Source organism: Argopecten irradians, chromosome 9 (genome assembly GCF_041381155.1).
Source record: "Argopecten irradians isolate NY chromosome 9, Ai_NY, whole genome shotgun sequence".
Classification (NCBI taxonomy): domain Eukaryota; kingdom Metazoa; phylum Mollusca; class Bivalvia; order Pectinida; family Pectinidae; genus Argopecten; species Argopecten irradians.
Window position 1 is genome coordinate 7,719,200 of NC_091142.1, and position 144,179 is coordinate 7,863,378.

The 144,179-nt window shown below is 34.0% G+C and overlaps 2 protein-coding genes and 12 non-coding genes across 14 annotated transcripts; 6 read left to right on the forward strand and 8 right to left on the reverse strand.

Annotated features, from left to right (window-relative positions):
• Positions 1–623: 623 nt before the first annotated feature.
• On the reverse strand, positions 624–45,080 carry LOC138331371 (uncharacterized). The gene is given in 40 exon segments (XM_069278942.1): positions 624–2,790; positions 2,792–2,991; positions 4,542–4,641; positions 5,203–5,308; positions 6,429–6,459; positions 7,308–7,831; positions 7,833–9,516; positions 9,661–12,147; positions 13,469–13,507; positions 16,305–16,487; positions 17,835–17,922; positions 18,284–18,430; positions 18,729–18,836; positions 19,523–19,624; positions 24,402–24,482; positions 24,961–25,041; positions 25,351–25,518; positions 26,086–26,185; positions 26,503–26,690; positions 29,316–29,456; positions 30,269–30,388; positions 30,887–31,021; positions 31,551–31,673; positions 32,334–32,498; positions 33,304–33,395; positions 34,084–34,210; positions 34,878–35,005; positions 35,457–35,610; positions 36,480–36,663; positions 37,164–37,262; positions 37,922–38,050; positions 38,543–38,703; positions 39,218–39,394; positions 39,872–40,009; positions 40,321–40,491; positions 41,147–41,248; positions 42,158–42,300; positions 42,735–42,939; positions 44,194–44,339; positions 44,503–45,080. Coding segments are annotated over 40 exon segments (9,543 nt in total). The 5' UTR covers positions 44,621–45,080; the 3' UTR covers positions 624–2,622.
• Positions 45,081–46,936: 1,856 nt separating this feature from the next.
• LOC138331295 (uncharacterized protein PF3D7_1120000-like) lies at positions 46,937–48,972 on the forward strand. Its single transcript, XM_069278819.1, has 2 exons — positions 46,937–48,307; positions 48,438–48,972. Exon 1 carries the CDS (start codon positions 47,003–47,005, stop codon positions 48,290–48,292), a length of 1,290 nt encoding a protein of 429 aa, XP_069134920.1. The 5' UTR covers positions 46,937–47,002; the 3' UTR covers positions 48,293–48,307; positions 48,438–48,972.
• A 62,862-nt stretch (positions 48,973–111,834) lies between these two features.
• Positions 111,835–111,907, forward strand: Trnar-acg (transfer RNA arginine (anticodon ACG)). The gene has a single exon. It is a non-coding gene; the product is annotated as a tRNA-Arg (tRNA).
• A 522-nt stretch (positions 111,908–112,429) lies between these two features.
• Trnar-acg (transfer RNA arginine (anticodon ACG)) lies at positions 112,430–112,502 on the reverse strand. The gene has a single exon. It is a non-coding gene; the product is annotated as a tRNA-Arg (tRNA).
• An 803-nt stretch (positions 112,503–113,305) lies between these two features.
• On the reverse strand, positions 113,306–113,378 carry Trnar-acg (transfer RNA arginine (anticodon ACG)). Its single transcript has one exon. It is a non-coding gene; the product is annotated as a tRNA-Arg (tRNA).
• Positions 113,379–114,983: 1,605 nt separating this feature from the next.
• Trnar-acg (transfer RNA arginine (anticodon ACG)) lies at positions 114,984–115,056 on the reverse strand. Its single transcript has one exon. It is a non-coding gene; the product is annotated as a tRNA-Arg (tRNA).
• Positions 115,057–116,150: 1,094 nt separating this feature from the next.
• On the reverse strand, positions 116,151–116,223 carry Trnar-acg (transfer RNA arginine (anticodon ACG)). The gene has a single exon. It is a non-coding gene; the product is annotated as a tRNA-Arg (tRNA).
• A 1,988-nt stretch (positions 116,224–118,211) lies between these two features.
• Positions 118,212–118,284, forward strand: Trnar-acg (transfer RNA arginine (anticodon ACG)). The gene has a single exon. It is a non-coding gene; the product is annotated as a tRNA-Arg (tRNA).
• Positions 118,285–119,330: 1,046 nt separating this feature from the next.
• Positions 119,331–119,403, forward strand: Trnar-acg (transfer RNA arginine (anticodon ACG)). The gene has a single exon. It is a non-coding gene; the product is annotated as a tRNA-Arg (tRNA).
• Positions 119,404–120,345: 942 nt separating this feature from the next.
• Positions 120,346–120,418, forward strand: Trnar-acg (transfer RNA arginine (anticodon ACG)). The gene has a single exon. It is a non-coding gene; the product is annotated as a tRNA-Arg (tRNA).
• Positions 120,419–121,313: 895 nt separating this feature from the next.
• On the forward strand, positions 121,314–121,386 carry Trnar-acg (transfer RNA arginine (anticodon ACG)). Its single transcript has one exon. It is a non-coding gene; the product is annotated as a tRNA-Arg (tRNA).
• Positions 121,387–125,983: 4,597 nt separating this feature from the next.
• On the reverse strand, positions 125,984–126,056 carry Trnar-acg (transfer RNA arginine (anticodon ACG)). Its single transcript has one exon. It is a non-coding gene; the product is annotated as a tRNA-Arg (tRNA).
• A 1,639-nt stretch (positions 126,057–127,695) lies between these two features.
• Trnar-acg (transfer RNA arginine (anticodon ACG)) lies at positions 127,696–127,768 on the reverse strand. Its single transcript has one exon. It is a non-coding gene; the product is annotated as a tRNA-Arg (tRNA).
• A 552-nt stretch (positions 127,769–128,320) lies between these two features.
• Trnar-acg (transfer RNA arginine (anticodon ACG)) lies at positions 128,321–128,393 on the reverse strand. The gene has a single exon. It is a non-coding gene; the product is annotated as a tRNA-Arg (tRNA).
• Between the last annotated feature and the right edge of the window lie 15,786 nt (positions 128,394–144,179).

Consider the following 144,179-nt stretch of genomic DNA (forward strand, 5'->3'; position numbering starts at 1 on the left):
TCACTAGATATATACAGACAGCTTAATGTATATCCAGTATTCTACCACAATAGTCAGTGTTATTCAACTCTCAGGGTATCAAATAAACGATGCAGCTGTTGATTAACAATTTGTTTATACCACACGTGGTATAAACTCTGTACGCATTCTGATTGGCTGACACAGTGAACTTTGACCGAACTACAACTTTCTCAGTGTGGTATCATCTTTTGTCAACGTTATTAATGGTGGAGTGACGTCATGCTATGCTGTGATCGCCGCTTGTCGCCAAAACTGCTGTTGGATAGCGTACTTATCCTCGTCGTATTTCTATCGGCTAAAATCGGATATAATTGTGGTAGAAACAGGTCACACGACTCGTGGTTGTTGGATATGGAATTTATTCTACACTCGTAAGTTATTTTTTAAAAGTTACAAAAGACACTCGCTAAAGCTTCTGTCTTTGTAACTTTAAAAAAATAATTCACTTGTGTGGAATAAATTCTATATCGAACAGCCACTCATTGTGTAACCTCTATTTACACATATATAGGTGTCTGTACATCTTCAGAGTTAAAAGCCTGCGTACACACCTGTTGCTTAGCATTACAATTCAAAAGAAAGAAAAAGAAAATGTTCACAGATTTCAATTATCACATGATTTTATTATGAAAATTATTTGTATATTATAAATTATAATGTGGTGAATGTACTTTGGTAAATTATGTGATTAATCAAAGGAATTAAGTTAGGTAAAAAAAAAAATGTCTTTTAGGGTCACATTGGCAAAAAAAATAGGGTCGGTAGGACACATTTTGTTTTAGTGTCTTTCACTCTAAAGTAATGGCCGAACCGGAGTCTAAGATCAAAATCCCGACTTTTATTATTATTTTTTTGTAGAAAAATGGAAAAAAATTAGGGTCGGTCGGGTAACCCAGAAGAGACATTTTTTTTTTTTTGGTCTAATGCATGATTCTTCAATAATTGTACTCTAGCTAAATAGCACAATAAAAAAACACAAATGGATAGATACATATATATATCACAGATATGATTTAGACAGCAATTATTGTCAACAGCCATTGACTTGAAAATCAAAAATATAAAAAGGTATATAAAAAAGATCTTGGTGAAAAATTATCAAATCAATAATGAATCAATCATAAAGTCACAACCTACATGTATTGCTATATCAGGGGAAGTAATCACAGACATTTCGACTTCTTGACACTGAAAAATGTATGACTGTCCATGCATTTTGTACAATATACCATGCAGCGATGGGTTTGATTGTCATAATTATTCTAAGAAGTTCCGTTTAAAATGCATATTAAACCTTATTGTAACATAAAGAGGAATGTAGCGACCAGACTGGGATTTGAACCAAAGATCTCTGAAAACTATAGCTGGACAGTCTAATTGACTGAGCTACCTGCATGGTCATCAATGAAAATAAGTTGTTTTACAGTACAGTGTAACTTGGCTAAACCGGATGTCACCAGAATTGGTCGGTTTCGTCAGGTTTCTGGATTATACAGGTTTTGATTACATGTACTAATAAATGAAGGAGGAAATTTCATGCTGGGATACCCAGGGATCCGGGTTAGACAAGCGTCGGTATTGACACGTTATACTATATAATACTCTCAGACTGGAATAATTAAGTCATAGACACATGGTACATCACATTGTTAACATTTGTTTTCTAAGCTATATCGCTCATACATACTCACAGCAAACATTAAATCACAAACATGACCAATTGGACTTCTAAATATATAAATGCAAAGCAAGGCATTCCTGATAAACTCATTTTGGTTCAGTCATATATAAAGTCAAACCTGTCTAAAAAGACCACCAAAGGTACAAAGGAAAATAGTCAATATATAGCCAGGTGGTTTTTATACACAGGTTAAATGGTGTTGGAATTGGTCACTAGGGACTTGAAAAGAAGTCTTATTATGCAGGTGGTCTTTATACAGAGTTGGTCACTAAGGCAGGTTTTACAGTAACTGTAAACCTGGAACTGTAAGCTAATTGCTAACTATAAAACCTACGGTGTAACCTCTCATTTCAATATATGGTAGTCAAATATTAGTTTTGAAATCGGGATCAAATATGTTCTCCAATTGATCCATACACAAATTTCATTTGGGTTTATTTTGACATTTTATTTGGTTGCCATGGCTACCAAATGACATCTGATGCCTAAGGAAAACTATACCATAGCATTTGTCATCATTTAAAACCACTTACATCAAAATTAGAAGGAATTGACAAGATTTGCAGACAACAGATAGACAGGATAATTCAAGTATAACCTCTCAACTTTGTTGCCATGTATACCGTATGTATATTTTAACAATATGATTTTTCAGAAACACATTGCTTTAAGACATAGAGGCACTAGGTAATTGCATGCCACTCCTAAAAATCTAGGATTTTGTATGTAAATGGTAACATTCAATAGCCATGAAAAACTGTACAGCATAAAAGAACAAAGAAAGTTGAGTCATTACAAGAGCACTTAGGATGTGCTTGTCTGAGACAATTATCCAATATTTCTTTTTTTAACTTTTACATATGGAAAAGGACATCTTACATGAATCTGTCTTAAGATAGCCCTGTCCACTTGATGAATAGCTAGTTTGTGACCACCTTTTCATTCAGAGCACAGAACAGGTACCAGGTGGCGGTGTGAAGAGTGTGCCCAAGTTCTAGCTGCCTGCACAGTCGTTCGTGTTCACTGCGATTCTGAACCAGCCACCTGTGAACTGCTGTCATTTCTCTGTCCAGATGTATCGTCTCGGTTTTTTCCGCCGACTGTCTCTAATGGGATGGATGTGGTGTCATCACTGTGTAAAGTCCAGTTAGACGCACCCAAACTAGCGAATCTGTCTTTTGTCATCCTCAGTGGTCCATCTTTCTGATGTAGGTACATGATCATAACTATCTTGAACATTGCCAGGTAAGTGGCAATCATATTTTCCCCTAAAGTTGCAGCTTTACTTCCTGCAAACAAAACCAAACAGGGGTTAATTATTTGGTGGAGTTTCATTAGAGCGTATTTTCACGGGTAAAAAACATTATTTGGACTCGTTTCAGGAAAATTTTTCAAAAGTTTCCATGGTAACAGAAAAAAAATATCGAAAACATAAGGTATCCTGGCGGAGTAGCAAATGGCATGTTTTTGGCACCAGGCATATATATATTTATACAGTAAGTTTCAAGGAGCTAAGTTGAACAGTTTTGGAGTTATAGCCTGAAAATGAAAGAAAAATAATTATTTGGTGATTACCGGTATGATTCCATGGTAACAGAAAAAATATATATCAACCAGAGATCCCAGAGGGATCTTGGCGCCCACCAAAGAATGATCTATATCTGACAAAGGAAAGATGGATCTTTTCTCTACTTTTTAAACTTTTTCAAACATACTACGATACATATAAAATTTGAGACAGATCGCTTCAGTACCTTTTGAGAAATAGCGGTAACAAACTTCAACTATCAAAATCCAAGATGACTCCTTGGCGGCCATCTTGTTGATCAATCGGTCCCAAATCACAATATGCACAACTAGGGCCCTAGGGGAACCTACATGTGAAATTTGAGAAAGATCCATTCAATACTCTCTGAGAAATAGCGATAACAAACTTTGAATATAAAAACCAAGATGGCTGCCTGGCAGCAATCTTGTTGACCGATCGGTTCCAAATCACAATATGCACAACTAGGGGCCCTAGGGGAACCTACATATGAATTTTGAGACAGATCCCTTCTATGAATTTTGAGACAGATCCCTTCAGTACTTATGACTGAGAAATAGCGGTAACAAACTTTGAATAACAGAATCCAAGTTGGCTGCCTGGCGGCCATCTTGTTGACCGATCGGTCCCAAAATGCAATATGCACAACTAGGTCCCTAGGGGAACCTACATATGAATTTTTGAGACAGATCCCTTCTATGAATTTTGAGACAGAGCCCTTCAGCACTTACTGAGAAATAGCGGATAACAAACTTTAATATCAGAAAATCCAAGATGGCGCCTGGCGGCCATCTTGTTTTGACCAATCAGTCCCAAAATGCAATATGCACAACTAGGGACCTAGGGTAACCTACATGTGAAATTTGAGACAAATCCCTTCAGTACTTCTCAAGAAATATCCATTAACAAACTTCAACTATCAAAAATCCAAGATGGCAGCCTGGTGACCATCTTGTTCACCGATCAGTCTCAAAATCTGCAATATGCACAACGAGGGCCCAAGGGGAACCTACATATTAAAGTTTGAGACAAAATCCCTTCAGCACTCTTTGAGAAATAGGGATATCAAACCTTAACTATCAAAATCAAAGATGGCCGCCTCGCGGCCATCTTGTTTTTCCTATCAGCCTCAAAATCTGTATGGTACAAATAGGGACCAAGGCGCTACCTTGAACAGTTTTGGATTTTACAGCATCAGACGTACAGACAAGAATGAAACCCCAAAACAATATCCCCCGCAAACGTGTTTTGTGGGGGATATAACTATAAGTTTAGAAGGCTTTGTCTACATACCAAGGGAGTACAGGCCTTGTAGCTTCAGTAAGTTTGTGATTTTGTTGTAGAAAACACCGATACTTTTACACAGTTCTGGTGTCAGCTCCCAGTGACTTCCCTGTTAACACAAAATACAAGTAATCTCTAAGTTTTTTTTTTCCTCGATCCTGTTCACAAATTTTAATCAAACTTACGATACACACTTTTTATTTATTGAGTTTTATGAACAAGGAAAATTTAAGCCATTTTTTTGGGGCGACACCTGAAGGAGTGTCGCAGTTGAAATGAAGAGAATTGCAAAGGGGAGATAACTCTTCAATGAGGCTTGAAGCCATTTTCTGACTTTTTAATAATTGCAAGAAAATAGGTTATTTTCATATGTGATTGAATTTCTTGTGATTCTCATATATTGCTGAAAAGTTTTGGCTACAAGTAAAACTGTGTCAAAAGTCTTTTCATACTGCTCATTTTCCTGTATTTCAAATATGCCTGGCTATGACGTCATCTTTTGTTGTCACTAGTACTTTATTTGAACTTTTATCCAAGTACTTGCAATTATTAACTATATATTATGTAATCCCTAAGAATATGTTGATAAAATTTTACTATGAAAATAAACCGTCTTGCAACAAGTTTAATAATACTATTTCTGCAGTTATTAAGCTTAATTTTTTTTTACCTCACTGATATGGTCGTAGATATATTTAGGAATAGAGCTCCTGGAAATGTCACGCTTAATTCCTTTCCAGATACCTGAATCCTCATATAAATGCTTGTAAAGGATTCTGAAAAAGATTTTTATTCAGTATTACAAAATTGCAAATCCTAATGGGACTCATTCACCTACCACGTGATACCCGATAACGTTTGTGTGGGACTATTGTTTCTATTGGTGATGGAATGATGTCAAATTCAAATGACGTTATCGCGGGATAACGTCATTTCAGCGGGAAGATTACAAAGAGCTATGTTCCATCACCACTGGAGATACTAGTCCTGCACAAATGTTATCAGGTATCACGTGGTACGTGAATTAGTCCAATTGCACAAACTATTGTTGATGAAATGAGTGTGTATGTTTGGCAAGGCGATAGGATGCCGTAGATCGTGAGTTGAATGTTCGTATAGGGCACAAGTCAATAAGTTGTCTTTCTTTGTTAAATTGTGTTTCTTTGATATGTCATAATTGTACTCTGTCAATGATTATATTATCTTTTCTAATATACCCGGAAGTAAAAGATAATGCCTGGGAAGTTGCAAAGAGGCCAATAAGGCCTGTATTGCTAACCTTTCTAATTAATATCTAAAACAACAAAAGCTCATTTTTATGTTTCATGATCTATTTAACAAGCTGATTTTCATCTTCATAAATAGAGCCAATTAATGATTGACCAAGGCCTAATATCCTTTAAGTCAAATCTGAGCAAAAACTATTGCTAATTTCACAGTTTTGTATATGGAGGTTTAACTTCGTGATACACGATTTCCTAGAAATCAAATGGTATCACTGTTATTTATATTTTCTTTGCAATGAATTTTGACAGCAGTATCTTTTTGGATGTAGTTATTGCACTCGATAATACAAGCTGGTTTATGGTATATAAGTCTGCCTTTAGTTTTCAGATCTGCCAGTCAAATGTTTTGAAATTTTAATATTTCATTAAATATGATTTTTGAACATAAGTGGAACCTAGATATATCCTAAAGTCCTAAAGAACGGAAAATCTCTTCCAATTATCCAAATTTCAATATAACCAAGCAGAAAGATAATGAATATGTGTAAACAGGAATTATGATTCATTTCATATTTTAAAAGCAGTACTTTAATATAACCGATTTAAAAAAAAATGTGGGTCCCACTGTATCTAAATACATCATTCCTTTGGCCAATATTTTTATACTTACACTCCACCAGCCGAAGAAGTTCTAGTTTTTTCTGCAAATCAAAGAAAAAAAAAGAACAAAATGAAATAGGTCTTTCAAAACAAAGAAGTCAGATTAAAATCTATTGTAATTACCCCATTTATCCCTGAAATTTCATAATGGACTGGTCTATTCTTTGATACAGAAGAGCCTAAATGCATGTTAAGGGGTGAATGAATTAAGCTTACTTAAGATGATTAACAGGAAATATTTGTATTTATCAATTTAAAAATTTTCTTTTTAATTTTTGTAAATTTCTATGTATTACGAAGTTGTAAAACAATTATTACAGCTGATTTTTGCAGCAACTTTTTAATTCATTATTTGATGATTTAATTTGTAATTAACTAAAATTGAATTTGTAATTAATAAAAGTCTGAAATCAATTAAGATACAGAGAAACTTTTTCCTTATAGCAATTACTATTTCACCAAATTTATTTGACAGTAAAATCAATTACAGATATTATGTAATTTTATCATTACTTAAAGATGCTCCACTGCCGACAAATGGTATTTATTCACTATCAAAAACAGGAGCAGACAATTTAGTGTTTTTCCTTCAGTTACAAAAGTTACTTACTTTACACCATTACCACCCTTAGAAAGATTGAGCTTCTAATTTACTTAAAGGTAAAAATATGAAAAATAATTAATTTCTTCCCGAAAAAAAATTCCTTGGCACTATATCCTATATGGAATGTAGTACTGATTGCTCATGTACCTAAGGCAAAATGAATTATTTTATATTATTTTTTGTGTTAATTAAACATAACACCAATTATTGTTCAAATAATGAATATCATTTATACTCTGTTGGCGGTGGAGTATCTTTAACTAATGGATAAAGGAAATTACAAACCTGAAGCAGACGGAGCTATCCAGATGTTAGCAGATAGTGTCAAATCTATGGGACATCCAGGCACATATTCTTTTTGTTGTTTCAATCCTTCAGTTGCGTCTCCTCTGTCCATTTTCTTTCTTCTTAGTTTCTTTAAGTCCCTTTCTTCTGTTTCTTCAGCAGTCTTCTGAATTTGTCTTCCTTTGTCAAGATTTTTGTACCTTGTTCCATCAATATCTTCATGAAGTCCTGACTTACTTTTTTGAGTCTTTCTCTCTTCTGCCCCTTTTTTACACGTTTTGTTCATAATTTTTATTCCTTTCATTTCTTCATATCTCTCAATTTTTCTCCTTCCTCGACTCAAACTTCTGCTATAACTTCTTCTCCTTCCTCGACTCAAACTTCTACTAGTACTTCTATGTCTTCTACGACTTGACAAACTTCTACTAGTACTTCTATGTCTTCTACGACTTGACAAACTTCTACTAGTACTTCTATGTCTTCTACGACTTGACAAACTTCTACTAGTACTTCTATGTCTTCTACGTACTTCTATGTCTTCTACGACTTGACAAACTTCTACTAGTACTTCTATGTCTTCTACGACTTGACAAACTTCTACTAGTACTTCTATGTCTTCTACGACTCGACAAACTTCTACTAGTACTTCTATGTCTTCTACGACTCGACAAACTTCTACTAGTACTTCTGTGTCTTCTACGACTTGACAAACTTCTACTAGTACTTCTATGTCTTCTACGACTCGACAAACTTCTACTAGTACTTCTATGTCTTCTACGACTTGACAAACTTCTACTAGTACTTCTATGTCTTCTACGACTTGACAAACTTCTACTAGTACTTCTATGTCTTCTACGACTTGACAAACTTCTACTAGTACTTCTATGTCTTCTACGACTTGACAAACTTCTACTAGTACTTCTATGTCTTCTACGACTTGACAAACTTCTACTAGTACTTCTATGTCTTCTACGACTTGACAAACTTCTACTAGTACTTCTATGTCTTCTACGACTTGACAAACTTCTACTAGTACTTCTATCCCTGCGACTTCTTTGTCTGTCTCGATTTAAACTTCTTTGTCTGTCTCGACTCAAGCTTCTTTGTCTGTCTCGACTCAAGTTTCTTTGCCTGTCTCGACTCAAACTTCTTCTCCTTCTTTCTTTCCTTTTTCTGTCAGCATTGCGACCACCATCAGATCCATCACCATCACCATCTCTTTCCTTCATTGAACGGTACTTTGGATCATATATTACTGAATCTGTGTCAATATTTTCTAAGAATGAAGATGCTGTGCCACCACAAGGTGGGCCTTTAATGCCACGCCTATAAATAACACTTGGTTCACTCCTTACATCTCGACTGCGTCCACCTCGTCCTCCTTCGCCTCGTCCACCTCGTCCTCCTCTGCCTTGTCCACCGTGTCCATCTTGTCTACCTCGTCCACCTCCAGCTTCTCTACCCATTGCATTTCTTGGCTGTGGAGCACCACACCTAAGCCCTGAACTTGGAGGAACGCTAGGATCTGATCGGCGTGAAGAACCAAAAAAGCCTAAGCATGCTTGAAATGGTACTTCAAATCCTGGACTCTGAGCAGGGCCAGGGACACCAAAACCAACAGATGTAGCATTGTTCTGTTCTGGTTGAAGTGAAGCACCGAATGAAAACCCTTGGTTTGTTGTTGAAGCTCCAGAACCTTGTACATGTGGTGGAACATTACTTTGTGTGGCTTGAGGTGATATGCTAAAAACTTGACTTGCAGCGGTTCTAGGGGCATCAAAAAATGTTGAACCATTGTTCTGTTCTGGTCGAGGTAAACCACCGAATGAAAACCCTTGGTTTGTCGTTGAAGTTCCAAAACCTTGTACATGTGGTGGAACATTACTTTGTGTGGCTTGAGGTGGTGCACCAAATGAAAATCCTGGACTTGAAGCAGAGCTAGGGGCACCAAAAACAACTGTTGGTACATTATTCTGTTCTGGTCGAGGTAAAGCACCGAATGAAAACCCTTGGTTTGTTGTTGAAGCTCCAGAACCTTGTACATGTGGTGGAACATTACTTTGTGTGGCTTGAGGTGGTGCACCAAATGAAAATCCTGGACTTGAAGCAGAGCTAGGGGCACCAAAAACAACTGTTGGTACATTATTCTGTTCTGGTCGAGGTAAACCACCGAATGAAAACCCTTGGTTTGTCGTTGAAGTTCCAAAACCTTGTACATGTGGTGGAACATTACTTTGTGTGGCTTGAGGTGGTGCACCAAATGAAAAAAGAGCTAGGGCACCAAAAACAACTGTTGGTATTTGTTCTGGTCGAGGTAAACCACCGAATGAAAACCCCGTTGAAGTTCCAAAACCTTGTACATGTGGTGGAACATTACTTTGTGTGGCTTGAGGTGGTGCACCAAATGAAAACCCTTGGTTTGTCGTTGAAGCTCCAAAACCTTGTACATGTGGTGGAACATTACTTTGTGTGGCTTGAGGTGGTGCACCAAATGAAAACCCTTGGTTTGTCGTTGAAGCTCCAAAACCTTGTACATGTGGTGGAACGTTACTTTGTGTGGCTTGAGGTGGTGCACCAAATGAAAATCCTTGGTTTGTCGTTGAAGCTCCAAAACCCTGTGGCGATGCATAGCTTTGTGTAGCTTGATGTGGTGCTCCAAATGAAAATCCTGAACTCGGAGAAGAATCATGCTGGGATTGTTGTACTTGGCCCCTGGATACTGGCCTGTTAATGTCTGAGAATGATGTACCGATTTGATTGACCATTTGTTCAGCAGATAAAATGGGATTGTATGAGGGGCTGGTTGGAGCATAGGACTGGGAAGTTGGTGAATAACTTGGGGCTGTTGGTGAATAGTTTGGAGCTGTTGGTGAATAGCTTGGGACTGCTGGTGAATAGCTTGGGATTGCTGGTGAATAGCTCGGGACTGTTGGTGAATAGCTTGGGGCTGTTGGTGAATAGCTTGTGGGAGGTCCCGGAGTAGATTTTGGGACTGTGGGAACACCAGGAACACCAAAGAAGGCTGTTGATGAAATATCTGGTGTGGCTGGCAATTCATGGAAGTCCAGTGATGCCATCAACTGGTCTGACCCATCAGGCACTAGACCAAAGGAAATCATATCTTCATCAGTAAAATCAACATCCATGTCTTTTTCCTGATCCAAAGGCTGTGTGTTAACATGTGTCTTTTCTACGTGTGTAGAATTTGAATGTAGACCCCTTGTTATACTTGGTTTCTCTTTCTGTTCCTTTTTCTTAGGTCTGGTAGAAGACGTTGTCTTCTCATCATACTCTTCATCTTCACTGGTATCTTTGGGAGGTAAACATTTTGAAGCACCTTTCAATGGGAACTGTTTACCTCTAGATATCTGCTGTGTTTGTTTATCCTCAGCATTAGCAAACATGTCATCTTCATTATCATCCTTCTCATCATCATCATCATCCTCTTCATCTTCACTGCTATCTTTGGAAGGTATACATTTTGAAGCACCTTTCAATGACAACTGTTTACCTCTAGATATCCTCTGTGTTCGCTTAACTTCATCATTAGTAAACTTGTCATCATCATCATCATCATCATCATCATCATCATCATCATCATCATCCTCATCTGCATCATCATCCTCGTCATCATCATCATCATCCTCATCTTCATCCTCATCTTCATCGGTAGGTTCAGACCTTCTGGAAGCTTTTGTTGCCATCAGTTTTTTTGGAACAACTTTCCCTACAGTTGTCTGTTGTTGTATCTTATGTTGTTGCTGTTCTTGTTGTATGATTGGGTTCACAAGTAACTGCTGTTGTTGTTGTACTACTTGTAGTTGTTTACCTCTAGATATCCTCTGTTTTCGCTTAACTTCAGCATTAGCAAACATGTCATCATCATCACCATCATCATCCTCCTCTTCATCTTCACTGCTATCTTTGGGAGGTATACATTTTGAAGCACCTTTCAATGACAACTGTTTACCTCTAGATATCCCCTGTGTTTGCCTAACTTCAGCATTAAAAAACTTGTGATAATCATCATCCTCATTATCCTCATCTTCATCCTCATTTTCTACTTCGGTAGGTTCAGACCTCCTGGCAGCTTTTGTTGCAATCAGTTGTTTTGGAACAACTTTCCCTACAGTTGTCTGTTGTTGTATCTTATGTTGTTGCTGTTCTTGTTGTATGATTGAGTTTACAAGTAACTGTTGTTGTTGTTGTTGTAGTAATTGCCGGGTTTGTTGTGACTGCTGTTGTTGTTGTTGTAGTAATTGCCGGGTTTGTTGTGACTGCTGTTGTTGTAGTTGTTGTTGTAGTTGCTGTTGTTGTTGTTGTAGTAGTGGCTGTTGTTGTTGCTGTTGTTGTTGTTGTTGTAGTTGCTGTTGTTGTTGTTGTTGTAGTAATTGCCGGGTTTGTTGTGACTGTTGTTGTTGTAGTTGTTGCTGTTGTTGTAGTTGTTGTACTACTTGTAGTTGTTGCTGTTGTTGTTGTTGCTGTTGTTGTAGTTGTTGTACTACTTGTAGCTGTTGTCGTTGTTGTTGTTGATGTGACTGCTGTTGTTGTACTACTTGTAGTTGTTGCTGTTGTTGTTGTTGCTGTTGTTGTTGTTGCTGTTGTTGTAGTAATATCTGAGATTGTTGTGGCTGTTGTTGCTGCTGCTGCAGTACTAGCCGTTGCTGAAGTCGTTGTTGCTGTTGTTCAAATTCAAGAGGACTTTCTGCTATTTTTGCCTTTTGCATTAAATTGCGTTGCATTATAGGACCTTCGTGACCTCTTTGCCTTCTGGACTGGAGCTGAAAATACATAATTAAACTCAGTACTTCTTGGGAAGAGACAAATTCGATGATCAATCCTGAACAAACAATGAATTACATATTGAGACAAGATAATTATCAATGCCAGAACATCTTGCTATTACCCGTCTTACTACTATTACAACATATTACAGACATTTAAAATATCAAGATGGTGACCTACTTGATCAATATTGTCGAGGGGCTGTCCACAATAAGACACCCAACCACTTTCTTTATTTCTTCTCTGGGTGGGATTGGGGGTGGGCGGGGGTGTCTTATTTGCGGTGAAATACGATACAAACACAAAGCAATGTACTGAAGAGTAATTATTCAAAGAATCCAAACATCAGATTGATAGATTCTTACCAATATGATGGGTCTGTCAGATAGATACTGATTTCTCAAGATAAGCATGAGGCTTGTCAAGTGCTGGCCAGCCAAAATTTTTCACAAGGGTCAAGCTACCTTACATACCTTGGATAGGAATAATAGAATCTTACACGGGTCTATGAAGTGGACAGGGACATCTCAATCCAAGTGAAAGATTTTTGCCGGTCAACCCGAGGCTTGCCGAGGGTTGACGGCCAAAATCTTTCACAAGGGTTGAGATATCCCTGTCCACTTCACAGACCCATGTTTGATTCTTTTTCTCCCATACATAGCAGAAAAATGATGAAATTCCACTTGGTTTCCAGCTTTTTCATCGCGCCATTATCTCAGAAACCTTGTTATGCTTCAAAATTGATGACGTCATCTACATGTGCGCCACATGTATTGATGACGTCATGTTATTGTCTAACGCGTGTGAGCCGTCTTACACCCCCCTGTGTAAGATAGAGATATCTTTTCCCTAGCAACCACCGATTATCCGAGTGTTTAAAAAAATTGATAAAAAAAAAGACGAAATTATTGCAAATCTAGACAGTTTTGAGTAGTTTTGGTCTTTATTTATGCCTGAGTAATTGAAATCGAGGCCTAAAAAGAGGGGAGGCGCACTTATAGAGACTTGGGCTCTTATTGGGTCGAATACAGTATATATCATATATTGGTGGGATCTCGAAACAGACGTATTGTAAGACATCACTATTCCTAGGACTCGCACTCAAATAATATCATTGTATTCCATACATAAAAGTCATTATCATTTGTTTATCACTGACTTACCATGTATTATATTATTTAACTCTTTATATCGAAGTCTTTTTCATTTAACTCATTCACCCCTGAAGACACACTAAGGCTCTTCTATAACAATTATTTGACCAGTCCATTATGAAATTTCAGGGGTGAATGAGTTAAAAAATTATCATTGACTTACCCTTGAAAAGTAATCAACAAAAGCCTTAGATTTTAGGGTTGATAAATCTGATAGCCCACCTCTCAGCCTCAGCACCAGGAATATAGGATTGCTAAGATCTGATGGAAAAAGAAATAAACATATAAAGTACACGATAAACCTAGAGCTACAAACTAGGGCTGAACACTCCATCTTTGCATAATGCACAGTTACCTCCCTTATGGGTAGGTACCATATTCGACCCAATAAGCACCCATGTCCCTATAAGCTCCTCTCTCCCTTTTTGACCCAATAACCTTGAATGAAGGTCAAGGTCATTCATTTGAACAAACTTAGTAGGCCTTCATCCCAGCATGTTGCAGGCCAAATATGAGAACCCTAAGGTTTTCCGTTCTTGAGAAGAAGATTTTAGCCTATTTGACCCCTGTGACCTTGAATGAAGGCAGACATGTTAACCTTTGGTGAGAAAAAAGAGGTAGATTTTTTACTCAAAAGCGGTAGCATTGCACGCGGTATTTTTTGCGACGCATCAGAGATGTATAAATATCAATAATATGCAAAATAATTACAATTTTGTTAACAAATTATGATTTAACTTTAATTATTACCATAGGCCTTGCATTGGTGGCTCATTTTGTATTTTTTAAATGTTAATTATGGCATACTTTTATTTCAATGCTACTTATCAACTTTTTTTGTCTTTCTTTTTTTTTTTTTTTCATTTTTTTTTTTTTTTTTGCAATACATACTGGACTCATTTTCTTTTGATTCATGCAAGAAAAAATACAAATATTTGTTTCTAAAATTTACACCAATTTTCTAGAGAAATAATCACCCTAAAAAATTTTTTTTTTAGCGATATCCTGAAAAAACATACCAAAATCCTGCTCCTTTATTAGAATCACCTCATTCCAAAATGGCGGCCATTACGATTGCAAAAGTTTATGATTTTCAGCAGACACTGTATGCCTATTTTACATTAAAAACGTGAGTAAATCATTTCAATTATAAGTAGTGTTTGTTTTTGAAATGATGCTTACTAGTTTTAAGCACAAAATTTATTGAAAGGCCAGATGATTGTTTCCTTAAGGTAGGCCTACGTAATACACATCGTTACACTCAGACACCTGAAATAGGCTAAGCAAGTGACACCACCAAGCCAAGGTGGAACTAGCCCCAGGCTGCTAATTAGCACCAGTGGGTGTTGGTCAGGGAGTGTTCACACCTCCTTTGTTTACTTAATTATGAAGCCAGTCCCCCTACTCGGTCTGGTATGCATTTTGAAGCCACCATGGCAGCCCCAACCGACTATGAAAAATTCAGAAATCGGAAGAAAAAAAATGAGGACGATATTTTGCAGAAATCGGAATATTTGGATATTAAAGCGGTAGGCGGAATATCAGTCTCAAAAGCGGTAGACTTCCGCCAGAATCGGTAGGGTTAACATGTCTGATGAAGGTCAAGGTCATTCATTTGAACAAACTTGGTAGCCCTTCATCCCAGCATGCTGTAGGTCCAATATGAGCATCCTAGACCTTTTGGTTCTTGAGAAGAAGTTGTTTAAAAGATTTTAGCCTATTTGACCCCATGACCTTGAATGATGGTCAAGGTCATTATTTGAACACACTCGGTAGCCCTTCATCCAAGCATGCTGCAGTCTAAATATGAGTATCCTGGGCCTTTCATTTCTTGAGAAGTCGTTTAAAGATTTTGACCTATTTAACCCATGTGACTTTGAATGAAGATCAAGGTCATTCATTTGAACAAACTTGGTAGCCCTTCATCCAAGCATGTCCCGGGCCCAATATCAGGTCTCTAGGCCTCTTAGTTATTCACAAGAAGTTGTTTAAAGGATTTAAGGCTATTTGACCAATGTGACTTTGAATGAAGGTCAAGGTCATTCATTTGAACAAATTTGGTAGCCCTTTATCACAGCATGCTGCAGGCCCAATATGAGTATCCTGGGCCTTTTGGCTCTTGAGAAGAAATCGTTTAATGATTTTAGCTTATTTAACACCCATGACCTTGAATGAAGATCAAGGTCATTCATTTGAACAAACGTGGTAGCCCTTCATCCAAGCATGTAACAGGCCCAATATCAGGTCTCTAGGCCTCTTAGTTATTCAAAAGAAGTTGTTTAAAGGATTTTAAGCTATTTGACCCATGTGACTTTGAATGAAGGTCAAGGTCATTCATTTGAACAAATTTGGTTGCCCTTTATCCCAGCATGCTGCAGACCCAATATGAGTATCCTGGGCCTTCTGGGTCTTCAGAAGAAGCTGTTTAAAGATTTTCGCCTTTTTGACCCCTGTGACCTTAAATGAAGGTCAATTGAACAAACTTGGTAGCCCTTCATCCCAGCATACTACAGGCCAAATATCAGTACCCTGGGCATTTCGGTTATTGAGAAGAAGCCGTTTGAATGAAAAGTTTACCCACAGCACACGGCGCACGATGCATGGTGCATGGCGCCCAATAACAGACGGTGCATGATGACCCTTCGGGTCAGATGACCTAAAAACCACATCGACCCGTTCTGTCAGCTGAGTGACAGAGATCATATTTAACACTACATTGTATGTACAATCACACCGAACCGCTATGTCAGTTGAGTGACAGAGACCGTATTTAAACCGTGTACAAACCACAACGACCCGCTCCATCAGCTGAGTGACAGATCTAGAGACTGTATTTAACACTATGTACAAACCACACCGGCCCGTTATGCCAGCTGAGTGACAGAGACTGTATTAAACACTATGTACAAATCACACCAACCCACTCTGTCACCAGAGTGACAGAGATTGTATTTAACACTATGTACAAACCACGCTGACTGCTCCTTTCACAATAGTTTCAAATTAACAAACTCAACCATCCGCAGATTTATTGATAAACAAGAAGAGAAATGATTACCTAGATTTGAGAGGCGATCTTTATCCTCCAGCTGACGGCCATCAGATATCAGTCTCTGTTGATCCTGACAGATTCCCTCCATCTGGTAAAGTTTCTCCTTGAGATCTGCCACAGTGTCCGTACTGTAGACTTTCACGCTTAACATTTCACCAGTTAGCTTTTTAACCATGATAGTTGACAAGACTGGAACGAAAAATAAACCTTGAATAAGACAAGTATTTCTTTTGCCAATCTGGACCAGGTTATTCAAAGGAGGATTAACCTAATCACATGATTAGTGAAATTATCATTTCTCATTTGCTGCAAAATTCCTGATTTTAACTTCACTAAATTCAGCAGGTATGAACAAATCAGAATGGAGTACTTAAGAACCTGAAGATTCCTATAAAATTTTGTAAAATTTGTATTACCAGAAATTATTCTATTTTGATTTTTGACATTGTTGTGGCCATATCACCTTTTGAACAAATGGCCCCTGAAATTAATTTCAACACCAAAATGAAAAAACTCGATCTGTAAGCATTCCCCTCACTGAAGGCAACCACATGACACTATTTTGGAAAAATGAACAATTGTATTGGTTATTCTTCAAAAGCAGCAACGTCAACATCGCTAACAAATCATTTATACACAAATTTTCATTAACATGTATATTAATTTCATCATTTGTAACCATGGTAACAAAATGATATTTGAAATTTTGAACAATGACAACACACACTGAAGTAAAAGTGTTCATTAATTTATACATCATTGCCAGATAACACAAAACACAGAAGTGGAATAATTCAAGATGTCTCAAAACCCCTTGAAGATGCTCCACTGCCGGCAGAGCATAAACGATACTCATCAATTTCGAATTTGCATATTACAGAGTTATCTGCACTCGTGAGTAGGTATTGATTGTGACGTCATGTGTTTGCGAGCGTAATTTCATACGTTTCGGAGAAAACGACGTGAATTGAGCTCACAAAATAATGACGTAACAATGACGTAACAATCAATACCTACCCGCAAGGGAACTAACTCTGTAATATGCAAAGACGGAATAACTGATGTTAAATCATGTATATTTGGGATTATAATGAACACCAAAGTACATTATTATAAAATAACATCAAATAATTTGTTTTGCTCTTGGTGCATGCACAATCAGTACTTCATTCCATGTAGGACATAGTGTCATTGAATTATTTTTCAGGACGCAATTAATTATTCTAATATTTTTATCTTTAAGTAAAATCACAATCTCAAACTTTCCAAAGGTGGTAATAGTGTAAAGTAAGTAACTTTTATGAATGAAGAAAAATCCTGATTCATTTGGTCCTGATTTTGATAGCGATTAAGTACCATTCATCACCAGTGTAGCATCTCGAACTTTTTGGTTTGGATTTTACAAATGACTATTTCATACAACGCTGTCTTCAGAAACTGATTCTGATTGGCCATCTCACAATAATAAAAGAACATGTAGATGTATTGAAAACCACCGTTCTGTTATATCAAGTTTTTTTCCATGACGAAACTTACTTGGAAAACTTTCACGGAACTCTGTCAACACATTTTGGCTAATGTCGTCTTTGGAATAGATGAAGAATTTCTCAACCGATTCCATAACCTTCAAAACATACAAAACCTTTGTATTAGAAATCAGAAATATCGGATCCAGTCTATGATTAAAAGAATCTAATATAGGTCTGTTAAAGGCCTACTACCTTTCCAAAACAGCTTTTAATTAATTTTGTCGATTCAAAAAAGTTATTACCTACCGTTAATACTACACTTTTCTCACATAGCTAGCCATGTAAGATAGAGTTGTCCCATCAGTGTCGTTCACAAAGTTTGTATTCACTGTGACTAACTTGGTTTATAATTATCTCATTCATCCCTGAAATTTCATAATGGACTGGTTTATTCTTTGATTTAGAAGAGTCTACATGTGTCATCAGTGGTGAATAAGTTACTTTGAGATGAGTCACCTTTTCTCTCAGATCATAGTTGTCATCTGTCTGAAGACAAGGTTTGTGGTCCAAGATGGACACATAGGCTCTCTTGGCTTCCATCTGGGAGAAATTCTCTGCAATCAAGGCTTTTCTCAACAGCTCTTCCACTATTTCTTCTGGCTCCTAGATAATCAAAAGCAGAATGGTAAATCACCCACACTTGTGGTAAACTTAAATCAGGAATTACACATGCATGCTTTAGCAACAATATTTAAATTTATTCTAATGATTTTTGTTTTACAATTAATTTATCATACCAGATAATTACAGACTAAATCTCAATGGTGTCATGGCCAAGTGATAATTTGTGAAAATACTCCCCCTCCCCCACACAAATAAGTCCAAAACAATAAATCGTGAAATTTTAGACCAGAGAAATTATACAGTATTAACCATCATACAGTATGTCAGACAAACAAACCTTTTCATCAAACACATCAGGATTCTGCCATCCTACGTAATCCAAAATGTCCACTGTCTCCATGGCAACAAGCTCATCAATGGACGGCCCTTCTGCAAGCTCTTCATTCTAACAACAAGATAGCAAAATAAAACATGATTAAAGAAAAATAAACAAACAAGATACAATGATTTATTTTCATCAAAGTCTGAGTGATCGTCATGCACATTATTTTTCAGAAGGACATTACAAGCAAATAGAATCAAATCTGAAAATAGGAAGAGGGCTTACTGTCAGATATGAGCAAGAGCATTATTCCAAAGGGATTACAAGCGAGGGCTTATCGCCATGGGAATAAGCGAGAGACTTATTGTGAAGGGGATTTATGAACTAAGACTTATTGCCAAGGGAGTTTACAAGTGAGGACTTATTGCCAAGGGTATTTACGACTGAGGGCTTATTGTCAAGAGGATTTATGAGTGAGGGCTTATTACCAAGGGGGGTTTACGACTAAGGTCTTATTTCCGAGGGGATTTACAAGTGAGGACTTATTGCCAATAGTATTTATGGCCATGCAAGAGGTTATTGCCAAGTGATAGCTTATTGCTGAGCGAGAGCTTATTGCTGAGCGAGAGTTTATTGCTGAGCGAGATTTTAAATTGCTGAATGAATTGCAGAACAAGGATTTTTAATTGCCATTCAAGAGCTTATTGCCGAATGAGTTGCTGAGCGAGAGTATTATTGCTGAGTGAGAGTTTATTGCTGAGTGAGAGCATATTGCTTAGTGAGAACTTATTGCCAGAAGAATACTTTACCTGGTCCCTGTCCTCAATGGCCACAAAACTGGTGTAGGGAGTTACTATAGAATACTCTGTACTCAGCTCTATAATGGTATTCTTCCTCTCCTGCTTCATCACCTGAAAAATCAACGAATCATTATCAGTTTTATACTGGCAATATGTCTGATTTTACTTCACCTTGCTTTCCACTGTTTCTTATAGTCCTTGTGTAGCAGGGTCATTTTTATGACGTCAATATTATATTTGTTAATATTGTATAAACTTAATCTTAGTATAGTTACAATGTATTTATACATTGTATAATAATATGTTTCATTTTCAGAGTGTACGTCCTGGATAGTCACATACTTGTATTCATAGTTTTTAATTAAGAATATATAATAGTATTTTAGTTATGTGTTATACGATTTACTAACACCCTTTATCTGTGCCCCTTTGACGTCACACTGGTCACTTAGACACGTGACAGCTGACCGATTCTGCGCGCGATACAAGAGACATTTTGAAATTAGACAAACAGACTCGAACTAGCCATTAGCATCTTTTAGAAGCCTGCATGTAAGTATTAACCGTACATATCCCCTTAATTCATTTTGGCACTATTTCTCTGATCACTGATTTCACTCCACGTTAAGATAAAACGATATACGTATATATTTATTATATTTATAAAGTATTCATTATATTCAGAAATATGTAATCGGCCATCAGGTGTACTCACCTGGCTGCCATTATCACGTTATTTATTCGATATCGTAACCCTAGTATATCTTTTACCTTATGTAATAGAATGTTCTTGTTTTGTCCTTGTTAGATCTATTCGAACCAACATTTTATATGGTATCAGCACATACAAGTTGTATCGAGTTTGTGCCCCAGGCAAAGCGCCCTGTGTCACACACAGGTGAGATATGTTTTATTGTACAAATAGTTAACCGTTATGTTATATACGTAATGTTCTAATAGATAGTGTATACACTCTTACATTATATCTTTTGTATATCGAAATCCATAAACAGTGTGATATATCAACCTGTTCGTTAAGATAATTATATAACTGTTCGTATGTAATATGTACGTACCTATCACATATAATGTAATAAGTATTATCAGTAATGTATGTCAGATGGTTATACTTTCATTAGCCATATTAGGTATATGTATTTCATTCTCTAAACTAGTGTTTTAATATTGTTACAGGGTGCGTCATAATATGTAAATATCCGTCTATATGGAATAAAAGAACTTGCATGGTTAATCAGTGTTTCTTGTATTAACCAACACCCCTGCAACATTGGAGCCCCCAGTAATATTCCTAATTGACGACGATGAGAACCAACGACAGTGATGATTCGTAACGACCTATCGATTCACTTGAAGGATTATTGTGTGCATATTATTTCACTCGCGTACGTGTTGAGTACTAGGCCTAACTAGTGTGTTACGTGTGTGTAAAGCGTCTTCGAGACACAGACTTTCCAGAGCTCTTTACACTTATAGACTACAAGCGCTTCAACGACCCCGATCGTGAACCAACATGTCTGCGCCCTTGGATTAACGTGTTCGGAAAAACTTGGAACATTTTCACGGTAAAATAATACATGAACAGACTCCTGTGTTTCTTATATGTAATATACATTGACTATTTATGCCTATGCAACGAAAGAAACATGTTTGGTGTGATGGCATGTTATTTATATTGACAATTTTGATTCTTGAAACTTTGCTATATTTTTTCTTTATATTCAGGTAGCTATAGACTGATGTTGAAATGTCACTTCATGTTTACTAGTAGTGTGTTGTCACTTATTGGTATTCCCAAGGCAGGTTTGTTGTACACTGCCATACAGGTAATAATATTGTGTGTAAAGCTGACATTATTTTTTTGAAAAAGGTGATGCATATATTTTTTACAGTACATGTACAATAACCATGCGTATTTGTTTGCGCCCCCATTCCTACCTCCATTATCCCAAACCGGAAGTCCACGTGCACTGAGGTCAAGGTCACTTGTATTTACTAACAGACACTGACTTGACATAGTAGATGACTTTTGTTTGATGACATTCCCATTTCCCATGCGCGTTTTCTTTTTCTAATTAATTTTCCTCTAGAGTGTGTAGTGTTGTCTAATATTTACAGAATTATTTCAATATTTTCCATCTTATTTAACCTTATATTTCAGGGACTGAATACATTTGTATATACTTATATTATATACACATTTTTCTTTTCCAGAGGGTGAGCATAGTGTATTTTGATCTGGTATTTACATGTGTTTTGTTTTGTACTTTGTTTATTTTCGTACAATTTCATATTAGACTTTCAGACTCACATATTGGATTTTTTTTCTTTCTTTTTCAGATCTTTTGTTTAATCTTTATATTTTTTTTTTTTGCAATTTTTAGTAATCGGAATTTGCGATCAACATATCTGGTTGGTGTTTTCAAATCTGATCTATTTTTTTTTTTTCAGTAATCATATTTTCCTTATATTGCAATTTTGTTATTGTGTTTTGATTCTCTTATAACATTATTTATACGGCTAATATTTTTTTTTTTCATTTTTCTTGAACATTTACTAGTGCATTTTCTGTTGCACAAACATTTTTTTTTCCAGATTGATTTATTTGCATTGTAACCATTCAGTACATTTCCAGCTCTCAGGAATTATAATATCATCAGTTGGATAATTTATGTAGGTGTTGTGTCACTATTCAGCTTAGTGCGTTGACTTTTGTTACTCTTATATTTTCTTGTACTTCTATTACCATACACACTCGACATGTCGGATGAGGATATACCAGAAGAGGAAGTAAGGAAGCTTGTACAGTACATGAAGAAGTTTAAGATGAAGCCTAAGTTAGCAAAGGAGGAAGATTTTCTGGCATGGATGACTGGCACATCTGAAAAGCTGAAGCAAGAATTACAGGATGATCATGAAGAAGAAGAGGGAGTGAAGCAAGATGCTTCGAAGAAAACAGAAGAAGTTCTACCAGGCCCACTACCTGTATCAGTCCTACACCATTTTCCAAAGATTTCCACATTTTCTGGAGATGGTAAGTCAGGTGTAACATACGATTTATGGAAACAGGAAGTACGGTGCCTGAAAGCGGAAGACAGCATAAGACAGGCTATACGCAGTTCACTGAAAGGAGCTGCCCTGAAGGTCAGAAGTAAAGTTGTCAGTGATGCCTCCATTGAATCCATACTTCAGAAGATGGACTGTGTTTATGGCATAGTGCAACCTAAGGATATTCTTCTGAAGAAGTTTTATAATGCTACCCAAGCTGACTCTGAGGATGTCGCCACTTGGAGCTGTAGGCTACAGGAATTATTTGACGAGGCCATGGGTAACACCTCTGAGGGAACAGAAACACTTAGGACTATCTTCTGGAGTGGACTTCGTGAACCTTTAAAGGATATTACAGGACACCTCTTCGAGACCTACCATGACTTTGATGAGCTACTTAAAGCTGTCCGAAGAGTAGAGCAAGAGAAGAAGCCAAAGTCTACTGCCTCCAAGAACACTATCACCGCCAAGTCCGCAGTTACAGCCGACGATGACTTACGTGGTATGATATACAGCAGATGGGAGCTACACTTGAGTCAGTTTGTAAATGGCAACAGGACTTTGACAAGAAACAACAGGGTCAAGATTCTAGGAACCAGTCACCACATCAAGGCTCTGGATCTTACAGAAAGGACTTCAGCCATAGAGGTCCAAGAAATAGAGGACAAAGAGGGAACCAGCACCAGCAAGGCTACCAGCGTCAGAGTACCGGTTATGCTGAGGCCAGCAGGAACCCAGAATATTTGGAAGGAGGAGACAACCCAGACTATGAGGAGCCGGCATGCTACCGCTGTGGACAGAGTGGTCACATAGCATTAGGCTGTCGTGCTAAGTTGGACAACTCCAGAGGATCCTCCAACAGACGTCCTTTAAACGACAGAAGGCCTTTCGCGCGGGGCAGACGTTAGGCTGTTTTAGGATAGATAGCCCCATGGATGATAAAAAGAACAAACCTACAGCAGATCTAGTTGGGACACCAACCGAGGCTTCTGTTACTGTGGAAGGTCACACTGCTACAGCGCTGTTAGACACAGGATCCACTGTTTCTACTGTCAGCCGTACATTCTGGGAGGATTGTCTTAGCCATTTACCTATTAAACCACTGGACTCTATCCTCAAGGTGGAATGTGCCGATGGACAATTACTTCCCTATGATGGAACAGTGGAGATTGAGACATCTGTCACAGGCCTTTCAGGAACAGAAGCTAACACGGTGAAGGCATTATTCTTAGTCGTCCCTGCGAGCAAGTACAACAGCAATATACCAATTCTATTGGGCACCAACGTAATGAACATCCTTATGCAACAAACACAACAGAAGCATGGAACTACTTTTCTCCAGATGGCTCCACTGACAACACCGTGGTATTTAGCATTCAGATGCATGGTCCTTCAGGAAAAGGAACTTGAGAAAAAGAACGGACAGCTAGCCATAGTGAAGTTAGCAGGCCACTCGCCCATCACCATAGGACCCAACAGCGAGACAGTCTTGCAAGGTTTCTTGGATAAGGAGACACCATACCCAAAATATACGTGAAATTATTTTAGGCATAAACTTTCGCAAGGGAATCACCATGTAATAATGAATCTCAAAGGAAAGGCATATCAATGTTTACCGTGACAGATTAATGTACCGTGAAGATTTCAACAACAAGTAGAATATGGCTGAAGTTTTTTTTGTCCACAGCTTTAATTTAAGTTCAATGATAAGCATTCCCTATTAATTACAATTTTTAGTATCCTAGGCACTAATTACAGTGAATAAGATAAGTAATATAGGCTCATATCGTAGACACGGTATAATGCACAATACAGTACTTACCCTCTGTTTTATTTTATCCTCACATAATATTCCATCCTCGTAGTCACGGATCAACGCACGGGCTGTCAACTGATGTAGCATCTGGAGAATTAATTAATTTAATTAGTCATGGACCAATGCATGATCTGTCAACTGATTACAATATGGGTTTATTGGAATACACCTAAGCAATTTGGAATGTGTGTTGTGATCAAAATGGTATTTGTAGCAGAATTGGACTGGTTTGTTCAATATAGTAGAGCATCTAGTTAGTGTTTGGAGGTCATGGGTTCGAGCCCCGGTATGGCCTCACCTGTTACACATTTAAATGCATATAATTTATGATAATTTGTTCTTACAATCAAAAGATTTAATTTGAAGACCAATTTTATTTTCAAATAAGTAGTACTACATGACAGAAAGAATATTTACTAGATTATTCTGAAATGTTTTTATTATATGGATATGATAACACACTTTATTTTTCTTATTTCTTGCTTACCTCCCCTTGTGTAATCTCTTGCTTACCTCCCCTTGTGTAATTTCTTGGTTACCTTCCATTGTTTAATTTCTTACTTACCTCCCCTTGTGTAATGTTGAGCTCTGTTGTAGCCACCATGGTAGAAATCTCCACATTATCAACAGTAGCCTTCAAATAAGCCTGTTTTATAAATCAAATTTAATCTGGATTAAAAGCTTGAAAGTCTTAAAAGGCCCATTATTTTTCCAAAACCGCTTTTAATTTTCAAAATTGGAATGTTAAACGGTAATTTTGTAGAGTTGCTATAGTTATTGGCTAAACATTAATATTACACTTATCACACCTTCTGAACAATTTGATAAAAATAAATAAAATGTTAATTTTCATGACGCAGGTTGTATTATGTTTCCCGCCATCGCCCTTATTAACTTTACTCATTTTTTGAGTGCGAGTTCCGTGTATGGCTGTTGCAGTATTATAAATTCTCACCTGTGTACAGTTTGGTACAAAGCCATATATGACCTATCGTGACCCTGAGAACAGACTAGGGATATGATTCGGAGCCTGAAGAGGAGAATCGGGGGTACCATGTTGCTGCCACTCCACCTTTACACCAGATATACCAGGACAACAGGCCTTTTGTACCTGGGACCTAATCTGAAAAATACAAAAACGGCAAAATTAGGTAAAAGGAAAAAGTGAGTCGTGGGATCCGTGGGACTTGGACTGAGAACATCCAGACAGAATGTGGACACTTTCTACCAATTGACTAAAGGGCAACCTGCATAGATTAAAGCAAGATCCTTTAATATTTGACACACAACAATGTATCCCTTTTCATTTAACTTAAAGGAAATTATCAATAAAATAGCATTGGGAATAAGGTGTTAACCTGTACCCAAGCTCTGTGTCCACTCACCTTATTACATTTATAATACAATCTTTCATCAAAGAACCTTAGGTACAATGTAAGTTATCATTAAGGTATTTCCACTAGAAAAACTGCAGTATTACCTCAATAATACAGTCAAACTGTCTATAAAGACCACCCAAGGGGCAGAGGAAAATGGCCTTTATAGACAGGTGGTCTTTACACTCAGGTTGAATTGTAATGAAATTTGTCATTTAGAATCTTAAAAATGTGGTCCTATTAAGCAGGTGGCCTTTATACAGAGGTGGTCGCTAAAGGCAGGTTTAACTGTATTTGATCTATGTATCACTGACCCGAGGCTCCCAGACAGACCGCGTCTTGTAGTTGTAGTGGTAATAGGTACCACCTCCACGTGACGCCAGACTCCTCATCAGATGATGGTTCACATTGGGACTTCATGGAAACAAAAATACAAAATTATAATGTCTTATATTTTATTGTACATGTGGAATTTACATGAGGGAGTAATTTACACTAATTATAGTGAAGCCTTTTTATCGCGAAAACTAACAACCCCCCCAACCCGGCCCTCTGAAAGAGAATATGACATTGCATTCATTTATTAAATCAAAACTATTTTCCCTGCCTAATATATCACTATGTATATTTAAGATGAGTTTATTTTAATACATATATATATATTTTTTTTTTTTTGCCAATTAATATTTTTTTAATATCACTTTTTGTCTGGAAAAAAATAACATATTTACCCAACGCCTATGGTGAATATTCTATTCTTAGCATTTCCTTTCCTGACAGTTGACAGAAGCACGTCACTGTTGCTAAGGTAACCATCCGAGATGAGGAAGATACTCCTGCTGCCCTCTACTGGACGGAGAAGAAACAAGGACTCTACAGGGTAGTTAACATTGCTTCCTCCTAGATGTGGCTGTGCAGACTGCAAAAAAAAAAAAAATATCATCACTGCATTTGAAAATTCATCACATACATCATGTAATCTGTATGTTAACCAGTATTATTATTTTTTTTATATTTTAATTATCATTATTCACACAAGTTACAATTTTTTTAATATCTTTATTTTTTTAACAAAAGATATTTTTAAGAATTTATTGACAATGCATCACAAATTTTCTTTTTCAAAGGCTTGAAGAACAAGTTTTAATTTTCTATGATTAGTTTAAAAAAATTGTGATATAAAATAAAGACTCAATTAACCATAATTATTTAAATGTAATTTGTTTATATATTTTTCATTTACATTTATTTACATAAATTCCTAATTTTTATTTTCATATTTTTCATTTATATTTTCATATCATTACAGTAATCAGTATCAGCAGTGTTAAAAATTAAACCCAATCTACAATTTCCGTTTGTTTGCTCCCCTTATATTTAATTTTCTCACCAGTATAAAATCTGTTAATCTATTATTCTCACCTGTTTAAAATCTGTAATTTATCTATTATCACCTGTATAAAATCTGTAATTTATTCATTCTTACCAGTATAAAATCTGTAATTCATTTATTCTCACCTGTATAAAATCTGTAATTTATTTATTCTCACCTGTTTAAAATCTGTAATTTATTTATTCTCACCTGTATAAAATCTGTAATTTATTTATTCTTATCTGTACCAAATCTGTAATTTATTTATTCTCACCTGTTTAAAATCTGTAATTTATTTATTCTTATCTGTACAAAATCTGTAATTTATTTATTCTCACCTGTTTAAAATCTGTAATTTATTTATTCTCACCTGTATAAAATCTGTAATTTATTTATTCTTATCTGTACCAAATCTGTAATTTATTTATTCTCACCTGTTTAAAATCTGTAGTTTATTTATTCTTATCTGTACAAAATCTGTAATATATTTATTCTTATCTGTACAAAATCTGTAATTTATTTATTCTCACCTGTTTAAAATCTGTAATTTATTTATTCTCACCTATATAAAATCTGTAATTTATTCATTCTTACCAGTATAAAATCTGTAATTTATTTATTCTCACCTGTTTAAAATCTGTAATTTATTTATTCTCACCTGTATAAAATCTGTAATTTATTTATTCTCACCTGTTTAAAATCTGTAATTTATTTATTCTCACCTGTTTAAAATCTGTAATTTATTTATTCTCACCTGTTTAAAATCTGTAATTTATTTATTCTTATCTGTACAAAATCTGTAATTTATTTATTCTCACCTGTTTTAAAATCTGTAATTTATTTATTCTCACCTGTATAAAATCTGTAATTTATTTATTCTTATCTGTACCAAATCTGTAATTTATTTATTCTCACCTGTTTAAAATCTGTAATTTATTTATTCTTATCTGTACAAAATCTGTAATTTATTTATTCTTATATGTACAAAATCTGTAATTTATTTATTCTCACCTGTTTAAAATCTGTAATTTATTTATTCTCACCTATATAAAATCTGTAATTTATTCATTCTTACCAGTATAAAATCTGTAATTTATTTATTCTCACCTGTTTAAAATCTGTAATTTATTTATTCTCACCTGTATAAAATCTGTAATTTATTTATTCTCACCTGTTTAAAATCTGTAATTTATTTATTCTCACCTGTTTAAAATCTGTAATTTATTTATAATCACCTGTTTAAAATCTGTAATTTATTTATTCTCACCTGTTTAAAATCTGTAATTTATTTATTCTCACCTGTATAAAATCTGTAATTTATTTATTCTTATCTGTACCAAATCTGTAATTTATTTATTCTCACCTATATAAAATCTATAATTTATTTATTCTTATCTGTACCAAATCTGTAATTTATTTATTCTCACCTATATAAAATCTGTAATTTATTTATTCTTATCTGTACAAAATCTGTAATTTATTTATTCTTATATGTACAAAATCTGTAATTTATTTATTCTCACCTGTTTAAAATCTGTAATTTATTTATTCTCACCTATATAAAATCTGTAATTTATTCATTCTTACCAGTATAAAATCTGTAATTTATTTATTCTCACCTGTTTAAAATCTGTAATTTATTTATTCTCACCTGTATAAAATCTGTAATTTATTTATTCTCACCTGTTTAAAATCTGTAATTTATTTATTCTCACCTGTTTAAAATCTGTAATTTATTTATAATCACCTGTTTAAAATCTGTAATTTATTTATTCTCACCTGTTTAAAATCTGTAATTTATTTATTCTCACCTGTATAAAATCTGTAATTTATTTATTCTTATCTGTACCAAATCTGTAATTTATTTATTCTCACCTATATAAAATCTATAATTTATTTATTCTTATCTGTACCAAATCTGTAATTTATTTATTCTCACCTATATAAAATCTGTAATTTATTTATTCTTATCTGTAACAATTCTGTAATTTATTTATTCTTACCTGTACCAAATCTGTTATTTATTTGATATTCTCACCTGTATAAAATCTGTAATTTAGCAATTTATTCTTACCCATACAAAATCTGTAATTCATTTATTCACCTGTATAAATTCTGTAACTTTATCTACTATTCTCACCTGTATAAAATCTGTTATTTATTTATTCTTACCTGTATAAAATCTGTGATTTTCTGTAGTGTCTGTTTTGACTTCCTCTGGGGTGCGGGGAAGAGCTCTTTGTAGGATGTCCCAAAACTGACTACATTGATGAAAGCTTTCTCAGGTAATTTTTCAACAGCTAACAGGAACACCTGTTGATTAACATAAATTAATCAAATTTTTATTTAACCTCATACATACTATATGTCATCTAAATTTACAAAAGATGATGAACAACAAAAAAGAAAACTTGTGCCTATTAAGCGCCCCTGTAATTTCACAATTTTGAAAGGATGTTTATTGTATCAAATACAATTATAGACCTGGCAGTAGGGAGATATGACGATTAGTTTACCAATGACATGTCATATTTCCCTCTACCTCTCCACCTCCTGAATCCTCTATTTGCTAAACCTTCTACCTCCTATATCCAGGTTCTGCGGTGGCCGAGTGGTTAAGATGTCCAAACAATTTACCACAAGCCCTCCATGTCTAGGTCACAAGTGTGAATCCCATGTGGGGCAGTTGATTTTAATTTTAAACAAATTTTTATTATTGTAAATTTTTGACTACAGGAATTAGACACAAGTTTTCCCAACTTTGTAACGTCCTCTCTCGAGTAGGCAGTGGAGCAGTTGCCAGGTACTGACCACTGGTCAGTAGTTTTTCTCTGTGTACTCTGGTTTTCCTCTATCATCAAGCCTTGCACATCCTTACATGACCCTGGCTGTAAATAGGACGTTAAAACTAAACAAACCAAACTACCTCCTAAACCGATCAGGTTCTGGCCCCGATTTCTGGAAACAAACTTAAGTCAAATTACAATATCTAATACATAAGTTACATAAGGAGAAAAACTCAGTTTTGACTTAAGTCTGTACTTTTGTTTCGAGAAATCGATCGAGCCTGAAATAATAGCCGAGCGATATATTGCCTTAGTTTGTTATACATACTTATTACTAACCTTTTTAGCATCTCGAGCAGGTTGACCTTTCATCGAGTTTGACATATCCAACAGGAAAATAACCTCTGGGTCATCTTCAACCTCGGCCTCAAACTCTGGGTAGAAGGCTAACATACACGCCTGGAATAAGAAATCTCTAAGTGTGTAACTACAAGTCTTAAGTGCTTGTACCTAGTACATACAACATATTCTTATGGTGCATTCTCATATTTAATTGATTTTAAATTATTCACCCCTGGAATTTCTTAATGGACTGGTCTATTTTTGATTTAGAAGAGTCTAAATGTGTTTTCAGGGGTGAATAATTTAACGAAATATTGCTGGTTGGATACGCTTCCATACTTCGCAAATGTTCCATGATTTAATTAGTTTCATCAACTTTTTCTCTTCTCTTTTGCCAAACTTAGTTAAATTGGGCAAAGCCTTAACTTTGTAAAATTCCCAGTTGTTCACCCAGGAATTTATTCACATTTGTAAACAAAATAAATTTTTGTCACATATGAGTTACATGGATTTTTGGCAGATTGACCACTTACTCACCTGAGTGGACTTTGAGGAATGTCTCTCTACCTCACATATGAGTTACATGGATTTTTGGCAGATTGACCACTTACTCACCTGAGTGGACTTTGAGGAATGTCTCTCTACCCACATACGAGGTACATGGATTTCAGCCAGACTGACCAATAGAATAAATCCATCGTCCAGTCCCGCATTCTTTGGAAGTTCTACTACTGCTTTAGTGGCTGTTTTCTTAAAGAAGAAAATAGACAATTGAAACTTTTTTTGTAACCATGATCTTATCATCAATATTTCAACAGACAATGAAAAGTAGACTTTTTAAGTCGTTTAATGAGTCAAGAAAAATGACCATAATTCATAAACGATCTACAAATAGATTTATATTTAAAAATTGCATGTTGACTTTTTGTGTAATTTTTATAATGTGAAATGATTTGTATATCTATGTTTAAAGAGAGAAGTGCTTTATCAAAATTAAAAATGTTCAAATTGTAGAATATTCTGTATATGTATATTACAGAGTTATCTGCCCTTACAGGAAGGTACTGTCTATGACGTCACATGTTTATGACCGTAACGTCATACTTAAAAAAAAAAATGTCATGAGTTGCAATAGATACATACCTATAAGGGAGGTTACATTTTGTATTATGCAAAGACGGAATACAATGAAAGTTTATCGTGACATTATATAGATAATTAAATCAAGTTAAAAGCGATAATACCAATAATTTCTTTCCACATGCTTAAAATCTGTTACCTTGTACTTAATGAGATGGGTTGGTGACATAACACTGCGAATATCAAATGGCATCTCCACAGAGACTTGTAGAGACAACGATGACCTTCCGCCATCTTGGATTTTTAGTGTGTCAAGGTCAAACTGAAAAGAGAAAACAACCAACAATGTCATTTATCATAACACATATGAAGCAAAATTAATAAAGTTGAAATAGTGATCAAATAAATTTGGAATTAAGTTTCAGTTGACAAAAAAAAATTGTCAACAGACAATCAATAAATTCCCTTTCATCAAATCAGTCGTTCTTGACAAGGACAATGTAACTCAATTGAAAAATAGCAATTTGGTTATCAACAGACATGCCACTTTCAATCACTAAGCTCTAATACACAAAAGTTTGTCCAGAAATATGTACATCGCATCAATGAATAAGCCCATCCTGTCAATCAATAAGTCCATCTTGTCAATAAATAAGCTAATCTTGTCAATAAATAAGCTAATCTCAGCCACAAATAAGCCCATCTTGTCGATAAATAAGCCCATCCCATGACCAGGCACATATAAGCCCACCTTGACAACGAATGAGCCCATCTCAGCCATGAATATCTCTAGCTGCCACCAATAACACACAAAACATATTTAAGACATCATTTGCTTCTTTGGTATTCACCATTACATGCAGAATCATAATATGATTTTATATACATACTGGTATCTTTAAGATCATATAACTTAAAACTGGTTACTATTATTATAATAATAATAAAGATTCCAGTAATTTATGACACAAGATGAACTTACCTGGGTCTTTTGTGCCAGCGCAGTGTCCTTGACCCAGGGTGCGACTGAGGCCGGTACCCTGAAGGCGATACTCTCGCCCTCGACTTGTAGCTCTGTGATGTACGTAATCTTTATCAGGACATCACACTTAGGAGGGAGGTTTCCGACACTTACAGTAAACACATCCTGTCAAATAAACATGTCAAAGTCAATTCACTCAGGTTACATTTTTTGTTGTTTTTTCTCAGCCTTGTAACAGATAGGGTCATTCAACAATACTAATCTTGGTTTGAAAGGGAGCTAGCCATGGAGTACCTATCAAATTGACAACAAAACATCTAAAATTCAAATTATGCTGAAAGTTTTGGGTTTTTTTTTCAATGAATAATAATAAAAAATTACTCTTTATTTTATACAGGAAATTAATAAAGTCAAACCTGTCAATAAAGACCACAAAAAGGACCAAGAATCTTTTTTTTTATAGCCAAGTGGTCTTTATACACAAGTCAAATTATGTTGAAATTGACCATTTGACACTCTCAGAAAAGAACAATGAACCTGTATTCAGAACATTACTTGACATTACAAACCAGGTGAGCGATACAGGCCCTCTGGGCCTCTTCTTTTTATAACCAAGTGGTTTTATACACAAGTCAAATTATGTTGAAACTGACCATTTGACACTCTTGATAAAAAATACTCTTAATTTTATACAGAAATTTACTACATTCAGACCTGTTTATAAGGACTACCCAAGGGACAAAGAAAAAATGGTCTTTATAGCCAGGTGGTCTTTATACACAGGTGGTCTTTATAGCCAGGTGGTCTTTATACACAGGTGGTCTTTATACACAGGTCAAAATGAGTTAAAATTCACTGTTAGGCACTCTTAACAAAATGGTCTTATTAAACAGGTGTTCTTTATACAGAGGTGGTCGCTAATGCAGGTTTCACTGTACCATCTAATGTTAACAATATCTATAATACAGACCGGTTCTTCCTCGTCCATGAGATACGCTCCGTGTCCTTTACTAATTGCTTCCTTGTATTCCTTATGTGCAGCCTTCTTTTCCTTAACTTCACCTGGGGTGTAAAGAAAACCTTTAAATGTTACCTGTATACCATCCCCAATACTCCAGGGGTTACTATCACTGTCGTTACATCCACCCCTAAACTATGTCAGTTTTGTCATATTATGTTAATGCTATTCAACCCATGGCAATATATGAGGCATTCAAACTCAAATATTCTTTTCTTTGCACATAAGACTTTTTCGTTTTCCTGATCTATTACCAGAAAAGTGATCTTTTGGTAGCCTTTGAATACAAGATAAGCACAAAGCGTCTTTCGCCAGGTATATAAGAAATTTACATCAAAGATAACAAATTTGAAGACAAATATATACATCCTAAAGAAGAGAGTGCTACAGTGGATAGTACTTAATGTCAACTTAGCTAATGTCACATTCTCCTTAATATCACATTTACTTGATGAGCCAGTTTTTGCTTGACTGTATTCTTTATATTACAAATGAAAATATCACTGCCCTGAATATATCTGCCCTGAAAATGCTTAATATCACTTTATCTGACCCATTATCATATATAAAATACAGGTAAATCCCAAGGTCGAACTCCAAGCATCGCTTGCCTGGCCTGGCAGCTTTTCTGACTAAAATGCTTTCAACTCTTAATGTCACATTCCCCTTAATATCACATTTTGTTTGACCAATGGAACATGATATTAAGAGGATTCTACAGCACAAGCTCACCGATAATATGTTTTCCGTTGATGAAAGCTTCAAATCCACACACGGCTGCTGTGTCGTCTAGAGGGAAGATGTATTTGGCCTCTATTGCCGAGTTGTTATCGTTTCTGTATTTCTGGAGAACTACAACCTGTAGGAAAAAAAATGTTTTCTATGTTAATACTCAATCTGCAGATACAAACATGTTAGATATGACGACAATATATATATGTCACATGATCTATTTAATCAAAATAGAACAGCCAATAGACAAAGTATAGAAGTTCCACTGTCAGGTGAAAAATAAATATTTTGGAATTCTTCATTGGTCTTCAGAAATGTTCATTGGTCTTCAGAAATGTTCATTGGTCTTCAGAAATGTTCATCGGTCTTCAGAAATGTTCATTAGTCTTCAGAAATGTTCATTGGTCTTCAGAAATGTTCATTGGTCTTCAGAAATGTTCATTGGTCTTCAGAAATGTTCATTGGTCTTCAGAAATGTTCATTGGTCTTCAGAAATGTTCATTCGTCTTCGGAAATGTTCATTGGTCTTCAGAAATGTTCATTGGTCTTCAGAAATGTTCATTGGTCTTCAGAAATGTTCATTTGTCTTTGGAAATGTTCATTCGTCTTCGGAAATGTTCATTGGTCTTCAGGATTATTCATTACTATAGTTACTAAATATAAATAAAATCCCAATTAGGAACACTGACACAAAGGTAAAAGAAAAGACAACACAGGACAGGATAGGACGGAATGGGACATGACAGTATAGGACTGGACAGGAAATAATATAATTTTTCTGCATTTCTACTGACCTTGGCCACCATGTCCAGCATTCTAGCTCTAACATGGACACTTTTGAGAGGTACAGACTTTTTGCCTCCCATGAGACCACCAGTGACCTTCTGTAAGGGGTCAGGAATGTCCTTCACGTCCGATATGTCTGAAAAAGAAAACAATGTTTCACAAAAAGAGCAAGGAAATTCAAATGAAAATTCAATCCTAGGCTGGGACAGTTGTTTATCAAGATGGTATTAAGATGGCAGTATTGAAACTCAAATGATTTGTCTTTGACTTTCAGTTTTTGAAATAAAGCCAGATGACCAGTTGTTCTGTATTCAAATTATAATATATATAATTTATTTTATTAATTAAGAAATAATATCAGTACATGTACACAAAAATATTTTGCTCAGCTTCAGATCAAGAGATGAATTACATTCAAATCTCTGAAAACTTGAAGATTTTTAAATGAAGTCTGGGAATTTTTTATTAGAGGCTGCCAGATAAAAAAATTTACACAACAGAGAAACAGAATTAAGAGGTGAAAAGTTAAATTGAAAGCCGTCTTCCCCTCAATTTATTTAATGAAATTAAAAGCTTACAGTTCTTACCAACATTAGCTAGATTGTTATTGAGGCTATCATCATCTGTGTCTGATGGGACAGTGACAGCAGGAACGGATACCTCCGGATCGTCCGGGAGGGAAAACTCCACAACATATCGGATCCTCTGTTGTTTAGGACTGTACACCACAAACTCATTGTCCTGAGAAAGTGTAAACGTTTTACTTTTATCATTGAAACTGCCTAGAGACCTTGTTTTATTCTAAGTGAAAGATAAGTTTAACAATCTTTCGTTAAATATGGAATACACATTGATGTAAATTTGATTTAATTCTGTATAATTTAATTTCATATGTTACATGCATTTCTATTGGTTAGATCTTTGACGCTATTTTTCCATAGACCGAAAGACTTATACATGAAGTAGTATGACATCATATATATACAGAATGTTTTCTGTATTATATGTTAAAAGTGGCAGTCATTGGACAAACTGAACTATTTGATAAGATATCAAAGTGCCACAACTCGATTTGATTTATTGTAAAAGTAAGTAAAATCATGATAATTTATGCCTAATTAGTACCTGATTGAGGTATCTAAATTAAATTTTAAGTATTATTCTCAATATCTTTTGGGTTTATGAAGTCATAGACAAAAAACGGACAGACATTCTTTTTCATATAGACCTTCTGTTTTTTGTTATGACTTCATAAACCCAAAAGATATTGAAAATAACGCTTAAATATAATCCTATAAACAGTCAAGGCCATTTTAAAATAAGTTTTTGGAGTTTTGAGGAAAACCAAACCATATGGAGGAAAACCATAGACCTACATTCAGTACCTATCAACTGGCCTACATGCCATGGGTTTTCAAATTCTCAATAAATATGTACAGGGTTTTCTATAGGGGACCTTCATTATCCGGCAGCCAAATACCAAAACAAAGTTTATGATCTTGATTTTTTAGAAGATCAAAGATACAGATCTACATTTTCCTATAGTGAGTTTTAGGGATTTCCAAGCAAAAACAGTATTCCACCATGAAAGTTAAAAACTGCATACTGACCTGAAAGTGACTGTCGTTCGTAGATGACCTTTTGACCCCTTGGGTGCTATGGTAACCAGTGGGGGGTGCTTTAAGGGTATAGTCAGTGCTGGTGTACTGACATTGTCGTCCCAGCGCCACGTCACAGACCAGCAGAAGCCGACATCCATGGACAGTACTAGGCATGGAGTACTTCATACAGGTGCTGCAAAAAGGGAAATTATGTCAATAGGGCCACGAAACAGTAATGTTGTATGCAAAATTTGAAAATCGGTGTGCCAGTTGAATGTCTGTCTCTGCAGTTCAATTTCTGGGCCCAGTTTCAGGATAACTTTATATTCTTCATAGCAAAGCATTACAGATTTTATGAGATGCTTTTTGACTTCTGTAGTGCTTTTCTAAGGGGAATTTTAAGTTAAGGAAATCCTTAAAGAACGTTCATGAAACTCAGGGCCCTTTTTATATTAGTATAGCTAAATTGCCCCCTTTTAGGTCAGGGGGAATGTAATGGTTGTTGATTAATGGTGTAATGCCTGATTATACCGATACCATGGTTATCCAACTCTTGGTTTGTTCTGGCAGGTCCCTTGCCAACATTCATTTTCATTTTGTTACTATCGCTTGAGTGTTGGGTCATTTAAAACTTCACATAATATCCTTTATTTGCTTCTTCATATTTTACGAAATAAAGAGAATCAACACTACCTTGCTGAATTGGCGAAATATATGCCACATCCCAGCATGCCTCTGTCCGTCCTGTCGATCCCGTAAAAGTTCTCCACAAGGTTTGGGAGCAAAAGTCCCCTGGAATAGAACAACATACCGTATTGGCTTATAAAACGGTAAAATGAAGGCCTGCACATGCTTATATTTCTATTTGATTTTAAGCAGAATTCAATAAAAAATAGTTTCAAATTTCTATATACAGTCAAACAAGTTTATGACGACTAGTGAAGAGTAGAAATGAAAATGGTCACTAAAGACAGGTTACCTTTATAGACAGGTTAAGGCTTTTGTGTCAGCCAGTAAATATAATAGGTTGACATCCTATATATGTGAGATGTATTTGGATCTATTGGGTTTGTTTAATATTCAATTAACACTCAAGGTCATTTAAGGATGTGCCAGCTAGGTTTAGGATAAAAGCCAGAGTACCTGGAGATAATTTTTTTTTTTTATGATCAATACCTGGAAACTGCCACACATACCCAACAGGCTTGTAGCTCAAAGTTAAAGGGCTAATGGTAAAGTGTCAGAATATCTGAACTACTTGACAGCAATAGCTCCCAAAACACATGTACAAGATGGATGTGTAAGGGAACAGGGAGACTGTCGTAAGTTTGAGATGTGTCTCTTTGTGATAGAGCTACTTGCCTTCCTTATAGTACTTTCTCACTGAATCATATACAAGCCAAAGATACCTGAATGATTAAACCAGTCAATGTTAAAGATTTCAAACTCACCTGGACATTATACCAAGGAAGTTATGTGGTGATGAGGCATGCATTAGTTGTTTCACATTTCCGATATTGGACTCAAACTCTAGATCCTCAAGTGTACGGGTGACACTGTAGATATTCCTCACTGTAACACTGAAAATATAGATAGATAATATTTGTCATTTTTGCTGTATTAACGATCAAGTTAATTTCCATGAAATTCAATAATCACGAATTAGAAACATTTTTTAACTTGGATATTGACAAATGCTCCATCATATCTCCCTGCGAAATAGTATTAAGAATAAGATTACGAAATGCAAATGTTACCATGATGCATTTTAACTTTTTCTGTACTTTGTATTCTTTCCGAATTCTGTCCTGGAATAAGTTAGAAGTCTCGCCCCAAAAGTTTTCAAGAAAATGTTGGACAACATAATTTTGTACATAATTAGTTGTATATTAATTCATTCAATCAAAACATACAAAGTTTAGTGCAATCATTAGGACTTACCTTACTTAGAAATTGTTCATAAATTAAGTTTATATAATGCAATCCTGTGCAGAAGTGTGACAAGCCATAATTTTGGTTATGATAATAATGACAACATTTTAGAAAAGAGAATGCATGCAAATTCCTGATACCTTTCTGATGTACTTGTCACCATCTTTGATACATGTTGAAACTCCTCTGATGATTGGTCGAGGCAAGTCACATGACATCGTAGAGCTCTATATTTAGCTTGTGTTGTAGCCTCGTCTGACCAGTCTGTGGCTTCACTAACAGCCAGGATGTCATTTACAAGCTAAAACAAAGAAAAAGTCATCAAAGTATTGGAAATACTGTAAATACAAGAACTGTCATCGTGGAGGCCAACATAAAATGCTTATGTTTGTGTCGTTAATTTTAAAGTAATAAGTAAACTAATGGACGCAGGCAAGCATATGCCTCTATATTCATTTCTAAAAACCACTATTCTCATTGTAGTTTTATATAATGATATTGACATTAAATGTTTTTAACAAACTTCATATCTTGAATAAAAAGTATGGAGATTAGGTCAATATGGTGTTACACTGCCCAAGCAGATATAAAATAATGGCCTCAAGTTCCACCCTTTCAGTTATTACATGTATTTAAATCTACCAGGATAATATAACACCATATTAACCTCACCAATGTGATTTGGTTAATATGTTGTTATACTGCCCAAGTAGAATATAAAATATTGGTCTCCAGCTCTCTCTGTCATTTAATTCTACCAGGATGATATAACACCGTATTGACCTCACCAAAGGTAATAGATAAAAACCACAGACCTGGCACTGGTCCTGTTTGGAGGAGATATCCCTCAGTGACAATGTGTCCTTTCTGAAGTTTTCTTTGTATGGCAGGACAGAGTAGAACTCCTTCAGTAAACGTTTTATTGTGGTGTCGTCTGCTTCCTTTATCATAGCAGACTTCAGCTGTAGAAGTATCGCCTCTGCTTCTTCAACCTGTCAGTGCAAAAATAGCCTGTATATTGATATTTTATTAACTTCTTCTGGAAGTCATTAATAGTCTAAAAATTTATAAAGCAAATGTCTTACAACTTGTGTTACTGGTATATGTTAAATTAATGAAAGTTTATAAAAAAGTGATTGACTGAGTGTATATAAGACCTCTTTTAGGAGCCTCGATCTGAAATCAACAAAGGATGTGATAGAATAAGAGCTAGACAATAGGAAGACATGGGATAACTTGTATGATAGCTATCAATTTTATTCAAGGCCTACTACAGTGGAATCCTCTTAATATTATGTTCAATTTGTCGTCATGGAAAATGTGATATTAAGAGGAAAATGACATTAACAGAATTTGATGTGACATTAGGTGGTTTCCACGACAGAGCCTTCAGTTTATAGATGGTTTGTTAGCTGTCGAGATCCTATCTAGACCTATTACAAAAGACCTTTGTTAAAATAACACCACACCTTTTCTTGTTTAATGTGCTGGAGTTCCATGTCTAGCTGTGTTTCAGCCTCGTGACTGGCCTCTGCCCAGACCAGCTCTACCAACTGGCCAACCTCTGGACTAACCTCCGTGGTCAAGGTACATAACTCTCCCAGCAGCTGTTGAAAATAGAGGTTTAAATTTGTTTTTATTTGTTTTAACGTCCTATTAACAGCCGGGGTCATTTAAGGACGTGGCAGGTGTGTTGGTGAATAGAGAGTAAGAGAATAAAATGTCAAAGTTCAAAAAAAGTAATTAACATCAGTTTTGCTAACCTCCATACTTGAAAAATTTTCTCTGTAAAACTTTCAGAAAGTATCTGAGAGAAATCTATTACATTATATATCATAATGATTATAATGAATCAACATGAAATCATGATTCGAATGTAAGGTGACAAAATAGCTGTCTCCTCTGGGTGTGTACCTACCATTCGTAGCTTGGTAGATCCTAAGGCACTATTAGTAAGCACTGGGTTGTCCCAAACAGCCATGTTGTAGGGGTGTGAGGTGTAACGTTGGTACAATTGTTCGTATCCACTGACAACCTCCTCGGAAGTACAGACATACCAGGCAATGGGGGTATCTTTGTTGTCATTTATCTGTCAAAATATTTACATTCAATTTCACCCCTGAAATTTCATAATGGACTTGTCTAGTGTTTAATTTAGAAGAGCCTACATGTGTCTTTAGGGGTACATAAGTTAAAGATTATGCATGCACATGTAGACAATTTACTTACTTTGTGGTATTTCTGTTGAAAAATCTAAATACCCAGTATTTCTTTAGGTAAAATTAGAGAAAATTTTTACAAGTGATCTTTTGCAAATTTCACAACAATACAGCCCAATGTACTTTTGTTTTGAACTCTTATCATTTTAAATTTACCACAATAGCTTTTAAATCGCATTCCAACTTTGAAGCTAGAGTAACTAGAGTTATTGAAACACTTAAATTATGTGGGAACACATTTTTACTAGAAAGACAGATAAGATACTGGAAATCAACTTTCTTTTGTGGCTACTAAATATAATTTCAAATTTCAATTTCAATTTCAAAGCATTTTCACAGAGATCAAGATTCGCGAATGTAAAATTAAATTGAAATACATTTGATATAATTGTGTAAGAATTTGTGGAATATGTAAATTTGAAGAGATAAACTTTCTCAAGTTAACCTTGATAACAAAATATTATGAAAATATATTGAACGCGAAAGAAAATTGGTTTTGAGTATTTGCTAGCGTTGGATGATTACCTTTGTTTGATGTAACACTCCAGTCTGTGAGTAGAGTCTGTATGGGAGATCAATATCACAGTGGCTGGCGTGTATCTCCAGGATCTGGATAGAATCTTTGGCCTAAAAAACAAATTTAAGTGGAATGATTAGAAACCTTGCATATGTCAACACCTTCATTATTTTTGTACAATTTTCAATTTCCAGGTGTATTTCTCTTTGAAACTTATTTGCAGGGTGTTAATTTTGTAAATTATTTTTGTAGCCTTTGAAAGTGTCATTCATCTTATAGGCTGTAAAATATTGCTCTCTTTGACATGTTAATAGAAAAAGAGGCCCAGAGAACCTGTATCACTCACCTGATTTATTTAGTAATTATAGAAAAATCTTTTACAATTTGAAATAGCAAAATTGACCCCACTTTGGCTCCACCATTAGTCCTGTTGGTGAGTATGTCCCATGATTTGTATATATGTACTTTTGAATCCCCACCATATATCCTATCAATTCAAATTTACTTTTGGCGTTGTTCAATGGTTAGTTTCAGAGAAGAAGTTGTTTATATGGAAATATCCAAATTGACCCTTTTGGCCCCGCCCCTCAGACCCTCGGGATGTCAGCCCCACAATTTGTACAAAAATTGACACCTTTGGTCCCACCCTTCAGTCCCAAGAGGTCAGCTCCACCATTTCCACAATTTTGAATCCCTATCCCATAAGGATGCTACCTGTGCAATATGAGTGCTCTTCAAGGCTTAGTTTTAGAGAAGAAAGTCGTTTATATGGAAAAAGCTAAATTGACACTTCTGAATCAAGGAAGATGGGTCAGCCTGACCATTGTTACAGTTTTGAGTGTCCATCCCATAAGGTTGCTACCAGTAAAATTTGGTTAAGTCCGACAAGTGGTTATGAAGATGAAGCTGATTGTTGATGGATGGCAGGTGTGGTACGTATCACATAATCTCACCTTGGTCCTTCATTTCAGCAGAGAAGAACAAATTTTGTAAATGTTACATTTTTGTTGACTAATTACCTTAAGTATAACCCATTTGGCCACAGCATATTCTTCCTCATTATATTCAGGGCTATCTGGGTCCCCAAGGGGCCAGCACTCTGCACTGCTCAGGTTTAGATATAATTTTCGTCTTTTCTTTCGTACAGATCCCTGATGTTGTGCTGTAACAAACAGTAAATTATGTTTATTTAAGTCAAGCATGGAGTTGTTCACATGGTGATTAAGCTCCTTGATGTATATCTAACTGACATTCTCCCCTGAAAATTCATAATGAACTATTCCAGGCTTTGAATTAGAAAAGTTCCAATGTGTATCGAGAGTGACTCACTTTAAACTCATTGTTTAATAAATGACATCAATGATTAATAATTAAATCTTATTTGTTTTCTTACTAAATCTGATTTTCTGATTGGCAGTTTATTTTTCTTTATACTGCATTTACTATGAAGAAAAAAATCAAAGAAAATAATTTAAAAAAAACAAACTTTTGTGAGAATCTGCTATGCGGATTTGCACAGTTTGTATACAAAATTTCTTTCATACCCTGATGAAGTTACAAAATAGTGACATCAATGCTTAATGAAAAGCATATTACCAGTACTCATTATTTTCCCTTTCTGGAAGTTTTTGCCATCCATGGCTGCTCCAGCAATATAAGGAGTCATAGAGAGCTTCTGTTGCTGCAGTAAACAATCGTCAATAAATTCGGCCCTCAGTACTGGTATCCCAAACTTTCTCGCCTGTCGAACCTTGTATGTAGTCTTCTCTAACATATCGTTGAATAAAACCAAACAGGAAACCTGAAAACCAAGAGATTTAGTACAATGCAATTACTAGTATCGCAATTGAACCAATAAGTGCAAAGGACACTTAAGAACTCAAACAAATAAGGGAGCACATAAAAGAACCAAAGGACTAGATATGTTATGGCTCTTTTTGGCCCCTAAATCTCCCAAATTTCAAATTAAGTATTTAAAAATTAAGTTGCTGCGTTTGAAATATTGAATACGCCCCTGATAAAAACTGAACGATATTTTTGTTAACAGAAAGTATGTTTTTGCTATATAACCATGGTAACTTTGCATAAATTATGCAAATTTAAAAATTTCGTCAATTTTGGCCTATTTTTTTATAGTTTTTCTTTTAAAAGCAATAGAGCACAACCTAGAACAAACTTTATATTTTAAGGGAATTAGCAGACACGAAGAATACATCATTTTGAGAAATATAAAGTGTGTTCTAGAATGCACTCTATGTTAACTAGATGAAAGCTGCATAAAAAAGGCCAATTTTGATGAAATTTTCACATTTTGCATAATTTAGGTATAATAAAAATGGTTGCCATGGCAACTAGAACTGCTATATTACCTAATAGTACAATCAAATATGTCAGGTATGTAGTTTTGAAATATTTGAAATATAAGATTGACATCTTAAAATAACAGACTTTGAAAAATGGCGGATTTTGGGGCCACAAAAGGCCGTTACCATACCTAGTCCTTTGGACTAGCAGTCACAAAAGTATTTCACAAAGTATGTGTAGGTAAGTCATAAATAAATTTGCAAAAATAATTACATATTATATACTGTATGCACAATGTACCTAGTAGTCAGCTAAGTGTATACTATACATGTGCTGTACTATTTGTTCAACCATTAACAATGTAACATAAAGATTAAAATAGTTATTCAGGATTGTCTAGTATTATCCAAGACAATTGAAAGGGTACATTCATGTAATACAGCAAAACTTAAGGCAAGAGTACAGTATAAATTGTAAAACCTGTCTATAAAGGACAATGGACATTAATATGGGACATATCAAAATGTCATTTAAAGACAGTGTTCGTTATATAGTAGGAGCAGAAAAATGGACAGTCAGACTTGGATTTGAACCCCCCCCCCCCCCCCGAACACTAGCCAGGTGCTCTACCAACGCAATTATATAATAAATTGCACCAAAATGGGAATGTTGAGTCTGTCCTTTATAGCTAGGTGTCCTGTATATAGAGGTGTCCATTATGGAGGGTTTGACCAATTAACTTTCGGTTTACCTTCCTTGTTATTATATATGACACCGTTCCACCATTTTCTATAATTTTCTTTCGCCATCGGGTTTTCTCTTTAAATGGCATTGTCGAGTTGAACTCCAGCACAAACGTGAAACGTCGAAATATGGAGATATTCATGGTTTTCATCTCTTTGGATAGAAACAAGAAACAAACATAGCAGATTACTGTAAAGTATACATAAAATGCATTTTTATTTTTAATTGTATTTAAAATATAAGTCCATTACGATATTGTTATGTAGATCGATTACGCAATATATAGCCTAGGTAGGCCTTCAGTAGCAGTTTGTACCTTGTGAGCCAACTTCAGCGAGTGGAGATCTGGAAGGTGTGCCGACATTATTTCCATTTGTCAACTTTGAATTCGGCCAGGAAATCTGCCAAACATCTTGTTTGTCAGTGCCGGTCATCTTGTCAGATGGCTACAGTAACTTCATGACATCATATTCAATATCTGCATGATGTTGTCAACTTGTCGTTACCGGACAGATAAAAGCTTACTAAGCTAATTTTTCATATAGAAATGACACAAGCATGCAGACGATGTCGAAACCGGATATAATAACAAACCTTCCTGACACCTAGCGGCGGAAAAATAAGTAATCTTGATTGCCTCCCCTAGACCAGGGATTTCAGTAAGCCAGGCACGTAAACGGAATAATTAAAAAAAAACTTACACAATATTATCTATTTAATCAAATCCATTTGTAATAATGCATGTGCATGTATATTGGATGTTTTAAAGATATCAAAAGAATGAGGAAAAAAGATGATCGCACGAACATTCCAAGAAAAAAAAAAAGAAAAAAACTTTAATAGAAGTCTAGTGTGTGTGTTTGTGAATTTGCTTCCTCTCTTTTTCAAGATTAAAAATCTTATCTCAACATCAAAAGAAAATCTTGAAATTAATTGAAAATCTTACAAGCAATACTGTGCAATCTGATCCTGAGCTACTGACATTTTTTATTTAATAATAATAAAAAAAAATATTACACATTTTGGAATCTCCGAAATATCGCTCACGTAGATTAAAACAAAGATGGTCCTAAGACCAAAAACATATTGACCTATAATGTATGTCTCTGCTAAGACAAGTGTTCCCTGTGGCACACCACTTCTATCTTTCCTTGTAGATGAACTGGCTCAATTTATAACTACTTTTGGTTTCAATTTGATAAAAAAAAACTGAATCCAAACAAAAAGTTTGCCTTTGTTAATTTGTAGATAAATAACATCTGTATCGACAATCTTGTTTATTTTTATCGCTATTCATTATCTACGTCCGATGGACTATATATCTCATAGTAGAACTGGAGACAACTAACACAACAGGTAGAGCCGTACAACTGTACACTCAACTTCGCTGGCCAAGGGTATTAAGTTCGATTCTCTTTCTACTAGAAGAAAGAGAATGGACTAATGCCCTTGGCTAGCGAAGTTGCTGTACACTGTGCCTTGTGATTGACTGTGTCGCTTTGAAGTTAGGCGTCGTTCTCTCTGTGTCTTGTGATTGACTGTGTCGCTTTGAAGTTGGGCGTCGTTCTCTCTGTGCCTTGTGATTGACTGTGTCGCTTTGAAGTTGGGCGTCGTTCTCTCTGTGCCTTGTGATTGACTGTGTCGCTTTGAAGTTGGGCGTCGTTCTCTCTGTGCCTTGTGATTGACTGTGTCGCTTTGAAATTGGGTGGCGTTCTCTCTGCAGTCTTCAAAATTTGCTTGTCTGTGATTGATTCAGTTTTGTTCCTCTGAGCTGCCTTCAGTTTTACTATGAGATAGTCCAGGGGTGTAGAGATCGTAAGTGATCGGAACCCTTGGGGTATCGAGAATGAGTAAAACCGTGTCTGACAACAAAATTAATTTACCCGTGTTCATGCGTTCTACAATATTGTTACGCATTAGTAGTATGTATGTATTGAACTGATCATGAGTTACTAATCGGCGGTGACTCTTTGGATTTTTGGAGTTCGACTTATGGATTGGGCACATACATGTATTTGCAGTTGTCCATTACTCTGGTACTAATCGTTAATCCAGAGGTTTGACTAGCCTATAATTGTATGTCGTCTTTGGTTTTATCAGGTCGCACATAATACACAAAGCTCGTTTTTTTTGACTGGCGTTTTGTACACTTTACAGGATAAAAAAGTAACTTCTTTAAGTTAAGAGATATGATTTAATCTTTGCCATGTTTGTTTCATCTGGTGTTAATGGCGTTACTATACTAGAATATTTCCATTTGCCCAGGACTGACATTATGTAACCTTACCAACCAAAAAGGGAATTTATGAGATCATAATTCTCCTATAATTCCCGTTGGTGAAGTGATATGTATAACATGTATTATGACGTCGTTCTGAGCGACGTCATGACATAATGACACAATGCGCAATTTTTGTGCGTTACTTGCGTGCTACCGGAATGAAAAACCCCAATGTTGTTCTATGTTATTCGCAACAATATTTTTAGTTATGATTTTGAAATGTTGAATATCATAAAGATGAAACTTATTGATTAAAATGATCGACGCAATGCACTAACGCACGTTATTCAATTTGTCTGCAATCCTGGGAGATTTATAGGACCATAAATCTCCCAATAAGACAATATCATGCTTAAATGTGCTTCACATATCATCATACAAAGAATGGCCCAGGGACGCAAAAACCATTTGTGACGTCATAATATCGAGTCGACATCGATGCTCTTATGATTATGACGTCACAATTGGTGTTTCTTGACGACTTGTAGTTGCTGTTACTCTGCAGCTTGCATTTGGCTGTTACTTCCTTAGAAAGATGTCGTCGGATAGCGACTCTGATGGATGTGAGGAGTTTCTGATGAAACGTTACATGAATACAAATTTTGGACACAGCATACAACAGGCGAAGAATCTTCAAAATACACACAGCGGAATAAAACCACAACCCGGATTTTATGAACTTTGTGACCGGAAACATTGGTCATTGGATACGAAGACGTATCGCGGCAAACATTGGGATGTGAAAGAGGTGGTACCTTTGGGACGATCAACTCGTCGCCTGACGGTCCATAATGTTAACGCAGAAGTCGACAAGGAGAAAGCCAGGAAAGTTCAAAAAGAGGAAATCGAGAAAAAAGAAGCAGTTCAAACTTTGACTCCTGTGAACAAAGAGTTGAAAGATACTGTGCACTTCAGCGAGAAGAAAATGAAAGCCGAAGAGGCATCTACGAAAAACCACCAAGCGAAAGTAAAGGATGAAATGCAATTGCAGTTACTCCATTTTACGCATGCTGGTTTGGTTGCCATGGAGACTGAAGAAGAACGTCTATATCAGATCAAATTGTTGCGAGGAATGTTAAACAACATGGACAGGTCTCCAAGCGTTGAGGATTTAGTCGACGCAATGGCTGAGACCAACCAAAAGCGAACTTACATCAACAGGGACTTAGAGGAAGCATTCGGGAGACTAGTTGAGGAAGAAAAGGAGTTGGATGACGACTATCGTGAAGCCATGATGGAAATGCTCGATGAATCTCTCATTAAGGTGATCTTAAATATGGATAGGGAAGTAACGAAGAGATTGTCAGAGGAAGAGCGAAAAGATCGAGTGATGGAACAAAATAATTTGCTCAAGGACAAGAAGAGAGCCAAAGCAATGCAGAATTTCGAGAAAGTTCTGTCAGATATGAAACGGATATACCGACAAGTGTTGGAAGAGGAAGAAAGGATTGAAGAAACCTACAGAGATAAAGTAAGGGAGGTTAAATCCAGAATGCAGGAAGAATTGCTAAGGAAATTCGCTGCGAAGTGGGTCGAAAAGGCATGTGCCGACGAGAAATCACGTCGCATTCAAGAATTTGAAAATTCGGATAACAGGAAAAATGTGGCTTGGGAGTCAATGAAGAATGTCCTGAGTAGGGTTCAGCGACAGATGATTTTATCAAAGTTTGATGGCAAATGGATTGACTTTAAAGAAGAGGCCACAAAGGAGAAAGTTAAGAAAGTTAATCTGCAAGTTCCGGAAACTGAACATGACCGTAAGATCCGACAAATGAGAACACGGGTACGCCGTCCATCTTGTGTTGTTAGAGGGGATGATTACTGAACTATTCACAGTGAGGTAATGATCCATATCATATTATATTATGATTTACTGTTTATTATTTTCAAAAATTTTGCCCAAATTATTTCTCTCATTTTCCATACGGACACTGGCTTTTAAAAATAAATCATCCTTTTCTTTTTTCCAGACGGATGATCCGTTTGTCCCATGGCATTCCATGGGCTCTGCATGTATAGATAAATCCCGCCTGTTCCTCAACTAGATCTGCTGTTCAAGCTTACAAAAAATCTGTATGTTTTTTGATAGATTATTTAGAACCTCGGCATTCGTCTTTAGAGTCAAATTTATTTCATTTATATGCATTAAATTATATTTGTCAGGGTGTATACTGTTACTAACAGAATTCAATTGCGATAACATAAACACCTCATTTGAAAGATTCGACAATTTTTCTGTTTTTAAATTAAAATTTTCTGTAACTTTAAATTCACAGACATATTGTTTTCTCCACCCTCTTTTTCTCCTTTCATAAGCATGTTTTTATCAATATTTTTGTGCTGATTCTGCTAAAACACATTTTATTTATTTCATCAGATATTCATTTCTCATGAACAAGTAAGTAAGTACTGATGTACTCATCCGATACAGATAACATATTTTACTGATTTTTACAAGTATCGATATTCATACTTTCTAAATGTCAGTAAATCTTATAAAGTTTATTTTTTTTTTTTTTTTTAAATTTGTTTCTGATTCGAAATTATTAATTAAAGGCCAGTTTGCAATCATAATTTGTCGTACTAAATTTTCTCCAGCAAACACAGTGTTCGAAAAGGTCTATCCAATTAAATTTAATTATGAAATAATTAAACATTACTAAAAAGGCCTTTTCAAAACTGATTGGAGATCGAAATTAAAGAATCGTTACGGAATCCATAAGGTCCACATGTCGTTTTTTCTCTCGATAATGACGACAGTCTTTTTTAAATTAATGCTTCGATCCTCTGCCGATGTTTATATCGGAGGCACAATTTACAATCTTAGCACTATTCTGCTAATAGTGGTCTTTGGACCCGATATTACAATGTTTACTTGAGTGTGAAAATTGTTTAAATTTGTCAATTACATTAAAACAGATATCAAAATGATATGTCGATTGTTCTGCACTAAGAAGATCAACGCTGGCCCCTAAATACAATATCGGAAACATTCTGTATGTTGATTTCAAAACTATTTGACTGGATTTTCAAATCTCCAGATCTCAAAGGATGATGGAACTAAGATTTTCAAGAAAAATCCAAAGTTCATATCCAGTTTTTCAGATTACCAAAGCAATGTCTAGATGCTGCAGATATCGGCGATATTTAAGACCATGAAAGACAGCGAGCAATTTTTTTATTAGATCCTAAGGCATAATAAACTCAAGCGAGAGTAACCCCCCCCCAAAACTAAAAAAAAATTAAAAAAAAATTTTAAAAACAAATTTACATTTATTTTCTTTAAAAAAGTAGGAACATGTCAAATGTCATATTTCAGATCTCCAGCTTAGCAAATTTCTTTTTCTGTTTTCACACTAAATCCGACTTTCTGATTAGCAGATACTTTTTCTTCATACTACAATGTAGAAAAAAAAAACGAGAATGGCACGAAAACCCGACGTTATCATGATGTCACAATAGAGACGTCGGCGTTGCGGATTGATCTAGAAGAAAAAAAATATCCATTGGGAAATAAATGGAATCGTACGTTTAACGTATTTATATCATTAAGTAGTCTGAAAAATTAATTATACACATTGATGCTACTATTTTTTAATTTCATCGGGTTATGAAATAAATTTTGTTTGCAAACTTTTGTGAGAATCCGCCACAGTTTGCAAACAAAATTCCTGTCATGCCCGGATGAAATTTAAAAAAATGTTACATCAATGCTTAAATGAATTAAGGAAAATCGTACCCCTTTCACAATTTAGTCAATGTTTTTCAACAATGTATACAATACAAAGAGGAAGAGGTGTAGATTTAAAAAAAAAAAAAAAAAATCATGGACGGCAGATCATATTTCACACGATAACATCAATCAGGTACTCAAAGGCAATCTTACGACCCTAAAAGATAAAAAAAAAAAAAAAAAATCCTTTCTTCAGATTCCTAAATACAATAAGCAGAATAAAGTTGACAGAATTTCATATCACAAAACCAAAATGCTGATTTTAAATCTGAAGCTTATAACCATGAACTAGCTGTTCAAAAGATGATCAATGAACTCGCTTATTTTTAAAAGCTTTTGATTTAAAAATATGAACGATTTCACTGCAACCTCACTATGTAATCATATCAAACGCAAATGGCGTTGTGCAGCGCAACCACTGCCATCCGTTTATGTTGATGTCATTATCATTCTTCTATCCTAGACGATATTGATTTGTTTATTCATCATAAATGCAAAATCTTTTGCGATTTTATTATAAAACTGTTAGCAAATGTGAATATAAGTATTGAATTGCATTCATGTCGTAACAATTATGGGAGTATGAATGCCAATTAGACAACAGGGAATTCAACATGAAAGCCTTTCCTTATTTGCCGTTGCTCATTTGGCATTCATACTCTCGTAATTGCCAATGTTATGCAGTTCAATGCTTAAATGTGTCAAGAACATCTTAGAATTTCTAATAGTTTTGTAAAATTATTTTTTTAATTTGCCATAAAATTGTTTCAATAGTTTGACAAAATGGCGTTTAATTGTAATGAGCCAGATTGTCTTTTCAACAACAAAGTTTATTTTTTTAGATCCCAATCAAACAACAGCAAGTTTTCAAATCTCAAATACAACTACTTAGTAGATGATTTGCAAATGTGATTTAACGTAACCAAAGACAGTTTCAGATCGCCAATGACAATGACAATGGTTATTATTATCTAAAAATGCAAGAACTCTTATTTCAGGTTTGAAAATAAAATATGTCGAGTTTCGTATATATGTATTATATTACAAATCATACACAAATGAAAATCTGATATGGAAAAAAAATATCCAATCACCAAAAGATATTTGAGCAGAATTTTAACCAAATTCCTTTTTGAAATTTTCCTTGATGATCTTTTTGCATTAAGTTTGCACCTCCTTATGTTGTTTTTTTAATCCGAGAGAATATTATCAAAATACCTATGTTGCGATATTTTCATGTTGACAAGGTATGCCATCCTAATTAAATGATTGCAGAAAACTAGAATTTAAATTTAGAACAAATACGCGAAAAACTCAAGCATGTGCAAAACAAGATGAGACTTAAAAATGTCACGTGTGTCGGTCGTCAAGGACTCAACAACAACTTATATTGTTATAACTATTTGTTGTTAATTTTTGATTGCTAAATTCAAGGCGGTCTTAGAAATTTCGCTAGATACCTGGCGAATCATATTGGCAGAATTCTTCGAGCTAAGTGTTGATGAATTGCATCATATAAATCAAAGAGTAATTTGAATAATTTAAACAAGGAGAAAATAAAATGTCAACTTCATTACAACAGAATGAGTAAGTTTTTTTATGATGAAATGAAAGTTTCGTAAATTCGTACTTGATTTACAATATATGTTTTTAGTGTGTTATTCTTTCAGTGTATTTTAAAAAGGGCTTCAAACAACAAATAGCTTTCATTTTCTGTTTAAAAATCATTTTCGCAGATGCATGACGAAAATATGTTCGTTTATTAACTTTTTCTTGCATTTGAACAAAGCTAAGTGGATCAATAGTGAGAGTGCATCAAGGGTAACCTTAGGTCATGTATTACTGTTGACACGTGACATGATCACGTGTAGCGTGTAAATTAGACAAGATATTCAGATGGCATTTCGAAATTATATTTTACATATATAGAAAAGTTTCTCAGTCATGAACATTGCTCCTAACATTTATTTGTAGGAAAACTGAACATGTAAGGAACATAAAAAATCAACCGCTGTATTTAGGGCAAACATGCAGCTTTTTAGAAAAAGTCCTAATATCATATATTAAATATTTTTTTTGCCTTCTGAAAATAGTTTTCGTCATCATAACTTTGAAAAAGTGAATTGGTATAAATTGCAACCCCTCCATATATGCAATTTTAAATTCACAGCCGTCAAGGTAAAATAATATGTATACTTTTGTTAAGTCAAATCAGGTCAAACAAACGCAAATAAATCGGCATGGGTCTTGGACGACAGAAACCTGCTGTACCTTTGCTAATGAAGCGTACATTATTTCGCATACAATATTACAGCTATAAACCAAATTACAAATACACAGTAATACCTAACGTTAGCTATGCTGCACGCGCACGTTTATTCAATTTACTTGCGTTCAACTGCACCAATAGGTAATGTGTAGGCATGTAAAATAAAGTACACCCTACATTTAACAAGTAACATTAATACTGTCTGTCTTAGGAATTTGGCATCTATTATTGTCAATATTCAATGATATGTTTGTAGATATCGGATCAAGGAAACCCATATTTTTTAAACACTTGAGATTCACGAGTAACATGTTATAATTTCACTAAAATTAACCAATTGAAAAAAGGACTTCTTATTATATACCTTTATTTTTTTGTGTCAAACTTCCATCATATTCGATTGTTACAAGTTTATCATTTACCTTTATTTGCGGAAATCTTTTAGTGATAAGCCCAGTTCTCTCTTTGAAATTACTAACGAACTATCAGCCAATCCAATGTTGCAACTTCATCGTTCAAGGTAATGAGATAACATGCCTTTTTTTCTTACATGTACCCTTTTAAAATTGGTTATATTATCATTTTTGTTTTTACTAATTAATGAAAAAATGTTTAATGTGCTCCATCGCCGACAGAGCATAAATGGTACTCATTATTTGAATGATAACTGATGTTTAATCGTTTATATATGTGTATAATTACCATAATAATACATATAGACTAATTCATTTTGCTCTTGGTGTATGCGCTATCAGTACTTCCTTCCATATAGGACATAGTTCTATGGAATGTTTTCGGGACGCAATTAATTATTTTTATATTTGTTTTATCTTGAAGTAAAATAAGAAGCTCAAACTTTTCAAATGTATGATGTAAAGTAGGTAACTTTTGTAATTGAAGAAAAAGAAGTCTGCTCCTGTTTTTAATAGCGAAAAATATCATTTATCAGCGGTGAAGCATCTTTAAATGATTGATAAGACCATGTCTATTTGTTTTACTTATTTGCATTTATATATATATCGACACACGATATATTGAAAGTATCGGAGCACAGATAACGGAATTACGCAATGCCCCCCTCCCCCTTTTTGTTTCAATACAAGATTTCTGTCGTAGAATATGTTGAAATAAAATGAGCACTAAAATATGTATTTAACAGTATATAATTCATATAGAATGTATTAGCGAGTATATCAACATTCCGAGAACGCTGGTATGACACAACTTATTTGTGAAATAGATAATAAAGACAACAAATGTGCTGCAAGGCCTACTTAAATCAATCTTATATTGCGTAAACATTGCCAGGACAGACAATGCTATATTGCATATTGTTCATAGGTTAAAATATATTTAAATCTTATATGTCGTTAATTTTCTTGTGAAACAAACATTTTACCACAGTGGACTTTTCTGGCATATCACTGTAAAAGACATAAATCTCATTTTCATTATAAGTGGTTTGTTTCTGATATATGTGCAAATGTTAATGTACTCTTAGAATTGATTATCTCTTAAGCTGTTGTCTTAGATACACACATACCAACACTACACAATTACTCCTGTATGATAATCAAGAGTCTGTTTTTTGTCGCTCTAAGGATACAGTTATTTATTCACGAACCGTTTCATATGCCTACATGTACATTGTCTCTGTCACGCAATAACACATGTACACAACACACGTACACATATGTATTGCAATTGATATAGGATATCAGTATTTGAGAGCCTTATTCTCAACAATGTATAAATACACAGCGTTTTATAAAGAACAATTTCACCACAATATATCTTATCGCTAAACGTAGAATAAGTACGTCTGCTTCTTTGTGCTATCAATGATATCATCTGATGTAGTTTCAACGAGATCTACAAAGCAAAACAAATATGATAACCGCCCCAATGAGTCACCGCTCGCCAGATGATATTAATTACCATACACCAGAGGGAACGAATAGCAGGATATAGTCTGTTTCAGAAAAGTATGTACTTTTCTGTATGCTATGTGTATCATGTTCATTGACAGTGACTGTTAATGTTATAAGCGATCTACAGCATTCAACAAGACAAGAACGTATGCTGTCTTCATAAATGTGGGCCGTTTTGTCCCCACAAAGGTGTTGCTAGTCGATACTTGATCTGGGTTTGTTCGTTTATGTTTAATGCCATACGTGCCAGGGTTTTTGTGATGAAGAGTTGAGAAAACGAGGGATAAGCATGGCCTTAGCAACTACCAAGGAACTGTTCTATTGTCTCATATCTATCGACAAAGATGTAGAGGCGGTTTTACGGTCACAACATACTTCACCAACGAAATCGGTTTCATTACAAATCATTTGAAAGGAACAGTCCTAACCAACCCTAACATGTGTATTGGTATGGGGACAACAAGAGTCGTTACAATGATGACACTCATTATCATATATTTGTTAAATAATGAAATTTACAGCAGTCATTAGCATGGCATATCAAAATGACTCAAAGCGTTTGAAAATTCAAATCCGGTCAACAAATGGTGGAAGTACCTTCGTAGACACTAGAAATGCTATAGTTATTTTCTGATAAGTGTATAATACGAACCTATTATACTTTTTTTCTGCAACCTAGACATGTTTTACATATCTGGTCAATAAATACAAGCAGCTCAACAAAATACGCGTAAACAGCGCAGTAAGATATATATGGTTAGGCATAGTTCACCCATGAAATTTCTTAATAGACTGTTCCACAAATGTAGTTTTTGATTTAGGAGAGTCTAAATGTGTCTTAAGGGGGGAATGTGTTAAATTGCATCAGAGCAGGGATTAACATGCATGAAATAATGTCTAAAACGTCTTTCTAAAATGTCTTTATAAGAGAACACATATCTTTTCTTTTTTTAAATAATCTATTCTTCCTTTACCACATGCATGTTAATGCAAATTTACTAAAAGTTATTCCATTTGTTTACATTAATAATTAATGCCAACTAACCATTTGTTTTCAGATCAAAATGCTTCAAAACTTCAATAACCATATGACAAATAGGAATACAAGAAATAAAGCTTATCCGAGTATCATTTTGAAGACATTTTTTGATGTTTTATTGCTATTGTATACCGTTGGTTCCTCTATACATTTATGATTGGTAGTAGCTTAACTATTTCTCATTGTTGTTCAAAATGTTTTACCAATGTTTACTAGTTTTATATACTCAAACGGATTTGAATATATGATTTTGACAGTAGTTCTGGGAATATGCCAAGGAACCGTTATGGCCCTACCTTTTGAACATATGTTTAAATAATGGTTACACAAGACACCTGTTTCTTAAATATCCTTATCACGGTTTGTCTTTAAGAGGATAAAGGTCAGAGCGTTGGATTTAGCAATAATACACATCATTACCCAAAAGAATGATAAAAAGAACTCTGTAATACAGAGGATCCCGCTTATTTGTATAGACTAGAAGAAAATATGCAAATAAAAGAAGCACTTATAGAGGTGTTAGTGATGGCATTTTGCAACCTCTACCCCCTTTTGCCTCTTTTACCACTACAAAGTGCGAATCGACAAAGAGACATACGTAGATGATTTACACTATAAACGAACAGCAAACAATTTATTTTCGAAGTTTGTAGTCAAATTGATGACTAAAAAAATACTCCAATGTGAGATTCTTGCTGTGTTCGCTGTAATAAACTTTTATATATTTTTTTTTATGAAAAAAGCTACTACAATAGGAAAGCAAACTTTTTTTTTGTTCAGCAGTGCATTGCCTAATACGTTAATGTAAAATATGTAATAGCTCATGCAAGATCAAGACACTACATTAAATATATTGACAACAACTTCGTTAGATTTGGAGATAAAGTCTTCTTGCAGACCACTGACATTCCATTTGAAACAAATCATGTCCCTGATGTGTAAGCAAACTTAAATAAGGCAGGAACATTCTTTGCCTTCTATAGTGACACAACATCATATGTACACGTATAATCATAGTATTTATATTAAGGTTTATTACGTATTCCGAATTGTGACATTGTCATTTCCTTGTTCTTTTCCTTTCCCCAACTTATATTTGGTTTTCCCCTAACACACCAAACCCCCGTCCGGAAGATGTTGACTTGCCCCCTACATTCTGGACTCTCTCTTTCCACCTCCGATTGCCCGACTCTTCTGTGAAAACTCTGTCCAAGGGATGTTGACGTGTCCCCTACATTTCTGGAGTCTCTGACTTACTATCGAAATCTTCGGTATAAATGCTTTAATTCCCGCCATGAACTCCACCCCGCCATTTGTGCATATAATTAAAAAGGCACGTGCTGCCTTAAAGAACACCCTATCTGATTCCCATCTACCCTACATCTTTCGCTTTGCTGCGCGATCTATCACGGTGGGCATCGCATCTGACCGCTTTGATGAACTGCAAGTCAGGGTCTGCCCTATCCTATCTTGGGTATCATCTGTCAAGCTGACAGACTACGCGATACAGCGATAGCGCAACCCTGTTACTAACCATCACGGTTCTATACATATCAATCTATTGTTGTTATTTCTTTCCCATATGTGCTCTATCAAATGTACTTTTAGTATAACAACATGTAAAACTGAGAACTTCCAAAAATTTTATATTCTTATCCTTTATAAGTTTACACTATTGTGTCATTATATCATGGATACTTTAAACTTGCTATTTTGAACCTTTGTTAGGTATTATGCCAGAATTCTTATTATCTTATTATTCATATGCCGAAAACACTTAGATATATATGGTTAACATGCACTTTTTATCAATATGTTTTTTTTTAATAAAACTCCAATGAAGATAAATGGCAATACAAACATTAATCTGAGTTCCAATGAAATGCAAAATATTATAACAGTAGAAAAAGTGAAACATCAGTGATCGGCATGCATTTTAATAGCTCGAGATACTCTGGCCCTGACACCACACAAAATACTTAGACATTATGACAGTTAGATTGTGTAGACACCTATCTGTCATAAGTATTTTGGGCAAGCATTTTAATTATTATATCTTCATTTTGTTTTTAGCTTTTACGCATATTATATATTTAGGTACCATTTATGAACATTTTGAGGTATTTATATCACCTGTGCTTTGTATTTTGTTGATTTTCAAATGTCACATTTTCCTTTTTAAATGTTTCTTTGTCTTAACTGAAATATACGTTATTTGATGCATTACAAAACAGCTTTTTATTAGTGCAAATATTTTATTCTCCCAGCTGAAGAGTGATGCGTATATACATTTGAGGCATTGCAACAAATATACATACACGTCAGTGTTTTGATAAGAGCTGCCAGGGTTGGAGCGCCCTGTTCTCCTTTTAACCTTTGTACGAGTTTGAATGATAAAGTTCTGCATTTAAAATGACATTTACTTCTTGTTGCATTTTTATCATTTTAAGCATTGATGTGGGAATTGTGTCTTTGACCTTGAATCACCTGACAAATCGTTCACTTTAAATCGACCTTAAACATAGATTGGATGGGTCCAGTGAGTTTTAAAGCCTATTTCAACATGTGACATTTTCTATTTGCTACAACGTATTTATTTTTTTCAAATTTAAATTGCTATTGGGCTTGTGTTTTGATTCTTTCATTTTTACGATCTGTAGTAATCTACTCCTTGCACTAACAGGGGTTAGATTTAAATTAACCTTTTTGGGCAAATGAAATCTGCTACTTTTTGACTCATTGTTTTCATTTAAGTTACGTTTTAAATAAAAAAAGACATGCTATTTTTGTTGTCCCTATTTTGGCGTACTTTTTACACATATAATCTAAAGATATTCATTATAAAAGGAAACTATAAATTATCGTAAAAATTTAGTTATAAAAACCAATGACAACATTTGTTTCACTCAACAAATGAAGGAACATAACAAAGGGTTAGCAATTTCCGGTTTTGTCATTTTACTTATTGAAAAGGTATCTTAATCATGTTCCTTTTTTTCAAAATCTTTTATTTATTTACATAAAATCCATTAAGACATCTTACTTCTTTTCTTTCTTTTTTTTTTTTCACATGAGAAATGAATTATGTTGGCAGTTATTAGGTCCATCATATTTCAATTTTGAAACTTTTTATGAATGTTTAGGAAAATGCAGTTACAGGTTATTTTCAAAACAATTATTTTTAAAAAAATCAACACATGAAAAAAATACCCACCCAAACCTTTGGTATTTACAGACGAAATTATTCAAGAAATAAAGTTAATTTTAATGGTAAGTTTGGTCATTGTCACTCTACATGATGCTGATAAATTGCGATCTTTGGTGTATCTTGGCAAAAGTAGCAACAGTTGATAAGGAAGATAATTTGGGCGTTGTTAAGGGTCGTTTGGCGATCGGTCAATAAGACAAAAAAATCTATCGCCTCAGCTTTTAAAAGATGGTTGCACGTGTAATGAAGACTTAATCAATTAAGTTGAAATATATTTGAAATTTTATTAAGGATTTTTTTAATGAAAAGTGATTTAATTTTAAGGTGTTATCTAGCTTAAAAAGTGAAAAGTTATTTGCTGATCTATTCAGGTGCATCACCTATTTATAGACCCGCTACCTTTCCGAAACAAGACGAACAGGTTCATAAAAACAGTAATGATAAAGGATATTGATAACTATGGCCTGAGATGAGGTTACATCACCAAACAAATGCACGTTTCCCTGCGTAATCTATGATAACAGTAAATATTCATTTTGCTGTTTTGCTGTCTGGAGAAGTGATTTTCATCTAACGCACAATGATAAGGACGACGGTGGGAAACACAAGACAACCCGCGTTATGAAAATTATCATTTAATTTATTTCAACAACAAAAATCAAAAGGTAAGTGTAGTATAAAAGTCAATCTAATAACTTTTGGGACTCTACACAATTATCAATCTCGTTTTACATTCACATTTTAAAAATCAATAGCCGTTTCGGAAAGGTGGTGGGCCTTTAAGTATACCAATATATATTTTATAGCCAATATGTTTTAATTTGTATTGATAAATCAAGGTTAAGATGTTTTTGGAAAATGATTTTATGTTATAGGCAGTTGTGAGGTATAGGAAGTTGAAAAATAAAATTGAATATAGTTTATTTCATATAAAACAAGAATTAAATGTAGCAGGAACTTAGTAACAGTGAAGCAATGGAACGTTTCAGCCCCAGCGTAAAAATAGATGTTTTTATTTAATAAAACAAGGTCTATACATGTTCATGTATCAATGTCATAAAAACTTTCTTAGACTTCTAATTATTATTTCATTGTTTCGGGTTTCGGTGATTCTCAAATACTTTCATATTTCCATAGTGTCGACATCATAAAGACGCCTCAATGCGTCAAAGTTAATGACGTACTCGACAATAGTTTCCGCATGCATATATCGATGACGTCACGTCATTTTCAAAATAGATGGCGTTCCTGTTTAATTGTGAGTAGTCTTGCCATCAATGATTAAGGGTTAACTCTAATAGATTTTGATGTTAAATAGCTAAAATACAAATATCAGAGTGTAATCTCAATGAATAAGCCGCGAAGCGTTTTATGATGAGAGTACTATCTGATGTTTGTGTTATATCACCCCGGTAAATGACAGAATTATCTTTTCTCTAGCAACCGCGGGATAACTCTGTTACGTATGGGAGAAATGTTTTACGTGCCGTTGCCGGATGTGTGTATTTTTGTGCCCATGGTGAATGAAAAATGCCTTTCCCTTGGATTTATAGGAGAAACAAAAACTCAAGATACAAACTATATCGTACAATACTGATTTATTGCAGGATCTATGCTTTTAGATGAAAACAATTCAACAGCATGTTATTTCAATAAAAATCTTTTCCCAGCTTGTGTCATAGATATAGACATGTGAATCAATTTTATCAACTAAAATAAGACAATATGTGCGTTCAGACCACTGTAATTGACCATTAATATTTAACATTAGTAAAACTTATAACTCAAAACTGCCAGTGGTAGCCGTCAAGCTGTTAGCCATGGTGATGACGTAACAAGCATGGCGGCGTATATTGAGTTGAAATCACAAAATGTATCATTATATTTTAAAATATCTGCAAGCGTCGAATTATGCAAAATTATATAACACAGTATTTTTGCACTGAAGGTAGAATAAAAATAAAAATGTACCTTTTATTGAATTTAGAGAGGCATGAACCATAACTTCACAAAGGAAAGTTCTATGTAAACAATGACTGTCAACGAACGACAATAGATTCCGTATACTACATGTAAGTATAAAATCTCAATTGATGTCCTAACTTATCACAAAAAATAGCATTGCATCTCAGGTCAAAACTGACACTATCAATGCCAATTTGTGCCATTGGTACCATTGTCGCAGCATTCTTGCAATTGCCACCAACAGTGAATTTTCATTTCATTTTGAAAATTCATTGTCTGCCTTTTGCACAATTGAACAACTTTCATTAAGTCATTCACCCTAAAGAAACCTTTAGACTCTTCTAAATCAAAGACTAGTCCAGTCCATTAGGAAAATTTAGGGGTGAATGAGTCATGCAAGTTATCTACAAAAACTACTTATATTCAAATGTGATTTTTTAATTATTTTTTCTTCTCGTTTTCAGCTGCATGATACAGTACATTTAATTACAGTACTTAATGTCTTGTCCTTTAAAACATTCTCTTTAAAATGAATCTTTAGGATCAATTGATTTTTTAATGATAAAGTTCAAATGTAGCATCAACCACATTAAGTGTAAGGCTACATTCAGCACACAAATCAAACGCACTTTTTGGGGATATTACAAACGTTTTCAATTTTTGCGTAAGCATATTTTAAGACAAGAAGTATAATGCATAAATGTGTAAATATTATTTCTGCTGAAAATATTTACATTTACAGTAAAGAACACCTTGTCACTTTTTGACCTTTCGAAAATCGTTAATGATGCAAAAACTCAAATGTGTTAAGGATTTGAGTGCACAAAATCTTGTATGATGCCCTGGGTGTGTTGTTTTACTTCAAATGATTTCAAAGAATGTTGTTATTACAAGAGAATTTCAACAGCAAATCTCCAATCTGTTTTGTGGCCGTATATCTGGAATTAAAAAATATAAGAATGTCTGAGTAATGCATGAAAATGACAGACATTTCTCTTCGTTGGCCATTTTAATATTGTTCCTGAATACTTGACTTATGTTCCTTGATGCATAATCATATGTTTTTATTGGTTTTAAACTACATTAAGTACATAGTATGGCTAATAAGGAACAAATAACTGTATAACATGAAACATTTGCTTGTACTTTCTTGGATAAAATTTCTCGTGGTAAGCCGAGGGAGGAATTATGACAATTACATATATATATATAAAGATCCGTTGTTTTCATTTTCGTAGTCTGTTAGCCGCAACCACAAAAAAAAAAAAAAAAAAAAACCCAAAAAAAAAAAAAAACCCGAAAGTTTCTATCCAATGAGCATTTCATTTTACACAGTAATGCAAATGGGTTTTATTTAAATGAAGTAAAAGAAATAGATATTGGGAAAAAATGGATGAAGATGGGTTGCATCTGGCCAAAGGAAAAAAACGATAAATTTCAGACGCAGAAATTCACGCGAACAACACATTTTCGTTTATTACGCGAAGGAATTATCATCGCGAAATTTGCTATCACTTATAATTCTAAGGTGGAAGCACTAAACACATTCCTGAGGATTCCTAATTGAGCAAAATAGTACCAGGGCCCAGTTTTACGAACATTCCTTAAATTTAAGGGATCCCTTAACTTAAAATTCTCCATAGGAAAGCACATTACAGAATTTAAGGAATGCTCCTTAATTTAATAATTTTCCTTAACTTTTGTAATGCTTTCCTATGGAGAATTTTAAGTTAAGGAAATCCTTAAAGTTAAGGAATCTACATGAAACTGGGCACAGTTTGTTTGGAGTCCTTACATAACAGACGATTCATGGTAACAGCCATGTGGTGTCCCTTACATCATTGACGATTCATGGTTACAGCCATGTAGTGCCCCTTACATCATTGAAGATTCATGGTAACAGCCATGTGGTGTCCCTTACATCATTGACGATTCATGGTAACAGCCATGTGGTGTCCCTTACATCATTGACGATTCATGGTAACAGCCATGTGGTGTCCCTTACATCATTGACGATTCATGGTAACAGCCATGTGGTGTCCCTTACATCATTGACGATTCATGGTAACAGCCATGTGGTGTCCCTTACATCATTGACGATTCATGGTAACAGCCATGTAGTGTCATTTACATCATTGACGATTCATGGTAACAGCCATGTGGTGTCCCTTACATCATTGACGATTCATGGTAACAGCCATGTAGTGTCCCTTACATCATTGACGATTCATGGTAACAGCCATGTAGTGTCCCTTACATCATTGACGATTCATGGTAACAGCCATGTGGTGTCCCTTACATCATTGACGATTCATGGTAACAGCCATGTGGTGTCCCTTACATCATTGACGATTCATGGTAACAGCCATGTAGTGTCCCTTACATCATTGACGATTCATGGTAACAGCCATGTGGTGTCCCTTACATCATTGACGATTCATGGTAACAGCCATGTAGTGTCCCTTACATCATTGACGATTCATGGTAACAGCCATGTAGTGTCCCTTACATCATTGACGATTCATGGTAACAGCCATGTAGTGTCCCTTACATCATTGACGATTTATGGTAACAGCCATGTAGTGTTCCTTACATCATTGACGATTCATGGTAACAGCCATGTGGTGTTCCTTACATCATTGACGATTCATGGTAACAACCATGTAGTGTCCCTTACATCATTGACGATTCATGGTAACAGCCATGTGGTGTTCCTTACATCATTGACGATTCATGGTAACAACCATCTAGTGCCACTACTAAATAGCTGTGCCCTCACGAATAAGTTTCCAACAGTAAATCGCGAAAATTTGCATCAATGAATTTTAAAAACTATACAGTAAATGGATGAACTTTATGTACTGAACAATGCCAGCTGCGTTCTGTAATGTTACATAACAGGGGTTGCCATAGTAATGTAAACATTGATACCTGATGACTTCCGGAACTTCTTTTTAATTTCTCTCGCTGAAATATGTCCAAAGGTGTTGGGCTGAACATAGACACCCATATGTTCTTCGTTCAATGGAACTACTATAAGTGTATATAGTTTTTATTTCATATGTCGCAATTTCATTTTCTTTCAGTGTTTATTTCTTGAGTTATAAAATGTATTGACAATGTTCCAGTTTTTTTTCCACATCCACCCAATATAAATACGTGCTTATGCTACGGGATTTTTGTCATCAGGGCAAAGTGTAAATTTCTTGAACCAAGAAGAGCTTTTAATGTGGTATTCACCGGCAAAGGTTACCTGCATTTTGAGAATTTTGAGAATACTTAAATTACAATTCATAGTTTTTAAATTTCATCAAAATCATCATCAGATTCAAAACTGTTTCAATTTGGGCAAAACACCAACGAAAATATAAAGGGTGGATAAACTCATCACTCATCATGATCGTTTAGCTTCCGTCCACTGCATTGACAGGACCCATCATAAAAACTGGGATAAATCTGAATAGGAATATAATAAATAAATGAACAAATGAATAAATATAATATAACTAAATATAAGTGATACTGAGTCTTGTATGTAACAAAGTTATTATGTATATCAGCCTGCTCATTGAAAATGTTTTATTTATAATATTGTGTCAGATTTTGAATTCGGCCAGATCGATTCTTAGCTATCATCCTCACCAGTGCTAGGTCATTTCATGAATGTTCCATATTTACCTTGGAACCATAGAAACATTAAAGCTGCAGCAAGTAGTAGTCCAATCTTCCATATAACGAGTAATTTCATTGGATTAAAAATTATGTTATCCTCTCATAACGCAAACAAATACGTTGCCGTTTAGTAACGCCGTCTCTGATTGGCTGAAAAAAAGATGCAATGATTTCATAAAAAAAGAATCCCCCAAGAAAATTAAAATTTTACGGGATTGGAATAAATCATAAAGATTAACTTGAATAAAATTTCATTTTTTATGTTATAGAGCTATAACAAAAATCTGAATGTACTCTCCTCATAAATCGCTTTGCGGTTTATTAATTTAGAGTACGCTCTGAATTCAAAAAATCTCTGAGAGTTGATCCTTAACTATTTATGGGAAGGCTTAAAACAATTACCAGGAATGACAACTATATATCATGTGGGTTTTTTTCAGGAAAAAAGTGCAGGATCATATATTTCTACATGTACATCTCTACCCTTCAATTGTTTCAAAGTTTATAACCGTGTTTTTTAAAGCATTATTCCTAATTGGATGTGCAAATAATGTTGTGTCAACAATTTGATTATCACGAAAATAAAAAAATCTTTTTAAATGAACAAGTGAAAAAAAAAACCCAATTAAAAACAAACATATCAGTTTTTTAATATCTAGTGTTCTTCGTATCATGAAATTGCTATTTTCATCTACATCTTTTTGTTTTATTTTCTTTGTATCATATAATAAATATGCTATATGTGACGCACTTCAAATGGTTATGGGACAAGCTGCTTTATTTCATACATGTATATATGTAATTGTGTATTTCATTTGTAAATGTTCATGTGGCTTAATTTTGTCCTATTCAAATATTCTGTAGATGATATCATTCAATTAAAATTCCATCATACTCTTAAGCTTATGTTTTTAAACACTAACATATTTATACAATTGGTTTAAAAATCACAGTAGAAGTAAGACATTGGCGAGGGATTCAAAAGTACATTTATTAATTATCTTGTGTTTAAAATGTAACGCGTCTTTGTCAGAGATATCCTGCTTATCTTCCTAATTAGCAATTAAACTGACACATGAATCGGTTCATTGGTGTTTAATTATACGTAACCAATGAGGATATTATATATACACGTGTACAGAGTGTAATGCCAAAACAACAAAGGATTTTATTACAAGAATAATGAAACAGACTATAGCGCGAACGTAAACAAAAATTCGGTCCTAAATATACATTGTCCATAGATTGCTGAAAACACGTTTCTCTTGCACTACCTATGCCTTTTGATATAAACTGAAAGCCACAGTCGAAAAGTTCGTTAAATTTCCTTTGTAATGGTGTATTCAACACTATACTCCGATTTTTATTGACAAAGAAAAGATATAGTAACAAACAGCTGAAAATAAAATATTACGGCGGCCATTTTTTGGTGCGTGACCCAGATTGTGCAAGTAAAGGCACATTACGGCGAGCAGAAGATCGATGGAATTTAGCTGTTACCGGAGGTTTATTACAGGTCACGTGACTACCACTGTAGGGCAGCTGTGTGTGATCACAGTGGCTTGGCTAGGCCGTCTAACGACTGGTATACCGTATCAACAACTACAAAACGAACCTTCTGTGAGAAAGAAGCGAGGCGCCATTTTAACACACATATATTAGCATTTAGGTTATATCGTCAGTTTAAGATTTTACGGCAAATGAATTAAGCATTCATAATATAAACATAGCTAAATGATTTAAAAGACTTTAAATGTTGATATGATTTATGTTCTACACCTAGGCTACACATATTGTTTACACATTTGATTGTTTTGTATATTTGTTTAAAGTACACTGCTATTGACATTCATCTGAATGGCGCATTCCTTTCAAACAAAGAGTATGTTTTAAATACAAAATATGTCTCTCATTCAGATATATATTTGATTATTTCTATTTCCAATGTCGTAACAAAATCTTTACCTTTGATAGCACAGAATGGGCTAAACTTCAATTAAACATTTGGTAAAAAAATCAGATTTAATAAATAAATTTGAAAAGCATTAATTAACTGTGTTACCCAAAAATACTGATATTCACTTACGAAAGACATATATCATGCCATGTGGCAAATAAAGATCAAGTACCATGTTGTTTACGATATTCGCCATACTTATATAAAAGCCTCCATTTTTTTTATATAGTGTTACCATTAACTGACCATGATGATAAAGAAACAATAGACAAAACTTTAATGGAAGTGCTTCTTTTATTGACGGTGTATTGAGGTTGTACCGATGTCGACAATCTTAATACATACTCGCACAGCATTGATCGCTACAGGCTGAGCGCCATTTTGGAGTCTTCAATGATATTTGACTAGGTTTTAAAGTATGTTTTGATAATACATGCAACAGATTTATGACGTTAATCCATCTTCTTTTATACATAACATATCATGACATAGAAAACTAAGCAAATGATTCTGTTATGGTTTTGCATAATGCCAAATGACAAAAATAGGAAACAGTTCAAATGGGTGAAGGTCAAATTTACCAAGAGGTCAAACCAAGAAATATTTCAAACGGGGAGATACTCATACAATAAACAAAAACAAGAAACAGTTCAAATGACAAAGGCCAAACCAACAAACAGTTCGAAGGGTAAAGGTCCAATCGAAAATAAGTTCAAAGGAGAATATGTCAAACAAAGAAACTGTTCAAATGGTAAAGGTCCAATCAAGAAACAGTTCAAAGGAGAATATGTCAAACAAAGAAACTGTTCAATGGGTAAAGGTCCAATCAAGAAACAGTTCAAAGGAGAAGAGGTCAAACAAAGAAACTGTTCGAAGCGCAAAGACCCAATTATGAAAAAGTTTAAAGGGCAATCATCCAACCAAGAAACAGCTAAAAGGACGAAGGTCGAATCAAGAAACAGTTCAAATGATAAAGACGGTCCGACCAAGAAACAGTTCAAATGGTAAAGGTCCAATCGGGAAACAGTTCAAAGGAGAATATGTTAAACAAAGAAACTGTTCAAAGAGCAAAGGTCCGATCATGAAACATTTCAAAGGGCAATGGTCCAAACAAGAAATAGTTCAAAGGAGAAAATGTCAAACAATGAAACTGTTCAAAGAGCAAAGGTTCAATTATGAAAAAAATCAAAGGGCAAAGGGCCAACCAAGAAACTGTTCAAAAGGTAAAGGTACAATCGGGAAACAGTTCAAAGAAGAATATGTCAAACAAAGAAACTGTTCAAAGGGTAAAGGTCCAACCAAGAAACAGTTCAAAAAGGAATAGGTCCAACCATGAAACAGTCAAAGGAGAAGAGGTGAAACAAAGAAACTGTTCAAAGATCAAAGGCCCAATCATGGAAAAGTTTAAAGGGCAATTATCCAACCAAGAAACAACTCAAAAGGTGAAGGTCAAATAAAAAAACAGTTCAAATGATAAAGGCGACCCGACCAAGAAACAGTTCAAAGGACCTTCCAATCATGAAACAGTTCAAAGGGCAATGTTCCAACAAAGAAACAGTTCAAAGGGTAAAGGTCCAATCGAGAAACTGTTCAAAGAGCAAAGGTCAAATCAAGGAAAAGTTTAAAGTGTTGGGTCAAACAACGAACCACTTCAAAGGAAAATGGTTCCAACAAAGAAACAAGTCGAACGGAAATGTTCCAAGAACAGTTTAAAGAGGAAGAAGTCCTACCAAGAAACAGCTCAAAATGAAAAATGTCCAACCATGAAACGGTTCAAAGGGTAAGAGATTCAACACAGGAATAGTTCAAATGGGAAGCGACCGAGGAAAAAGTTCAAATTGGAAAATATTCAACAAAAAATGGTTCAAGGAATAAAATGTCAAAGAGGAAAATGTCAAACTGAGAAACGGTCAAAAGAGGAAAATGTCCAACCAAGAAACGGTGATAAGGGATGTGGTCCAACAAAGGAACAGTTCAAATGGGAAGAGGTTCAACCAAAAAAGTTGAAAGAGGATAATATCTTTACAAGAAACGATTAAAAGGGAATTAGGTCCAACCAAGGAACTGTTCAAAAATAAAGAGGTCCAACCAAGAAACTGTTCAGAAAGAAAGACGTATCCAAGAAACTGTTCAATGGGAAGGAGGTCCAACCACGAAACTGTTCAAATCGAAGGAGGTCCAACCACGAAACTGTTCAAAGGGAATGAGGTCCATTCAAGAAACTGTTCAAAAGGAAGCTATCCAAACAACAAACATTTACTTAGGCAAATAGTTTCACATACTTGTTTAACATGCCTTACTAAAGCTGGCAGAGGGAAAAAAGAATTCTTGTTTCAATTGTAGTTTATAGAAAATGTATACGTTTTCATCTATTTTTGTTACATCTGTAAATATAATTGCCTATCCTTTTAATTGTTTTGCATTTTTTAAAACGATTTGAGCTATGCGTTAGATTAAGCATGAAATCTTCATATCTCGGTGTCTATTTTGTCAAAATTAATAATTCTGTCAATCAACATCAAAGGTCCGAGTTGCAAAAAAAAAAATTGATAACACTGATACTGACAGTGATCAGTGTATCACTTCCCTGAAGTAAAATCTTTTAATCAGAAAGCATATATATCAATCATGGTGCGCGAACGCGCACCATTTGATATGCCAGAACACTATATGTATTTTAAATACCAATGAATGCCAAAATCATAATATTAATATCAAGCTGTAGTGCTAAATAACTAGAAATGTTGCGGTAATAATGTAATTAAACCTGTTGATATGATAGCAATTAATTCAAACTACTGTAAAATTATGTTATTGCTGAATTAGTCATGTACATTAAAATATTTCTTTACATTATTTATGCAAATCATATTATTTTCATGTAAATGGAATAAGTGCGTTATCAATTTCCAGTCGTCCACGAAAACATAATCGCACACAAAAATAAATCATTTACAGTATTGCAAATCACTTTAAGGTCAGGATAAAAGGAACTATTCTCCATAAAGTGATATTCCACCATAACTCTTTCATTTAAGACATAATATAGACTGGTAGATAGCCTTAATGATTTACCCATGAAGACACATTAGGCTCCTCTAAATCAAGGACTAGACCAGTCCATTATAAAATTTCAGGGGTGAATGGGTAAAAACAGCACAGTGTGGATCTTGGTTGTTTTACACTCGGCGGAGAACCAATTCAGAAGATCGAGGATATCCAAAATTTCATAGGCATTGCACAATCGATTTAAAGTGGAGGTATCGATTGTTACGTCATTGTTTTGTGAGCGCAATTCACGTCGTTTTCTCCGAAAAGTATGACATTACGCTCGCAAACACATGAAGTCACAATCAATACCTACCCGCAAGTGCAGATAACTCTGTAATATGCAAATTAAGAATATTTATCTCACCACAAATGACAAAAAGCAAAATATGTTGGAAAAACAACCCATCACATGTCGCCATTTTGTCGCGATCTCTTTGAATCCAGACGTCATGTCAATTGTTTTGTGATTTCAAGTCATGACGTTACAATGGACTTCCAGTCAATGAAAAACGCTCCATGTAACATCATGTTACATATTAATGACATATGTAAAAAGGTTACAATCACATAGTCACTGGATATCCGGCGGATTATGTGATAAATCAGGATTATTGGACAGAGCTGCTTCTCCAGATTAGGGTTTTAATACAGCTGCTGGAGACAAGGTTGGCTCAGATTTACTTGACTAAGCAAGCATTGAAAGTGGTTTGTCTCATTTTCTCGAATGAGCAAAGGGATTGAAATATACTGGAATATAGGTTGTCTTTTTGTCACATATTGGCAACATACATTATCGATTAGTTTGATATTAATAGATAGATATCAAAAGTCCTTCAGTTAAACAACGTGTTAGACTGCCAATGTCATCTCTTCCAGTGTCTCTTATATTCGTTCGTTTAGATTTCCTCCCTCTTAACTTATCGTTACCTGCCTTCTCTCACCTCCAGGGCAAAACGATGTGCATGATAGATGTTTATTACACATATGTCTGGGTAAGGGATCCATATTTAACAATTAAAGGATTGTTATTATTAGAGATATAAATACAATATGGGTGGCAGATAAATAGAATAGCGCCCGTTAAAAAATTTCAACTCGATTATAGTTAAAAAATTTTGCTCATTTTAGTGTCTTCGAGAGTAGAATGGCCCTTTTCCTTATACTTTCGTATGAAAAAGTCTTATAATCAAATGAAATGTTGGTTGGCATCCATTATTACAAATTTAATCATGACCATCATTCATCTTTCTAAGCAGCATCCCCCAAAACCGCTGTATCCAACAGTCGTAAATACAAATGCCTTTCATAAAAGAGGTTCCTGAAACTAATCAAATTATTTATCAATAAATTCAAAACGTCAAATGTTATTTACATAACAAGAAAAAGAAAAATGTCGTCTCTTTCTAAAACATATAGTCTAGGAATTGATTTACTCATCATACAGAATTAGACTCACATTTCCCTGGAGTCTTTAACATCGATGTAAAGACTAAGAAAGCGAAACCCACAACATTGTTCTATATCCTAACACACTCACGTTGACGTGGAAGTGCTTTTATAAAAGTGGTTTACTCTTTATTTAAAGCATTGACTTTTGGCGAGCAAAATGTTGCTTTTGCCACTTTAAAGAAAACTTTCCTTTTGCAATTTTCAGCACGCTCTTCATCGTATTTATGCGAGGCGATTGACGTCTATCACTGTTAATGTTTTATGTTAAGAAAAAGAGGATTTGTGATTTGAAGACACACCATACGCTATTATGGCCAAATTAGGATTTTGTAATTGAGCTAGGGATATGATTATCTTTACAAAATCCAATTTGCGTTTCTTTCTTGGAAGAGCTCCAAGAATGGTTAGAGAAAAAGTAACAGCCTTTTTTTTGCCTTTTTTATTGTTTGTTGACAGCAGTTTTTTTCGCAATGATTTACGGTTGTAATAGGAAAACAATAGCCAGATATACAAGTAAGTGTTCATACCTTTATTACATTGAGTATCTCAGCTACACAGCAGTTAATTTACAGCCATAGTTAAACCGTATCTAAGTACCTCGAAATTCGGTACAAAATTGTTTTGAAGTTGATTTATCTGAAATTAAACATACGAATAAGTATCGAGGGACTCAGACACTGAAGCATTGGCATACAATGCATAACATTGTAAATATAATACACATATATATTTTATGTACTATAAAGTATCGCCTTTCAAATATTACATCATCAATCTAATACATTTTTATTACGAAAAAAAATAACATGTTAGTAATATATTCAGGTTAAGCGTTCTAGCATATTCCAATCTTTAAATGATATACAAAATTTTGGGATCTGGCGAATAGAATCACAACAGGTCATCAGAAATAATATGTAATGACTTACTTATATATCAGAGCATTCGTTAAATAAAAAATAAAAATGTTACACATGTTAATACAACTCATAGATGACACATGCTTTATGCCAAAAATCGACACAAAAATCAAACAAATGATAGAAAATAAAAATGTGCTAACTAAGTAAATGTAAAATAGATATGAAGGTTAAAGACAAAATGACCCGCGACCAAGCGTTTCGGAAAAGTCACCAACCACAACAGTCAATTAACTATTTTTAGATTATTTTTTACCTCGCTATTTCATTATTGTCAATTTCTGCCACATCTTCGAATTTCTTGTCTTGTATGTATCCCTCCCAGCTTATATACTTCACTTCCCATTATGCTTTTGCGTTAAGTGTGGCAACAAGCTATTCAAGTGATCAAAGACATAGAAATCTTATGTACCTCGATCAAGTGTTATTATTCTATGATAACAGCTGTATGATGTTCTGTTTTTTCAACATAGAATTCACATAGTTGCATATCCATGAAGATGCTGTATATAACATATCTCTTATCAAAGTAGGTCTATAAACTTATTATCCAAACCTGGTTTCAAATATATATCAGAGTTTACTTGGATAAAATATTGTTTAAACTAACTAAAGTAGGTCAAGTTCTTGTGAACCGATCATTTTCACCGTGCGAAACAGGCTTGGAATGAACCACGCAGAACGTAAATACAGCAAAAATATATTGCAAGGGAGAATAAACGTTTAACGATCCGGCAATATATCTTCCTGTAATAAAAAATCGCTTTGATTACACCAGTGCATTCTACACGCACTTTTAGCCGTGGATGTGTTAAGTGGTCTGTGACAGCCCCGTATTGCTGTCATTCCGACATTCAGGTACACGTGTACTTTAACAAGTGTAAAGAAATGTTCATGTTGTATTTTACATACCTTATTGTTACTAAAAATAGACGGTGGCTATAAATTACACATAAATTTTCTACATAATGATACGCATTCATTGCCTAGAGATCGTATCGGTTCATCCCATTTTTTTTATTTCTTTTTTGTGAATTATCCTTATCGTAACGAAGAGAAATTTAATATGTGTCTCATTTATACCATTGTCGTAGATGAATGCATTTATATTTATTTGTATGGCACACGCAAAAGTGTAGCTATGTTATATATATTTCGAAAAAATCAAAATGAATGAACAACATTTAAAAATGGTCCATCAGCGACAGAGCATAAACCGAATTCAGCATGTGGACATTAATGATGTTTACTCGAGTTTAATTAAAACAAACGTACATATTAAATATTTTTTTCGTGTTTTTGGTGTGTCTGAAAGCAGTATTTCACTCCATACAGGTCGTAGTGCCATGGAATTTTTTTCGGGATGCAATTAATTATTTTTAATATTTTTATTGTGTTCATGGTGTCAAGTAAATAACTTTTGTAAATGAAGACAAATTCTTATTCGTCTGCTCATGTAATTGATATAAAAAACTATTTGTCAGCAATATATCATCTTCAATAACCAATAACTAGAATACTTAAGTTATGGAAAGCTGGCCAACAGTCTCTAAAACTTCATCAAACATTGGGTTTATTATTTATACCTTTGCGACATGTCTAATCCTAAGTTTGAAACTCAGGTTGCGAGGGGGATCACGTATAAGAAATCTGATGAGAAAGTCTTATCAACAGCTTCAGATCTGGTGGCCAATATAATCTAAAACTGCAAAGGAAAGTTAGAATCGCAGAAGAAAATAATTTCTATCTCTCATGAGAAGGTCTTAAAATTGCAATTTAAATTAGTACTTTTACATGATCTACCCTCTGAAGAGGAAAATAAGTGTTTGTTAAGTACTAACATTTTGCCAAAAAATGGGAAAATCGTGCATTTTTATGATACAAGCACGAAACTTGGCATGGAGGTAGTTATGACTATTTAAAAGAGAATAAGGGCGGGAGCCATCGCAAAAGTGCCTACTTCCGGTACTTTTCAGGATGGCCACCATTTTCGTGGCATATGAGTAGCAAAGACAATCAAAATAAGATAAAAACTGGAAGTCATTTTATGGAAGGACAAAGGGAAATAACTTTATTGCTTTAATTTTTCTTACTAAATTGGCGGCCATCTTGTAAAAAAAAAAAACCAAACCAAACTAGATGTAGGCATATCTTGCAATGGCTCCCGATTTTAATTCTATTTTTATAGTCTTGGCTTCTAACATGCCAAGTTTCATGTTTTTATTGAGATGTGCAGCATGCTATTTCATTACTTTATTTTACATATAAAAATGGCGGTCAACTTGAATAACAACTGAAAGTTGGCACATTTTGCGATGGCTCCCGATTTTAATCTAATTTCGGTAGTCTTGGCTATGAACATGTCAAGTTTAATGCGCTTATTAAATCGTTCAGCGTATTTTTTTTAATTACTTCTCATAGTTCCGCCTATTCAATCGGCGAAGAATTCAAAGAATTACCGGAAGTAGGTATATTTTCCCATGGCTCCCGCTTTTGATATTATTTTGGTAGTCTTGGCTACTAACATGCCAAGTTTCATGTTTTTATTGAGATATGCAGCATGCTATTGTATTACTTTGTTAAGTTTTACCCATGAAAATGGCGGCCATCTTGAAAATGGCGGCCGGAAGTAGGAACATTTTGCAATGGCTTCCGGTTCAAATATTGTTTTGGTAGTCTAGGCTACTCACATGCCAAATTTCATGAAGTTTCATGCTTGTATAAAAAAAATGCGTGATTGTTTCCTTATGCCGCTCTACTATACCTTGCAAATCGAAATATAACAAGGGCTTTCAGTGAATAGTTACAGTTATAAAGGTATACAGACATTGTTTTACCGAACCTCTAGGGACAAATGAAATCACTTCGTTATAAGCATAGTTTGTTACAGACTGATGATTAATAGATAAGAGAGTAAAAAACTTATTGCCTCGGGTTGAGATTTTCATGTTTCGCTCTATCTGCAAATCATAAAATAATAGCTACATTCGGTTACTAGATAACTATTCCTTTTTTTGCATATTACAAAATGACCTTCCTTATAGAAAGGTATCCATTGTGACGTCATTACCTTGAGAGTGAATTCACGTGGCTTTCACTGAACACACTGACGTTACGTTCGCAAACACACACCTACTCGCAAGGGCAAATAACTCTGCAAATACAGAATACAAAATTGTTTGAATAACAGTTAAAACATGCACTGAATTTAATGATCCTGACAATCTCTTAATACCACTAAATGCTTATCAGCAATGCAAACAGACAAATCAAACAATTATGTTTGGCGAAATAATTATTTTCCAGAAGGTATTTGTTTATTGGCTCGTGCATTCTCATTCCTCTAATATATACAGACACTAATCGATTAAAAAATTTAATCAACAATATTTTTAAACGATAACGTGGAATTGGATACCAGTAGTCGTATTTCGTTAAAATGTTCAAGTTGTAAGATATTTCTCGTGTATACTTTAGCAAACGAGTTTTAAGGAAAATAGTAATCTTTGGTTTTTTTCTTCTGTATCATCACACGTTGTTGTATGGAGAAATATTTCGTAATGGACCATCCAATGTTTAACAATTATGTACCATTTACATTTCAAGTTTAGAAATACAGAAATGATGCATAGGTGTTAAAATTACCTCCACATGTATATCTTGTTTAGATAATGAATAATTGATAGATTACACACCATTAAGTTCATCTAGGTACATTTAGGTCAGATTAGACAAAGCAAACAACCCAGCACTATGACACTATTTACTCGATGTCAAAGGCTCACAAAAATTAGAAAGTTCCCAACTCGTAACATAAATCTAATCTGAAAGGAAAATAATGAAAGACCCTCAATTTAGTCGATGGAATGTAAATGAAAATAAAAATAATAATAAAAATCGTCACAATTTATAATGTTCTGAGATAATAAAACACAGTTAATGAACTATATGATCCCATCTGCAATTGTCTGCTATCTGCTTTTCAATTTTGGTTGTTATAATTCAATTGTTATTAAAATTTCATTAAAATTACTAAAATATAGTTTAGACACATGTTTTCTCTATGGACTAGATAACAAGATATCGACCAATTTCACCATGGATATACTATTAAATTTATTAAATTAGCATCCATACATCTTTGTCCTCGATGGAATAAAGTCGCAAATGTTTTGAACAGAAATCGCGAAAAAGTAGCCGTGCAAGAAATATGGTTTACATTATAGAGTGTTTCATTGTTATTGCATGACCTATATGATATCCAGCAAAGGGGCATCATTATATATAATTCAGACTCTTTGATCTCGTGTATCCCGGTTTTCCCCTAAATAGTGTATTATGCGTATGCGGTCGATTAAGCAATTAATAATTACTACTCTACCGTTTATACAAAGTTTTCAGAAACTTCCCGGCAAATCGATATTGTCAATATAATTTCCCCTTACATCATCGAATGACAGTTCTGTTATTTTCCATAAAACCCTTTGAATGATTGTATGTTTTCGATGCAATTATCAAAAAAGAGTAAGTCTTTTTGTTATTTTGTGTATATGTTGGGTTATTATGCTATACACATGCTTGCTAATTTCAACGATTTCTTTAATATCTTGACCAGTGCTCTTCCTTGTTGTATTCGGATCATTATCAATCTTTGGTGAAACTTATATCCTGATATTTGAATCTATCTAACGCTGCTTGTTGTGTTGTGAGTTATTGGGCGCTATGGTCTTGCTCTCTCTTGTTAGTTTCTTGTCTTTGTTTTGAGGGTTGCAATGGTTCCAGTTCACCATTATTTGCAAATGTTAGTTTAACGTGCCTTATCATGGACACAAAAACAAAACATTGTAAAACACACAAATAGTAAACGCTAAGAAAACGCACAGAGATATAGTAAATGTATATACTTTAGCAATAAAATAATATTTAACGTTTTTCGCGCGAGGCATTTGCGTTAGTTTTCCTACTAGGATAAATAGATTTATTTTCATTTTCTGTCAAAATCTAAATCTGCTTTAGTTCCTTTATCAGTAATTTATTTCTACAAACCCCAGAGCCGTTATACATTAGGTTTAATTTTGCTTGTAACAATTATTTTCATTGGCTTAACAAATTACGTCATCAGCCCATAACGTAACACAATATTATAACATAGATGTTGTCTTGATTGACGCGGCATTCAATCTCAGATAAGTATATCCATGTTTGTTGAAATAATTACACATTTGTTGACAAAAAGAAGATATCAACCGTTCAATGAGACAAGTTTGTGTACTTTCACTTTCACTCTTCCTTATTTATATATGCGAAAAAAACGTTTTGTCATTGTATACACCACAGCCTTAGAAACACAAATATTTTGACACTATCAATTCCTCGCCGCCCAGTAACTAAAACAGCCATAGGCACGGCTATTGATTTAATCCCTATTTCCAGGTACGTTAGTAAGAAAAGGAAAACCCCACAGCCTGCATTTAATGGGAATTGATTTAAGACAGTAACTCACTTTCATGGCTATCGGCATTAAATAAATTGTTTACTGATACCATCTTAATGCTATTGTCGATAAAACGTAAAATCAAGAGGGTCGACGAGTTTGTTTAACGACACAGACATTTTGCGATTCGTCTGTCGACACCAAGTATATCGTTTTAAGTTTGGTTTTGATGTTTTCGTTTTCAATACAGCCAATACGATGATAAAATGCAAATGAAAACAAAATATCATTTTCATCAAAGATGAAATAACTGACAAATAGATATAAAAGCAAATACTCAGGAAGAATATGTTTCGCTGTTTACGGAACACATAATAGAGTTAAGGCTCATACATCAACGTTATTATTACAGATACAGGAGATTACCTTGTATCTCTGGTATGAGAGAAAAGGATATTAAATAGGCCCAGTTCCTCATATGCTCTTAAAAACAAAATCATACCTTAAAAAATGGCGGAGGATTAGGAATATCTATATAAAGTGCAATAAAATAAGAAGAAAAAAATACAAAATTTTGTTAAAACGAAAATTCCAGCTTTGAATTTCTATTATTATCTATTATTGATAAAGAACTTTCACAGTTGATACATCTATAATAGTAAATTAATATTCCGATAGGAATTGGTAAATACCATGAATCTACAAGCGCTCTGTGATAAATTGAATTAGTGAATCCGAATGGAAATCGTTTATATATAATACTGAAAGTGTTGTATAATGAAGAGGATTAACCAATACACAGAACTGTTACATCGATACAAAGCTGTGAGCCTACAAGAGAACCATGTAATCAAACAGACACGGTGAACGCAGTTATCGTCTTGTCGTAATGTGAATCATATGTAGGAAGAATTCTAGCGATAAGGAATTGGAAGAAATAAAATTGGAGCGATAAAGACTCATTTTAAGCAGATAATAAACTCGTTTGTCTAGTGAATGATTTGATGTCTATTTTACAGCGCGGTATTGGAGCGATGCTGCGACGTAGATAAACAATATTAGAAAACATATTATGCTGTATAGTACTTTCCTTAGGACAGCCACGTAGTTTGGGCTCATTTGTGAAAGAAAGTGATACATGTACATGCATTTATAATGTTTTAGAGGCAAGGCAGCTAAAATATCTACCATGAATTGCAACCCATAGACAAAAAATACGGCCATGCGAATTTGTTAACCGATGAGTATCAATATCAACTAGAGCTTTATGCCCAATTAACATTTGCCTTCAAGTATCTTTATGGTCGATATATTTACATGCCGTTAAATGCAATTTATTTCCGCTGAATTGCGTTCATTTAGACATTAATTTTACATTAGCCGAAAACAGCCGTATAGCGATCATTATATAGACCAGAAATGCTGCTCCAAGGTGAAACTAATGGTTCTGGTATGGATCAACAGGGCCTGATATTTTCCTTGACATCGATATATTATTTTTATTGATAAAGTGTCTTTCTTTGGACACGTAATTGTATGGCGGCACTAATACTGACAAATAAACGTTTTGCGAAAGTTGGCAGATATAATCAATCATGTTATAAAATGATGTTTATCTTCTAAATATAGCGGAATGTCATGACTATGGAGAAGAATTGTTGCATCAACCTCCCAGTACTACGTTAATGTCCAAAATAAAACTTCAAATGGAGTCATAACTGATTATTATAACATTATATAATTTGATGATTTCGCTGCATCCGTCAAAACAGGTTATGTTTGAATAACGAATAGCTGTCAAACTTTACCATGTTATTTGATAAAGATACAACACCAAGCAATCGTAACGCTGTGGATTCACCGACTTCACAGTGATGATGGCGATGCCGTGGAAGACAGGGGTTACAGTATAATGTACGGGAAATGATTACCAATTTCTCAAAACGGCGTGTCCCATCCTCGATACTCTAGGGTTATTATCACTTTCGTTATGGATCCACCCATAGGATATTTCATCGCAAAACTGATGGCTATAACATAATAGATGAGCAGATTGTTTGGTATTTTCAAGTTCATCAAAAGAATCGGATAATGTTGCATTTTATTGCTTTTAAGTTGAGAGAGGCTCTCTCTGTAATCTCAAAATGAGGTCACCGCAAGTCTGTGATTGGTCTGTGTTTTCTCCTGAACTGCCTTCAGTTTCCCTATTATAAAATATATAAAAAAAAAAAAACCTGCAAAGTATGTAAGACGAGTTTCAAAAGTTGTGACAATGTTGTTGGATTATCATCACTTATATTTTAAACATATACAATAACATATGGGAATACTTTTCCCACTACGTGTAACTACCAGTAATTTAAGGCTCGAATACAATGAATTATTTTCTCAAATGTTGCAACGTTATTGTTTTCCCAGGAGAGCTATTTAACGTACCCTCTTTTCAGAAGAGCGAAGGAATGTGTTCTTATACGAGAGAGAAAAATGAACGAAGGTCTTCCAATAGGATACAAATTCAAACGACACTACGAAAGAACGAATAAATAATGTATCAAACTGTGAAGTTAAACAATTCATCGAAGTACTAAAGATAAAAGAGTGCATGTACTATTAAATTCATTTATCTCTAACACCAAACATTAATATCATGTTGACATGATAGGTTCTTGACCCAGTTAATGTTCTTTATTACATCATACGATGATACATATACATACCAAAATGTGATGGCAGTCAATATCAATTATATATATAAAAAAATTGTCGTTACGTAATTACTGTCATGTGGAGCAAACTTGATCATAGGGAGGAAAGATATTTGATTCATTGCTACAGACTTCCACAAATAATAATAAAACACATCAGACAAACATTTACCGATTACTCCTCATGTGTATTTATAAATAACATACATTTGTATGTTAAGACACATTGGTAAAGTATTAAGTAATTTTACATCAATGAACCAGATGGTGGGAAATTGATAACCCTCTATCTATAATGTTCGACAGTTACGAGGAGTTCCGAGGAGTTCCGAGTGTCTCGACATTGGGGAGTTTTATTGAATTACTGTTAATTATATGTATTGTGTCGACGCAACAATGGCCTTTAATAAGATCAGATCAGTCTTAGCTGATGTCCCAAGTGATAAATTAAAGCGTCCTTTATATTCACACAATGCAAGTTATCAAATCCATCGTTTATACAATGGCTGCCTCGCGAAACATTCCGACCTTGAAAGGTCATGACCTCACAACATAATCAGTTATGTTGACAAACTCGTAAATTGCTACGACTTTATAGTTTACTAGTGTACAGATTTTGATTAAAAAAACACGAAATATGTCTACGTCAAAGTGATAATATGTGTATCGCTAATTCATGCAGACATAAATATAAATATTAATATATGTTTTTGGTGGACAAAAGTCGACAAATATTTACAATACTGTATCAATAAACTCAGAGTTACTATTTTCAGTCACATTAAAATTTGAGTCATAAATAGTTTCATCAGAAATCAATATCATCATGGCCCAGTTTCACGAACATGCCTTAACTTTAAGAAATTTCTTAACTTAAAATTCCCACATGAAAGCATTATTGCAGTTAAGGAAAAAATCTAAAGTTAAGAAATTCATTAAAGTTAAGAATTTTTGTGAAATTGGACCCATACCTCAATCTTTTTCAAGTCTTTATCAGAAATATTATTTGTCAAATCGTTGCTCCCTAGTCTTCGAGAATGGTACTGAATACTGGTAAAGTTTCAATCGTATAGTATTGATGTTAGCAGATACGCCATAATTGTCTTCCAAATGAAATGTCGCTGCTTTTGATAAAAATAAATAATTCTAAAAGTAGAACTGTGATATATTTTTCCTCACTTTGAAGTTTACTTTCTCCTTATATCCAGAAACGGGTAATATATCCTAAAGACATGAATTGATCCTTCATTTCAATTGTATAACTTATAAATCTTGTTACCAAACACGTTGTTCCGGTCGGAACTCTCAAAAATGTTCTTAATGAATTAAATAAAAATAAAAAAAATAAATAAATAAAAATAATGAAAAAATTCTTGTTTTTTTTTTACTTATTTTTTATTTTGATAAGAACATATATATTTACTCAAAATTGCCATTACGGATATTTAAAAAAAAAAACCAAAAACATTTTTCATTGGTTTTTTTTTCGCATATAAGTCATTTTCATGGTACATTGCATCTACTAAAATACACTCGCACACAAAATAGCAAATTTACAGACAATCTCGTTATCCAAGCGTCTTCGATACTTACTAACCCCGTAAGTGACCAACAGTACTTGAATCAAAGCAGTAAAAAGTATGAATATAGAATAATATCTACAAAGCAATATTAAATGGGACTACACAATGAGAATAAGTTACTTTTTACTTTCAAGTTACTGTTTATTTTTGTTCCAAGAACTTTTATATGTTCATATTTCTGTATAAATGTATTAATAATTTTGTTCCATACCATTGAAATATAAAACGAAACCTCAAATAATATATTGTCTTTTGATATAGTTTATAGAAAAAACATACCACCCGTTTCTTATAGAAAACCTACCACCCTAAGCCTTCTTATTTTTGCAAACAACAGGTGTAGCAGAATTGGACTGGTTCGATCATCAGTGATCAGATAGTTCAAAGGGAAGAGAATCCGGCTAATTTTCGAAAGTCCCGGGTTCCAGCCCAAGTCTGACCCCTATAATTGCGAAAAGGAAGAGGTTGCCAACCCTATTTCGAACATTGGAGCTTGTGAGTTGTTGTGTCTTCGTTTGTGAAGACTTAGAGAAATGAGGGAGGAATGTCTTGGATCGAATAACGGCCACCATGCAGCTCCTATCGTAGATCCAGATCATCCGGCCTGTGGATTGAGACCATGGAATCGAAACCAGGCCTGGCCACTACAACCTCGTGTCGCAACTGCAACAAATGACATTTAAATGTCGATATCCTGTATTTGATTCCGTTATATTTTTATTTATCAATTTTTAATTTTCTTATCCTTACTTAACAGTAATGGATACGTATCCTTTCTCATTTGATCCAAATGCACAAGCAAAAAACCCCATTTGAGAGTTATTTACGGTAACGTATTTCACAGGCAAACTTCACGACATCATATTGATTTCGTGAGTTACATATTTCCTTGGGGAGATATTGAGAGTAAGCGTATATCATTTGATTAATAATGCAATAGATGCGATACAGTGCATTTTATACATAGAAGCAAAGCTGATATATAGCTGTTTGTAACATCATTACGACAAATGGACTTTTATGTAAAAAAATATTTAACGGACGACCTCACTATCAAGCGTGTAAAGGCCCATTACCTTTCCGAAACGGCTTTAAATTTTTAAAATGGGAACGTAAAGCGAGATCAATAATTTTATTGGGTCGCAAAAGTTATTTAATAAACTTATCATCGCCCCCTGAACAATTTGATAAAAATAATTAAAATGTTTATTTTCATAATGCGAGTCGTCTTATGTTTCCCGCCGTTGTCCTAAATACCTCGCGGTAGTTGACTTCCACTGCGCCAGACAGCAAAACATCAAAATGACTCTCTTCTGTTAGCATATATTACGTAGGAAATCTTGCCTATGTTTCGTGTTGTAACCTCATTTTAAGCTATCAATATATATGTTCTGGTGTGATCAATGTTTTTAAGAAAAACTTTTCTGTTTTGCTCCAGAAAGTTAGTGGGTCTTTAAGGTGAAAAGCTCTGTTCGACATATTCATGCAAAAATTGATTTGAATATTTTATTTCAACTAATGCAATATGAAACCATACAAATTTGTTTTGTGCGGTTGTGCGGGTATTTTTTTCATTGATTTCACCTGAAAAGAACCTTGACATTGCAAGTTAATATATTTAGATTTGGAAGCAGTAGTTTTTGTTTAAGAAAAAGAAGAAGCCTACTCGTCAGAAACAGCTGGTTTTATTCTCATTCATATGCTACAATATTTTTTTTCTGTGTTTGTATTGGAGATAATCATTTTGTTGTTGAAATGATCTTGAAATGATTTTGAATTTCATGTAATAATCTGAGCCTATTTCCATATCATTTAATATTTTTCTCGTGATAATGCAATCGTGTTTTTATTTCACTTTTGCATTGTTAACATTTGAGTTAATGTTACTGCAGACGCAGTGTTGACGTCACAATACATACCTACACGCAAGGAAGATAACTCTCTATAATATGCAAAGACGGAATATGAAAACATTCTAATTTGCTTCCTGTTGGCTTTTTATTTATTTCCATTTCACAGAACTCTGAAGATTTTGATGAGTGCTTAATTTCGCGATCTACAAATATACATTTTTTGCGTCGGTTTCATTTCGCGGTAGTTTCGGACTTTCACAACATATTTAGAATAATAAGGACATTCGCAGTAAAATGCCCTTCACATAAAAATGCCCTTCACATAAATAATGTCCAAGTTCAAGGAAACATGGACTTAAGCATTGAGATACTGTATCGATGCTAAAAATTTCGAAAGTTTTAATTTCGTTATATTCGCGGATCCATCCAGATTCGGGAAGTTTAATATCTCGCGATTCTTAAAAAAAATGATAATTTTACAAAATATAGTATGTCGCATGAATCATGCTTTTCAAGGCTACAAAATTTTTTATATTATATTTACTTTGAATTTTATTCGATTATTTTTAGTAGTCTAAAAAGATTTAATATTCATCATCCGCCATTTCTTACTTTCTCTCTGCCTTTTATATCTGCCTGTCGATCTCTATCTCTTTGTAAGTTTCTATGTCTATCTGTATTTCTATGATATGTCTATGTGCGAGGAGTATGTGTGTATGTGTATTTATATTGGAGAGTGTGCCTGTTTACGTGTTTGTTTGTACGTGTTGTATGTTTGTCTGTCAGATAACCATCTCCTATTTCACCTGTGTGTGTTGAAGTCATTAACAGTGTGTTTGCACTTGCTGTATCTATATCTTCTTGTTATGCTTCTTTTTAATAGTGCATAAAAATAGCAAGTTATCAGAAATTTAAAAATTGTAAATGAAATCAAATGACAAAGGAAAGAATGAGTGTACATGTTAATATATGTCAATGTAATAATAAAATCGATTAAAAAACAAATTAAGAAAAAAAAAATTAGTAAATTGAAAAGCGAAAATAAGTTCCAAATAGGGAATTCTACTGCCGCGGAATTGAACAAATACAGTTGTAACTCATATCTCTTAAACAGTATTGAAACTCTGTATTCTTATCATCTAAGATTTATAACAATCGTTAATTATTAAAATCGTTAATTATGTCCGATATAATGCTTGCATGCACAATGATGAGAAGAACAAGATATAATTATTGTATACAATTAAACCGAAATGACATTTACTTTTAATTGATTTGCAATTGTGATTCATTCTTGACTGTTACATATTATATTGTCTTTACGATGGATCTCCATACTATTGTTTTATTCATGCTGTATGTAATTAATTTAAATTAAATATGTAGCTGTATAATCTATAGGGAAAACAGCGACAGTATGACTTTACGTTAAAGCTACATAGACAGAAAATCAATTGCTTTCTGACACAACGAATTATTTTATAGACTATGGACGCTTTAAAAGACATCTCAGCTTTATTGAACCAAACTGAACAATCCGAGGTACAAAGCAGGGGGTGATGCACCATTTTCATGCTGAAGGTCAACGTACAATACGTATACGGAGGACCGATGTGGGTATAGCTTCAGCTGCCTGTATTTCATATCTTAATCGAAATAGTTTTTCGATGAACCCTATCAAACTGTTGGATTTGATTGACAGTTTAATTTGATATATGCCATACATCCCGTTACTAAATGTGTTTTGGTCAATGACGTTATTTGTGATTTTACTACGGCACTGTGCAAACTTTCCTACCTTTCAGTTCACTATGTAGGTCTATTCAGAAATTACAAGTCATGTCGAGTTTTATATCCGGAATGAAGAATGTCTGTAAACAAATTGATGGATACAAATACGTCATAAATGGGATAATTCAATAGACGTTTTTAAATATCGTTTGATATTACATGAAAACGTAAATATTTGTTCTACGTCTGATTAGAAAATTAGAAAAAAAACTGTCTGGAAGGCACTGCCGGTCACCCACGTAATCAGCTTACATTAGCTTGCGGTCTAAACGGAGCATAGTGGAGTTTAGACACTGTGGTTTCCGAGGGTGTCTGGTAGGAGGCGATGACATTATTTAGAAATTTGATCAAATGCTCTATCTAAAAAAAGGAAGGCTAGACAACCAATCGAGAACCTTCGCCTACGCGTTTTACGATCACTGATTGGAACACAACCAATCGTAATGCATTTACGATTCTGATTCGGAACACTACCTGATGTAATGCCGAGTTCATGTGTATTACTTTGATTTTTTTGATCGGTTCACCGCAAAATAAGGTTCTTTTTTTATTCAAATTTTAGTAATATGTTCCATCATTTTGGTTTTACCTGTTATGAAATTGTTTGTATATGTAATATTTTAAAGATGATTTGTTAAAAGTTGTTTACGATTAGTATAGTATGCATCAGATTTCCTCTGAATATTTAAACTTGGTTCCGATGTAAAGGAACATATAGTTAAGTTATATATTGTATGTCCAAACATTACCCTTATACTTTTGACTGTTGTCAAACATATGTGATTTATGATAGTGTATATTTAGTATACTTTAAGACGTTTGAATGAAATTACCCATACTAAATGTAGATACCGAATGTGTTGGCAGAATCATACCAATAATTATCATATTTTATCATGCATTGTTGAGATACATATATGTATGAGGCGCAGGCGTACACTATTAGATATGTAACGTTAGGTAGCTCAATGCATATAAACACTCCCATGCAGGTCAAAACATGATATTGATATGGATCCATGAATACCTCTAATATACATTATCGTGGAGTTGAAAAGATCTATTTCTTTTTGTCTTTTACTAGTTCATGTCACCTGAGACTGTATAACATGGCTTCCCATCCACATCGACTTCATGATGTCAATGGAGCAACAAAATTGCTATTTGCACTATAAACATCATGCAATTTTCATGTATTGAAATTGACCTCTTCAAATCTATTTCTCAAAATGGCGAGCTATCATAATTGTAAAAATGTAACAAAACGTCGAGGTATGGTAGACAACAGGTCTTTCATATGTGTATATGAAGGATAAGGATATCGTACCTTCGGAATCACAAATGTTGTAAAATCCACGGTAAACCTAGGCTTTTACTACATTTAGTGACCTTCGGGTAGAATATCTCTAGCCTTCATATCAAGAAGAAGAGTTATCCACTAAGGGATAACAACAGCTACAACGAGTCATGACAATCAAGAGTTACACCACAAGCTAATAATAGCCTCCTTTTGATGTGAAGTTCAGCCTAAGTTCAGCCAAAAAAAATGTATGATATAAAATGTCTTATAATGCTTAGTATTGCTAGCACGTCAACGTCCCTTGTGTACATACGCTCTTAACCGGGTTTGTACCGGATATCCGTACCTCGCGGGATGTTTCCTGGTGTGTGTCGTATTACATGCTATACTGGAAAACCTACTATAAAATCATATTGGAAACAACAAAACCGTATCCTTAAATTTTCAACATGATACACGAAGATGTATTTTTAAAGTTATATGTGCTGTGATTTAATATAGCGACGTATCAATAAACGCATTTGATATACTATTCATATCAAACAAGAATCCTTAATTTCAAACACAATGCATCAAGATATATTTAAAGCTTATATAAAGTGTAATTAGAACAGCACGTGTCAACTAAATGTATAAAAATACATAAGATAAACAAAAATTAATTTTTAAATAAAACAATATCATGTTTCCTTAATTAAAATAGGTAAATCAATAACTAGAATAAATTAGTAATTAACTATTCATGAAGTAATTAATTGATAGGGATCTTATGATATGTTTCAGTGCTTTCTATGTATAGGATAAATAAACAAATGAAAATAAACATGTTTACATCTCCGTTTAGCTGAACAGCAAGCTTAGATAAACACGACAGTGATTGGAAGGTATCATCAATTTATATCGTGAGGTAATAATTCAGAGGTGATGAGTATATCAAGAACTATAAATTCCACGATATATTTTTAGTCACGATATTCTCTTTACAGAGTGACATGAAATTACAAAATACATGAGTACGCTTCACCTTTTAGTATTATTTATCGGTATATTATACTATTTCCTTTGATCAAAAGTATCAGTTTTATGGTAAGATTGCTTTGTTGTCGAACACACAGAAGGAGAATTATCGACTATATCATCAATTTACCATTTAGAATAGATTAGTGGAACATAATCCGTCGCTACTGCCAGGCGATTGGGATCCTATTGCAGATAATTGGAAAACACAGCGCTATTAACTTTAAAGTTTGGTATAAGTGCAAATATATAGATGTGTTAAAGCACTCACTATGGAAAGAAATATCGGTAATTTATTTTTTAAATTAAATTAAATGATACGGCTCTGTAATTTGGTGATAACATTATTTGATAGCATGAATGCGGATACATATACAGACGTTTTAGAAATGAATTTATAATAGTCGATTGTTATTTCATGTAAACAGTGGAAATTCAATACTAATTTTACTCGTGCTGGTGTGTCAACTGTAATTTTTTTTGAGAATAACTTTTTATTAAAAGTTGTTAAATACTGCTGATAACGTGTATTAATTTTTCGAAAGTATCTAAAACAATTTTGAGTGCCGTAAGTTATTCTAAAATGCTTATCGAATATGCTATAGTTACACTATATCAAATGTTAAAATCCATAACGAATGCTTCTCGGCGTCGTTCTAGTTACCGCACCGCAATTGACTAATCGGTCATTTGGCCATGCGGCAAAGCAGCAACATGAACCACCTATATTGTTAAAGATGTTACACCGCTGACTAAAGATATATTTTTCTTTATCAAAAATAAGGACAGAAGAATTAGTATTTTTCTTTCGTTACAAAAGTTACTTCACACAATTACCAACATGGAATGGAACATGGAATGTTTAAACTCGATATTTTACTTCAAGATGAAAATATTAAAAACAATGAATTGCTTCCCGAAATAAAGTCCACGACACCATGCCTTATATAGAAAGAAGCACTCAATGGGCAAACACCAAAAGCAAGTTATTTTAGTTAACCATAAAACAAATACAAAAAAAAAAGATGTTACAGAATTTCTACACAATGAAATTTCATGCTATGCAGTACTCTTTTGTTTTGCCCTTATAACATGTCACTGACTTCCAGGACATCACCTGAACCCAATATACATGGTTACTAATAATTCATATTAATATGAATAATAGGTCCTATTTACTGTGAAGGTGACCGGTCGTTCCCACGATTGACGACAACGTCCAGTTCTGTCACGGAATAGCCAGGTAGTCGGATCACGATAGGACAATAGTGTATTGTTTACTAACAATATACAATGCCTATTTATTCCTATTGTAACTTCACAACGCACAAGAGCGTGGTGATACTATTAGTTCATCTGATACTGATTAATTCATAGTATCAAGTCTTTGATAAATATATACTAAAACAGGTAATTCCAAGGTTCATTTTAAGCACTATTCAAATTCCCGTCCATCTCATGTCATCTGCGAAATCCCTGCAGGTAGGGTATCAGAATACGGGGGTTTCGAGATCCCAAAACGACGTGGTTAAAGTACAATTTACCTTCGATTAGTCCCACTTTCCGGTGCTTGTGAAGTCACATAATGCACGTCAAAATACGTACGTCGTTTTAGGATATCAAACCCCCGTATTGTACCTGCTTCACCCATTGCATGATCCCAAAAGGTTGTCATGTCAGACAGACAATTTTTTCATATAAATTTTATTGCGTTCAAATAAGTGTTTTTCATAGGATCAAAACAAACTCTTATTTCAAAATACAAAATTATAACTAACGTCGCCGCTCATCGGCTGTTACAAATAAAAGAAAGAGTACCTGAAATAAGTTACAATTACACGGGGTTTTATGAAAGTATAATGAGTAACTTTAATATTTTTGTTATGGAGCTATTGCTATGGTAATAGAAAGTGTTTTTGTAGTTGTTTATATTTCAAATTATTTTATGGTAAAAAGAAATCATTCAATGGTCATGGATCCCCATTGCATTCATAATCATTTTCATCATCTATCATCCATCATCATCATCATTTAAAAAGTTGATTACATCCGTTATATTACGTACTAGAACTAGAACAATTGACGGATCGCCAGCTGTCAATCAAGACGCACATGACTTTGCATTTTGTATTGTGTGTGCTACGATGTTTGCTCCGACATTGAATAGAAACAAGTGCGTTTGCGAGCACGAGGCGTGGCTATATTACACCTAGCGATCGGTCAATTACCGATTGATATGAGGAATATGGTTTAGCGTATGCAGATATTGTCGGTTCTGGCATTTCTGCATTTTGTGATAATGTGTGTCACCTTCATGAATCTTTAGGACTATAGACTGTATGAATTTTTGATTTTCTGATTGAATAAATGTAGGACTTTTCACAGTTCTGACAAAATACATATTCCTGTATTATTTCACATTGCCAACCTAAAATCTTTTTAAAAATGCTCATTTATCTCTGAAATTTCATAATGAACTTGCCGAGTCTTTGATATAGAAGAGCCTACATGTGTTTTCAGGGGTGAGTGAATTAAGAACGTCGTGTGTATGATTGATGATCATGGCTATCAACGTTAACGTAACAATAATGTCTATATGCGTTCTATTGCAGCCATATGTACAGATGATCAAGCGAGTTGTAGTTTCCATGCATAATGTGACATATAACGACATCACAGAGAGTGAACTGAGTTTAAAGTACACGATTTCGTTTACCTTATGCTATATTATGATGAAGTTTCAGGTTTATGAGGAAAATATTTCATACTATAGTACATGTCTTCATTTACTTAATGTTATTTTATGATAAAGTTGCAGGTTTATGAGAAAATGTACCGACACATATGATAGCAATGTGAACGTCCTTTATTAGAAGAGGTAATGACCAGCAATAAAGACCGTTAGTAGTACATATTTATGCAGAACACATGTGTAAATGTAGCCAAGTGTCCTTACAGAAATTCTTTTCATACCAAAATTCTATAACGAACGCAATAACAACAGCATATATCAACGTAAAAACTGCAGATAGAAAATAATCGTAAATTAAGGTATAGATGTTGTGATATTCAACTAAGGCCACGTCTGTAGTTTATAGTTCCTAAGAGAAAGTCATAGCATCGATTGTTCAGTAATTCTGAGTAGCGACAGGGTAAATACCACGGCTAAACCCGCTCCGATTTCCAATCCTTCTGATCTGGGAAATGGTCTTGCGATCATGAAAGGACAAAACAGTTGAATGGTAGAATGAATTAGTTGAAAGTGATTTTTTATTCTGTTATCTTTTGATTTTCCCCCTATATTTAGATAATCTGATTCAAGAAGGATCGCGATACTGTATATAAATCAATTTCCAAAATTTCACTGGATAAAATTTGTCGTACATTGTGGATATTTCGTTTGAATAACGAGTAAATGTCTACCTTTAGTTTTGGCCGTGTAAATCAAGTCAGAGAGTTATTCATTTTTTCTGAAAAAAGCCCAAAACAAAACAAATAACGAATAATTAATTTATTGTCTACTTTTCGTTTTGTCGGGTAAATTAAATAATTCATTTTTCTAAATAGCGAATATCTATTTAATTTTACTATTTGTCGGGTAAAGTCAATAAGAGAGAGTTGTTTTTTACTCTGAATAATGGATAACTATGTCAAACGTTAAGTTACTGCATATTTATAATCCTATTGGTATGTGAATACCTCCATTAGAATTCAATGTTAGACTCATGGTGAACTCTATCACCGAATTCCTTTTTGACGGGCAGCCAGTTATGTATGTCATTTGTAGCAGGTCAGAAAAAGTATTTACGTCAGACATCTTGTAAATAATTGTCTATTGATTCACGACAGACCTACGTTATTGATTGAGTTCTTGGCTACTCGATATAGAAATATCAATACGTGAATGGTACAGCCACCGTCCTTGTGGACAGATCTGGACAGATTTGGTTATTGGTTCTATCGAAGGGGAAAAAGTCTTTGGTCATATACATGTACCTATCCGGGCATCCACTGAGCCAATCAAATATCAGATGGACTTTTGGTTTTGAAGCACATGTCTATTTGTCAAATGTTTTCACTCTTCAGATTTTTGAGAAATGATTATTTGATGTCTAAATCTGCTTGAAGTCACGGGTCAACTTGATGCCCTGCCTATCTCATACACCATAATAAGTTAATAATATTTTTCTGTTAAAATGATTCTTGGGAATGAATTTACACTGTATAGTAACCTGATAATATTTCTTTCTTTTATTTATTCATTTCTCTTACTTTTAAGTGAGGGACAGTTGACAACACCTTTGTGCTTAAACAGAGGTGTCAATATTGGTTCACTAGTTGCTACAACCGATTAAATTTTCATTTTGTGATAAAATTCCTTTACGTTAGTAGGTAGTAATATAGATTTAGGTCAGGTTAGTTACAATTTCTAATTATGAGGGAGGTACATGTACCTCTGTCATATGCAAAACGGAATAGATGTGACCTTAGTGGACTATCACAACATCAGCCTATTACGATTATTATCTATCTGACGTTTTTTTACGTTGAAAATTCTGTAATTATTGCATTCATTATTAGAGTTTGGCATGTAATGAATTTCCGTAAGGACAATTAGCTCTTTTCACACGTGCTCTACATTAATATGTACTATTAACAGTATTTATAACAGTTCATTTCCACTTTGCTAAAGGATGTTCACATTGCTATGCTATACGTTCTACGTACACTTTGTCATAAACCTGCTGTTTTTGTCAAAAAGACCTAGCTAAATGGCTGCACCCTGACAAATACCTCAATTAATATTTGTTTTACTGGAGGTTATATTTATTTGGAAGGAAGCCTTCCAGAGACAACAACGCCTTGCAGCATCCATGATAAAATCTCAGGTGATAGTGAAATTAAACTGGATAAATAGAAAGTTCTATCCCATCAACCTCATTTAAATAATATTTTTTCCTGTCTTTATAAAAACACAAAATATTAAAATACGTTTATGAGAAATGAATGGTTCCTTTGCGCGTTACGAAATTGACATACATGAGTGTTTCTTAAACATAATGAACAGTTTGAAAACAAGGTCACAGTAACCTAGTTTTAGTCAACGGGCTATTGTTATCGCATAGTGGAAACTAAATAAATATGATTCAGTTTCGTCTTAATGAGAAAAATGCAGTCGTAACACATCCAAACTCAAAATGGTCTCAGAATAGGCATTAATCTCATGCCGGATCAAGACTTCCAAACTTCAATGTATTGTATAGTTGATAAGATTCGCGGTGCTTTTAATCAGGGGGGATTCCACTAAAGTCATGAAATTTAATACCAAGTAGATATTTTCAAAAGTCATAGATTAACACAGCACACCCTGTAATGTAAATGACTCTTTCAAAAGCTTTAAAGGTGGTTGGTTCGCAAAAACAACACATGCGACAGTTCCAGACTGTTAATCGCGAAACTTTATACCCGCAAAATTTAGCAGGATTGGTAAATAAAAAAACTTATCGATGAGTGCATTAATTAAAACCCCTCAATTGGATATTTTGATTTATTCCAATTACACACAATCAAGTTAACTCTATAATGAGGGGTTAAATACATCTATTTAGCGTTTAAATTTGAATGATTTTTTTTCTTCAAATACATTTAGCTTGGTTCTTTTGCTTTATGCTATTAATTCTTCTTTCTTATATAAAGGTTATCGGTTTATTATTAATTTTACAATTTTTTAAAATTATCGTACGTTTGCAAATTCTCACACCTATTTGACACACGATTCATAATGACCTATCTAAATATGCCACTGCGAGTAAAGCACTTTTCTTTAATCTATCTACAATGGATTTTAAGAACCAAACTTATTTCGTATGCTCATAAGAGACATAACATGCAAAGATCGGAATATCAGAAGTTTACACCCCCTGATCGTGTTTCTAAATATGTATTTATTATCACATGCATTACTTGCATAGCTGATTGAAAGATGTTAAATTGATAGCATGTTAAGATTTCATAAATCATAAATACAGCAAGCTTACTTTCAATGAACATTGAATTATATAGAACTTATTGGATGATTTTAACGTCCTTTACGGTTAAATGTCATGAAAATATGATAAATTATTTATAAATCATTAATTTAATAAGATTGTTTGCCATAAACATTAATTCATATATAGCCATGTAATTGAATAATTACTAATATCATCTATTCAAGAAAATCTTATTAATCAAAGTGATGCAAATAAAAAAAAATCTAAATGAATTGTAAATATTTCGTGAGTCGAAATTAAATGAATTTTACATAAATGAGAAAATAGGCTGCATTATCGTTAGTACAGCAATAATAATTTTGGCCAACTTTTTAGCATTACGTTAATAGAAATTTCGCTAATGACCCAAACTATCACGAAAATACCATTTTCATAACACAACTATGGGAACGTTTTTGGTTCGATTAGTAGTATGAAGCTTTGCTCTGTATGTCTGTTCAGATAGAGTCATATATCTAGAGGATTGTGTGGAAGATTGGAAGAGATATATCATAGCACTATTACAGCTTCATCCAATAGCACGAATCGTCATTGTTATATATAATGGACTGGCTTTTAGTTGTGATTTAACTATTTGCAAGCATCCCGATGCTCAAGGGGGTTACTTACAGTGTCGTTAGAGCCACCCTTGGCCTATATCGTAGTAAAATTTAAAGCAGTTCAGGAGAAAAAAACCCGACCAATTACAGGCCTGCAGAGACTTTCTTTGAAAAAAAAGGCAATGCAATTTACCATAATTTGAATGTTTTGGTGTACATCAAAGGACCAAACTATCTGTTCATCCGTTGTCGCACAAAAAAAACCCACTTTAGTTTTGATAAGACATTAAAGAAATACAGAAAGAAAATTAGCATAACAAGCAGAACATCTGTTATTTTTTTTTTAGATTATTCCGTCTTTGCATATTAGAGAGTTAGATCCCTTGTGAGTAGGTATCCATTTTGACATTATTATTTTGTGCGCGCAATTCCCGTCGTTTTCTGCCATAAGAATGACGTTACTCTCGCAAACACACAACGTCACAATCAATACCTACCCGCAAGGGCAGATAACTCTGTAATATACAAATACGGAAGACTGTAAACGAACTTGTTTTCGGGATGATTGATTTCATGACCGAGACATCTTTAGGTCCACATTACCTGTATCGGAAACATTTTGTTGGCGGTTTATATTCGCGATCAAATAATTACGCGAAATTAATCGTACACATACATACAAATATTGATCTTTTGAAGGTGAATTGGAAGAATTGTTAAACCTAAGAAAGGTGATGTTTCCCGATATTTTGAAATATCACCTTTCAAAAGTTTAGCTTTGCTATTTGAAAAAAAAATTGAAGAAAGGACAGCGGGATGATTTATTAAACAAAACAAAATCAAGAAAATTGTCTTCCACGTATCCTCAGTAGTTGTTTGCAGTCATCTGTTATACTTCTTATAATCAATATAATCTTCGAACATACAACTGCAATCAACATTAGTACAATTCTACCATACTGTTGTCTGTTATGTCTGATTTGGCTTTTGCCCGATGATCGGCAATGCTCTATTTTGATTGGTCAAAATGTTGAAGAGACAGGAAATTCCCTATGTCTATTTAAAGCCGGGTTACCGGAATTGCAATGTCAACCACTGAACAGTTGTTCATCGGTCTCCGGGTGACGTTGCATTTTGTCAAGGCTTGTTCTAGCGGTCTAGACCAATCAGAAAACGGCAAAACTCACAGTCAAATAACAAGTAAGTTGGTTTATAGAATAAAATGGTTAAAGGAATTTCATTACGAAGAATTTCAAACAGTTTTAAAACACATTTGTGACGGCTGGTAAATTGATATTGGTAGAAAATGACTGTTTAAGCAATGATAACATCAAGATTGTCATGCAAACATATATAGTCACATCTCACAGACAAAAGGTAACACTAAAAATCACAATTTCTATCGCATCATATCCTGCTAAATAGACCTCGTAATAACTGTGTATGATTCAAGGGGATTTGATGATCCCAAAACAGAAATGCAAGATGGAAGTATGTAGATAAGGCGTTATAATTGCTGGATACAAAACAACTCATAGGATGTTGCTATTCACGTTTTACAAAACTAGGATGCTATCCTTCACGAATAGAAGACAATTATGTTGCGATGTATGAAGACACAGATAACTAGAACACTAGAAACATATCGTGCTACGTAGCTTTGTCGTAATTCTGGACATTACAGATGAACCTCGTGCTTAAATGAAACTTATAGAATATTATGGTATCCAAAATATGAAATGAATAAAATGGATTGACAAACACCATGATCAAAATAAAACAAGAACAAAATTTAAATAAAAAGATATATTTTGGAAGGTTTATACTATAGCAATAAAATACAAATTGTCATTTGATCAAGGTGTGATCTAAATTTGTCGTAAAAAACAATAGAGGACGCTAGCTCTTCTGGACAGCTGGTGCTCAAACCATTGTGACATTTACCTGAGTGCATTGGTTCTACATTTTTCGTTTGCAGTTTGAATTTGTTTTTTTTTTGTATTTATTGACATTTGTTAGTATATATATTTTAAAATAAAATCAAGCTTACAAGAACCTACAGATAGAAAATAATAAACGCAGCCATTACAACATGAACATTTAAAATATTTATCCATTAATCAACGCATTACCTTTGCCTTGGTAATAATATAAATAATGATTTAGATATTATATGAATGATTAATTCCGCGTTTAAGTTAATTTGTTTTTCGTGATACAGCTAGAGTTTTATATAGATACGGTGGGCGTATGATGTATGTAAGTTAAGCCGATCTCGGCGTGTATTTAACTCTACATGTACTTGTTCATTGTACGACACTAACAAATATTAGCACTAAATCAACAAGATTTTTTGACATGCGAGGTAATTAATCACCTCATCAATTCGTTCTGAACGAGATTCGTGTTACCTGTAACAATTACTATACAGGTTGATGTTGATGCTTGTCAACAATGCTTACGCTAGGGCTTGTTAAATGGAATACAAAAAAACTCTCGTCCGCACAAATTATATAACTTCCCCAGCACATATTACATAACTTTACCAACACAAATTACTCAGTAGCACAAAGTTTATACCATTACCAGGACAAGTTACATACCATCACCAGAACAAAATACTTTGTACCCTTTCCAACGCAAATTGCATGTTTTCGCTGCTATGTATTACATACCTTCACAACAAATTACTAACTTTCATTGATTGCCAGAAATTATCAGTTGCTTACCCTCATCAGCACAATTTAATTTCATAACAAGCACAAATTATATACCCCATATCAGCATAGATTAAATATCCTCATCAGCACAAACTAAATACCCCATATCAGCACAAATTAAATACCCCATATCAGCACAAATTATATACCCCATACCAGCACAAATTACATACCCTCATTAGCACAAATTAAATACCCCATATCAGCACAAATTTTATACCCCATATCAGCACAAATTAAATACCCTTATCAGCACAAATTACATAACCAAATTAGCAAAAATTACATACCCTCATCGGCACAATTGAATCACATACCCTCATCAACACAAATTACATACCCTCACCAGCACAAATTACATACCCTCACCAGCACAAATTACATACCCTCATCAACACAATTAAATTACAAACCCTCATCAGCACAATTTACATACCCTCACTAACACAAATTACATACCCTCATTAACACAAATAAGATACCTTCAAGAAAGCAAATTATACATACTTTCACCAACACAAATTACATACCCTAATCAACATAAATTAAACACCCTTATAAACGCAATAAAATTACATACCCCCACCAACACAAATTAAACAACATCCGCCCAAATTATAAACAACATCCGCCCAAATTACATACCCACACAAACACAAATCACATACCCTCACCAGCACAAATGATATACCCGCACCAACATAAATTACATACCCTCACCAACACAAATTACATATACTCACCGGCATAAATTATATACCCTCACAAACATAAACTACATACCTTCACCAACAAAAATAACATAACCTCACTAACACAAATTACATTACCTTACCAACACAAGTTGTTTACCCTCACCAGCACAAATCGTATACCCTCACCAAAACAACTTACATAAATTAAATAACCTCACCAGCACAAATTACATACCCTTCACCAACACATATTGCATAACCTCACTAACACAAATCGTATACCCTCACCAACACAAATCGTATACACTCACCATCGACACAAATTACATACCTTCACCAAAACAAATTACATACACTCACCAACACTTATTGTATACCCTCACCACCGACACAAATTACATACCTTCACCACAACAAATTACATACCCTCACCAACACTTATTGTATACCCTCACCAACACTTATTGTATACCCTCAACAACACTTATTGTATACCCTCACTAACACAAAATGTATACCCTCACTAACACAAAATGTATACCTACACCAACACTTACTGTATACCTTCACCACCAACACAAATTGTATACCCTCACAAACACTTATTGTATACACTCACCAACCCAAATTGTATACCCTCACCAACACTTATTGTATACCTTCACCAACACTTTTGGTATACTCTCACCAACACAAATTGTATGCCCTCACCAACACAAATTGTATACCCTCACCAACACTTATTGTATACCCTCACTACCAACACAAATTGTATACCCTCACCACCACTTATTGTATACCCTCACCAACACTTATTGTATACCCTCACCAACACTTATTGTATACCCTCACCAACACTTATTGTATACCCTCACCAACACTTATTGTATACCCTCACCAACACTTATTGTATACCCTCACCAACACTTATTGTATACCCTCACCAACACTTATTGTATACCCTCACCAACACTTATTGTATACCCTCACCAACACTTATTGTATACCCTCACCAACACTTATTGTATACCCTCACCAACACTTATTGTATACCCTCACCAACACTTATATTGTATACCCTCACCAACACTTATTGTATACCCTCACCAACACTTATTGTATACCCTCACCAACACTTATTGTATACCCTCACCAACACTTATTGTATACCCTCACCAACACAAATTGTATACCCTCACCAACACTTATTGTATACCCTCACCAACACTTATTGTATACCCTCACCAACACTTATTGTATATACCCTCACCAACATTTATTGTATACCCTCACCAACACTTATTGTATACCCTCACCAACACTTATTGTATACCCTCACCAACACTTATTGTATACCCTCACCAACACTATTGTATATCCTCACCAACATAAATTGTATACCCTCACCAACACTTATTGTATACCCTCAAACCAACCAACTTATTGTATACCCTCACCAACAAAATTGTATACCCTCACCAACACTTACTGTATACCCTCACCAACACTTATTGTATACCCTCACCAACACAAATTGTATACCCTCACCAACACTTATTGTATACCCTCACCAACACTTATTGTATACCCTCACCAACACTTATTGTGTACCCTCACCAACACTTATTGTATACCCTCACCAACACTTATTGTATACCCTCACCAACACTTATTGTATACCCTCACCAACACTTATTGTATACCCTCACCAACACTTATTGTATACCCTCACCAACACTTATTGTATATCTACACTATACTCACCAACACTTATTGTATATACAACCTCCTCACCAACACTTATTGTATACCCTCACCAACACTTATTGTATACCCTCACACAACACAAATTGTATACCCTCACCAAACACTTACTGTATACCCTCACCTCCAACACAAATTGTATACCCTCAACAACACTTATTGTATACCCTCACCAACACTTATTGTATACCCTCACCAACACTTATTGTATACCCTCACCAACACAAATTGTATACCCTCACCAACACTTATTGTATACCCTCACCAACACTTATTGTATACCCTCACCAACACTTATTGTATACCCTCACCACCAACACAAATTGTATACCCTCAACAACACAAATTGTATACCCTCAACAACACTTACTGTATACCCTCACCAACACTTATTGTATACCTTCACCAACACTTATTGTATACCCTCACCAACACTTATTGTATACCCTCACCAACACTTATTGTATACCCTCACCAACACTTATTGTATACCCTCACCAACACTTATTGTATACCCTCACCAACACTTATTGTATACCCTCACCAACACTTATTGTATACCCTCACCAACACTTATTGTATACCCTCACCAACACTTATTGTATACCCTCACCAACACTTATTGTATACCCTCTCTTATTGTATACCCTCACCAACACTTATTGTATACCCTCACCAACACTTATTGTATATCCTCACCAACACTTACTGTATACCCTCACCTCCAACACAAATTGTATACCCTCACCAACACTTATTGTATACCCTCACCAACACTTATTGTATACCCTCACCAACACTTATTGTATACCCTCACCAACACTTATTGTATACCCTCACCAAACACTTATTGTATACCCTCACCAACACTTATTGTATACCCTCACCAACACTTATTGTATACCCTCACCAACACTTATTGTATACCCTCACCAACACTTATTGTATACCCTCACCAACACTTATTGTATACCCTCACCAACACTTATTGTATACCCTCACCAACACTTATTGTATACCCTCACCAACACTTATTGTATACCCTCACCAACATTTATTGTATACCCTCACCAACACTTATTGTATACCCTCACCAACACTTATTGTATACCCTCACCAACACTTATTGTATACCCTCACCAACACTTATTGTATACCCTCACCAACACTTATTGTATACCCTCACCAACACTTATTGTATACCCTCACCAACACTTATTGTATACCCTCACCAACACTTATTGTATATCCTCACCAACACTTATTGTATACCCTCACCAACACTTATTGTATACCCTCACCAACACTTATTGTATACCCTCACCAACACTTATTGTATACCCTCACCAACACTTATTGTATACCCTCACCAACACTTATTGTATATCCTCACCAACACTTATTGTATACCCTCACCAACACTTATTGTATACCCTCACCAACACTTATTGTATACCCTCACCAACACTTATTGTATACCCTCACCAACACTTATTGTATACCCTCACCAACACTTATTGTATACCCTCACCAACACTTATTGTATACCCTCACCAACACTTATTGTATACCCTCACCAACACTTATTGTATACCCTCACCAACACTTATTGTGTATACCCTCACCAACACTTATTGTATACCCTCACCAACACTTTGTATACCCTCACCAACACTTATTGTATACCCTCACCAACACTTATTGTATACCCTCACCAAAACTTATTGTATACCCTCACCAACACTTATTGTATACCCTCACCAACACTTATTGTATACCCTCACCAACACTTATTGTATACCCTCACCAACACTTATTGTATACCCTCACCAACACTTATTGTATACCCTCACCAACACTTATTGTATACCCTCACCAACACTTATTGTATACCCTCACCAACACTTATTGTATACCCTCACCAACACTTATTGTATACCCTCACCAACACTTATTGTATACCCTCACCAACACTTATTGTATACCCTCACCAACACTTATTGTATACCCTCACCAACACTTATTGTATACCCTCACCAACACTTATTGTATACCCTCACCAACACTTATTGTATACCCTCACCAACACTTATTGTATACCCTCACCAACACTTATTGTATACCCTCACCAACACTTATTGTATACCCTCACCAACACTTATTTTATACCTCACCACACTACACTTATCACCCCACCAACACTTATTGTATACCCTCACCAACACTTATTGTATACCCTCACCAACACTTATTGTATACCCTCACCAACACTATTGTATACCTCACCAACACTTATTGTATACCCTCACCAACACTTATTGTATACCCTCACCAACACTTATTGTATACCCTCACCAACACTTATTGTATACAATATCACTCAACACTTATTGTATACCCTCACCAACACTTATTGTATACCCTCACCAACACTTATTGTATACCCCTCACCAACACAAATTGTATACCCTCACCAACACTTATTGTATACCCTCACCAACACAAATTGTATACCCTCACCAACACTTATTGTATACCCTCACCAACACTTATTGTATACCCTCACCAACACTTATTGTATACCCTCACCAACACTTATTGTATACCCTCACCAACACTTATTGTATACCCTCACCAACACTTATTGTATACCCTCACCAACACTTATTGTATACCCTCACCAACACTTATTGTATACCCTCACCAACACTTATTGTATACTCTCACCAACACTTATTGTATACCCTCACCAACACTTATTGTATACCCTCACCAACACTTATTGTATACCCTCACCAACACTTATTGTATATCCTCACCAACACTTATTGTATACCCTCACCAACACTTATTGTATACCCTCACCAACACTTATTGTATACCCTCACCAACACTTACTGTATACCCTCACCAACACTTATTGTATACCCTCACCAACACAAATTGTATATCCTCACCAACACTTACTGTATACCCTCACCTCCAACACAAATTGTATACCCTCACAACACTTATTGTATACCCTCACAACACTTATTGTATACCCTCACCAACACTATTGTATACCCTCACCAACACTTATTGTATACCCTCACCAACACTTATTGTATACCCTCACCAACACTTATTGTATACCCTCACCAACACTTATTGTATACCCTCACCAACACTTATTGTATATACCCTCACCAACACTTATTATTGTATACCCTCACCAACACTTATTGTATACCCTCACCAACACTTATTGTATACCCTCACCAACACTTATTGTATACCCTCACCAACACTTATTGTATACCCTCACCAACACTTATTGTATACCCTCACCAACACTTATTGTATATCCTCACCAACACTTATTGTATATCCTCACCAACACTTATTGTATACCCTCACCAACACAAATTGTATACCCTCACCAACACTTATTGTATATCCTCACCAACACTTATTGTATACCCTCACCAACACTTATTGTATACCCTCACCAACACTTATTGTATACCCTCACCAACACTTATTGTATACCCTCACCAACACTTATTGTATACCCTCACCAACACAAATTGTATACCCTCAACAACACTTATTGTATACCCTCACCAACACTTATTGTATACCCTCACCAACACTTATTGTATACCCTCACCAACACTTATTGTATACCCTCACCAACACAACTGTATATACCCTCACCAACACTTATTGTATACCCTCACCAACACTTATTGTATACCCTCACCAACACTTATTGTATACCCTCACCAACACTTACTGTATATCCTCACCAACACTTATTGTATACCCTCACCAACACTTACTGTATACCCTCACCAACACTTGCTGTATATCCTCACCAACACTTATTGTATACCCTCACCAACCCAAATTGTATATCCTCACCAACACTTACTGTATACCCTCACCACACACCCTCACAACACATTGTATATCCTCACCAACACTATTGTATATCCTCACCAACACTTATTGTATACCCTCACCAACACTTATTGTATACCCTCACAACAACACTTATTGTATATCCTCACCAACACTTATTGTATACCCTCACCAACACTTATTGTATACCTCACCAACACAAATTGTATACCCTCACCAACACAAATTGTATACCCTCACCAACACATTATTGTATACCCTCAACAACACTTATTGTATACCCTCACCAACATTATGTATACCCTCACCAACACTTATTGTATATCCTCACCAACACTTACTGTATACCCTCACACAACACTTATTGTATACCCTCACCAACACTTATTGTATACCCTCACCAACCCAAATTGTATATCCTCACCAACACTTACTGTATACCCTCACCTCCAACACAAATTGTATACCCTCACCAACACTTATTGTATACCCCTCACTAACACTTATTGTATACCCTCACCAACACATATTGTATACCCTCACCAACACTTATTGTATACCCTCACCAACACTTATTGTATACCCTCACCAACACTTATTGTATATCCTCACTAAACTAATTGTATATCCTCACCAACACTTATGTATACCCTCACCAACACTTACTGTATACCCTCACCAACACTTATTGTATAACCCTCACCAACACTTTGTATTACTGTATAACCTCCCCAACACTTATTGTATACCCTCACCAACACTTATTGTATACCCTCACCAACACTTATTGTATAACCTCACCAACACTTATTGTATACCCTCACCAACACTTATTGTATACCCTCACCAACACTTATTGTATATCCTCACCAACACTTATTGTATACCCTCACCAACACTTATTGTATACCCTCACCAACACTTATTGTATACCCTCACCATCACTTATTGTATACCCTCACCAACACTTACTGTATATCCTCACCAACACTTATTGTATATCCTCACCAACACTTATTGTATACCCTCACCAACCCAAATTGTATATCCTCACCAACACTTACTGTATACCCTCACCTCCAACACAAATTGTATACCCTCACAACACAAATTGTATACCCTCAACAACACTTACTGTATACGCTCACCAACACTTATTGTATACCCTCACCAACCCAAATTGTATACCCTCAACAACACTTACTGTATATCCTCACTAACACTTATTGTATACCCTCACCAACACATATTGTATATCCTCACCAACACTTACTGTATACCCTCACCAACACATTGTATACCCTCACACAACACAAATTGTATACCCTCAACAACACTTATTGTATACCCTCACTAACACTTATTGTATACCCTCACCAACACATATTGTATACCCTCACCAACACTTATTGTATACCCTCACCAACACAAATTGTATACCCTCAACAACACTTATTGTATACCCTCACTAACACTTATTGTATACCCTCACCAACACAACACATATTGTATACCCTCACCAACACAAATTGTATAATCCTCACCAACACAAATTTTATATACCATCACCTATTATTGTATACTCACCAACACTTACTGTATACCCCTCACCAACACTTATTATTACTTGTATTACCCTCACCAACTCTTACTGTATACCGTCACCAAACACTTATTGTATACCCATCACCAACACTTATTGTATACCCTCAACCAACACTTTAATGTATATCCTCACCAACACTTACTGTATACCCTCACCAACACTTATGTGTATCACCAAACCCCTCTAACCCACCAAACACAATTTGTAACCTACAACACTTATTTATATCTAACCCTACATTTATTGTATACAATTCCAAAATTGTATCACCAACACATTATTGTATACCCTCACCAACCACGTTATTGTTATACCTCTCTTACCAAATTTGTTAACCGAACAAACTTAATTGTATACCCTCACCAACACATATTGTATACCATCAACATCACTTATTGATATATACCGTCACCAAACACTAATTGTATACAATCACCAAAACTTATGGTAAATTCAAACAAATTGTATCCCTTCACCTACCACACACTTATGTATACCCTCACCAACACTCTTATTGTATTTCACCCAACACAACACAAATTGTTATATCCTCACCACACAAAATATATTGTATATTCCCCTCACCAACACTTATTTAGTATCAAAAACACTTCCTTCCACAACACCAACACAAATTATTGTATCCTCACCATTGTATAACCTCACCAATGACTTACATCTGTATACCACACACTTATTGTATATACTTATAAAATCACCAATACTTATCATACCCTCAATTTATTAAAGTCATTCAAGATGTATATAGAAAACATTTTTCACCAATAACCCTCACCAATTCACTCGCTGTTATGTATTTCCTCACCCAATCACAACACTTATTGTATAAACCCTAAACAATATTTATACCACTATTATATTGTATACCCTCACATAACACTTAACGTATATTACATCATAAACATCTAACTGTCGCAACGAAAATCAATAAACCAACATGTTTGAATCAAATACATTGTATGTATAAGACCACCAAGGTTGAACTTCGATTGTTACCCTCAACAAAGCTTTATTGTATATCCTCACCAAACCACAATTCGATAATGACCCAACAACAATTCGATGTTGATGAAATATAGGCTTACTCCAATAGACAATATACTATGTGTATTATAGCTATACACAATATCACCAACACTTATTGTATACCATCACCAACATATATGTATACCCCACAACAATGAAATATGTTCATCAACAACAACTTATGATCGATGTTGATGAAACATATTGTATACCCTCACCAGCACAACAAATTATCTTCGCCCCTGCATCAAACAATTCGATTTTAATGAAAAACACTTCACAAAACATACAAACAAGAATCACCAAAAAATAATTGATTTGATTGATATATGAAATGAGCATATTGTTGAACAAAACCACAAAAACACAATTCGATTGTTGATGTTATAGTTACCAAAGGCCTAACAACAATGATAACTTTAAGTTACAAAAGCTGTTACAAAAAAAAAACAACAACAATTTGATGATTTTTAATGAAGCTATACAGAGATGTTGATGAAGCCTTTAACACCAAAACGAATAAACAACATTCGAGATAATTAAAATTACAAACAAATTACGTTGAAAAATACAACAACAATTCGATGTTGATGAAATTATAGTATTACCAAAAGACAACAACAATTCGATGTTGATGAATTACTCAACAATTCGATGTTAGATGAATTATAGTATTACCAAAAGACAACAACAATTCGATGTTGATGAATTATACCAAAAGACAATTATAGAATTATAGTTACCAAAAGACAAACAACAATTCGATGTTGATGAATTATAGTATTACCAAAAGACAACAACAATTCGATGTTGATGAATTATCGATGTTGATGAATTATAGTATTACCAAAAGACAACAACAATTCGATGTTGATGAATTATAGTATTACCAAAAAGACAACAACAATTCGATGTTGATGAATTATAGTATTACCAAAAGACAACAACAATTCGGATGTTGATGAATTATAGTATTACCAAAAGACAAACAACAATTCGATGTTGATGAATTATAGTATTACCAAAAGACAACAACAATTCGATGTTGATGAATTATAGTATTACCAAAAGACAACAACAATTCGATGTTGATGAATTATAGTATTACCAAAAGACAACAACAATTCGATGTTGATGAATTATAGTATTACCAAAAGACAACAACAATTCGATGTTGATGAATTATAGTATTACCAAAAGACAACAAACAATTCGATGTTGATGAATTATAGTATTACCAAAAGACAACAACAATTCGATGTTGATGAATTATAGTATTACCAAAAGACAACAACAATTCGATGTTGATGAATTATAGTATTACCAAAAGACAAAAACAATTCGATGTTGATGAATTATAGTATTACCAAAAGACAACAACAATTCGATGTTGATGAATTATAGTATTACCAAAAGACAACAACAATTCGATGTTGATGAATTATAGTATTACCAAAAGACAACAACAATTCGATGTTGATGAATTATAGTATTACCAAAAGACAACAACAATTCGATGTTGATGAATTATAGTATTACCAAAAGACAACAACAATTCGATGTTGATGAATTATAGTATTACCAAAAGACAACAACAATTCGATGTTGATGAATTATAGTATTACCAAAAGACAACAACAATTCGATGTTGATGAATTATAGTATTACCAAAAGACAACAACAATTCAAAGTTGATGAATTATAGTTATAGTATCAACCAAAAGACAACAACAATTCGATGTTGATGAATTATAGTATTACCAAAAGACAACAACAATTCGATGTTGATGAATTATAGTATTACCAAAAGACAACAACAATTCGATGTTGATGAATTATAGTATTACCAAAAGACAACAACAATTCGATGTTGATGAATTATAGTATTACCAAAAGACAACAACAATTCGATGTTGATGAATTATAGTATTACCAAAAGACAACAACAATTCGATGTTGATGAATTATAGTATTACCAAAAGACAACAACAATTCGATGTTGATGAATTATAGTATTACCAAAAGACAACAACAATTCGATGTTGATGAATTATAGTATTACCAAAAGACAACAACAATTCGATGTTGATGAATTATAGTATTACCAAAAGACAACAACAATTCGATGTTGATGAATTATAGTATTACCAAAAGACAACAACAATTCGATGTTGATGAATTATAGTATTACCAAAAGACAACAACAATTCGATGTTGATGAATTATAGTATTACCAAAAGACAACAACAATTCGATGTTGATGAATTATAGTATTACCAAAAGACAACAACAATTCGATGTTGATGAATTATAGTATTACCAAAAGACAACAACAATTCGATGTTGATGAATTATAGTATTACCAAAAGACAACAACAATTCGATGTTGATGAATTATAGTATTACCAAAAGACAACAACCAATTCAAAGTTGATGAATTATAGTATTACCAAAAGACAACAACAATTCGATGTTGATGAATTATAGTATTACCAAAAGACAACAACAATTCGATGTTGATGAATTATAGTATTACCAAAAGACAACAACAATTCGATGTTGATGAATTATAGTATTACCAAAAGACAACAACAATTCGATGTTGATGAATTATAGTATTACCAAAGACAACACAACAATTCGATGTTGATGAATTATAGTATTACCAAAAGACAACAACAATTCGATGTTGATGAATTATAGTATTACCAAAAGACAACAACAATTCGATGTTGATGAATTATAGTATTACCAAAAGACAACAATCAAAGTATTCAAACATCGATGTTGATGAATTATAGTATTACCAAAAGACAACAACAATTCGATGTGATGATGAATTATAGTATTACCAAAAGACAACAACAATTCGATGTTGATGAATTATAGTATTACCAAAGACAACAACAATTCGTGTGATGAATTATAGTATTACCAAAAGACAACAACAATTCGATGTTGATGAATTATAGTATTACCAAAAGACAACAACATTAGTGATGTAATAAAACAACTAATATAAAAGTATTACCAAAAGACAACAACAATTCGATGTTGATGAATTATATATTACAAAAGACAACAACAACAATTATGTTATAATGAATTATGTACCACTAAATCCGAACAAATGTTCTATAATTATGAACTATCATCAACAAAACTGAACAACAATTCGATGTTGAAGAAATATATCAACAAAACCCAACAAGAAGTCTGATGTTGATAAAAAAAAAGCATCACCAAAACCCAACATCAATACGATGTTGATACAATCACAATGATAGCATCACCAAAACTGATAAAAACAATACGATGTTGATACAATCACAATGATAGCATCACCAAAACTGATAAAAACAATACGATGTTGATACAATCACAATGATAGCATCACCAAAACTGATAAAAACAATTCGATGTTGATACAATCACAATGATAGCATCACCAAAACTGATAAAAACAATTCGATGTTGATGAAATATATCATCACCATTATCAAACAACGATTCCATTATATAAAATATAGATTCACTAAAGCCTAACACAAAATGTAAATACAATATATCTACACCAAAATTAAAAAAATGCATGTTCATGAAATAAAGCACAACTAAAACCGAATAAGCATTCGAAGTTGATAAAATATAGCACCAACACAACCCAAGAACAATTCGGTATTATTGAAATATAGCATCTGATTCAACTAAACACTAAAATTAACAAGTGATAGTAAAATGTAACATCACCAATATCCCAGGACAAATAAATGTTGACGAAACAAATTTAAGTTTATTTCCTTTGACAACTACAAGCCAATATAGTATTGCATCATTAATTTTCAGTTGCCAAAGAACAGAACGGTAATGGAATGTAGAAACAACTAACACTCATTAACACGTCATAGATATTTAACATTACCAATATGCCACCATTTATATTGAAATATAACACACGTATATGTTTTATTTAATGACAACAATTGCAAAGGAGATGTAGCATAACAAATCATGCGAATATTGTCATCATCAATACATGTTACGTTGAATAAAAAAATGAAATGTACCGAATAAATATTTCACGAACTGGTTTTTAGAATTTATAAATGCAATGCATCACATTCCTATTTTGATTTAACATACATAATGTTTATTAAATAGACTATAATCAAAGACAATTATAGTTTGGCGATGTCTTATGAAGTGACAGCTGCTATTTAATTAATTGCTTTATTGTCAATAATGCCATATAGATTAAATTGGGATGAAATATATTACATTTTTAAAAGATAGGTCAAGATTCTTGTCTCTTGATGACGGCCAACGTCTTAAAAATGCCATGACAAATATAATTTTATTGATAACAATACACCAGCAATATTTCAAAGTATCTTTGACAAACTTTGACAGTTATAAACTTAAAGTACAACTCAATAGAACTTATGTTACTCCTTAATCCATTTACTTTATGAAACGGTTGTTTTATTACGTACGAATCATTTGCAATGGTGAATTTATTAAAATTAAATTGATTGCATCGTGAGATATAATAAAAAACGAAAGCAATTTAAGGCGCTTTCAAATAATCTTATCATTCATGTAATCATTTGGAAAAGGTTGTGTGCAATATGTCGTGAAAATTTGGTTCGCGAAAAAAAAAGAAATGCTTGAATACATATTAATTGCATGTACACGTGTATCCGCGAAATAAACCGCTGACATTTAAATTCGATTTAATACGATCGCTTTTATTTTGTTTTACATCTTATCATTTCCTAACACATCAAATAAAGTTCAGAATGATAAAGAAACCAATATTCACAACAAAAGTTGGAAGAGTATTTTCACCTACTCAATCTAGCTCCAGACTTTCAGCAGTCTGTTTTGAAGGAATGCTTTAGAGATGCTCCACCGCCGACAGAGCATAAATGATATTCATCATTTGAACAGTAATTAGCGTTTAACCGTATATACATAAGTCTAATGAACACAAGAAATAATTTAAAATAGTTTATTTTGCCTTTGGGTCATGCGCAATCAGTACTTCATTCCATATAGGATATAGTGCCACGGATTTTTTTCGGAATGCAATTAATTATTTTTTTTTTTATATTTTTAACTTGAAGTAAAATCAGAAGCTCAAACTTTTCAACGGCGGTACTGGTGTAAAGTAAGTAACTTTTGTAACTGAAGAAGGATACTTAATCGTCTGCTGCTGTTTTTGATAGTGAAAAAATACCATTTGTCAGCGGTGGAGCATCTTTAATGATGATCGTAACAGTTTTAATTGCGGTATTATAAGCAAGTAGGGAAAATAGGATGAAGGAATTTCAAATACATGTATTATATTTCTATACATTCATATTAATCAATCTTCATATTACTTATGACAAAACAAGTTTAAAAGTTGTTGGCGTACTTTAATGCAAAACATTGCGGAGAAATTTTTAATTGAGATTACAGTAAAACACGTTTATCACGAACACACTTAAAACGAATTCATGGTTATAACAGAGCAATTTTCATTCCCCGTCAAGGTTCTGACCGATATCTGCAATATGCATATGCTTAACACGAAGTAGTTTTAATGGTTCCCAGAGGTTCGTTATAACCGTGTTTTGCTAATTTTGTGAATTCCATTGTTTATGCTGAGGCTAAGAGGAAGTAATGTTCTGCATTATTTCAAATGTGCTTCAGTCATAAATGGCATTAAAAAATAAACATTTAAACAATAGAACTTCAAAATCAACACCAATTTGAATGGCATACGCATTGGAAATTGTCTTTCGATGGAATCTGGCGGATGATGCTTAGGTTTATTGCGATTTTAATATTTTGTAAGTAATGTTGTTTATCAAATATTTCAATTTCGTTTGTAATGAATGTTTTCATTAACTATTTTTGTTACCTCGTGATGTATATGAAAATGCGTTTCTGTTTGTTTTGTAGCCTTTAATTGGCTCAGAAAACTGCAAAAAAAAAAATCTAGGACGCTGTAAAATAATATTTTAGGTTGAATTATTAGGATGGACTTGATTAGATTTAGAGACATAACAAAAACATCGAAGTATTCTCTCATAATATTTTTTTGATAAAAGCTACAAAAGCATACACATAAAGTCCATTTTGAACCTGGAATCTAATCATTTGTAGTAAATAAGGGCTTGTGGCGCAATGGATAACGCGTCAGACTACGGATCAGAAGATTCCAGGTTCGAATCCTGGCATGCTCGTTTTTTATACAAAATTGTATTACAACTTAATGCCAATCAAAAATATCTAGTAATCATAACATGCTCTGTAAAATCAATTGTTTCATTTACACCCATGCTGAGATTAGTTTTCAGTAATGGATATCTAGCTCAAATGTTTATCGAAGATCTGTGTATATTGAACTTAGTTAAAAGCAACTCATCGGTCAAATAATGTAAAGCAAACATTTTGGATTAACATGCAAACATGCATACTTTAGTGACTCTTTTGTCAGAAATACTGCGTTGTATTTTAAGTCATTTTACACAAAAATAGATAAATTCTTTATCAAAATAATGAATATCTGTATTTTGAACTTATTGATATATTTTGTTACATAAAACGTTTGCTTGACATGATATTCTTACGAAGTTAATGCAATATATTTATATATAATAATTCGTTATAAGCGAGATAATTATGTAGTGAACAAAATAATAGAAATATGTGCCACATATATCACAAACCCATGTCAAGAAAATTTTGATCTTCTGCAAAATATACGAGCTTGCCAGGATTCGAACCTGGAATCTTCTGATCCGTAGTCAGACGCGTTATCCATTGCGCCACAAGCCCATGTGTACGCACGAGTTGCTATGATCCTAATGTGGAATCTTCTGATTCGTAGTCAGCCGCGTTATCCAATGCGCCGCAAGCCCTCATGTTCGCATCTTGCTATCTTCCAAACTTGGAATCTTCTTATTCTTATTTTTTTCTTTATCCTTCTTGGCAGGTGCGAAGGAAAGGGAAGTTCACCTTTACTCCACTATGCGACTCCGAAAGCCCCAGCGGCCTGCAATGGAAGTGGGGACCATCTTGTTGATCAAAGTATCACCTTTACCAGAATCAGGTTGATCCTCCCGAAGCCTCTCGCAAAATAACAAAGTAAAAGTTAAAATAATTCCATCAGGTATCGTATCAAATACACGTAGTAGGATATGTGATCATTGTGCCACAAGTTATTGTTTTCTGCAGACAACAAATTAGTCTTGTAAGCTTTACACGATGAATATGTTAAAATATGTTAAACTTATCCTTTTAGTATAATTAGTATTTAGTATGATTTAGTGTAGTGTGTTTTAGTATAAAGCCGATAAATATTTAAGCTAAGTATTCATCATTTGAATACTAATGAACATTTAACATTGCCATGAAATTATGTGAAAATACGAGCTTGCAAGAATTCGAACCTTGAATCTTCCGAGAAAAGAACGCAATTTTTCAAGTCAACAAAAAATAAGAAATTGGAAAAAAATAGTGTACTAATTGCTAAAAATTCCACAAAGCAATGTCCAGAACATTATATGTTTTCATGATTGTCATATATAGTTATAACATCATATCTGTGTATTCTGTTTAATAATATTTTGCAAAATTTACGAGCTTGCCAGGATTCGAACCTGGAATCTTCTGATCCGTAGTCAGACGCGTTATCCATTGCGCCACAAGCCCTCGATAGCGACATTTGGGTGGTTTAAGTGATGCAAGATGAAAACGATACACATGTACTTTAAGTAGTGCAGGGGTGTATTTGTATTACTACGCCTATACGCCATGTTGATTAAATCGTAACCCCCATTCTAAAGTGATTTTACCATATAAATGTCATCGTTGTTTATGTATTAACCTTTTTTGTTTGTTATTGGATAACACTGATAAACAAGGTCCAATGTTCATTTAAAAAAATAAACATGTACCATTTCATACTGTAGAACAATACACTGAATGTAACAGATATTATACTAACAAATCCCCGGTTATTAAGTGACTTATATTATTTACATTGCATCACTATGCATCCGTTCTCTGGTGTAAATACATCACCTTAGCTGACCATATGTGTACTGTTGACGTAAAGGAAGTGAAAAAATATGACTCGTGTGAAAAAGATATGCTAAAATATGTGTCTCAGGAAAAAAAATGTGAGCAGGACCAGCTCATTTGTTTGTCAAATCACCATGTCATTATGTTTACTAGTGTCTAAAGCTAAGTCGCCATCGTTTGTTTGACTGGGGCTACCTTTAAAAAAACCAACATTGTATTGAGGTTTATTTGACCTTGGTATGTAAATGGCAGTTGTTAATTTCATCACGCAAACACGCTTACTGTGAATTTCAACAATAAAAATACTTCTGTTATAGTAAATGTTACATTATGAGTAATGGACAAGACAAGACTTTTTGGGGTAAAAAACCTCTTCAACCGTTGTATTTTTGGCAAAACATACAGACTCATGGAAAACTCAATATCATAAGTGTAACAATTTTGAATACACTTATCTTCTTATGCCAAGATGGCATTATGTGAATATATAGGTAAGTTTACATTGATATTTCATTTGCATCACCTCTATTTATGTTATTTAACATATCATATGTCTTTTTTGATAATCTCATTTTCTCTGAACAAATCCATTTTTTTACATATTTTGTCAAACACAAATATATATATAGGATCTTACATGAGTGTTCATTTCATATGTGATTTTATGAAACGAGTCTAGGAAGTTTTTATTTTTGCGAGCATTGGCAACGAATTTCATAAAATCTCATATAAAATGAACACAAATTTAAGATACTTTTTATCACATATCTACAAATACCTACATATCAAGGAATGTCACGTAAAAATGTATTCCGAAAACCCTGCAGAGGACGCCATTTTGTCCCGCTTTCCTCTTAATCCTGACATCACGTCTGACGTCACAATGAATTTTAAGCCAATGAAAATTGCTCAAGGTCATATTACACTAGTGACATATGCAAAAATATTACAGAGGGGAAATCACTGGATATCGGGCAGATTTTGTGATAAAACCTCATAACATAAAAACATGACGTAATCGTTTATGACATCGCTGCTATCGACAGATGCAAGTACGTCATTATTTCTGACAAAAACTTAAATATTCACGGTATTATTTGATAGTCAAATAAATGAACCGATTTCTTGCTTCACATTTACATGTAGTTAAAAATATTTTTTATCATTTTGATGTGTTCCGAAGTAAATAAATTTAAAATCTATTTACTTCAAATACAATTAAGTAAAAATGTACGAGCTTGCCAGGATTCGAACCTGGAATCTTCTGATCCGTAGTCAGACGCGTTATCCATTGCGCCACAAGCCCAATGTTTACAAACGGGCGTTGGTTAGGTTCGTCTGTCGTCATGTTTACAAAGCATAGTCGCAAAGCGGTGTATGATGAAAGTACATTATTATTTTTGATGTCAAATATCGAATTTCATCTTGCTAACCCTTATAATCCAGTCTAGACTTGTAAATTTCGAACTTTTGAGGGACTCTTTTTTCCCTTAGAAATCATTTCGCCTTTGCATCAGCCAATCAAATTCAACAATACAAACCGTGACGCCATTTTACGTCATGAAATGATAACATATTTTCAAATCAATAAAATCTTCCATGCAGGCGAAGTTGAATTTTTGATAATCAAAATTATTTACAAAATTCTAATTATCCTATGAACCAATGTTCAGAACTATATATATTGATTTATTATAAAATTTATGTCTTACTGACAATAGTTCACTCATGCAAAATGTATGAGCTTGCCAGGAAGGTGGGTGTAGGTGTCGGGGTTCTTTTTCATAGAAATTTGAATCGCCATGGAATCAGCCAATCACAGTCGACGATTATAACATGGATATTTTAAAAACATTATTTCCGTAATACGATACTATAATTTATAAGTGAACGAAAAAGTTGCGAGCTAAATGGAATTATTTGAGAAACAAATTATTTTACAAAATGCTGCTAATCGCATCTTTTCGCATCTTTTCTTGATTGCTATATATACATGTAGTTATAAAACCATTTCTTGATTGGAGGTTTGCTATCAACTTTATGGACTTTTCATTAGATTACTGAATAAAAATAGCATGTCCAAATTTATGCTCAGTTACGGCATATACATGTATAACTTTAAAAGAGTTTTACGTTAAACACTTGCATTTTAACGGTTTCAGAATATTTATTCAAAGGTGTTCTGGTATGCGTTATTAATATAATGAGTCCGTAAATTTCGGCCTCATATTATACTATAAATCTTCTGCAAAACTTTACTTTACTTTATCAAAATGATATGCAGAATGTTTATGATTATATAAATCAGTGTCCAAAATATTGCATTATGTTTTATGTGTACCACATATCGCTTAAAACCAATGTCAATAAAATTGTATATTTTCACTTTCGCAAAATGTACGAGCTTGCCAGGATTCGAACCTGGAATCTTCTGATCCGTAGTCAGACGCGTTATCCATTGCGCCACAAGCCCTCGATAACAATAAAAGTGGAGTTTTAAGTATGGGCGATGACTACAATAAACGTGTACTTGGTAGTACATAAGCACGATACACCTATAGCTAGTATAACAGTTGTCTATGCGTAGCTAAATACAAATAATTCCACAATCTGTAGAGACGTGTATTTTACCGTTGTTTTAATGACCTACTTTTTAGTGTTAACATTACACTATCTTCGGATTCGATACAAAATAATAAGAACAGAGTATTGAAAACATTTAAGGTTTTTAATCGCCGTTTATTCAAGTGATATTTTGCTTGTAAAGAAATAATCCCTCTGGTACAGTTGAATAGAACTATAACTTGCTCAAACGGTCGTATACCTCACGACTAATCATGTATACTACTGAAGGGTGATTCATTAGAGCATAACCAGTAAAATTCTATTCAACTAGCCAACAGTTGGGTAGTTGAATTGTGACATTTTTTCATGGGGTTCAAAAGGGGATGGGAATATTTTAAGTTTGATAAACTTCAGGTTGGTATAGAATAGGACAGAGAAAACACCTTCGGCTCTCGATAGATGTGTTTTCACTGGTCTTTTCTACGCCAACTCGTGGTTTATCAATATCTATGCTATTGAAGCATAATTCGTTGGGCTGCTTGTACATACTGTTGCAGAGAAAGAAGAATAAAATATTTAGTTAACATTTCTCTCACGAAATGCTCATGTAATCATATTTACAAAAGACCAATTGCTTGATCGGATATGACATATTTTTGATCATTGAACCACATTTTTTTACTATGACATGCAAATGGTTGTAGTGAATTATGTCAAGCAAATTCGGCATATATGGAGGCATTTCAATTAATAACAATATGCCTTTTTTATTATATTGTATAAAACATTTGTCATATGAACAACTTGTACATAGAACTTGTACATTAGTCGCATGCTATTTTCAGCGATCCCAAAACATCGAAGTCAAAGATTCCGGAATGTCACGTGATGTACTCAGCTCTTTCCGTAATAAACAGCCAATGCCGACAGATACAGTTTCGGGTTGCGTTTTTCGATAACTTAACATCGATAAACATTACTAATGTTTCAAATAAAATGTTGTAATTTTAAAAACTTTCTAATTTCCATTATAAGAACGTTTGTAAGAAGTCAAAAAACCCTAAGAGATCTATGTAAAAGTAATAATTTAATCACTTTAATGACATCGTCGTTTTATTGATACAATAATGTATATTATGCAATTGTTTTGAAAAAAGTGTACAAATGATTAATATTCAATGATCAAAAGTTAGTTAAAAATCTTGATCTTAATTATATAAATATTTATTTTGATGTAGTTAGTGCCCTCTCATCGTAAATTATTTCGCGGTTTATGTGGAGGAAACCCTGATTTTTGTGCTATATCTCTTTAACATAAAAGTATATTGAACTTCATCCTTAAATAACCCAATCCGGATGTTAACTCAACTCAATGAAAGGAGTTCATTGACCGCTGACGAATGGTATTTTTTTCTCAATCAAAAACCGGAGCAGACAAATTAGTAATTTTCTTCAGCAACAAAAGCTACTTACTATACACAATTAACGCAGTTGAAAAACATCCGCCTCTTATTTTACTTCAAGATAAATATAAAAAAAAATAATAACTTAAGCCAAAATCCACGGCACTATGCCCTATATAGAAGTACTAATTGCGCATGTACCAAATCAAAAAATAATTATTTTATATGTATTTTTGTGTTGATGAGACACATAAATGCACGATTAAACATGAGTTATTGTTCAAATGATGGTATCGTTTATGCTCTGTCGGTGCCGGAGCATCTTGAAAGCAACCACGGCTTCACAGTCACAACAACGAGGGGGTTGGGTTATTAGCAAGACGCCTACCATGTTATACACGATGTATCATGCCTATGTACCACTGTGGTACATCGGCACGTCTTTGTGTATAGCTTAAAATAGATTTATGTTGGTTTTGTTCTGTAGCAATAAGGGCTTGTGGCGCAATGGATAACGCGTCTGACTACGGATCAGAAGATTCCAGGTTCGAATCCTGGCAAGCTCGTACATTTTGCGAAAGTGAAAATATACAATTTTATTGACATTGGTTTAAGCGATATGTGGTACACATAAAACATAATGCAATATTTTGGACACTGATTTATATAATCATAAACATTCTGCATATCATTTTGATTATCAGATATTTAAATTTCGCTTGTATCGAACAAACAATTCAATTGATTTGTATTTAATTTTTATTATATTTATTATGACGTCAAAATGACTTCACCGTTCGTCTCGTCGCCTTTGATTGGATGATACAACTGCATGGGAAAAGGAGTCCCTGACAAATTGACATTTCACAGGATTATGTTTGATTAGGATTAACTTCAATAGAGTTGGAGCTATATGTACAATTTATAACACCAACTGTCATCATAAATCGTTTCGCGATTTTTAGAGTAACAACTGATTTTTATTTGTAAAAATACATTACAGTGAATATAGTCGGGTAAAGGAAGGCTAAACATGGTGATAATCCTCAATTGAACATATACTATTCAGGATGATTTAACAATAGTCAGAATTTGATCACGTGCCACACAGGCTATAAACATGTTTGAATATTTTTGTATTCTCAAAATGAGGAATTCTTTTTGTCAAGTCTCGAGTTTCGAGTCAACCTTTTCGAGTTTCGAGTCAACTTTTTCGAGTTTCGAGTAAACTTTTTCGAGTTTCGAGTCAACCTTTTCGAGTTTCGAGTCAACTTTTTCGAGTTTCGAGTCAATTTTTTCGAGTTTCGAGTCAACCTTTTCGAGTTTCGAGTCAACCTTTTCGAGTTTCGAGTTACATTCTGAAGATTTATTGAAATGTTGACTCGAAAATAGAAAAAACTAACTCGAAACTCGAAAATGTAAACTCGAAACTCGAAAATGTAAACTCGAAACTAGAAAATATTAACTCGAAACTCGGAAATGTTGACTTGAAACTCGATAATGTTGACTGGAAACTTGACACTCGACCAAAAGTCACTCAAATGAGGTATGTACTTCGAAAACACAAATGCAGACAAACGTATAACCAACGCCCACCTCCAAACTTGATATAGGGCTTGTGGCGCAATGGATAACGCGTCTGACTACGGATCAGAAGATTCCAGGTTCGAATCCTGGCAAGCTCGGATGTATCTTTTACTGAATTCTATTATAACTAATTTTCCTTATGATAGTAAAAAAGTCCGTATTTTTATAAACGGTGACGTCATTTTTAAGTGATAAATATATTAAGCAAGTAATCGATTCATTTATTTTCCTCCTACGTATTTGCAGCGGCATTACTATAAACGGTGACGTCATTTTTAAGTTATCAGGTCATAATATGCTTCTTTTAAAATGAAGATATATCTCACAGGAAAGAAGATATTCTATTATTTGATATCAGTTACATTATGTACCACAATTGTACATTACCATGTCCTCATTAGATCTGTTTGCATGTTTTCTAATAATTTCACATTATCATACAGTGAGTATGCATCATAGGTCTTGTTGTGGACCTGTAATTTGTTGAGCTGTTTGTATTTGACAAAATATACAAAAAAGGGTTAAAAGTGAGGCAAGGTTATATACACATTATATGGTATATATAGAGATGTTGAAATACCAATGTATACGTACCTATTCTATGCTATTGATGGCACCTGAGCATTGTAAGAAAAACGTCTGCGAGACACATTACTTTATCGTGCAAACAGCAGGGGTTTTGTCGAAATACACCTTCATTAATTATGTACCTCTATATTTATGGCATTTTAAAGCCAAAGCCTTCCAAATAAATGGCGGAATCTATAAAAACTAGAAGTTAGCATGATGGTATGGTTATCTGAAAAAAAACCAGCCGATCATGCTTACATTTTATTCTGAAATGTACAAATTTTAGCATTAGCTTTCTAAACTTTACAAACCGCTCATCTATGTTTATGTATTTTACGTTACCACTAAATTTTTGTCAGCTAAGGTATGTTTGTACTAGATGTATATTGATGTAAAGTAAGCAATATTTTATTCCGCTGTACGAACAGTGTACACGTTTGTAATTGGTTGTTATCGCTTTGGGACCACATGGGCTTGTGGCGCAATGGATAACGCGTCTGACTACGGATCAGAAGATTCCAGGTTCGAATCCTGGCAAGCTCGGATGTATCTTTTACTGAATTCTATTATAACTAATTTTCCTTATGATAGTAAAAAAAGTCCGTATTTTTTTAAACTGATAAAATTAGCAAGTTAACGATTCATTATTTCTCTATAAACGGTGACGTCATTTTTAAGTTATCAGGTCATAATATGCTTCTTTTAAAATGAAGATATATCTCACAGGAAAGAAGATATTCTATTATTTGATATCAGTTACATTATGTACCACAATTGTACATTACCATGTCCTCATTAGATCTGTTTGCATGTTTTCTAATAATTTCACATTATCATACAGTGAGTATGCATCATAGGTCTTGTTGTGGACCTGTAATTTGTTGAGCTGTTTGTATTTGACAAAATATACAAAAAAGGGTTAAAAGTGAGGCAAGGTTATATACACATTATATGGTATATATAGAGATGTTGAAATACCAATGTATACGTACCTATTCTATGCTATTGATGGCACCTGAGCATTGTAAGAAAAACGTCTGCGAGACACATTACTTTATCGTGCAAACAGCAGGGGTTTTGTCGAAATACACCTTCATTAATTATGTACCTCTATATTTATGGCATTTTAAAGCCAAAGCCTTCCAAATAAATGGCGGAATCTATAAAAACTAGAAGTTAGCATGATGGTATGGTTATCTGAAAAAAAACCAGCCGATCATGCTTACATTTTATTCTGAAATGTACAAATTTTAGCATTAGCTTTCTAAACTTTACAAACCGCTCATCTATGTTTATGTATTTTACGTTACCACTAAATTTTTGTCAGCTAAGGTATGTTTGTACTAGATGTATATTGATGTAAAGTAAGCAATATTTTATTCCGCTGTACGAACAGTGTACACGTTTGTAATTGGTTGTTATCGCTTTGGGACCACATGGGCTTGTGGCGCAATGGATAACGCGTCTGACTACGGATCAGAAGATTCCAGGTTCGAATCCTGGCAAGCTCGTTCATTTTGCAGAAGATAATAATGAAATCCATAGACACATCATATGGATTATGTATATTAAATAATAACAGATTAAATATTCTAAGAAACATTAAAATCAAGAGTTAAAAAAATATTCTCAAAACTGTTAATGCGATGATAGACAATTGAACATTGTTACACGGTAATAAATAGGTCTCTGAAATTATTATTTTTTAACGTTGAGTCCTTCTATGGTCAAAAATTCATCGATGATGCGAAGGTACCAAGAGGCTAACGTCACTGCCATCCACAAGAAAGGACCAAAAAATCTAGCTGAAAATTATCGTCCCATTAGCCTCACTTCAATAACATCAAAAATCATGAAAAAAAACTTGTGAGAGATGCCATCGTAAACCACATGGAAACTAACAACCTCTTTAGCGAATACCAACATGGCTTCCGAAAAGGAAATTCATGTGCAACCCAACTAATAGAAATGGTAGATAATTGGACAGGAGACCTAGACAACAAAAATGATATTGACATCATCTACTTTAGATTTCCAAAAAGCTTTTGATACTGTACCTCATCAGAGACTACTAAAAAAATTATCAGGATACGGAATCACAGGAAATCTATTAAAATGGATTGAAGACTTTCTAACTGACAGAAAACAACGCGTGGTATTAAATGGCGGAAATTCTGACTGGTCTTCGGTAACAAGTGGAATCCCTTAGGGCAGTGTGATAGGCCCAATCCTATTCCTAGTATACATCAATGACCTACCAGAGGCTGTTGAAAACGCTGTTAGGCTTTTTGCTGATGACACAAAACTTTTCTCTGTTGTTAATAATGTAAACGATCACCAAAAGCTACAAAGTGACATAAACAATCTAATGAAATGGTCCAACGACTGGCAGCTGAAATTTAACTTAAAAAGTGTAAACACCTACGTTTAGGAACAAATAAACAAATTCCCGGGGACTATATCACGGATAATACATCAATCCAGCAAGTCACTGAAGAGAAAGATCTAGGCGTTACTATTGACCAACAACTGAAATTCACAAGACATATCGAAGCATCAGCTAAAAAGCAAACCACATTCTAGGAGCGTTGAAAAGAAGCTTCAAATACTTAAACAATAGATCGTTCTGTAACCTTTATAAAGCCATGGTGAGACCACATCTGGAATATGCATCTACCGTCTGGACAGCAAATACAAAAAAAAAAAAAAAAAAAAAAGATAGAATCACAATTGAGAAAGTACAGAGGCGTGCAACGAAACTCATCAAAAATATTCTAAACAAATCTTACCCAGAACGGCTACTAGATTTAGGACTGCCAACCCCAGAATACAGACATCTCAGGAGTGATATGGTGGAAGTATACAAAATTCTGAACGACATAGACAAATGTGATAAAAATAAATTACTTCCCCGAAGTCATACTCAAACAAGAGGTCATAGTAAAAAAAACTTGTGAAGGCACGTTCCAGATTTAACACCAGGAAAAATAGATTCTCACAAAGAGTAGTAAATCAATAGAACACTCTACCTGAAAATGTCATATAATCAGAAACTTTAAACCAGTTTAAGTCAAGACTAAACAGCCATTGGAAATTCAAGCAAGAGAAGTTCAACCCTACCTGCTATGAGAACACACAACCGCCAAACAATATGAACAATATTCAAATGGGTCAAAGATGCTAACGGCATATTTAAAGACCTCGACGACAGGTAACAGGTAACGGGTAAATGCTTCACATATTACTGGTGATGAACATGCTTGAAATGCAAATAACGGTTTTAGTAATATCGACAATATGTAAAAAAATAATTAGAGTAATGGTTTTACAAAACATAAGAATCACTTTGACGATATGTCAAATATGCTTTGAAAACTTAGTAATACGGTATCTAACCACTTATATCCGATTTTTTATGGTAAAATCTACAACCGTCATTACCATACTATTGTCAAAACGAGCTGGATAGTTATGGCCTTTTGAAGACAAATCCTGTCAAACAAATGAAGAAACTCTATAGAAAATAGAAATAAGCATAGTGACATGGTTATTTGAAAAATAAGATTGATAACGCGTCAGATGATTTTTACAAAAAGTAACAATGACTTTTGAATATATTTGGTCAACTATGCTATTAAAACCTAGAAATACCTTATCAGTCCCTCATATTCAAGTATTTATTTTTACCAGAAAAATGATGGTCATATCTCATTCCTGTAAAAATACGAGTTTACCAAGTTTCAGATTTCAAAATTGTCAAAATATGTACAATATTCCATTTAAATACGATTTCAGTAAAAAAAATCATACGAGCTTGCCAGGATTCGAAATTGGAATCTTCTGATCCATAGTCAGACGCGTTTTTTTCAAGGATAAAAATAATCTTATTCTTCCTGTCAATAGGGCCCCGGGGATTGGGTCCCCCGAGGTTCCTCATAAAACAAACAAATAAAAATAAATAAATAAATAAATAAATAGTAGTCAGACGCGTTATCCATTGCGCCACAAGCCCTTGGATTAACAATGAACTACGCGATATACTCCAGTTCAAATAGCAACACCAACGTTAGCAGCAGCAGCATCAGCAACAACAATTGTAAAAAAAAAAAAAAAAAAAAAAAAAAAGAAACATATTTGTACCCTAATGCATTGTACTGTATCATTCTATTCCATAGTTCCTAGTCCAAACTCTTTACTGTATAATTTGTTCTCCACATCATTCATTATTTTTGCATTGGTACCATTGTCGTTGAATTAATCCTACTATACTACAACCAATATAAAACACTTGGATGCCTTAAAATGTGAATATTTAGTTAAAGTAAAATGTTGCGTAGCTTCTTTTAAAACTCGATAATGGCTTATATGACTTGCAATGAATTGTGTAAAGTCAGATTGCAATATTGATAGACGACGTTTGATAGGTGTTTTCCATATTGAAATTCGTTTTTGGCATTGGGCACATCAGAGAACCAACTTATAGAATGGCTCATTTTATTCAGTGGAACCAAATACAATTTGAGTCCTATTCCAAAAAGTGGTGATTCGATACACTCGTATTGAATAACGAGAAAAACTTTTTTGATAAGATATTTTATATAGGATCTTAAATGATAGTTCATTTCACATGATATTTTATGAAACGAGTTTAAGAAGTTTTTATTTTTGCGAGCCTTGTCAATACTTCTACAAATCATTATATGTATTTCTACATTGAAGTGAAATGTATATATTCGGTCATACCATGAAGCCAAGTTTATCTTACATATTGATTGTGTTATGTGTAACTGTGAAGTGATTTCTGCAGGTATATTAAAATCATAAGGCATGGAAAACAAGAATTTTATAGTACAATTTTTGTGTGTGTTTTAATTAATGTTTATAATGTTCATGCATGTTTTTCAGTTCATTTGAATGATTTTCACAGCTTCATTTATGAAACTTGGTGGTTTTCAAATGATGACAGAACAAAAACATAATATGTTAAATATTTCGCTCAGTTACGGCACATATAACTTTTACGTTATAAAGTTGTTGCCCGAAAAACTAGAACGAATATACGTACCCGGCCTACTATACGTTTCGGCCGGGTACGAATTGGTCCCTATGTGTCCTAGTGGAGCCGTGCCTTTGAAAATCACGACAATAGCGTAACGTAGATAATACCAACCCTATTATTTCACATTTACAATGAGGCTTGAATTTACTATCGTGTAACTATGTTACGATATTTCCCACGGGCAAATAAAAAAATACTAACATTAAGATACTGTATTCGATCATTATCACATTGAATGACTGATGCATTTAAGTCGACTTGCTTTTCCATGCTTTTTATCACGTTTTGGGTGAATTTGAACACATTAATCAAGTTAATAAAAAGGTATATGTACCATGTCTAATCTTCGTTACAAGCTACACAACAGATTACGAGTCACCCTAAGGTTGGGCATGATGTAGACAATGTTATTATCAACTTGTTTCTGTTCATCCAAACAAAAGACGTTTTTTAAGGTATGCACACTGCCATTAGTCAAACGGGAGGTAATACCAACGTTGAAATCATTTATGCGATCATTATCATAATGAATGTTGCAGGTCAATAGGACAAGTTTAATGGACGTCAGAATATATTGATAAGGCAATCTATAAACTTAAATATTGGTCTTGAAACTCGCGAACGCAATTTAGTTTGAAGTATCATGAATCATCGCCCTGCAGGTTGGGTGTTAGAATTAAAAAAAGGTCAAAGCCACTATACAAGAATACACGAATATACCGCATATTCTCCCATAACACGCACCACGCACTTCATACACGCAAAACATCGCATGCATGGGAGGCCGTCCTTAAGAAACCTTGGCTGTTGAAAGGACGTTAATTTAGTCAAATAAACAAACAAAAGATAATAATTATTCCTGAGAATATTTAGAGTAAAAACGGTAGTATAGAATAACGTCGCTAGAGCAATTATGTTTTTTTAAAAGTAAAAACGACTTTAAGGTTGACCGTAAGCTGGAGCAGACTTTGACAAAATGCATTATCAATAAAATATTTTATCTCAGGAAAATGATTTTCATCGTCAAAATGATTATTCCTGTAAAAATTCGAGCTTGCCAGGATTCGAACCTGGAATCTTCTGATCCGTAGTCAGACGCGTTATCCATTGCGCCACAAGCCCTTGTAATACACTCCTGTTATATAACGATATGATTCTTTGAACATATTATATTTATAAACCATTAATTAGTTATGCATAATAATAAACTTTCGTTAGGCCATGTTGCTCTATATAATTAGGTCCTGTTTGGTTCACACGTGCAGCAACAAACATTTCGGTTTTACTTTTGAACATATTTTGTAATTTTTAACCGGTTATTTATGTATAATTATCATTTGCCACCAATTACTATACACAAATTCTCAATATTAATATATTAATTTCAAATATCAAAAGGTAGATAGGGGGAGGTGAACTACGAAAATAATCTCATTTCGAAAAATCCGCGAGCTTGCTGGAATCTTCTGACCTGATTCATTGCGCCACAGGCTTATATTGTCTTTTGTTGTAAGAATGGCATGCCAAAAAATTATGTATCTGCGTCACGGCTCATATTGGATAAATCCATAAACATCGATGTAATGTTAAATAACAGATTGAAAGCTAACATTTTTTTTCTGAAAAAAAGAAATGAAATACATATTATTATGTTTTTATACTATTGTCAAAGATTCGTGGATCGCGATCTTGAGAAAAAAATATATGTCACTTGGACCGTGTGCGCTTTATAACGTCACAGATAGCAAATAAAACAACTGTTTTGATTAATGAAAAACTCATGTTATTATTGAAATATATTTGCCCTCGAACTTAAGCTACTCCAGTGGGTACGTTTGTATCATGGCAGCTTGCTGATATTGTTTCTGGTACACCATAATAAGGTCAATATTGTTTCTGGTACATCATAATAAGGTCAATATTGTTTCTGGTACACCATAATAAGGTCAATATTGTTTCTGGTACATCATATATAAGGTCAATATATTGTTTCTGGTACACCATAATAAGGTCAATATTGTTTCTGGTACACCATGATAAGGTCAATATTGTTTCTGGTACACCATAATAAGGTCAATATTGTTTCTGGTACACCATGATAAGGTCAATATTGTTTCTGGTACACCATAATAAGGTCAATATTGTTTCTGGTACACCATAATAAGGTCAATATTGTTTCTGGTACACCATAATAAGGTCAATATTGTTTCTGGTACACCATAATAAGGTCAATATTGTTTCTGGTACGCCATAATAAGGTCAATATTGTTTCTGGTACACCATGATAAGGTCAATATGGTTTCTGGCACGCCATAATAAGGTCAATATTGTTTCTGGTACACCATGATTAGGTCAATATTGTTTCTGGTAAACCAAATGATGATATTTTGCCCCTGGTCTATGTTATACCACACATTCAGTAAAGGTAATATTAATTTTGAAATAATATTAAAACACATGATGTACAATACACTTTCTGCGAATGTTTGAGCAGTGGTCCTACTTTATGTATTTTCTCAATAATCAGCTTCAAATTGAAGAATTGCTATCAATAACATATGAAATTGTATGGTCTTGATTTTAATTACCATCTTGTTATCGATTATTATTAATCGAATAATAATTATAAAATGGAACCAACATTATTCATGTTTTTAAACTATAACGTTATTCTTTTGTATGTCAAGTTAATGAGATGATAACTGAATAAATAGGTCAACATAAAAAACGAAGAAATTAATACTTGTAAATAAGTAAAATACGAGCTTGCCAGGATTCGAACCTGGAATCTTCTGATCCGTAGTCAGACGCGTTATCCATTGCGCCACAAGCCCGATATACCTCTGCTGTGAATGTTGAATATGCCTCTGTTAACGCAGCATGCAGGTCAATCATGACAATTTAAATCCCTGGGTGGTCTCATAGTGATTCACTGTGAATAAACTACTTTGTCAAATGCATTCAGAGATACATTCTCTGATATGGGATTATTACAAAAATCAGTGTGCTTTAAATAGCCAAACTATTTATAATAGGAGCGCTGTATTTTTTGCTTATAGGTCCAAATATAATAGCTGATCCTAATATAATTCAATCTAATTCAATTTGTGAAGGTCTATTCTTCCTATGGAATCATTTCGCCGTTGTACAATTTGTATCAGACTTAATTAATTATAGGCGATGATACAAAATGTCACGTTATTATGACGTCGTGACATGATAATATAAATTTTCAATTCGATGTTAAAAACATTTTTGATAAAATCGATATGAATTATCAGATAATAAAAAAACAATGTACACATGGTCATAATCACTTAACCAATATCCCAAATATTGTATTCCATTTGATGGTTGTAAATATATTCGGACTTCTGCAAAATGTACGAGCTTGCCAGGATTCGAACCTGGAATCTTCTGATCCGTAGTCAGACGCGTTATCCATTGCGCCACAAGCCCTTATTTCTTCAAAACAATACCACCGCAAATCTATACACGAAGAATATAATTCAGAAGTGCCATAGCGTTTCGCATGTACGATACACTAAGTATGGTGTAATCATGGTGTGGTGTACCTCGTGCACAACTTCGCCTATCAGATCTTCAAGAAATTTGTAATTTCATGATTTTGATGAAGGCTGCAAATTGATAATGTTTGATATTTTTAATTACATCTTATTAATCGGGTTGATACAATGCACTAAGAAAATTTCGTTCTCAGTTCACTGTTGGGTCAGCCTTGTGCGACATGTTCTTTATAGAAGAACACTGTTCTCCGAGAATAATTTCGCCCAAACGCAATGAACATGAAACGATAACATTGTTCTCGGAACAAAATCTCACACCATCTCCATGAAGAACAAACAAGAACAAAAATGGCGCCAAATTTAAAATAATGGTTAGCCTTTCGCTTCAATTTTACTTTCTTATCTGTGGCCGTGAAGTGCGATTATAAGATTTAAAATACTGATGTTAATGTGAATTTTTATACTTGAAAGTAATAACAGGTCGTAAAACGCCGAGAACTTTGTTTATTGATGAATATCCAATGACTTCTTTATATTGACGTAACGTTAACGTACAAATCACCTGTTTAGAAATGCCATAAAACTTTGGCTGGCACGAGTGTCACTTATGTATTAGCAGAGACATAGATAATTTATATAGTGAATGATCAGATTACATAAAATCAGTGAAATTTATTTTATTGAATCTGAAATATTATTTAAACAATTAACGTTCAATATTAAAAGGTGCGGGTTTCAGGATTGTTATACAAAGTGGTGTCGGTTTGGTTTCATCTTCAATGTTAAAAAGACCATTTATAAATTGATAAATTATTTATGTTAAGAAGTTCCCTACTCCGGCCATCGCCATATTTGTTCTAAGGTTATGTTCACGTTGGTTGGGCATGAACTCATGAGAACAGCTTCTCGCTCTACCCGCTGATAAGAAAAAAGTTGTCGTCTAAAGACACCCTTGATGATCTGTGCTCTTAGATTATTGCATGGCTGACGTCTGTATTCTTCAGTGGATTGTTGACTTAACACCAAATTGTACAATAACAAAGGGTCCAGTTAGTACATAACAACCTTGTAATCATGTATAATCGTCATTTAAAGACATATTCGACATGACGGGTTCAGAAGGGAGATGATACGACTTGGAATAAAAGACATTGATATTCTTTTACGAAAGCAAACTGAAAAGTGAAAATGACAAACGAACGGATGTAAAAGTCTGAATAATCAAAAGAAGAGAAATTTAAATACATTTGTATATAAATGAAAATGAACACTACTGTCAACCAAAATATAAAAACGAATTTGTGGTCATGGCATAGATGTAAAAATAAAAAATAATTCGGTAATTGTAAAAAAAAGAGAAAAAGGATACTGAATAAAATCTCTCTGAAATTAAAATGTGTACCTTTTAAAGATAAAGATAATATATCACTTACATTTATAAGGCTAACGAGCCTGACGTTGTTTCTCTGAAGTCGACACAATGAACCCTCTTTGAAGAGGTTAGTTCTCCATTTATTTAAATTGTAATATTTACAATGTCACTCCACAGTATCTGTATGTTGCTACTAAACTCAATGTGTGTTATTTTCCAATATTAACATTTTCAGTTAGGCTCTGACGTACTAATACCATAATCAAGAGTTCAAGAGGTCACGAAAAGACAGCGTTTAGGTCTGTGTGAGAATTCACTGAAAGAATATTGAAATATTCTTAGAATTGTTCGATATGAAAACATATTCTAATTAAAATATTTAAAAATGAATTGAAGTGTTGTATTTATCGTTATATATCCGCTTTATCTGTAGCACTATTTCGTCAACTTTTTGTCCTTATTATCTTTATCAATTAAAAAAACTTTCTATGTCACACTACATTGATACATTTTTATTACAACAAAAGTTTGATCTACACAAAACACAAAACCAAGGTCATGGCATAAACAACACATATAATCATTAATTACCTATCATACCATTATACAAAATAAACCTTCAAAATGTCAATAACCCATTTACGACAGTCGTAAATTGTCGTAAACCATCAAAGTCGTAATTGGTATGACTGCAGACGTTGCTTGTCTTAGTATAGGAAATTTAAACGTCTTAGTATTTAGTATCAGTTAGAAAAATAACGATATTGATGTCTTTCTTAAATAAATGTCTTTAAAAACAACAAAAACTTGTTCTAGTTTCCTCAATATTCCTTAACTTTAAGGAATTACTTAACATAAAATGATCAACAGGGAAGCATTACATATATTCTTAAATAAATAATGATATGCTTTTCTATGGAGTTGCTTAAAATTGATAAATGTTTATGAAACTTTACCCTGGTATCTGTATGTTTCCCGTGTAACAATATCACTCCTGTCTCTTATTTCAAATTGCATTCAAAACGCTAGGTGCACGGAATACTGTGCCAAGTACAAGCACTTATAAACCTGTCGGTTTAAGGACATTCCTCGTGTTACGTGATAGCTAATCATTTTGCGAAATGATACTTACTTCCCACGCAAGTTTCATACATAGTTTGTTTTAGTGCAATCTGGTCATATGTATTAGCATTGTAAGAATTTTTGAAAAATGTTTTTCATGGCAGTTGTAATGTGCAAATGTTAAAAAATGACATTTCAAAAATAAACAAAAATTTGTAATCCATATACTTTATAACCAGTTGTATCCCATCCTCGATACTCCACGAGTTCCTATCACTTACGATCTCTACATCCCTGGACTATCTCAGAGTAAAACTGGAGGCAACAGAACAGGTAATTCAGTCCTTTGATGCACATCATTTGTCGTTGGGCGTTGCTCTCTCTGAAGTCTTCAAATGAAATATTTGCCTGTGAATGGTTCAGAATTTTTTCCTTTTAGAGTATTCATTTTTTTTACTATGTGATAGTCTAGGGGTAGAGATCGTAAGTCATTGGAATTCATGAAGTATCGATTATGGTTGTATACTTATTTATTTTAACGTAAACACAATTTGTACTAGATTTTTGGGGCATTGTCGATAATGCAGGGATGCTTGCTCTTTCAAAGTATAGGTTCATGTTATCCTTAAACAATTTTTGAGATTCTTACTGATATTTTGGACTGGTATTTTTTGACATGATTAACAGTAAATGTCTTGCAGTATTACTGTTAATAAATACACTAGAAAATAAAAACAAATATGACCCTGCAGAAGAGGATAAAGAATTATCTTTTCAGATGATTTAATAATACGGATAAAGGTAATTTATCGAATGTATGTTGGATGTTTCTAGACTCATACTTGATGAAATGAAATAAACATGTTGAGAAATAAATCTTGCTTTTTAAATAAAATTAGGGAAATGTTTAGAAATAATGCGAAAGCATAGATGTCGGCATACTGATTGGAAATGGCAAAAATGAAAATCAACAAATATTACATTTTTATGATTCAAATCATGTTATACAATGCAAGTATCTTTTTACGTAATACAATATTTTCTTCACTATTGACAGATAAAATGACACGTCAAACAAGACGACTTTGGCCTTACTTAGATATAGTATTTCTTTTCATATTAGATTTTGATGAAAGGAATCGGAGCATTTTTATTTTTGCAAAAACTATAGATATTTGGACGAGATGGAATTCTTTGAAATCAATGTTTTATCACATAATTTCAACAACCTACATGTACATGACGAAAAAAATTAATTGAACAATCTATGGAGGCTACCGTTTTGCTAGTACGTCCTCGAATACTTATGCCCGTAAATTTTCAATTTGCAGTCATGACGTCACAATAAATAACATGAACGATAAAAAGTCTGGGGATAGTTTTATGAACCTGACGGAACAGCAGAAAGTCACACACACACACACGTTTGATTGAATGATAATGTTAACTTTTGGTTTGTTCTTAAAGACTTTATCTATTTTCTGCACGTGCCAAACAAGTTTGTGTTCCTGATTTGAGTGGCATTAAATTGAAGTAAACATCAGGAAAGCGGAGTCCTCTAAGAAAAACAGTATCACCGGGAGGATGACTCCATAACAGTTCAAGCCGAGTCGGGTTGTGGAAGATTGACTTTGCTTTGTAATTTGACTGATTCGCCATCAATTTTAGTGCAATGGGCTAACCTTTTTTTATATAATAGTATATAATTTGAATGTAAATTTATTTGAGAGTATCACATTTTATTTCTTTGCGCAACCTCCCTTTAAAGGAATAATTGTTAAAAATAATGTCTTGATAAAGTTTAGTAAACCAAAAATATAAAATTGCTTAATGATACGAAAGATAATGAACATTTAACAAGAAAAATGACGTTTTGACCCACATTTGATCTTTCTCTGATGGTGAACAGTTAGAATTATGCATACGTTGTTTCTCATTATATTTATGTTAATATTTTCTTATAGTGTCATCATTGAATAAAATATATGTTAAACCAGAACAATGATACGATAACGTTATGGTGTTTTATCGACCATACTCATCACACCAAGGTCGAAGGTGAATGTTATTACATGTACACATTACAATACGATTCGAATCACATGGCTAATCTATATAGGTACACTCGTAATCTAAAGTAAATAATTGAAATTTGAATTTCAGAGTAAACTGTTAATGTTTATAGACGATTGTCGCAGTATTTAATATGAAACAAAATAAATCGCTACGTTATTTCAGTGGAAGGAAACTGCACGATCTATTTTTTTGCTTCTTCCATTGGTGCGTAAATACTGACAACGCATTTAAATATGACTCATGCGATTAGAAATGGAGATAGTTTCAACAGGCAAGCTACGTATGTAAAAATGGGATAGATACAGTAAACTGTTAATTAATGTTTATAGACGATTGTCGCAGTATTTAATATGAAACAAAATAAATTGCTACGTTATTTCAGTGGAAGGAAACTGCACGACCTTTTTTTTTGCTTCTTCCATTGGTGCGTAAATACTGACAACGCATTTAAATATGACTCATGCGATTAGAAATGGAGATAGTTTCAACAGGCAAGCTACGTATGTACAAATGGGATAGATACGCAAAAACATATGGCAGCAAACTTAAAAAGTAAATTTAGTCCAAATGAAGACATATTGTTGTTCAATGTAGCTGTTATATCCGTCACGTGTAATGTCTCTGGTTGTACACAATTTCACAGTCGCGTGACCTGTTTTTACTGTATACATTGTATTTATACAGTGTTTCTGATTAAGCCTAGTGTTGACGCACGAACCAAGAACGAACATGTAGAAGCACTGTCAGCTTAGCGACTTTCTGTCAGTGGTAAGTAAAGGTATACCACAAGGGGCAATGGTGCCATTGGAAATTTGAAGGAAAGAAACAAAGCCTAAAAATTAAAGGAAACTTCAAATAGTTATATAATTCAGCAAAATGCTAGCCTTTTCAGACAGTCTACGTGGTAAGTAAACGGTATACCGTAAGGAGCAATAGCGCGAATTGATATTTGAATGATGAAAGTAAAGCCAAATAAACACAAACGAAAAAAAATTAAAGGGGAAACATATAACGTTATATAACACTCAGTAAAATATGAGTCCTTTTGATACAGACCATAGGATTAGAAAAAAATATACACAAGGTTCGATAGTGTAATTTAAAAATTTAATGATAAAAATAAACCTCTTTTCATATATGCAATACGATAAAATTAATGAATTCAATTATGAATTGGTAACAGTAATTAGACACCCCCAGAAAAGCAACATAACATGAACTTTAATAGAAAGGTACATTTAACGAAACCAGAAACTCAATAAGTGTACGTGAAAACTGGTGACTACAACAGCTTCATTAGATCTTAATAAATTAGCAAATACACACAAGAAGTAGACGAACTCGATAAGGACAATTACTAGCGATGGACAGCAACAACACCAAAAATGAACTTGAATAAATACTGTACTTACATAAACGTCGCACTTAAACGAAACTCGTTAAACTAAGTGAAAAATAAAGTCAGATAATTATTCGTTGTTCCTGTCTAACTTTGCATTGCTTAAAATTAAAAAAAAAATATCACATATACCATACAACAATAACACGGAACAAACAATGGACTACGAATTTGAAAAAAAATAGATAAAACAAATACACATGATTGAAAAATGAAACAAATAAATTGATTACTTATATAATATTTCGTATTATTGTTTGTGTATATAGTAGTTATGTGCAATGTATACAAATTTCATACAACATGCAGGCTATTGGACTGGCATTTTAAAGAACTATTTTGTTTCGATAATAGTCATGATGTTGAAATCCTCCTATTTAATCTACATGCATTTTATCTTTACTATACCTTGACATAAAAATATATATTTGCACACGTAAACATTGGAATATAAAAATATTATGTGGGGGACACCTTGGCATGAATTATCTTTGACGTTTGATGTTATGAACAATCCTACGTCCAATGTAAGATTGACATGAACGTAAAAAAATAATAACATCTTTATGATATGGCAATTACGTAATACGTCACTTTATGAGAAAACATTAAACAATGGATTATTTAGATAACGATATGTGAATTTGAATTAAACAATTGGTGCATGTAATGTTCTACATATCGGGAATCAAGACACGGAAATATCTAAACTCTTGATTACTAATCCAATTTGCGTTGAAGCTAACAGAGCAGGTTCTGTCTTGCTTCTAAAACATTTACACCACGCTCATACATAATAGAACGCCTCCGGGTTTCGCCGAATATTCTATTCACTACACGTTAAAGCTGTTCAGGTTTATAACTCCACTAGGCGAGATACATACCAACATATCGGCAATATTGGATAGGTGCCAACAGCGTCTGACGGTTTAATATACATGAACAAATAACCCCGCTGAAATATATCGACTATAGGGAATCGGCCGTAGCTTTGCTGGTAATCTTCTCTAAATTACTTATATACGTATGCCCAAATAGCAGGCAAGGTTTCACTGTACATGTGGTGATTTCTTCACAAAGGGTTATTCATTACAGATGACATTCAACAACGAGATTAAATAGGTAGAAGTGCATGAATATTTAACTGAACATTAATTGAACATGGATCAACTAATAAATCTTATTGGCATAACAACCTAATTTCAACATTTTGGACATATATATATATATATGCCAATTATTGCTGTATATTGACAACAAGAGCAAGCTAATTAATATCGAAGCTATGATACTCAGTGAGTTTCCGGTTTTCATTTTAACCATATTCAAAAGCCAATTTTGGCAATTGCTATAGAATTGCAGCTTTATTGTTGTTTACTCGACTAATCGAATTAACATCGATAATGCCAATTAGAAAAGGAGTGTCGATTGATCCTTTTATAACTATGTATAATTGTTCCATGACGTAAATTACCCATCCCTTTGTTGGTGTACCGTGGCGCTCATTGACAATGTTGAATGATGTCTATTGCATACAGAAAAGAAAATGGTTTTAAGTTTTCCATCTTGCTTTGATTTGCATTTCGGAACAAACACTTCTGAGTCTTTTGAATCATTCACTTAGATTGAGTGCTATCGACATAATTTTTTTTTCCAAATCATTTCATAGTAAATATAATATTTTCTGTGATGCATATGCGTTTGAATTTAGTCGACTCCTATACCGATGCATTCTGGGAAGACTAAGAAGACCAAACAGCCATTTTTTCATAATTTGCTTCACATTTTATTAACAGCCAGGGTCATTAGTAGATGTGCCAGGAAATAAGTGGAAGACAGCCAGAGTACCCAGAGACATGTACAGCCTTATTTACAAAGAAGTTAATATCTTATCATCTTAAACTGTTTTCTTCTGTTTCAGATTCCCTGTGCATGGCAAGTTCGAGTATAGGTATAAACACAATTTGAGTGAGAGAATGGGAGCGTGAGTGCGGAGATGTCTAACAGATTGAGATATAAGCGGTCATGCATTACATAGATAGTTGTAAAGTGGGTGTTTCCTGTCTACTGGTATGCTTCGAAAAATGAGTATCTAAATAAAGATGTTTTATTAATAATAAGTTTAAATCCATAGGAGTTGAGTTTAATAATTATCTTTCGAACATTTAACTTAAAGTAGTATTTCTTGCAGTTTTTACCCTCACAGACTCCAACAAAACATAATATGGATGCTTTTATATAATGGCTAAGTTCCATGAAAGCGCCAATATACTATTGAAATAGCGGTAAATGTCGGATGGAATATCACACGTCCTGAAAGAACGCCATGTTTCAAACTTTCGGGTAATATCGGAAAACCGAGTTCCATCACGTGATCGACATCGGCGATACCTGTATAGATCGGAACCTCCCGAGCCGTATCATGTGGTCAATATCGGCAGTACCTGTACAGATAGGAATAGATCGGAACAGTTTGGATACTTCCGAGCAATTTTAAACGTGTGCACGTTAAAAAAACAATATTTTAATGTAATTGTTTTATATCTTTGCGAATACGAAATTTACAAACGTCGGTAAATATCGAAAGTTTAAAACTTGCAGAGGCAGAGAAAAATATGTAGAACACTTCAAATATTTTCTATATGCCAAAAATACAACAAGTCACAGACCATAAAACTTTAAAGACATCACATACAGATTGTATGATAAACATTATTGAAAAAAGGAAGGATGTTTAAGATTACCGGTTCTACAGCTACGTAGACTTGTGTCTCCATGCAAAATGTCATGTTATATATTAATAAGCCTTTAGTTTGGCCAAACCGTTCACAACTGTCATTAAAAATAATATCATCATTGATTGTCTAAACATAAGAGGTATTAGCATAATTGATTTAATAAGGATAATAGCAACATTTGTGTCCATTAAATGAATACTCGATCTGCCATATCTTGCCTATCAGGATCAAAATATTTTTGATACAACGTTGACTTTGATTTTGGTATTTTGTATGACTTCTGTATCGGTAATATCTAGAATATTATAGAATATTGAGAATTAGATCTCGCATTAAACCTAAAACAAAGAAATGTATTCCTTCTTTGCGTGTCACAGAGATACATCCTTAGCGGGAAGGTATGATTGTTACCCATTATCTGTGAGCGAAACTCATGTTGTTTACTCTGAAAACTTGTGACGTTATTCTCCTAAACACATGACGTCACAATATACCGTCAGGACATATTATGACATAAACGAACCCATATCTTAGCTATGCAGCTTGAAATACCCTAAACATGTTTTGCAGATGCTGTCTCTCATGAAATTTATGGTAAAATTTCACGACAATAATATGACTCGAACATAATCAGGTAAAACACTTCATTAGGATTTGTTTTGATATTAATGGTTGCTGCTAAAAATCGATATATATGTGAAAGTTAACAAGATATTCAATAAAATGTTAATATACCAACAGATTTTATTTTTCATGTTTTCATGTTTATTATTTACAGTTTGTGACAAAGTAAAAAGTCTAAATGATCAAACTAGCAAAGTTTTTTTCCAGAAACAACGTGTTAGTAACACCAGGTCATGATATTAAAAGCGAAGAAACATTACAAGACAAACATTTGTCTGTAAAACAGTCCTTGTTAAATGCTCTTAGTCCATATTGGAGTTTACAATGGTACTGGTCAATTTTAAAATTAACGTTGAAGCGCTAACATTCACGCATTTGCAATACACCTGAGCAATATGATATGTTCACAAAACAGTTAATGAATGGAGTCCAATAAGTACAATAGTTTTCTTGTGTAATGAGCTGTGACTAGTATCTGGCCGACATGAATGAGCAATTATCTATCGATTAATGCTTTAGTTTGCCTTCTTAATTACACCATGAAGCTGAGGCAGAGTGGATATTGTTTTAGCCGGCTCATGTTATCTCCGACTGCAAAAGGTCATAGTCAATCTCATAAAAATTATTACACTGGTTTATTTAAAATTGAAGTTTATAGATGATAGACACTCCAACATGAAGCTTATCAGCACCGAGTTGAATTGACTGATCGTCAGGCCAGTTAAATTGAGTAAGTGACTAGTATGGTGATTTAGATGTCCACACAGATAATTATGGAATTTGCTGCTGCAACGTTAGGTACCTAGCGCTGGTAATCCTCTAGATATCTAATTGATCAAGACGCGTGTGGTTTGATAACGTAATAGAAATGAGTTGACATTACTTGAAATGCAACATGTTAAGGCGTCAATATACGGAACTGACACGATAATATTCTTAGAGACAAAAATATGATCAGCATCATTATTTGTAGAAATATCTTTTTCAATATGAGAAAACTTCAACGAAATGCACATTCAAAGTATTTCAATATGAGTTGGCCTTTTTAACAAAAATTATGTCACATTCTCAAGGCAAGGACTACAGAGTTAATAAGTCGCAATATCATGACAAGGGGTACAAAAAAAGGTCGCGATCTCATGACAAGGGGTACAAAAAAAGGTCGCGATCTCATGACAAGGGCTACGAGAAAAGGTCGCAATCTCATGACAAGGGCTACAAAATGGATCGCAATCTCATGACAAAGGTTATAAAAATAAGTCGCAATATCATGACAAGGGCTACAAAAATAGTTGCAATTTCATGACGATGGGTACAAAAAAGGTCACGATCTTTTGACAAAGGCTATAAAAATAAGTCGCAATTTAATGACAAGAGGTACAAAAATAGGTCACTATGTCATGATTGGGGCTACAAAAATGGGTCGCAATCTTATGACAATGGCTACAAAAATAGATCACAATTTTATGACAAAGGGTACAAAAATAGATCGCAATCTCATGACAAGGGGTACAAAAAATAGGACACAATCTCATGACAAGGGCTATAAACGTAGATCTTATGACAAAGGGTACAAAAATAGGTCGCGAGCCCATGACAAGGGCTACAAAAGTAGGTCGCAATCTCATGACAAGGAGTACAAAAATAGGTCGCGATCTCATGACAAGGGCTACAAAAATAGGTCGCAATCTCATGCAAGGAGGCTAAAAATAGGTCGCGATCTCATGACAAGGGCTACAAAAATAGGTCGCAATCTCATGACAAGGGCTAGAAAAAAGGTCGCAATATCTGCATGACAAGGGGTACAAAAATAGGTCGCAATTTCATGAAAAGGGTACAAAATAAGATCGCAATCTCTTGACATGGGGTACATAAAATAAGTCTCAAATCTCATGACAGTGGATTACAAAAAATAGATCGCAATCTCATGACAAGGAGTACAAAAATAGGTCGCGATTTCATGACAAGGGCTACAAGAAAAGGTCGCAATCTCATGACAAGGGCTACAAAAATGGGTCGCAATCTAATGATAAGGGCTACAAAAATAAATCGCAATTTCATGACAAAGGGTACAAAAATAGGTCGCAATCTCATGAAAAGGGGTACAAGAAAAGTTCGCAATGTCATGATTAGAGCAAAAAAAGGTTGCGATTTCATGACAAGGACTACAAAAAAGGTCACGATCTTTTGACAAAGTCTGCAAAAATAGGTCGCAATCTCATGACAAGTGCTACAAAAATAGGTCGCAATCTAATGAAAAGGGGACACAAAAATAAGTCTCAATATCACGACAAGGGGTACAAAAATAAGTATCAATATCACGACAAGGGGTACAAAAATAAGTCGCAATCCCTTGACAAAGGGTACAAAAATAAGTCGCAATATCACGACAAGGGTTACAAAAATAGATTGCATCTTCATGAAAAGGAGTACACAAATAGGTCGCGATTTCATGACAAGGGCTACAAGAAAAGGTCGCAATCTCATGACAAGGGCTACAAAAATGGGTCGCAATCTAATGATAAGGGCTACAAAAATAAATCGCAATTTCATGACAAAGGGTACAAAAATAAGTATCAATATCACGACAAGGGGTACAAAAATAGATTGCATCCTCAGGACAAGGAGTACACAAATAGGTCGCAATTTCATGACAAAGGGTACAAAAATAAATCGCAATTTCATGACAAGGGGTTTCAAATAAATCGCAATCCCATGACAAGAGCTTCAAGAAAAGGTCGCAATCTCATTACATGGGCAACAAAAATAGATCCAATCTCATAACAAGAGGTACAATAATATGTCGCAATATCATGACAAGGGCTTCAATAAAAGGTCGCAATTTCATGATAAAGGCAACAAAAATGTGTCGCAATCTCATAACAAGGGCTACAGAAAAAGGTCACAATCTAATGACAATGGCTTCAAAAATAGGTTGCAATCTCAAAATCTAAGGGTAAATTCAATGTGTCCATCTTCATACTTCGTAAAAGGGGAACCTATCAATGATAGCATGACTTCGATCAACATAATTTCGTTGCTTTCGATTCTACATGAGATGATCACGTAATACTTATTGGGAAAAATATACTTACACATCTTAAAATAGCGCTAAGACAAGTTTACGATATTATATACACTGATTTTTCACTTTTTTCATTGGTTCCATATCGATACCATATATTTTTCAAACCCTGAGTTCTTTTGGGTGGCGTACTATGACCATCCTTTTTCTCCTTATTTAACATGCACATTAAATAATCATTTGAAATTAGCCAAAGAAACCCCATATCTGATTTAAATAAATAAGGATAAACCGGCATGGAAGAATATAAATCTATAACAACAGATAAGGATTTCAACAGAGATTCATTATTGATCAAATAAATACTGGGATTATTCAGAACTACATATCCATACTATACCTTTTACTTACTCCTAGGATATTAAGAAATTGGTATATTTTTATATGAGACCAGCAAGGTAAATTTTCCCTATATTTCATTGCTTAAAAAGTAGATTCATAACTCAACCTTACCTACAAATGTATCACAAAGTACAACATAAATCTGCTTGAATTAACAGTATATTTTATTTTCGTAACAGCCATTTCCTGCAAAATTTAGTGTAATTTCTAGTCCCAATGGAACAACAATATAAAGGTACAATAATATACATTCCTTCGCTGTCAAATTGCAGGCTAATGGATCAATGGATGCCATTTAAAGGCTTTATAAACTGATTATATAAAGGAACATCTGTGGCTTTTGAATGCCAACCTATTACATTTTTTTATCATTTCTGAGGTCTATGTAGAGCATTTACAAAGTCATTGCCAATGGTAGGTTATTTTTCGTTATACTAGTATTTGCGTTTATATTAATGACGCCAAAATTAAATACTCGCAAATAAAATGATGAAACGAATAAAACTTACAATACTCACTCAGTACAGGGATACCGTGATGGTTCTTCTATTTCACGCCGGTTGACTTCCAGTTGTCACATGATGGTTCGCTTAGGTGTACTACCCTATATCCCGTCCCAGGTCAGAAGGGTGGGTGTGTTAAAATAAATCGCTATACTAGTATTTGCGGTCATATATATAAAGGCCGCAAATTTGATACCTTCGAATAAAATGAAACGAATAAAACTAAAGATAACCTGCGTGTTTTTTTTTTTTTTTTTTTTTTTTTTTTTTGAAATTGGAAATGAACGAACAATTATTCCCGCTGATTAGTATAATATATATTTAAAGTTTTCTTCGTGCGAAATTTGATATCATCATAACAAAATAAAAGCCGGAAGCTAGAACATGCTCTAGATTTTATAAAATACATTCATATGTATACGAAAAATCAAATGTGACTAGAAATCCATATTCATTTCATCAAGTTTTTTTGCATAAGGTTAAATTTACATTTACACTGCAGTTCAATATGACTACTAAAGCCTATGATAAAACAGTTTCCAGTATTTATATTGACAATTAGGCCCTGGCGCATTAAGACATGTTAAGGTTGTTTCACCAAAGTGTATTTTTCTCTATGCAGACGTAAAATTCATATCTCAATGTTTAATCATATGTCTATTTTATTTTTATTAAAAGAATATCAAGTTAACTGATGTCGTATTTTGACATTCATTGATGTGTAATAGTTTCTATATTTGTCACATTTGAATATTTAAGATTGATAAAGAACATTTTATTACACGAAAGACTTTCGATGGGATAACATCTTTTTTTTTCACGCTCCAAAAAAGGTCAGATATAATATACCAAAACTTTCCTTTTACCAAGATAAAGAAATTAATGCAATTTGAATGAAAAACAGGTGAAAAGCGCATAGACTGTGTCCCTCAGATCAGGAGTTTTATGTCTCAGAAATTCATTAAATATGTAGAGTATGACAGAACATCATACATGCTTGGATAGCTCTTCTATTCCGGGGTTACACTTCTATCTAAGTTATTTAAAATCACTGACACGTTGGTATCCAGGAAAACTTTATTATTCAAGCCTTATACATGTACGTACAGTGTAACCACTCTATGCATTTAATATTTGTTATTTCTTTTAAGTGGAAAGTAATCTACCAGATCGATGCAGTAGACATCTTTATTTGTTGCTTTACCTCAATGACAGCATTTTGAATTCGACATTTTTCTACAACTGAAAGGTATATTATTATGAAGAAAAAGCACTACACTATAAAGGCGATTTCATAGTTTACACATACCAGTGATATAATTTGATATTAATGATTAAAATGACATCGTTTAATGTAAATCAATGATTTCAAACAAAGATGATTTATTTAAGGATAACCTTACATTTTTTTATATTACGTGTAGGAACATAAAACACAAAAAGCTGAGTGTACTCTCAAACAATTAGATTTTTTGTCATATATCCGTGACATAAAAATCCGTTCAAATTAAGTTTTTTTATAATTTCACAGAAATTAGGCCAAAAAAACAACAACAACATGAATTTAAACTGCCTCCGAGAAGGCACAGTACATAGTGAGGTCCGACATTCAAAAAGTCAATGGTACTTTAATGTCGTTGTATAGAATGTGCATGTGTAGGGAATCGTTTTAATTCCCATCTCAATTATTTTTAACGATTTTCTCGAAGCCTGAGAGACGAAATCGTGGCACCAAACATTGATTAAATCATGAATAACTAAGAGAGGCATATTAACACACCGGTGCGCCATTGGTAGAGTGAGTCCCTGAATGAAGAGTGTTACAGGCCCGCTACCTTTCCGAAACAAAAACAATGTATTGGTATAATTGAAACACACATATAAATGCATTCATCTTCGTTACGACAAGAAGAAATTATAAATTTCGTTTAAAATTTGCGCGAAATTGATAAGGTCCCCCAGCAATAACTAAGTATCATTATGTATAATTTATAGACAACGTCCATTTTTAATGACATGAGGTTATAAAATACAACACGAGCAGTTTACACCTGTTCAAGTACAAGTGCACTTAACAGTCAGTAATACGGAACAGGTACAGTACAAGTATAGAGAGACTACAAAGTTGGTGATGAATAGATTATTGACATAAGATATAGGATTAAATGTCAACTCCGTTTCCAAAAGAAAATAAAAAAAATTAAAGGAACGCTATTTTTTGCTGTCCTTCCGAAACAGAAATGAAAGTTTAAAACAATTAATGATAAAACACAAAAACATAACATTTTGTAAGTTAAGGTTACAACCAAATGCTAGTTTGCCTACCTAATATGTGTTTACGTTTAATCTCCATTTCGCTGTTTTGCCGTCTAGCGAGGCAGTGAAAGTCAACAAACGCGCGGTAACTAGGACCACTGTGGGAACCATAATACGAAACGCGTCGTATAAAAAATAACATTCAATAATTATTTTGAATTGATTGTTTAGGAAATGATGATAAGTGTAGTATTAAAAGTA

Excerpts from the sequence above, each read along its gene's own strand:
- LOC138331295 (XM_069278819.1), top strand. The coding sequence starts at position 47,003 with ATGTCGTCGGATAGCGACTCTGATGGATGTGAGGAGTTTCTGATGAAA.